Source organism: Euprymna scolopes, chromosome 21 (genome assembly GCF_053919585.1).
Source record: "Euprymna scolopes isolate OS-2025 chromosome 21, ASM5391958v1, whole genome shotgun sequence".
NCBI lineage: Eukaryota > Metazoa > Mollusca > Cephalopoda > Sepiida > Sepiolidae > Euprymna > Euprymna scolopes.
In genome coordinates this window covers 54,965,218-55,102,717 of record NC_136502.1, presented here as the reverse complement: position 1 = coordinate 55,102,717, position 137,500 = coordinate 54,965,218, and the positions used below count along the sequence as shown (strand labels likewise).

The 137,500-nt window shown below is 34.3% G+C and overlaps 2 protein-coding genes and 1 long non-coding RNA gene across 4 annotated transcripts in view; all 3 read left to right on the top strand.

Annotated features, from left to right (window-relative positions):
* Nucleotides 1-18,695: 18,695 nt before the first annotated feature.
* On the top strand, nt 18,696-32,796 carry LOC145242378 (AP-4 complex subunit sigma-1-like). Of its 2 annotated transcripts, none has more exons than XM_080105381.1 (5): nt 18,696-18,959; nt 21,834-21,981; nt 24,301-24,387; nt 25,182-25,250; nt 25,971-32,796. In XM_080105381.1, exons 2-5 carry the CDS (start codon nt 21,844-21,846, stop codon nt 26,007-26,009), a joined length of 333 nt encoding a protein of 110 aa, XP_079961507.1. In that variant the 5' UTR covers nt 18,696-18,959; nt 21,834-21,843; the 3' UTR covers nt 26,010-32,796. The 2 variants fall into 2 exon arrangements, with proteins under 2 accessions (XP_079961507.1, XP_079961508.1); XM_080105382.1 differs by having other exon boundaries at nt 25,949-26,002.
* Nucleotides 32,797-59,345: 26,549 nt separating this feature from the next.
* LOC145242377 (uncharacterized) lies at nt 59,346-100,236 on the top strand. Its single transcript, XR_013862722.1, has 2 exons — nt 59,346-59,588; nt 99,967-100,236. It is a non-coding gene; the product is annotated as an uncharacterized LOC145242377 (long non-coding RNA).
* Nucleotides 100,237-101,348: 1,112 nt separating this feature from the next.
* LOC145242376 (uncharacterized) overlaps nt 101,349-137,500 on the top strand; it is a 209,034-nt gene continuing 172,882 nt past the window's right edge. Inside the window, exon 1 of the mRNA XM_080105380.1 lies at nt 101,349-101,891. Coding sequence (XP_079961506.1) covers nt 101,496-101,891 — 396 coding nt within the window. The 5' untranslated portion in view covers nt 101,349-101,495. The remainder of the gene's footprint in view (nt 101,892-137,500) is intronic.

Below are 137,500 nucleotides of genomic sequence, written 5' to 3'. Positions count from 1 at the left end.
ATATGCGTTCAGAGATGAGAGTTAAAATATCCTAAGCAAGAGCAGCTGCACAGTTCAAAGAGAACCATGGGGAGAGCTGGAGCTGTGTATAGAATTTCTGCATGGGGGCATGTGCTTCAATGCTTGTTTTCACCCATTCGATTACATCATTTGCATACTGATCAGCAGAAAGACAAAATGTTTAATTCTGTGAGGCATCTTTGATGTGATCTCTGATGGATTCCCAATCAGCCCATTTGAAGTATCTTGCAATTTTGAGTAAAGGCTGATCATCTTAGGAGTCGAGACTTTAGAATGATACTAACCATTATCACAAAGTGATCAGCATTTTCGAATGGGCTAACAGAATCCATCAGACAAGACTCAGATTAAGATTAAATTAAGAAATAAGGCTTATCGATTACCATGAATTGAAAGGCGTTGGGAGAGTGACAGTCTGTGAGATGAAGAAGATAATGGTGAAACTATACATGCTGTTACCAAGTGTGCTTGTATAGCTCGATAATCCAAGCCAATCATGGTAGTGAACATTAAAACCCCTTAAATACATGTATTTGAGCACTCTGATCTAATAAGAAGGCTGCATCAAAACTATCAGAGACAAATTAAGCAGGGTATAGTCCTGCGTTAAAAGAGAATGATAGATGCAATATAGGCAATTAATGCGTGTTAAGGAGTGTAGGTTATTTTTACTTAGTGCTAGGATAAGAATTCCACATTATTGATGTTAGTGCTTAATCCTCGAATATTTGTGAATGCAGGCCTCACGCGAGGAGGTGCATATGTTGTTTTTAGGTGGCCGTTTGTTATAATCTTCTGCTTTCTTTTTGTAGTGTAATTTTTAGCTTTTTGATATAATAGCTTGGCCAAAGTGAGTGCTTGTTTCATGCCAGTACGCTCACACCAGTACACGATTAGTCGAATCTTCATCTATTGGGTTGAAAACACACAAGTAATAAGCACAAGTCTCTTTCCATGCACGACATAGCAGTACAGTTACTCCGATATTATACACCTATTGACAGAGCTGTCGTTCTTAGCGCTACCTAAGAGTTACACCCCCTTGTACTATCAGACGGAAACAGCAGCCAGATAAGCTGTCAAACATGTACCCTCAACCTGTCAGAAAATTTTCCCAAGTTGTCCAGATAGAAAAAGAGACAGCATTGATTGTCGTGGTCAGGAAATAAGACTAAGCACTAGTTGTCTTTAATGTGTCCTTATAATGATGCTTCTACACCTGTCTAATAGACAAAGAAATAGTGCAAAGGCTGGGTGGTAGGCAGAGTCTATCTACTCCTTAAACAATTTCAGGTTTGCAAACCGAATATTTTGCTTGAGTCTCCAGTTTTAGGAAACTAGGACTAAGGAGGCCTCCTTTCCCCAGTGACTTGAAAAATAAAAAATAAAAGAAATCATTAGCACAGGTTTTATATTAGTTTTTCTTATCTTTAGATTGATAACCTGACAAGATCTCTGGGATAATCCCGCGTCTGTATACTATACCAGGTATTCCTACACCTTCACATGGATAAATTAGAAACATTAAGTTATTACTAGGGCTATGACAACAAAATATTATTATCATTGTTTTGACTCTCGAGTATATATCTAACACAGTTATCAACTGAGAACCACATCACTCTGCATAAAAGCATATAAGATATCAACGGATACACACTCGAGAGTCAAAACAATGAAAAGAATATGCTGTTGCGCCAGGATTATGTATATTTGGGGCGAAATTGATCGATTGACACTGAACACAATTCTTAACTATCTTCTAAATTTCTTCCCGTTTTATATGGGGGTCAACTTTCCACACCAAGTATAATGTTCTTTCCACTCCCATGTGATGCATGCCATGCAACTCCTCTAGTTCACCAATTCCTAGACAGCATATTGGGGCTTCTTCTTTTTCAACTAACCAGTTTTTTTTTATCTGTGTTAGCACATCTGCCTTGTTTTTCTCTGAAGGCACAAACACTGCTTTTTATTCACAGTTCCAATTCAGATATTAACTCTCCAAGCATTCCTAATCTCTGCTTTACAATAATTTCTGTAGCACCTTTTGTTTGTATTCTTCCACTCTTCTCCATTGTAGAGTTCATCCAACTGAGTACAGTGGCTGAATCGGTTCTTATTTTGATATCTTTCAGTCCTCATTTTATAGCTAAATTGATGCTCTCTAGAACAGCATCTAATTCAGCCAGAATCATTATTTTTCTTCAGCCATATTGCATCTTCCACCACCATACTGCCAATCTCCACAATCATGACTGTTTCATTAGTACTCGTTTTAGGTATGTGCCAAGCTCTAATAGCAGGTCCTCTTTTTTGACCTCAGCCAGAATCTCCTGCATCACTCTGACAGGTTTGCAATCAACTTTGCCCTCCCAGTCTACTCCACTTGCTCTTCTTTTCACATAACTGCATGCCAATCACAGCATCCCAGATTCTATGATCTGTTCTCTGCCAAAATAGCTTGTGGTTAAATATGTTGGTATTATGAAAATCCAACGCACATCCAACAGAATTAATGTCTGCCAAAGAGACACCGTCGAATTGACAGAACACGATCTGAAGCAACACCGCTGAATTGAATGAATATGATCCCAAGCAACACCGCTGAATTGAATGAATATGATCCCGAGCAACACCGCTGAATTGAATGAATATTGTTGCGGGGAGGCCTGAAGGTGGTTAGCCAACTGACCGTGCAACTAAATATATATCAGACACAAGGACAAGGAATGAAACAACAGGACAAAGAAGAAATGACAAACTCTGGTGGTTTAGTTTAAAGACGAAGATTCGCCTTTTATTTAAACAAACGAAAGGGTGGCAAATGCAAATTTGTTCACTGGGCGATGCTGGTCCGAGATCCGTCGCCGGTGTATTCGGTAAGGGGGATGCTTGTCGGTTCGCCGTAAGCTGGAATGACGTCGGAGGAATCGGCGTGGTAACTGATGCGGGTGATTGTTTGACTTGGGTCCGACTGAGATGTTACTGATACGTTAGCCTCAGGCTATGAGAGGAACGGACGGACAATTGGCAACACTGAGTTTTCAGCATCCACTAGGTACGGACGGGCGCTCGGATCGGACTGACACTGAAGGAAGAAGTCAGTGTATGAGAGGTACAGACGAACGAATTAGCAAACACTGAGGGTTCAGTGTTCATCAAGTACGGACGGACGCTCGGATCGGACTGACACTGAAGGAAGAAGTCAGTGTATGAGAGGTACAGACGAACGAATTAGCAACGCTGAGGGTTCAGTGTTCATCAAGTACGGACGGACGCTCGGATCGGACTGACACTGAAGGAAGAAGTCAGTGTATGAGAGATACAGACGAACGAATTAGCAACACTGAGGGTTCAGTGTTCATCAAGTACGGACGGACGCTCGGATCGGACTGACACTGAAGGAAGAAGTCAGTGTATGAGAGGTACAGACGAACGAATTAGCAACACTGAGGGTTCAGTGTTCATCAAGTACGGACGGACGCTCGGATCGGACTGACACTGAAGGAAGAAGTCAGTGTATGAAAGGTACAGACGAACGAATTAGCAACACTGAGGGTTCAGTGTTCATCAAGTACGGACGGACGCTCGGATCGGACTGACACTGAAGGAAGAAGTCAGTGTATGAAAGGTACAGACGACATGGAGGCCAGAGTCGTGGTGATGATGTGGACTTCTACGGCGTGGAGACCGGAGCCACTGTAGTGGTAGTGGACTTCTACGGCGTGGAGACCGGAGCCACTGTAGTGGTAGTGGACTTCTACGGCGTGGAGACCGGAGCCACTGTAGTGGTAGTGGACTTCTACGGCGTGGAGACCGGAGCCACTGTAGTGGTAGTGGACTTCTACGGCGTGGAGACCGGAGCCACTGTAGTGGTAGTGGACTTCTACGGCGTGGAGACCGGAGCCACTGTAGTGGTGGTGGACTGGACTGCTACAGTGGTGAGACTGGAGTCACAGTGATTGCGCGAGCGTCGAACGGTTAGGGAACCGTGAGCAAGTGCAGAGCTTTGCCGAAAAAACCAAGCCAACGAGCGGCGAAAATATCGCCGAAAATATTCAGAGGGCTGCTAGATACCGGGGACGGGCAGGAAATTGTTTCTATTTATAAACGACAGTTAATATTAATTCCCGGATGTGTTCTTTACGAGCAGTCGATGCTGAAGGATTTCGTTGTTTGTATTTCAAAGTTTTTTCCAGGAAATTAAAGTTTGTTGTTTTTGTTATTGTTGTAGAAAAGATGTTTTTTTTAAATTTCTTTTCTACAACGGGGCCCTGAAATCACGTGACAGCCGCCGACATTGCTGCTGCTGATGATTTTGGCGAAAGGCCCTCAATTGGTTGTCGTCTGTCGCGCTGTTGTTGTTGTTGTTGTTGTTGTTTACTTGCTACTGCTGATTTCGGTAGAGTCTATTAATTGCTGTTCGTTTGTAATGCTGTCGTTGTTGTTGTTGTTGTTTACTTGCTACTGCTGATTTTGGTAGAGTCTATTAATTGCTGGTCGTTTGTAATGCCGTCGTTGTTGTTGTTGTTGTTTACTTGCTACTGCTGATTTTGGTAGAGTCTATTAATTGCTGGTCGTTTGTAATGCCGTCGTTGTTGTTGTTGTTGTTTGTTAGCGGCCAAGCCGCGACAAGGCCCCCTCCCTGGATAATTGATCGTTATCAATTAAAGTAAATGTACGATTTGTATTTTTCTGGGAAGGTGACTTTCCTTCCTACACGGGTTTTTCTTGGTGGGATGGTGTGTGCTTCATGATCCGCTGCTGGCTCTGGTGGAGCAGGTTGTACCCGGATGCTTTCTGGTGCAGATGGGGGATCTCTATGGATTGAGCTGCGTTCAGGCTCGTGTATGGATTTCTCTAGTCGAGCAGGTTTTACTCTATCGATCGAGACGGTGTCTGTTCGATTTCCTCGCTCGATGGTGAGGTGCTTGTCCGAGCGTTTCTGGACTCTAAAGGGACCCTGGTATGTCGGTGTCAGGGGCTTCTTGACCGCGTCATTACGGATGAAAATAAATTCGCAATCCCGGAGCTGTTGTGGAACGTGGGTGTTTGGTGTGGGTTGCCTTGGCTGTGAGTACTTTAACTGGGCCATTTTATGGCGTAGTTCTTGGGTGAAAGAGTTTGTAGCAGTGAGGTCAAGCTTCGTATCATCGAAAAATTGACCGGGCAAGGAGAGTGGTGTGCCAAATACTATTTCCGCTGGTGAACATTCCAAATCCTCTTTGAGAGAGTTCCGGATAGATAGGAGTATTAGGGGGAGTTCATCCACCCAGTTGTTAGTGGGGTGTTTCGTAGATAGAGAAACTTTGAGTGTTCGATGAAATCGTTCGACGAGACCGTTGGCGCATGGGTGATAGGCGGTGGTTTTTATATGTTTAACGCCGAGCATCTGCGTAAATCCTTGGAAAAGTGAGGATTGGAACTGCGCACCTCGGTCTGTGGTAATGATACCGGGTACGCCGAAGATGGCTATCCATTCTCGCAGTACTGTCTTTGCTACAGTGTTAGCAGAGGTGTCACTGATGGGTACTGCTACTGGCCACCTGGAGAGTCGGTCGACTATGGTGAGGAGGTATTGAAAGTCCTGGCACATCGGGAGGGGTCCGACGATGTCGACATGAATATGGCTAAATCGTGCGTCAGGGTTGTTGAATGTGCCTGGTGGAGATTTCGTGTGTCGTTGGACTTTGCATTTCTGACACTCAAGGCAAGTCGCTACCCAGTTCCGGACATCGAAGTTCATGTTAGGCCAGACGAAACGGTCAGCGATAAGTTTAACGGTTGCCCGTTTGCTGGGGTGTGATAATCCATGAAAGTGGTTGAAGATTTGTTTCCTTAGTGCCGGTGGTACGTAGGGCCTGGGATTGCTCAACTTTGTGTCGCAGTACAAGGTCTTACTGCTGAACGGTGCCGGAAATTCCTTTAGTTGCAGAGATGTGTTTTCTAAGGCCTCAGGGAGGGTTGTGTCGGATTCCTGAGCTGTCGCTATCATCTCTTGGCTGAGTGGGCCGTCTTCAATAGAGTTGACGTCAGAGCGGGACAGGGCGTCGGCAACAGCATTGTCTCTTCCTTTCACGTATTGGATGTCGGACGTGAACTGCGAAATGTAGTCCAAATGCCTGATTTCGCGTGTCGAATACTTGTCAGAGTTGTTTGACAGGGAGGTTGTTAACGGTTTGTGATCTGTAAGAACCGTGAAATGTCTTCCTTCCAATAGGTGCCGGAAGTGCTTGATGGCAAGGTATATTGCCAGGAGTTCTTTTGAGAAGGTGCTGTACCTCGACTGTGCCGACGATAATTTAGCTGAGAAGAATGCGATTGGACTTCGCTGATTATCGATTTCTTGTTCTACCACGGCCCCGACTCCAGTGTCTGAAGCGTCTGTCGTGAGGAATATCCGCGTTCGGACGTCCTGGTCAAGGTGTGCTAATTTCGTGAAGTTAGCCAGTGATGCTTTTGCTGTGTGGAAGGACTTCAGCTGGTCGCCTTCCAGAGAGATGGGTTTGTTTTTTCTCTGTATGATATTCGTCAGAGGGGTGAGGAGACTTGAGCATCCTGGGATGAATCTTCGGTAAAAATTTATCATTCCCAGGAAACGTCGCAGCTGCTTGATTGATGTGGGTACCGGAAAATTCTGGATAGCTTCTACTTTCTCTGGCAGAGGGGTGATTCCACGAGCGTCGGTGTGATGGCCTAAAAAGTCAATGTGTTGTGCTCCGAATTCGCATTTGTCTGGGTTGATCCGGAGGCCGTAATGTGCTAGGCGGCGGAACACTTCATCCAGATGTTTCTCGTGTAGGTCAGCATCTCTGCTAGCCACCAGGATGTCGTCAATGTAAGCATAGACGTAAGGTAGTCCACGCAAGACTTCGTCTATGAGTCTCTGAAATGTTTGGGCTGCGTTGCGTAATCCGAAAGGCATTTTGGTAAACTCAAAGAGTCCAAAGGGAGTTGTCACTGCTGTCTTTGGGATGTCCTCTGAGGCCACTGGGACCTGATAGTAGGCCTTAGTCAGGTCTATTTTCGAAAAAATTCTGGCTCCCTGTAGGCCGGCGGCGAAGTCATGGATGTGAGGAACGGGGTACCGGTCGGGGACCGTGGATGAATTTAGTTTCCGATAGTCCACGCATATACGGAACTCGCCGTTCGGTTTGGGTACCAGGTGCAGTGGTGAAGCATATGGGCTGTCCGATGGGCGGATGGTGTTGTCCGCCAACATCTCTTCAAATGCTTTCTTGGCGTAAGCTAGTTTGTGTGGAGGTAGTCTTCTGGGTCGGGAAAATGCTGGTTGTCCGGTCGTCTTAATGTGGTGTTGCGTCTGGTGTTCCCCTGCATCGGTAGATTTAATGGGCTGAGTTAGGTCCTTGTACCGGTGCAGGATGGTTGCGTACCGTGGATCGTGTTGTGTTGCCACGCTGATTCCCGTCGTGTTGAGGCTTGAAGGGGTTCCTATGATTTTTATCGAGGTCACGCCGTCAGACAGGGTCCTTGTCCTCATGTGGACGGACAGGTTGTAATAGGCCAGGAAATCGGCACCGAGTAATGGTGTTTTCACATCGGCCAATGTAAATGACCATTTGAAATCCCGCCTGAGGTTGAGGTTGAGGGTTAGTTCCTTGTTGCCGAAGGTTTGTATGGTTGATCCATTTGCTGCTCGAAGTTGAAAGGAGGTGGGTTTCAGGGTGGGTCTGTTGGTGGGTGGTATAACACTGATAGCGGCGCCGGTGTCCACTAAGAATTTGAGACTGTTATTACGGTCCCACACATAGAAAAGACGACTGTGTGGATGTGTCCCGACAGGAGTAGTCGTCGCTGTCTGTCGGTTTATTCGTTTCCCTGGGCCTTATTGTAATTGCAAGGAGGTTGGCATTTTTGGGCCCGGTCACCGAAGGATTGGTGGTACCAACATGTGCCTGGGAGGTTCCTTTGTCCTCGGCTTGGGGAGCGGGTACGGCTTCGGTTCCGGGTGTGGGGTATTGGGCTACGTTGTCTCTGGCGTAGGGAGAGTTTGAGCTCTCTCAGCTCTGCTCGCAGTCGAGTAAGTTCGTCTTCCAATCGTCGTGAGCGGTGCCCGGGGTCACTCTCGACATGATGTATCCGTTGGTGTGCCTGTGAGTATACTTTGTCGGCCGAGTCTGCCACTATTTCCAGGGGCGTCTCTACGGGTACTAGTGCCAGGACCTGGGTAATGTTTTGCGGAAGCCGATCCAACCAAAGACCGCGGAGAATGGGCTCTGCCATGCTGTTGTTGCCGAGTCGGCTCTTCATCAGTCGCAGGAGCTGGGATGGGGTTCTGTCCCCGAGAGTCACATTCGAAAATAGGTCTCTGATGAGATCCTCGTCTGAACGGCCGGTTCGCTTGAGGATTGCTTCCTTAAGGCAGGTATATGGGAGTTGCTCTGGAGTGTTGAGGAGGATGTCCTCTACTTCTTCTACCATAGATGGAGGTAGTGCCTGCACCACTGAGGCGTATTTCGAGTCCTGGCGAACGACCCTCCGGGCTGCAAAAATTGCTTCGAGCTGGATGAACCAACTCCTGGGGTTCACTGGATTGTAAGGCGGTAACTGGACCAGCGGGGCAGAAAAGTTAATCTCCGGCTCTGTGCTTTCTGCCATCTTCTCTGCCTGTCTATTTTTCCAAGCCTGTGTCTGTAGTATCACGTCGGGGTCACCACTTGTTGCGGGGAGGCCTGAAGGTGGTTAGCCAACTGACCGTGCAACTAAATATATATCAGACACAAGGACAAGGAATGAAACAACAGGACAAAGAAGAAATGACAAACTCTGGTGGTTTAGTTTAAAGACGAAGATTCGCCTTTTATTTAAACAAACGAAAGGGTGGCAAATGCAAATTTGTTCACTGGGCGATGCTGGTCCGAGATCCGTCGCCGGTGTATTCGGTAAGGGGGATGCTTGTCGGTTCGCCGTAAGCTGGAATGACGTCGGAGGAATCGGCGTGGTAACTGATGCGGGTGATTGTTTGACTTGGGTCCGACTGAGATGTTACTGATACGTTAGCCTCAGGCTATGAGAGGAACGGACGGACAATTGGCAACACTGAGTTTTCAGCATCCACTAGGTACGGACGGGCGCTCGGATCGGACTGACACTGAAGGAAGAAGTCAGTGTATGAGAGGTACAGACGAACGAATTAGCAAACACTGAGGGTTCAGTGTTCATCAAGTACGGACGGACGCTCGGATCGGACTGACACTGAAGGAAGAAGTCAGTGTATGAGAGGTACAGACGAACGAATTAGCAACGCTGAGGGTTCAGTGTTCATCAAGTACGGACGGACGCTCGGATCGGACTGACACTGAAGGAAGAAGTCAGTGTATGAGAGATACAGACGAACGAATTAGCAACACTGAGGGTTCAGTGTTCATCAAGTACGGACGGACGCTCGGATCGGACTGACACTGAAGGAAGAAGTCAGTGTATGAGAGGTACAGACGAACGAATTAGCAACACTGAGGGTTCAGTGTTCATCAAGTACGGACGGACGCTCGGATCGGACTGACACTGAAGGAAGAAGTCAGTGTATGAAAGGTACAGACGAACGAATTAGCAACACTGAGGGTTCAGTGTTCATCAAGTACGGACGGACGCTCGGATCGGACTGACACTGAAGGAAGAAGTCAGTGTATGAAAGGTACAGACGACATGGAGGCCAGAGTCGTGGTGATGATGTGGACTTCTACGGCGTGGAGACCGGAGCCACTGTAGTGGTAGTGGACTTCTACGGCGTGGAGACCGGAGCCACTGTAGTGGTAGTGGACTTCTACGGCGTGGAGACCGGAGCCACTGTAGTGGTAGTGGACTTCTACGGCGTGGAGACCGGAGCCACTGTAGTGGTAGTGGACTTCTACGGCGTGGAGACCGGAGCCACTGTAGTGGTAGTGGACTTCTACGGCGTGGAGACCGGAGCCACTGTAGTGGTGGTGGACTGGACTGCTACAGTGGTGAGACTGGAGTCACAGTGATTGCGCGAGCGTCGAACGGTTAGGGAACCGTGAGCAAGTGCAGAGCTTTGCCGAAAAAACCAAGCCAACGAGCGGCGAAAATATCGCCGAAAATATTCAGAGGGCTGCTAGATACCGGGGACGGGCAGGAAATTGTTTCTATTTATAAACGACAGTTAATATTAATTCCCGGATGTGTTCTTTACGAGCAGTCGATGCTGAAGGATTTCGTTGTTTGTATTTCAAAGTTTTTTCCAGGAAATTAAAGTTTGTTGTTTTTGTTATTGTTGTAGAAAAGATGTTTTTTTTAAATTTCTTTTCTACAACGGGGCCCTGAAATCACGTGACAGCCGCCGACATTGCTGCTGCTGATGATTTTGGCGAAAGGCCCTCAATTGGTTGTCGTCTGTCGCGCTGTTGTTGTTGTTGTTGTTGTTGTTTACTTGCTACTGCTGATTTCGGTAGAGTCTATTAATTGCTGTTCGTTTGTAATGCTGTCGTTGTTGTTGTTGTTGTTTACTTGCTACTGCTGATTTTGGTAGAGTCTATTAATTGCTGGTCGTTTGTAATGCCGTCGTTGTTGTTGTTGTTGTTTACTTGCTACTGCTGATTTTGGTAGAGTCTATTAATTGCTGGTCGTTTGTAATGCCGTCGTTGTTGTTGTTGTTGTTTGTTAGCGGCCAAGCCGCGACAAGGCCCCCTCCCTGGATAATTGATCGTTATCAATTAAAGTAAATGTACGATTTGTATTTTTCTGGGAAGGTGACTTTCCTTCCTACACGGGTTTTTCTTGGTGGGATGGTGTGTGCTTCATGATCCGCTGCTGGCTCTGGTGGAGCAGGTTGTACCCGGATGCTTTCTGGTGCAGATGGGGGATCTCTATGGATTGAGCTGCGTTCAGGCTCGTGTATGGATTTCTCTAGTCGAGCAGGTTTTACTCTATCGATCGAGACGGTGTCTGTTCGATTTCCTCGCTCGATGGTGAGGTGCTTGTCCGAGCGTTTCTGGACTCTAAAGGGACCCTGGTATGTCGGTGTCAGGGGCTTCTTGACCGCGTCATTACGGATGAAAATAAATTCGCAATCCCGGAGCTGTTGTGGAACGTGGGTGTTTGGTGTGGGTTGCCTTGGCTGTGAGTACTTTAACTGGGCCATTTTATGGCGTAGTTCTTGGGTGAAAGAGTTTGTAGCAGTGAGGTCAAGCTTCGTATCATCGAAAAATTGACCGGGCAAGGAGAGTGGTGTGCCAAATACTATTTCCGCTGGTGAACATTCCAAATCCTCTTTGAGAGAGTTCCGGATAGATAGGAGTATTAGGGGGAGTTCATCCACCCAGTTGTTAGTGGGGTGTTTCGTAGATAGAGAAACTTTGAGTGTTCGATGAAATCGTTCGACGAGACCGTTGGCGCATGGGTGATAGGCGGTGGTTTTTATATGTTTAACGCCGAGCATCTGCGTAAATCCTTGGAAAAGTGAGGATTGGAACTGCGCACCTCGGTCTGTGGTAATGATACCGGGTACGCCGAAGATGGCTATCCATTCTCGCAGTACTGTCTTTGCTACAGTGTTAGCAGAGGTGTCACTGATGGGTACTGCTACTGGCCACCTGGAGAATCGGTCGACTATGGTGAGGAGGTATTGAAAGTCCTGGCACATCGGGAGGGGTCCGACGATGTCGACATGAATATGGCTAAATCGTGCGTCAGGGTTGTTGAATGTGCCTGGTGGAGATTTCGTGTGTCGTTGGACTTTGCATTTCTGACACTCAAGGCAAGTCGCTACCCAGTTCCGGACATCGAAGTTCATGTTAGGCCAGACGAAACGGTCAGCGATAAGTTTAACGGTTGCCCGTTTGCTGGGGTGTGATAATCCATGAAAGTGGTTGAAGATTTGTTTCCTTAGTGCCGGTGGTACGTAGGGCCTGGGATTGCTCAACTTTGTGTCGCAGTACAAGGTCTTACTGCTGAACGGTGCCGGAAATTCCTTTAGTTGCAGAGATGTGTTTTCTAAGGCCTCAGGGAGGGTTGTGTCGGATTCCTGAGCTGTCGCTATCATCTCTTGGCTGAGTGGGCCGTCTTCAATAGAGTTGACGTCAGAGCGGGACAGGGCGTCGGCAACAGCATTGTCTCTTCCTTTCACGTATTGGATGTCGGACGTGAACTGCGAAATGTAGTCCAAATGCCTGATTTCGCGTGTCGAATACTTGTCAGAGTTGTTTGACAGGGAGGTTGTTAACGGTTTGTGATCTGTAAGAACCGTGAAATGTCTTCCTTCCAATAGGTGCCGGAAGTGCTTGATGGCAAGGTATATTGCCAGGAGTTCTTTTGAGAAGGTGCTGTACCTCGACTGTGCCGACGATAATTTAGCTGAGAAGAATGCGATTGGACTTCGCTGATTATCGATTTCTTGTTCTACCACGGCCCCGACTCCAGTGTCTGAAGCGTCTGTCGTGAGGAATATCCGCGTTCGGACGTCCTGGTCAAGGTGTGCTAATTTCGTGAAGTTAGCCAGTGATGCTTTTGCTGTGTGGAAGGACTTCAGCTGGTCGCCTTCCAGAGAGATGGGTTTGTTTTTTCTCTGTATGATATTCGTCAGAGGGGTGAGGAGACTTGAGCATCCTGGGATGAATCTTCGGTAAAAATTTATCATTCCCAGGAAACGTCGCAGCTGCTTGATTGATGTGGGTACCGGAAAATTCTGGATAGCTTCTACTTTCTCTGGCAGAGGGGTGATTCCACGAGCGTCGGTGTGATGGCCTAAAAAGTCAATGTGTTGTGCTCCGAATTCGCATTTGTCTGGGTTGATCCGGAGGCCGTAATGTGCTAGGCGGCGGAACACTTCATCCAGATGTTTCTCGTGTAGGTCAGCATCTCTGCTAGCCACCAGGATGTCGTCAATGTAAGCATAGACGTAAGGTAGTCCACGCAAGACTTCGTCTATGAGTCTCTGAAATGTTTGGGCTGCGTTGCGTAATCCGAAAGGCATTTTGGTAAACTCAAAGAGTCCAAAGGGAGTTGTCACTGCTGTCTTTGGGATGTCCTCTGAGGCCACTGGGACCTGATAGTAGGCCTTAGTCAGGTCTATTTTCGAAAAAATTCTGGCTCCCTGTAGGCCGGCGGCGAAGTCATGGATGTGAGGAACGGGGTACCGGTCGGGGACCGTGGATGAATTTAGTTTCCGATAGTCCACGCATATACGGAACTCGCCGTTCGGTTTGGGTACCAGGTGCAGTGGTGAAGCATATGGGCTGTCCGATGGGCGGATGGTGTTGTCCGCCAACATCTCTTCAAATGCTTTCTTGGCGTAAGCTAGTTTGTGTGGAGGTAGTCTTCTGGGTCGGGAAAATGCTGGTTGTCCGGTCGTCTTAATGTGGTGTTGCGTCTGGTGTTCCCCTGCATCGGTAGATTTAATGGGCTGAGTTAGGTCCTTGTACCGGTGCAGGATGGTTGCGTACCGTGGATCGTGTTGTGTTGCCACGCTGATTCCCGTCGTGTTGAGGCTTGAAGGGGTTCCTATGATTTTTATCGAGGTCACGCCGTCAGACAGGGTCCTTGTCCTCATGTGGACGGACAGGTTGTAATAGGCCAGGAAATCGGCACCGAGTAATGGTGTTTTCACATCGGCCAATGTAAATGACCATTTGAAATCCCGCCTGAGGTTGAGGTTGAGGGTTAGTTCCTTGTTGCCGAAGGTTTGTATGGTTGATCCATTTGCTGCTCGAAGTTGAAAGGAGGTGGGTTTCAGGGTGGGTCTGTTGGTGGGTGGTATAACACTGATAGCGGCGCCGGTGTCCACTAAGAATTTGAGACTGTTATTACGGTCCCACACATAGAAAAGACGACTGTGTGGATGTGTCCCGACAGGAGTAGTCGTCGCTGTCTGTCGGTTTATTCGTTTCCCTGGGCCTTATTGTAATTGCAAGGAGGTTGGCATTTTTGGGCCCGGTCACCGAAGGATTGGTGGTACCAACATGTGCCTGGGAGGTTCCTTTGTCCTCGGCTTGGGGAGCGGGTACGGCTTCGGTTCCGGGTGTGGGGTATTGGGCTACGTTGTCTCTGGCGTAGGGAGAGTTTGAGCTCTCTCAGCTCTGCTCGCAGTCGAGTAAGTTCGTCTTCCAATCGTCGTGAGCGGTGCCCGGGGTCACTCTCGACATGATGTATCCGTTGGTGTGCCTGTGAGTATACTTTGTCGGCCGAGTCTGCCACTATTTCCAGGGGCGTCTCTACGGGTACTAGTGCCAGGACCTGGGTAATGTTTTGCGGAAGCCGATCCAACCAAAGACCGCGGAGAATGGGCTCTGCCATGCTGTTGTTGCCGAGTCGGCTCTTCATCAGTCGCAGGAGCTGGGATGGGGTTCTGTCCCCGAGAGTCACATTCGAAAATAGGTCTCTGATGAGATCCTCGTCTGAACGGCCGGTTCGCTTGAGGATTGCTTCCTTAAGGCAGGTATATGGGAGTTGCTCTGGAGTGTTGAGGAGGATGTCCTCTACTTCTTCTACCATAGATGGAGGTAGTGCCTGCACCACTGAGGCGTATTTCGAGTCCTGGCGAACGACCCTCCGGGCTGCAAAAATTGCTTCGAGCTGGATGAACCAACTCCTGGGGTTCACTGGATTGTAAGGCGGTAACTGGACCAGCGGGGCAGAAAAGTTAATCTCCGGCTCTGTGCTTTCTGCCATCTTCTCTGCCTGTCTATTTTTCCAAGCCTGTGTCTGTAGTATCACGTCGGGGTCACCACTTGTTGCGGGGAGGCCTGAAGGTGGTTAGCCAACTGACCGTGCAACTAAATATATATCAGACACAAGGACAAGGAATGAAACAACAGGACAAAGAAGAAATGACAAACTCTGGTGGTTTAGTTTAAAGACGAAGATTCGCCTTTTATTTAAACAAACGAAAGGGTGGCAAATGCAAATTTGTTCACTGGGCGATGCTGGTCCGAGATCCGTCGCCGGTGTATTCGGTAAGGGGGATGCTTGTCGGTTCGCCGTAAGCTGGAATGACGTCGGAGGAATCGGCGTGGTAACTGATGCGGGTGATTGTTTGACTTGGGTCCGACTGAGATGTTACTGATACGTTAGCCTCAGGCTATGAGAGGAACGGACGGACAATTGGCAACACTGAGTTTTCAGCATCCACTAGGTACGGACGGGCGCTCGGATCGGACTGACACTGAAGGAAGAAGTCAGTGTATGAGAGGTACAGACGAACGAATTAGCAAACACTGAGGGTTCAGTGTTCATCAAGTACGGACGGACGCTCGGATCGGACTGACACTGAAGGAAGAAGTCAGTGTATGAGAGGTACAGACGAACGAATTAGCAACGCTGAGGGTTCAGTGTTCATCAAGTACGGACGGACGCTCGGATCGGACTGACACTGAAGGAAGAAGTCAGTGTATGAGAGATACAGACGAACGAATTAGCAACACTGAGGGTTCAGTGTTCATCAAGTACGGACGGACGCTCGGATCGGACTGACACTGAAGGAAGAAGTCAGTGTATGAGAGGTACAGACGAACGAATTAGCAACACTGAGGGTTCAGTGTTCATCAAGTACGGACGGACGCTCGGATCGGACTGACACTGAAGGAAGAAGTCAGTGTATGAAAGGTACAGACGAACGAATTAGCAACACTGAGGGTTCAGTGTTCATCAAGTACGGACGGACGCTCGGATCGGACTGACACTGAAGGAAGAAGTCAGTGTATGAAAGGTACAGACGACATGGAGGCCAGAGTCGTGGTGATGATGTGGACTTCTACGGCGTGGAGACCGGAGCCACTGTAGTGGTAGTGGACTTCTACGGCGTGGAGACCGGAGCCACTGTAGTGGTAGTGGACTTCTACGGCGTGGAGACCGGAGCCACTGTAGTGGTAGTGGACTTCTACGGCGTGGAGACCGGAGCCACTGTAGTGGTAGTGGACTTCTACGGCGTGGAGACCGGAGCCACTGTAGTGGTAGTGGACTTCTACGGCGTGGAGACCGGAGCCACTGTAGTGGTGGTGGACTGGACTGCTACAGTGGTGAGACTGGAGTCACAGTGATTGCGCGAGCGTCGAACGGTTAGGGAACCGTGAGCAAGTGCAGAGCTTTGCCGAAAAAACCAAGCCAACGAGCGGCGAAAATATCGCCGAAAATATTCAGAGGGCTGCTAGATACCGGGGACGGGCAGGAAATTGTTTCTATTTATAAACGACAGTTAATATTAATTCCCGGATGTGTTCTTTACGAGCAGTCGATGCTGAAGGATTTCGTTGTTTGTATTTCAAAGTTTTTTCCAGGAAATTAAAGTTTGTTGTTTTTGTTATTGTTGTAGAAAAGATGTTTTTTTTAAATTTCTTTTCTACAACGGGGCCCTGAAATCACGTGACAGCCGCCGACATTGCTGCTGCTGATGATTTTGGCGAAAGGCCCTCAATTGGTTGTCGTCTGTCGCGCTGTTGTTGTTGTTGTTGTTGTTGTTTACTTGCTACTGCTGATTTCGGTAGAGTCTATTAATTGCTGTTCGTTTGTAATGCTGTCGTTGTTGTTGTTGTTGTTTACTTGCTACTGCTGATTTTGGTAGAGTCTATTAATTGCTGGTCGTTTGTAATGCCGTCGTTGTTGTTGTTGTTGTTTACTTGCTACTGCTGATTTTGGTAGAGTCTATTAATTGCTGGTCGTTTGTAATGCCGTCGTTGTTGTTGTTGTTGTTTACTTGCTACTGCTGATTTTGGTAGAGTCTATTAATTGCTGGTCGTTTGTAATGCCGTCGTTGTTGTTGTTGTTGTTTGTTAGCGGCCAAGCCGCGACAATATGATCCCGAGCAACACCGCTGAATTGAATGAATATGATCCCGAGCAACACCGCTGAATTGAATGAATATGATCCCGAGCAACACCGCTGAATTGAATGAATATGATCCCGAGCAACACCGCTGAATTGAATGAATATGATCCCGAGCAACACCGCTGAATTGAATGAATATGATCCCAAGCAACACCGCTGAATTGAATGAATATGATCCCGAGCAACACCGCTGAATTGAATGAATATGATCCCAAGCAACACCACTGAATTGAATGAATCTGATCCCAAGCAACACCGCTGAATTGAATGAATATGATCCCAAGCAACACAGCTGAATTGAATGAATATGATCCCAAGCAACACCACTGAATTGAATGAATATGATCCCGAACAACACAGCTGAATTGAATGAATATGATCCCGAGCAACAACGCTGAATTGAATGAATATGATCCCGAGCAACAATGTTGAATTGAATGAATATGATCCCAAGCAACAATATTGAATTAAATGAATATGATCCCAAGCAACAATGTTGAATTGAATAAATATGATCCCGAGCAACAAAGTTGAATTGAATGAATATGATCCCGAGCAACAATGTTGAATTGAATGAATATGATCCCGAGCAACAATGTTGAATTCAATGAATATGATCCCGAGCAACAATGTTGAATTGAATGAATATGATCCCGAGCAACAATGTTGAATTGAATGAATATGATCCCGAGCAACAATGTTGAATTGAATGAATATGATCCCGAGCAACAATGTTGGATTGAATGAATATGATCCCGATCAACAATGTTGGATTGAATGAATATGATCCTGAGCAACAATGTTGGATTGAATGAATATGATCCCAAGCAACAATGTTGAATTGATAGAACACGATCCTTAGTATGAACGCAGCAACATCCGACCAGAGTAATCCTCCTCAACTGATGCCGAATGACCTATTAGCCTGTTTTCTATAGCCATCAGGCGAAACTTAACTGAAACTCAACCGTCACTGTTGGCAAGATGGATGTAGCCTAATGGCAAACTCCAGTTCTCGGGTCTGCTCCTTGCCGCTGGTTTGTATTAATTTTTAACTTTAGACTAGATATCATAGTCTTAAAAAACAAAAACAAAATTAAAAAAAAAACAGCAACAACATAAAACCATTTTTGGTGTAACTTGTCGAAAGCAGTATGCTTTAACTTACCTGTAGAGAGTTGCTTTTAAGAGGTATTACCCCTAACCTCCCCATGTTAAGAACAGATTTTGGAATAAATACCCCCAACCTCCCCATGTTAAGAACGGCTTTTGAAATAAATACCCCCAACCTCCCCATGTCAAGAACGGCTTTCGGAATAAACACCCTTTGCAAGTACTCTTGAATGAGACAACCAGGCCACAGTGACCGAAGATTTAAGTAGGAGTTTCCTAATAGTGTATTCATTGTGTTCTTTTACGAAGAAAAGTCGAATGTGCAACTGCGCAAACTATGTTCGTTGAAAACAAAAAAAGGGGGGGGGATGCTGTTTCGCCATGAGTGAGAGAAAAAGGGACATTTTTTGAGAAATCTAAATTCCTCACTTGAAAATTATATTGTTTGTCAAGCATTTCTTAAGTAAAATGTGAGAGCAGAGCAATCTGAAAAATAAATAAATAAAAACATTAATGGAACGAAATTTAAATTTCCATTCCATTTTTAAAACAACCCTAAAACAGAGCGCTTTCGACAAGTTTTATCCCATTTTTTATCACCTTATAAGAATGTAATATATTATGAGCCGGCAACAAAATGGCATAGAGTTTGTGAATTGGATACCGGAAAACGCCAGGTCTTCCTGTTACTACTCACTAAATCGAAAATGCTTTAGGATTCTACCTGAATGTCGCACTACTACTACTACTAGTAGTAGTAGTAGTAGTAGTAGTACCAGTAGAGATTGTTTGTCCTACTATGACGCAAATATCTTATTTTTGATTAGTTCAAGTTGAAACCTTCAAATGACTGTAAATAGGTCTTTTGCGTCATCTAATATCTTTAATGCGGTCAACGTAGTGAGATATTTATCAAAGTGAAACGTTTTGAAATCGAAACGTGTTTCTATATAAAGTGGCGCTTAGCGTCTTCCATAGTTAGTGCGAACAGTCGCCATTTTGTTTCCGTCTCCAGTTTTGAAAGAAAGGTAAGCGACATAATTTTAGTATAGACTCTTTATTTATTCTATAATTTTAGTTCGGAAATTTAATTTTTATTCGAAAAACATTCTATTTTCATAATAGCATCAAATAATAATAATAATAATAATAATGATAATAAAAAAATAAAAAAAAACAACAACAAAAACTATTTCTGGGTTCAACCGGTGCACGGTGCATTATTTTTGCTTTTAAAATTTGAGACTTATTTATTTAGTCATTTTATATATATATATCTAGATGAAATAAAACGAATTTATTTACATTTTTGGATTGTTTTGTTATTTAAATTAACTAATACCTTCATTAAATGTATTTGTTTGTTTGTTTACATGTTAATTTAAGGGCGGACCAGACCACGTGATCATTGTCTTTTACACTTATTTTTCGTTTAATTCTGAGAAAATAATTTTTATTTTCTTATTTCATTCATCGCCAATTTAGATGGGTTTGTTTTTAGTCTTCGTGATTACCCTCATTGCGAGGTTAATTCCTATTTCACTCTTCTAAATTATTCGCTATAAAATTATAAACTTGTGTTGTCGATCTTTCTTAGATAGCCTCTTTCTTGGCGATTATAGTTTCCGTTGAATTTTCATTTCGAGTTTCACGTGTACGACAAAACTTGCTATTTGTGTTTTGATTTTGTATTATTAAAGATTTAGTAAAGAATAAAACCCATTTCATTCTAAATAATTTAAGGGACTGAAATAAGAATTAATCCCAATACTAATTACGAAACTAATCAAAAACGTAAAAAAAATAAAATTCCGCAATATGAGAAGAGATAAAAAATAAGGTACTCCTGGAGAGAGTGAACCGTGCTGAAATAATGTTATTATTTAAAAAGCCAAAAATAACAACGAAAGGTTCAGTTGTAGTATAGGGGCCGTTGGAATATCTCGTCTATTTTGTTTTGTGCATTTTTTTAAAAATTATCTCCCAAACTTTGGATGAATTAATTTGTTCATTTTAAAATTCGGTTATCTTGAACCTTTCAGCTTTAAGATGGCTGCCATTAAAACAATATTCGACGCTTCTACACTATCAGAACGAAATTTAGGAAATCATAATACTGAATTTCACATGAAAACAATGGTATCTACGTATTCCGCGTATTTTTAAGGTGTTTATATCCAAAAATTACGAAAATCGATAAGGTAGAAAATTATTTATTAAAGAAAGAATTTTAAGAAAACGATCGCATTTGCTTATGTAAGATACAGGAGAGTTCAAAAGGGAGGTAATTTTCCGTTTCGATCTATTTCATAGAAACAAGATGGCCACAATTTTTCACCTGTTAACACGATTAAAGTTGTTTTTTTTTTTTTTTTTTTTTTTTTTTTTTTTAATTCAGTAATATTCCGGTAATGTCGATTGCATAATTTTGAAGCTAACATTGTAATTTATTAGAATTGAAAAAAAAAAAAAAAAAAAAATAGAACTCGTTGGTTTTTGTCTTAAAACTCCATTTATCAACTACAAAATTTCGTTCTGATAGTGTAGAAGCGCCCAATATTAAGCAGATTAGTTTTAGTTTTATAACACTTAGGTTCAATTAATAATTTGATGGAGTTGTTTCAACGGCAAACATCTTAAAGCTGAAAAGTTCAAGAGAACCATAAATTGTATTTTTTTGTAATGTGTTTACTTTTTATACTGTTGAGAAACTTTAATGCTATGTTTTAATGACTGTGTGCCTATATATATATAACACTCGTCTAGTTGAAACCACTATCAATAATTTTTCCAACTCTTTATCTGCCTAAACCTAAACATAGATTCCATGAACAAAGCTTCTTTCTTAGAACTGCACGCCTGTGGAACTTTCTTCCGTTTCCCTGTTTTCCAGCTAACAACAATATGGTCGTCTTCAAGTCCAATGTAAACAAATTCTTGATGAGTCGTCCCCTTAAGTAATCCCATTTACCAAATTTCCACTACTATGATATTGTCCCATTGACTACTGTACACTCATTAACCCTTATCCTCGAGTGACCCCTGGGCCTTGCTAAGTGGTGACTGGACTGCGTTCTTGTAGATTACAACATGGTCGTCTTTGGATCCAATGTCAATTCCTATCATAAACCGCCCCCAGGAGTAATCAAACTTAGTTCATTCTTTCAATTAATTATCCTCAACAAGCAAACAACAACAACAAGCAAATATCTTATATCATTAACCCTTATGCTTGAGTGATCTTCAGCCTTTATGGTAACCCTTTAGTAAGACGGAAAACTATTACATCTTTCATCATTACACGTCAATAAGGCCATATGCATTAAATCAAATAAACTATATAATGGCTGATCTAACACCATATAACATCACTTAACCCTTGAATTTTAGATTTAAGGCAAGTACTCTTATAGTTTTTATTTCATTTTAAACTGGCTCTACTGATTTGATATTGCTCGAGGTGCAACAAAATTGTTTTAGTTTTTAAGTTTTATTTGCCCAGTTTTTAACTTAAGGTAGATATTATTTTTAAAATAAAAAAAAAAGTCATCCCCATCACTGCTTTTTATTTTTAAGTGATTATTTAAAAATGTTTCATATCATTTGTCTGGGACAGACTATGTAAAATTTAAAAATAAAATCGTAGCAAAGAACATGCCAATAACATGGTACAACAATAACAAAAGAAAATTGGATAGTCAGAAGCAAACTGTTTGAAAGGTAAAGGGGAACTTTAATTGAACACTCAGATATCTATGTATCGCATAAGTCAAGTGTTTGCCCAAGAAAGAATTTCTGAGAACTTGCACTGCAGTAAAATGAAAAAAAAAAAATTGAAATATTTTTATTAAAATATTAACATCCTTTTAAAATTAAAATTTTTTATTTTTATTTTTTTGTAGAAACTTAAAGATGATAAAATTTCTACTGATTGTGAATAAAGCTGGCCGCCTTCGATTGACTCATTATTTTGAACATTTCAACCACGAGGACAAATCCGCTATTGAGAGAGACATTATACGAAGATGCTTGTCCAGCACTGGGAAACCGGTCTGTTTTGCAAATCGATTATGTTTATTTCAAATTGATCACTTGATTGTTCTATTTATTCCAATAAGACATTTCTATTCGCCATGTTACTTTATTTTTCTTTTCTTTAAAAATAGTATAAAATTATCTTGTTGGATTTTAGAATTTAGTACAAGTGTTATATTAAACACTTTTTAAGAATTCAAAAACACAACCATTGGTGTAAGCAACAGTCCGTTTTTTAGTTCTCTTTGTCTTTCTTGCTTATGGTAGATAGAGAGAGGAGTGTATCATAAAGGGGATCGTGTGTGATTGTCTTGTCAGAGTTAATGTTGTGTGTGTGTGGTACATGTATTTTTCAACATACCTTCTGCATCTTGGATGTTGGTCCATCTGGAATCATCTCGTCTTGGAGGGGAGACTGGTACTTGTTTTAGATGAATATTCATTCACTCCAACACAATGAATTGGTTTTATAGTTTTTTATTTCACTTTCCAGATGTCTCGCAGAATGGCTGGAAAGTGAATCTGGCCTGTGTGGTTCTCTTGTTTCTACATACGTCAGCGTCCCCCCCCCAGTGAAGGAAAGGCGACAACCGTGAAGCTGTCCGTCCTCTTCTTAGTCTAAACCAAATCTCCACGATTCAGCTAACCTGATCACATGACTCACGCAATCCTATCAGCTGATCCTGACTTCCGGTCAACGTGTCTCAATCTAATTTACACACCTCCCTCTCTTTCTTTCTTGATCCATTCTCTAACACAAGTAATGATGTATGTTATTTAAGATTGTTGCCATTGTGACAATCTTCTTAACCAGAATAATCGTTTAATACTGACAAGTATTTTTTTAAATGTTATTAAGCTTTTTTTTTTTTTTTTTTTTATTTCATCCATCATCTCTTCTCTCTATAGAGAAGCGATGATGAAAAAAAAAAGCTGAATAATGAATCAAATAATGCAAGGGAGATAAGTTGCATTTTAAGTTGCGAAAATTTTTGATACATTTTTATATGTACTTGGTAAAATCATAAACTATTATAATTATTTAATTTAAGCAGTTCAGCTTTTAAATAGTGTGGTCCACTTAAAAGTAGTCTGAATACAAGTTGACTGGAAAGATGTGAATATAAGACTTTAAAACTGGTGATCAAAATCTCTTCTAACCTTGAATGCATGATGCAATGCAGAAAAGATGGCCGATTACTTTTAATGCATCCAAAACTAAACTTCTGTTTTTTTTTTTTTTTTTTTTTTTTTTTTACCACAAACACTCGGATCCCTACTTTGCCCCAATTGAAACAAATGGCTTTTATCTTGAAGAAGCACCTTGCTTTGATAAGCTTCTGAGACTGACCTTCATTCTCGGCCTGAAATGGAAAACTTGCATGAAATCTGTTAAGCTGGAAAAATATTTGGATCATTCTACTGCTCCAGAAGGTATCTCATTCCTGATGCAATCCTCTACTTGTATAAGAGCCAAATAGTCATAAGACGAGTATTGTTGTCACATCTGGAGAGATGTTGTACTATGACACGATACAAAATCAACTTCAAAATCTATTGAGCAATGTCCTTTTCTCCTCTTGACGTCCCCTTTTCTCAAAGAAGAGATGTTGTGAGTCTATCTTTACTCTGTCGTTATTTTCATGGCAGATGCTTGACTCAACTTCAATCTAAAAGCATTTTCAATATTCGTCTACTACTGTCAACAATTTCCCTTACTCTTTATCTGTGTCTAAAACTAAATGAAAATTCCATGAATTTTTTTTTCTTTAGAACTAGCAGTTTGTACCACAGAGCTGCTTTTCAGATAACTATAACATGGTCATTTTCAAGTCCAATATAAACAAGTTTTTATTGAGTTATCCTCTTTAATCAAATTTGACTCGATTTCCACCATTTCTGATCATCATAGTTCTGTTTCACTGGCCACCCGACACTCATTAACCCTTATCCTCAAATGACCTTTGCACCTTGATAAGTGGTGACCTTCTAGTAAAAATAAAAAGAATGAGGCAGTCAAAGCAAGTTTTTGATTGTGTACTTGTTTACTATTATTTGTATACATGTTGGAAGCGACAATCAAGTGGCAAAATCTTGGATTGGAAAACATATTCAGCATATGAGATGCATGAAGCTGAGATTACGTTACTTTTAATTGAACTACCCTATTATATATTTCTAAAATACACAAATTATTTCCCTTGTTTCTAGATTAACTGTAAAAAAATATTTTTATGGATTCCAGCAGTCTTAAAGCTGTTGTATTTTGTAATATTTTGTGAGTTATCTTCTCTTTGGTTAGAGTTATCTCCTCTTTACTGTTTACTTTTTCAGTGCACGTTTTGGGAATATCGTGACTTCACCATCGTCTACCGGAAGTACATCAACCTCTATTTTGTGTCTGGAATAACAAATGATGAGGTTTGTATTTTTTTTTTTTTTTTTTTTTTAAAGATTACCTTACGCTACAACAGAACACTGACCACTCTAATTTTTTCTTTTATGGGTATTTGAGGTCGCTGACAACGAATCTGATAATCAAACCCGCCGCAAATTTACCGTTTGCATGGTATGAACCCCTGGACCTTGGGATTATTTTGTGCTCTTTCACCACCTTTGGTAGTGTTTTTCTTACATGATACGTTTGCGTGCGGTGTCTTATCATATCACGTAGGAATCTTGGCATGCAAGAATCTTTGAGCGGTCATTTCAAATAAAGTTAAAACAAAAAAATGGTTTATTTACTTTTTTTTGTCTTACGTAGTTTTAATGCTTTTTAATTGATCTAAACAGTTTTCACGAGCGGTTTACAAAAACATAAACACCAAACATATTTTTATGTTTTTCGTTATTTTTGTGGGGATAGGGGTATCCAATTATAGGACTTGTGTAGTTTAACAGGTGCTTCTGCAGTGTAATTAACCTTTTTTTCTGTAAGTAACGCGCCAACATTTACCATTTCACAAAAATTCTGTTTACATTCGGGAGGGCGGTGGTGGTGGTGGTGGTGATGGGGTGCGCACGCCTCAGCACCACCACCACCGCCTTCCTCAATGTAAACAGAATTTTTGTGAAATAGTAAATGTCGGCGCGTTACTTGATTGAATCTTTGGTAGGAGATGGCTAATAATTGTCTCAGTCTGCCTGTTATTATTATTGAATGTAAGTAATCAAACTAATCTTGTTACTGACTTTTCTATTTTCTTTTCGTTTAGAATGAATTAGCTGTCTTAGAACAGATGCACAATTTGTTGGAAACGCTTTACATCTATTTTACCAAAGTGGTAAGTAAACTAATGTTTCATTATATAATCATTATGCGTAAGAATTAGATTTAAACAAAACTCTATTATCTGCATTCTGAATGCATTTCTATTGTACAATATGAAGCAATGAATTCTTATAACTCTTTTCTTTTTTCCCAATACATTTTTACGATAAAACCTTTTTTCCAGTAGAGTAAAATTGATTGGAGGCCTATTGTTAATTTTTTTTTTTTTTTTTTTTTTTTGTCAGAGGTTTTTGAAGGAACAAATGACTTAAAAAAAAAAATGAAAATACACATTTCTGTCGTGAAAACTGATACATATAAAAAAAAAAACAAAGTTAATTTAAATATCCTGTAAAAGATATGATCCACGTGTATTTTCATTTATTTAATCTTGCAACACATCTCATCTTTAGGTCTGGGTCAGAATATCATTCTATGTATTTTCAAATGTTGTTGACTTTTCATTTCCTTCAAAAATATCTCTAAAAATTGGTCAATAGGATTCCAGTAGTTTTTCCCAACAGTGCTATAAAGTGATCTGTAACATAGAACAACATGATTTCTATAATATATGCATCTTTATCCAATGTATTCTTATTGGTAAAAAAAGTTAATAATATTCATATCGTAAAGCTCCTTTTCAAATACATACTTTTGCAATTTGTTGTACAAGTATTATAATTACTTTTTAATTTATGAATTATTTAATAGCTATTATTTCTTTCTTTTTCAGTCTGAATTAGATGTATCCTTTTTCTTATTTCGACTCTGAAAATATTTTCTCAGCAAGTTCTCTGGTAAGGGAGGTAACCTTTTATTCGCTTGGTAATATTCTTTTTTCTGTACAAATCGATTTTTTTTTTATTTATTTATTTTTTTTTTACTTTATTTTCTACTTGAGACAAGATAATTTTGTGTTTTTGAATTTTTGAGATGAGGATAATTTGCATTATTTAGATTAATTGGATTACTATTCTCATCTTTGATGTTATTTTCACAATGTTTTGGTCAGTATAATCCCAATCTTCAAACTCTGGGAATTTTAATGTCAAACATAGAATTTCTAATTGAAAGATTACTCAACCCACAGGATGGATTGTTCTTGTTCCATCAGCCATATTGACATAGAATTCTTAACTAATTTTTATTTTATTTTTACTTATTTGTAGTCAGGATTGAACCTTCAATACCCAGAAGAAACTCACTGTTTGGAATTAATTGTTAATCAATGCCTTTATCCGTTGTGCCATATGTTCATTTCTCATCAAAAAATCTGTATTCATGAAGTATAGTTAATAGCCAAGAAAAAAAAAAATTTACAGTAAATAACTTTTACCATAGTGAAAGAAAATTTAACGTTTTGCTGACCTGTGTAATTTTAAAGTGTGGAAACTGTAAGATAAATTATTTATGAATTTATTACTTTTATTTAATCAAACACAAATAAATAAAAAAATGGGGGTCCATTTTGTTTTGAGATGGTCACTAATTTCCGTCTTGGTGGTCGCTAATTTCCAGCTTAAAATAAAGAAAATGCTTACCCTACCACTAATTCTAAGTTCTGGGAACTGCCAGTTGGACTTAAAATTAGTTGTAAGCTTAGTCCTTATTTTTTTTATTTTTTATTTTTTTGTTTTCTCTCTTTTTAAACTAATTTTTAAATAATGAAACATCAACAACACATAAGCCATATTGGATTTTTACAGACAGATATTAACAAAATCTATGAATTTCAAACAAACAAAAAAAACAAACAAACTTTAAAACACTTTCAGAACTTTAAAACTATGCAGGTTGTTAAGAAATGAAATTTTATGTTTTTTTTTGTTTTGTTTTTTTAATCTATTATTTAAAGGGCAAATGTCTGTTTGTTTGTATGTCTGCTACAAACTTTTCTCATACGCATCAAACCAGGTTGAAACTGGTACCATCTTGAAGGAAAATGCTCCGGATGCATAATATGTGAAAATTAGAAAAAAAGATTTGTTTTCTGGCAGTTAACTGGACCACTTTTTGGAAGGGGGCAGGGGTCCATAAATCATACATGCACATTAAACTAAAACTGTTTAAAATGCTTATTTTGCAACGTTATGATGTCATAAGCATTCATGGCCGTGCGGGCAAATGTGTTTCCCCATAAGCTTTTGCCTTCTTCCCCTCTTTTTCATTTCATGTTCAAACCTGACCATCGCAGCCTTTTTTTTTTTTTTTTTTTCAGTTGCACAGGCACTCCCTGCTATTTTGATTGAAAGAAAAATTGTTTTTATTTATTTATTTTTATTTATTTATGTTATTTTTTTAGTTTTTTTTTTTAGTTTTTTTTTTTTTTTTTTTTTAAACTAAGCTTTGTTCATTGGTTTAATTCTAAATCTTTTATTTGCTTGTTTATTCTAGAACTGATTGTTTTATTAATTCTACTTATTTCCTGTTTGATCGGATTAATTGAGTGCTAGAGTTATGATTAAAACTAGTTTTATAGTCTTTAAGTAAGATGTAGGTCTCTCTGGGTTTTAGTTTACTTTGTCGCTAATTTTAGTTTATTGGTTTGTTTACTTTCAAAATTTATATCTATGTAGCTGCATTCATTTGTATCTAGTTTTTTTTTTTTTGTGATTTTTTTCTGTAATTAGTTTGTTATACTCTTATCTATTTCATAAAAATTTCTAGTTTTATCTGCTTTTCCGAAGATATTGATATTAATGGACAGTCAAAACATTCAAAGGTAACACTTGTTAAAATGTTAATTTTTACGACAGCAAATATAAATAAACGATAGGATGCTTAATTCCAATTATCATTTCTTTTTTTCATTTTTCAAAATATCCATAGGACTTTATGGTCCGTTTCATACATATATGAATATTCAGAAATCGAGTCCAAAGACAGAAAGCAATCAAGATCTCATATCCAAGTAGGATGTATAAAACAACTGTTCCAATGAAGAACGTGTTCTTAATCTTGGTTAGATGCCATTTTTCATCAATAGTAGAGATGGGGGAGGGAATATGTATACCTTAGAAAATATCCAATAGTTAATAAGCTATATTGTGTGTGTTATTTATTTGCATCTCATCATACAAACTTTAGCAAGTAAACACATGCCTATTTCTAACTCCCAGATGAAACCATTTTGAGTGGTGATAACTAGCAAGAAAGCAAATGACAAGTCATACAACCACCTCAAGCTTACTCCGTCACCTGAAATGAATTCAGAAAGAAATTCACCATCCTATAATAAAAAGTCAATGGTGTTTTTTTTTTTTGTCATGAAATGATAATTTATATATTAAAAATGAAATTACTGATGCAATTTTTGGACTTTATGTGAATATTTTATTAATGTATCTTTATAATGGTGAGTGTGAACACCGAAGCATATTTTTTATTTATTTTTTTGACATTTTTGATGGAGGGTGTACACTTGCGTGTGCGTGTGCATCAATTAAGATTAAATTTGGATTTTTGACTGTACAGTTTCTTGTACATGGCTTGGTAGCTCATGTAGCAGAGTACTCTGGTTTAGAATCCTGAGTTCAAATATGTTCTACTAATGAATCCAAAGCAGGGCAAAACTGAAAATAGCATTTCTGGTATATGGCTATCATGGTTTGTGTGAGCTGTAGAGTTGTCTGATTGTGGAAATAATTATAAATCCTCTCACATTCAAATAATATATATATATGACAAATCCATTATATATAAGAGGAAAAAATATCGACAATACAAAATATATACTGGTGCATATAGATTTAAGTATCAATTAAATAAGAAAGATACATCAATGAAGTAGGGGTTATCAAAGCTCTTTATGCCAAGGCATTTCGAAGCCTAATGCTTTTCATCAGAAGTGAGGGTACTAGGTAAACAAAAGGAATGCGACGTCTAGCAATAGATACATTAGCGATGAAGTATTAGATTATTTTGCATAAAGGATACGCAGTAGAGGGCAGAAATAGAGTAATCATTGGTAGAGGGTTTGGTTGTGTTGTATTTGATTTTTGTCCTGTAATCAAATAATTTCCACATATGAGCTTGTCTTTAAGAGGCAGGCCAGACCTAAAGATGATGAAAAGGTTCCTATAGGCAGGTTTTCTGTAGAATTCAGTATGTATGGAGCTATTTTCATCAATACTAAGGTCAAAATTGAAGAGTGAGAGTGAACCGGAAATATTAGGGTGTTCTATAGTAAACTGTAAGTGGGTGTCTTGAGTGTTAAAAATGTGGAAAATATTGATGGCCTCCTTATGGGAGTGTTTGATAATGAGGATGTTGTCAATATATTCAGTGAAGAGAGAATGTGAGTTGCAGATGCTTAAGGCTTGTCTTTCAAGCCAATCCATGTAAGAGATGGCTAGGAGGCCAGACAGGTTAGACTCCATTGGCAAATTAGAAATTTGTTTGTAAGTGTCCTGTAGGATGGTGAAATAAGTGTTGTGGATGATGCAGAGAAGTTGGTGTATGTCAGTAAGGGTTATCCCAAAACAGTAAAGATTATTAGATATGAAATCAGTGATAAGGTCAATCACAGGGTGTGCAAGTATGGCTATATAGAGAAACAATATCGAGGCTGAAGATATAAATTGTTTAGGTATAGTTGTTGGGGTTGCAGTGTGTAATTTATCTAATAGTTGGTCAGAGCTGCTAACATGTGTAAGAAATGTAGATAGGGGTTTAAATAAGTGGTTGAAGAGCAAGATTTTATATAGAGGTCTGTTTATGCTGGAAATGATCTGATTTGTGGATGGGTGGAAGGTTTGTGTTTTTATGAGGTAGTAGAATGTTGATAATTTACTGTTCTTAGTGAAGTTTTTTTTTTTTTTTTTTTTTTTTTTTACATGGGGGTCACCACTTATCAAGGCCCGAAGGCCACTCAGGGATAAGGGTTATTGCGTGTACAGTAATCAATGAGATAGTATTGTAGTAATCATTAGTATTGGGGGTTTTGATAGTGTCTTACTTAAGGGGGCGGTTAAATCTATACTGTTTGGGAAGGTTCATTGACACAAATTTGGGACCATGCACTATGAATGGAATTCTGTATTTGTGTGACCGAGATGTAGGCTGATGTATGTGTGTGGGGGGTAGTATGTTAAGATGTTAAGCTATCTGAGGGTGAGGCTATTATGTGTATCCTGAAAGCTGATGCAGAATTCTTTACTGTTGTCAGAGGGACAATATACAAAGGTTTTTATTTTTGAGGGTTCTTAAGGTGAGGGTTTGGGATCTATATATGTTAGGCATGATGTGGGGTTGTTTATGGTTGAGTATGGCTAAAGTTTTAGTTTAGTTAATTTCTGGTCAAGGTGGTGATTACTAGAGAGTGGGTGTAAAAGATAGTCGAGCTGGTACATAAGAAAGAAGCTGTTGGAAGTAGAGTAAGTGTAGTTGATAGGAGTTAAGCTTCAGCTGTGGATAGAGAGCTCATAAGGTCATGGTGAGGAGTTTGGTATTGGGTGGGTTGCTTTTTTTAAGAATATAATAAAATTTATATAAGTTTCTTCTGACTATTTAAAAGAAATTTACATTTTACCCATATCAAATAAGGTGGGTGAAGGAATATAAACATATTATATTGTACATATAGAAGAATAAATTTAAATAAAAATAGTTATTATCAATTTGAATTAGCCTTCAGGCCTTTACGAAGTTATATCGCTTAGATTAATTAGAAATTTAGTTAGGATAAAAACTATTCCGTTTAAGATCGGAAAAAGATTTCAAATATATTAGAATAACATATAACAGAAAATTTTTAAGTATATATAATTTCTCCTTTTCTTTTTCTTTCTTTTTTTCTTTAGCATCCAAAATATTAAACAGACAGTTTTTTTTTTACAGTTTTTTTTTTTATTTGAATTTTAAGGTTGTTTAAAAAGAAAACGATTTGCACGAGATTTTGTAATGTATGTGTATGTTTCCAATTCCGGTTATAACAGATGAGTATCGGCTGAAGAGAGCTTGATATGGGTATCTAAAACGGCCCTCTATTATCAGGTTTGAAACCGACGGTACCACTGACTTATCTAAACTTTCTGTAAATAAAAATATGTATATAAATTTTTTTATTCATATAAACAAATTTACATGGTTGCGACACGACATGCTAATGTTTCGGACAAGTTGTTGGTTAAAATTGGAAGTCGTCATCAGGCGACTTAATAAATGGTTGCTGTCCACAGAAGAAATTAATCCTCAAAAAAAAATTGTGCGTGTGTATATAATTTCTATTTCTGTCTTAATTCTTATATTGATTATCAAATTTACTTGTTTTATTGTTCCTTAATATTTCTTATATTGTCTACAACATCGACCGAGTGCACGTTATCATTCAAGAGATGTTCAACTCTGGTTTTGCAATGGAAACATCTAAAGAAGAAGCTCTGGTTCCATTGCGATTACTTGATGCAGCAAAAAGGTGAAACGGTAAAGAAAGGCGAAATCATCGTGAAAACATGTACAATTGTTATTGGCACAAACTCTGCATGTGGTGTTCAAGTTTTGTCAAGGTTTCTGCATCACTGTCCTCCCTCTAACTATGGGGGTGAAATAACATCGTGGGACTAGATTCTAAAGTCTTTGTTGTGCAACAAATCTAGGAGAAGGAAAACTCCAAAATAATACCAACAGCACATTCCTGTCTATAGAAAAAAAATTGTAGAACTCAAATTCTGCCAAAAAAAAAAAAAAAAAAAAAAAAAAAATGGGGAAAGAGTTCTTCGAGGTGTGATGAACCAACTCCTCTTCATAGAAGTAACAGCCATTGTTTCCAGAAGACCTCAGAAAGAATGGAGAATATCGCTTGCTAGAAACCTACCTTCATCAAATATGATTGTGGTAAATAACTTGTTTCGCTAAAACAGCAGCTGACTGAAAGAAAGATAGCTTTGATAGTTGAAAAAAAAAATTGTTAATTAAAAAAAAAAAAAGTGGATCAAATTGATTTGAGGCATCTGAAAATGAACAACCAAGAGGAGAGATTTAAAAAAAAAACTTTCGTCTTCCATGAATAATAAAACAATCAATACAAGGCTATACACCCCCCCCCCTCTGGTGGATAAAAAGAAAAAATACCAAAATCAAAGAAAAATCTGCATGGTCTACATACTGAAATGTCAAAAAAAATCATGTAAATTTATCAAGTAGTTTATTTAAAAAAAATAAAATAAATAAAATTTTATTCCTAAATGATTGATGATTTCTTGATGCCGTATTTCTGGATGTAGATAATTCTAAATAATTCAAACTTTTGCAAAATTTTAGAAAGCCATTCTTAACGTAGAGAAGGGGGCATTGGAAAAGCTCAGATTTGTTTAAATGGTTTTTTTTTAATTTTTATTTAAAAAAAAAACCAACTAAATTTAAATAAAAAAGAAAACTACTTGATCAATGTACATTATTTTTAGTGCACAATATTTTCTTTCCATCATAAATTGTGTGTGTATGTATGTGTATATATATATATATATATATATATATTAATAAATTTTTGCTTTGAGTGGGTGGGATTTATGGATTACCATAAAAATCAAATATTTAAATAAAAAGTATTTTTAATATTATTCAATATTTTCTATGAATACTTTTCAAATTGTAAGATACCATTTTTGCACAATATCCACTTATTTAAATGTTTTTTTTTTTGTTTTTTTTACTTACATAGTTTTATTTACAAAACTTTATTTAAAATTTTTTTTTTTATAAATTCTTAACGTTTATTAAACAAAAATTCTTTTATTTTAAAATGTTTTTCTTATACCTATATTTTTAATAATAAATGGCTAACAAAATTATGTGTTTTGTGCTATTCATAAATGACATTAATCATTACTTAGTAAAAACTTTTAATAAAAACTGTATTGTTTTGCTCATAATTTAATTAGATGCAAAAAACAAACGCTGTTATGGCAAAATGTTTCCATTTAATTGTTGCTTATTCTAGATTATCTCAAATCCATTTGATCAATGAAAAAGTTCTACAGAAGTTACTGCCCTTCCTTATATAATGAACTATTTCAAGAAGTATGTTAACAACTCTGCTCACCTCAAAGAGTATGATGAAGTAAGAGTATAACTGTGCTGCTTTGTCATGTACATTACAAGCCAGTTACCTAACTTTTAAACCATTTTATATTTGTATGTTTGCTGTCCGAGTTATTTTATTTTTATTTTGGGTCCTCCTTGGGGGCATTATAGGGGTAAAATTGCCCCCAAATCATTTGTTTATTCATTTGCCTTGGATTAATTTTGAAATTTTGCATAAACATTAGTCATGGTGAGATTCCGTCAAATAGCAAAGTAAATTTTTCACTAGTTGAGGAGAAACCCGCATGCTCGGCTTGTTTTTATGGAAATTGCTCCAGATAAGGCATGAAGCCACTCTATGTAAGGGGCTAACAAGAATGAAAGATGATTATCGTAAAGTTAGGAGATGCATATTGATTTTGGTTTTGAAAAAACCAAGGTTATAGGTAAAAAGAAAACAGTGAGCAGGAACAGTTTCACAAGTTTGCTGTTTTTTAGGAAGAAGCTACTGGAATAGAAAGCTTTATTACAATGAGGTATTAAAACAGCGAATTGATGGAAACCACTAGACAAACGAGTCAAATGAGCTGGAACAAACGAAACAGAGAATCAAACAATTCTGAAGAATACATGCCATAATAGTATTTTATAAAAAAGACTGAAGTGTGTGTGCAAGAGAGAGAGAGGTTGCAGAGAAGACGACTGGGTGGGGGCCAATCAAATTCCAGATACGTTTTTGCACCTTATTAAAAACCTTCAAAGTAATTCACCAGCTCAAATATGACTGATAAATGGAGAGATGGATGCAAAAAGTTAAAAATAAGCTACTTTGAGCCATGAATGTTTAATTTTGAGCATGGACAAAAGAAACGCCAGTAATGTTTTACTTGACTTACCCTACCAAGACAACTGTTTTGTTTTCAATTTTGCAATTTTTGCTGGCAAAAAAATTGAAAGTGGCTATATATCAAATTTCAACTCTATAGACCAAATATTCAGAGAGGAGTTTGGTAGAGACTTTTCGCACACACATACACCAACTTATCTACAAATATTTCTGTGCTAGAATGTGTTCATCTTAAATTCTATGCAATTATGCAGAATGTAGAAACTATGCATAAATAGAATTCAGCGTAATAGCAAAATGAAATCAATCCTCTAATAAGAAACCATAAAAAATGAATGTAATTAACTTTAATTAATTAATTAATTAATTAATTAATAATGCTTTTCAAAGGAATATGCAAATTAGCTAACCTTTATATAGTTGCTTGCATATTCATGACTGAGTATATTAAAAAGTTTGTTATAATAATTGTTAAATAGTAAAAGTAAGGTTTTGCTATCACTGTCAGAGCAAGAAAAAAGATCTCAACTTTATATGTAAATATATATAATTTTATTAATTATCGAAAAGATTTTCTGATTCTTGAGAATTCAGCTGAAGAGAAAGTCTGGATGGCAAAGCTAAAGTTGTTCAAAAGTTTTGTTGCCTTGGTGATAGCATTAAGGCAAAAGATACAGCTGGTGATACTGTGATTGTCAGTTGGGGCTGGATGGAGTAATTTTAGGGATCTTTAGCGATTATTAACATACATGGCATTACTAGTGTCATCCATGCAAAGAGTCTTGGGCTTGTGTATGCAGTGATGATTTATGGTCATGAAATCCGGTTGGTGAGGGTTGAGGTCATGCTTTACATGGAGAGGAATGATGACAATGGATGTGTAAAGTGAGTTTTAAAGATTTGATGACTTCAGAGAAAGATTGCATTTAGATTTTTTTTTTTTTTTTTTTTCCTTTGTAAGATTGTATTGACAGTATAGGGAGATGCGTGTAGAATCAGAGACTTTGTTTGGTATTAGTAGATGTAGAACAGTTGAGATAGCAGGGAAGGTAAAGGAAAACCTGAGAGGGAGTAATAAGGAAGAACTTGAGAGAAAGAAGGATAAATAAAGACCAGGCCAGAGATATGTTAGTTTGGAAGTCAATTTCTTAAAGTCGTGCAAGGCATGCCAGCACATAAAATGAACGGTAAACCGATGATGATCGTAATCATTGTCTCTTAAAGTTTGTTTTGTTTTTCTTTAGTTTTATTGTTTTGCTAATTAGAGAAAAATCCTTTGATTAAAACAAAAACAATGAATCTGGATGAAAAAGCAAGAAAAACCATTGAATGCTATTTTCACTGCATCCTGGTTTCTATTTACTTGCCTCCTCACAAGGTCAGAGTTAGACATGTTTTTTAATGTGATGGAAATCCAGCTCTTCCTAAAGGGGAACTCTGGATTGGGACACAAACAAAAATTACCTCAGTCTAGAAAAATTTCTCCTTCACTAACCCAGGTTAGGAAAAGATCAAGCATGATATCAGAACAAATACTCATAGCCAAAAGGTTAACTGCATACTAGTTTACAAGAGATCTCCATTTCTGTTTGGAACACCAATTTCCAGGATGCTGATATCTTTCGAGGCCATTTTTGTTTGGCCACTATGCTCTTCCCCTTCGCATTCTCATTTAAAGTCTCACTTTCTCGAACTTGTGTGTAAGTAAAATAAACAAAAATATATATATATATTAATTGAAAGATGAGGAATAAAAGTTTTATATAATTTTATTATATCATCAGAGCAATAAGGAAAAGTTAAGAGGAAAATTAAAAGAAAACCTCTCTAGGTTATGGCATTTCGAAGCTAAATGCTTCTCATCAGAAGAGGAGAAGGGCCAGAATTATACAACATGCAAATATAGAAAAACTATATATAACTTTTCATTTCATATTATTGTTTGCTACTCTTAATAGTGTTAAGCTTTTCTTATCTTGATAAGTTTTACTTTATTAAAGATTTATTCTTTCATATATAATCTCAAAGCTAAAGTCCACAACATCTGGAGACAAATGGTAATTAAAGGCCTGACCACTAGCAAAAGAGCCATCGCAGAATGGGTAGAAACTAAATGACTATTCAGGAAGGCCAGACAACAAAACTCAACAGACCACCAATACAATGCACCAACCTAAACCTGCGATGTCTCCAACCAACAATGCAGATCGAAGATAGGCTTATTCAGCCACAGAAGACGGTGTTCAATCACCTCTACAGGCACAACGCCATAGTCTTCTAGACTGATGGATGCCAGCAAATATATATAATCTATGGCAAGTAAGCTACACAAAAATGTTTGTTTCATTGCCATTGGAAATCTTTTAGCCTGATGATTACCTTTGGGAATAAAACATGAATTTATAGATATATATTATATTACCTTATAATAATAATGTGTATATATATATGAAATAGTAAATATATGTGTGTGTGTATTTTGTATTACTATACATTTTGCAATAATATCAGCTTTATGTAAACTATATAGTTAGGTCAGTGAAGACATGAAGCTGAAGATGATTATTTATTTTCCTCACAAAGCAGGAAGATGTGACACAAGATCAGGAAAGTGGAATTTAAAACCAGCATCCTAGAGGAGGACCACTCTGGCTGAACAAAAATTCTCTGGGCATCCCTGTTGACATCCCTTGGTAGGTGCACCTCCTGGTGATTAGCAATAAACTGTGAAAGATTTAATTTATTAGGTGAGTCAGATTTCTACATCGAGCTCATGAAGATTATGCCTCAGGATTGTCTGGTCTGCATGAAGTTCTCGTTCGTTGCAACAATTCGCTAACCTTCAGGATTGCAGGTTTTTACTCCCAATACCAAGAACCGCAGGACTCGGTCGTAGCATACAAAGTTGGGTAAGGTTTGGCCCAGAACGTACAAAGGAATGTCACCAAAACAATGTTGCTATTTTCACTCCATTGATTTCAGGTTCCTCACCTGGGATGGCTTTACGTCCACATGCAGAGGCAAAGACAACCACCAGAAGATGACGGATCCTGATGCTAACTCTCACTGGATTTTCACCAAAATTCTGTCAGTATTATTTGTTCTTATCTTGAGTATCATTTTCACAACGTTTTGCTTGATGTAACCTCCAACTTTCTTTAGGTGTATCTTGTCGAACTTGGGAAGGTTTCTGTTGAACTTAGTAATTTGGACGGAATTTCAAATTAAACCCTTTATTAATTTCACGAGGGTAGCATACACACAAGGATCTCGTCATAGCAGTGGTTAGAGTACTTGGAAAAATCAATTGTAAAAGTGATATTCTCCTGAAAGCTGAACGTTCAATTCTCAGCGTAGGTGACTGAAAAATACAATTGTGACTTACTTAGGACCTCTATCCTGTCCATGGCTGATGGAACAAGAGCATACTACCCCCTGTGAAGTAAATAAAGGGTTGCATTCTGAAATTCCATCCAAATTCCCGAGTTCGACAAGATACACCTGAAGAAGATCAGAGGTTACATCAACCAAAATTTGTTGAACTTGGGAATGTTTCTGCCGAACTTAGGATTTTGGATGAAATTTTGAACAGAACACCTTTATTCACTACATAGGCGTAGCATGCGCTCGTTCCATCATTAGGATAGAGGTCCTAAGTAATTCACAATTCTATTTTTTCGGTCATTTATACTGAGATTTGAACCTTCAACCTTCAGGAGAATATCATTTTTACAATTGAGTTTTCCAAGTACTGCACCACAAGTTCTTACGGACATTGCAGATATTCTTCTGAAGGTTGAAGGTTCAATCCTCATTGTGGGTGACGAAAAAATACAATTGCTTATTAATTAGGACTGCTATCCAGTCATGGCTGATGGAATGAGAGCATGCTACTCCTGTGAAGTAAATAAAGCGTTCTGTTCGAAGTTCTGTCCAAATTCCTGAGTTCTGCAAACATTTACGAGTTTGACAAGATACACCTGAAGAAGGTCAGAGGTTACATCGACTGAAACATTGTGAAAATGACATTGAAATGTGAAGATGAGAACAGTAGTCCGAAGAATCCAAATAATGCAGATAACCAATCCTCATCTAAAAAATCCAGAGATGTAAAATTCTGTGAAACGGTAGTTCTAACACTATTACATTGATATCACTCATATCATTGAAAGAATAGTTTGAACTCGGAAGCGGGTATTTTTAAAACGTATTTGTAAGTCTTGTGTGCTCTTTTCATGTTTTATGGAGAAGGGAAAAAAAACAGAAAAAAAATTAAGGGGAGATAATTAGAATAAGATTAATTTTGGAACTAAGAAATCTTTTAAAAAATAAAAAATGAAAATGAAGTCAAAATGTGTGCACTTTTGCCACTGAAAAAAATTATTGGGGGGGTGGGGTGAGCAAGAAAATATTAAATAGATCTATAATAAATAATGGAGTGAGGGGCATCCATCATTAAATTATAACTTTGGTTGTGAAAAATGTGATATTTGAAATAATTTAATTGCATGTTCATCTGACTCACAAAATCTATAAAACGTTTCAATAAAATATAAACAAATCGATTGTCTAGATTTTATTGGAGCTTTTTATAGGATTTTCTTATGAAGTTTAATTTATTTTTTAATTGTCCAAAATTTTCCTGTAAAAATGATGGGATTTGAATTTTATTTGTTAAAATATAAATTCTAAAAAATAAATTGGCTACGAAACATTTGTAAAAACATTCTTGGTATCACAATTTACTGATTGGTTGCATTTAAATGAACAAAAGAAACAATCAGTCCATAATCATAATTTCTGTTTATTTTCGCAAATATCTATAATTTCTTCTTTACTCTCTTGTGTGTGTTTCACAACCCGTAACAAATAACATTGTCTTTAGTCTATTTGGCTGCTCGTCAGAGACGATCAAATATCAGTAAAAAAAAACAACACATGACTAGACTAGCAAAACACATTAAAGACAATGTTTTTCATTCTGGTTTGCAAAATGAATGTAAATGGTAGAGAAGAAATTATAGGCATTTGTTGAAATGAAAAATAAAAACAAATAAAAGTTACGATTGTAGACTGATTTTTTCCTTTGGTCAGTATATAACCAATATACATGTTCTGAAGCTGAAAAAATAACTTCATTGCACTTATTTTAAAAAAAATTTGGACACTATTATAAAGAATGTATACCTTAAAAATATATCATATATATATATATATATATATATATATATATATATATATATATATATATATATACATGGGTGCCCGGTATTTGGAGGTGTATGTTGAGCAAAAAAAAAAAAAAAAACGGTCAATTTTTTTTTAACTTTGACCCCTTGTCGGAGAAGTTTGGTAGAGTTCTCAAATTTCTGATTCCGATTCCGATTCCGATTAATCGTTCCAACACACATAAAGAAGTTTGTCAAGTTGAAAAGAAAATTATATCTACATTAAAAAATATATGAAGGCTCTCTACTAAATTCAAACAACAAAAATATTATTAGGTTGATAAGAATATCTGGGCAGGAGCTGCTAAAAACAGCCTATCCTGCCTTGACAGAGTACAAAATAGACTTCGTGGCTTAGTGGGGGATGCCCTTTCTCTACCTTGCAACCTCTCTCCCACAGAAGAGATGTTGCGAGCCTATCCTTGTTTTATCGTTATTCCCATGGCAGGTGCTCGTCTGAACTCCAATCTCTGGTCCCCCCTCGCCAATCTTTCACGAAAAACACCCGTCTAGCTGAATCCACTGTGAAAAATTTCCCCCACTCTTTATTTGCGCCTAAATCAAAACGTGGATTCCATGAACAAAGCTTCTTTCTTAGAACTGCACGCCTGTGGAACTCTGTTCCGTCTGCCTGCTTCCCACCAGACTACAACTTGGATGTCTTCAAGTCCAACGTTAACAAATTCCTAATGAACCGCCCCCTTAAGTAAACACTTCATCAAATCTCCACACTAACGTACTGTACTTGCAATAACCCTTATCCCTGAGTGGCTTCCAGGCCTTGATAAGTGGTGACCTCCGTGTAAAAAAAAAAAAAAAAAAAAAAAAAAAGAAAAAAAAAAAAGAAAGTTCTTGCGGAACTTTTAATTTTGATTTCAAATGATGACCATGCTGAAGTTGAATGAATTGAGCTATGAAACTCTGCCTCATCCGCCATACTCTCCAGAACTCTTACCTACTGACTACCACTTTTTCAAGCATCTCGAAAACTTTCCTGCATAAGAAATACTTCAAAAACCTAAGCGGTATCAAAAATGCCTTCAACGACTTTGTCACTACTAAAATGCAAGATTTTTATGTTACTGGCATAACTGGCAAAAGTGTGTTGATTCTGATAGTGCTTATTTCGATCAATAAATTTTTAAACTTGAGTTCCTTCAGCTATAATCAAAACCAGAACCAAAACTTATGAAGAATTTTTGGTAAAATTATTTATAAAAAAATTAAATGACTTGAGTGCCATCAGCTATAATCGAAACGAAAACTAAAACTTATGAAGAATTCTTGGTAAAATTATTTATTACAAGACAAGAAATGGAAATCCATCTATAATATAAATCTCACCTGTTTGTTTAAATGTATGTATGTATGTATGTCTCACAAAAACTGTTGACGGATGACGGATTTTCATGAGATTGGTATCATTTTGAAGCTCGACCTTCCAAATAAAAAATATCGAAAAATTGGCCAAAAGCATTAATTCCTTCACCCTCAACTGGGCACTTTTCTACAAGGAAAGGTCACTTTTTTCGCCAATATTTTCGAAAGTCATCTCCTCTTTTCGATTGACTAGCCTTAATTCAAACCTTCGCCAGTTCTGGTTTGGCAATGGATTCAACGGCAAGAACATCACATTTTTTTTTCACGATCTTTTCCTCCTTTTGCAGTAGAGGTTTCAGCCTGCCTGCTACCTCATTTTCTTTTTTGCTCAACACACACCTCCAAACACGTGGGCAACGACGGGCACCCAAGCTAGTAACAATTGAATGACAGTCACTCGAAGAAAAAATGATTGATAAAACATGCTAAAACACTTTAAGAAGAGTTAAAAACATATTTAATTTTCCAAAAGGAGACACAAATTAAGTGGATTGTCCTTAATCCATGGAGTTTCAAAAGAAATACTCTCAGTCTCATCAGAGGATAGGAATTAGCAAAATGCGGAATTGGATTTTGATTGCAAAAGTATTTAATGAAACTACAAGTAAGCCATAGAGCTTACTTGGTGAAAAATAATGAAGCCGAGGGAATGAGGAAAAAAAGAAAAATGATTTCACGTGGATGGATGGTCGAGTGAAGAGTGGAATATCCAATAACGGTAAAATCCAAGAAAAGTTGCTAAAAGTCTGATATCCATAAGTAAAAATCCAAACGAATCGCGTTCCTGGAAGATATTTCGATGTCATCCAAAAGGCAAAATTCCGTGAAACAATTCACAAATGGGTACAATGAAAAAAGAGTGAGTTCAAAATATCATTATGAAAAGAAATGTAAATTGTGCGTAGAATATATATATATATATATATATATATATTTCACAATTGGATTTCGGCGCAGTTTGCTTGATATGTGTTGGTTAATAGAATTTCTTGCTCAGTTGATAGACTACTTGCCTCACATACAAGAGGTTCAGGTTTCGAATCCTGAGTTTAGATGTGTCTAGCTGATGAGCCCAAATAAGGGCGAAACTCGAGTCTTGGACTTCCGGTTTGTTGACTGTCATGGCTCTTGTGGGCTGCGACGTTGGTTGGCTGTGGAATTTATTATATATATATATATATATATATATATATATATATATATAAAATAATAATTACAGTTAAATTTACCAAAAGGACCGAGATGGTAAAACTAAAGTATATTATAAATATTAAAGAATTAATATTTATAAAGTAATCTCAACCAGCTGTAAAAGCTCGATAAAACCAAATAGGAGATAGAGCTTATAATAAGAGTAAATAGTTAATAAAATATGTTAAAAAACACTTTGAAAACGAGTTAAAAACATATTTTATCTGAAAAGGAAACACTAAATAAGTGGATAGTCCTTAATCCGCTGAGTTTTGAAGAAATACTTTCCTTCTCATCAGAGAGTAGGAATTAGCAAAATGTGGAATCGGATTTTGCATACAAAAGTATTTGATGAAACTACAAGTAAGTCAAAGATCTTACTTGATAGCAAAAAGTGAAGCAGAGGGAATATGGTGAAGAAAAAGGTGATTTCACGTGAATGAATAGTCTGGTGAAATTCAAAGTATCCAATGACGGTAAAATCCAAAAATGTAAATCCATTCGAACAAGTAAAATCCAAGGAAATCGCGTAATTGGAAGATGGTTCAAAATAATCCAAAAGGCCGAACTCCGTGGGATAATTCACAAATAAGTACAAGGAAAAGGGGGGAAAATTCCAATAATATTAATAAAAGTAAAATAAATATGCGTTTACCAGGCTGCCAAGACAAAGTGTAATTAAGAAAAATCAGTGAAGAAGAAGAAAAAAAGATTAAATGGTGATAGAATTAAATATAAAATAGAAAAGCAAATGTCAAAATGTCAAATGACTGATAAGTCGTGGATGACGAAACACATGTCAGTGGATAATCATATTTTAAAAATAATATATATGCCGCTCCCCATTAAAAGTGGGTACCAGATTGGTCAATGGGAATATTATTTCCAACAAGCATTTAGGTAAAAATGCACTTTCGTATAAATACTTGAATTCATTCAAGAAAGTATCGCTAACAAAAACAAATAAAAACATCTACGTAAAAAGTGATACATTTAGTAGTCCGGCGAGGTTAGCAATGTGGTAGAGGTTTAGGCTTCTTATCACGAGGTGCCGCTTTCGAATCTCGCTAGATTCAGCCACTCTGATGAGTCGTGGACGACGAAACACGTGTTAGTGGATAATTATATTTTAAAAATAATATATATGTATATATATATATATATATATATATATATATATAACTAGTAAATTTAACTAAAAAAAAATTAAAACAATTTGGACTATTATTTTAATATTATTTTTAATTAATAATGACAAAAAGAAGTTCTTAATGAAATTCAGTTCTAAATTCCTTTAATATACTTTGTAATTTATGATATAAATTTGATTGGTTAAAATTCTTTTTAAAAATTTTCTCTGGGCAATTAGGCAGCTAGAAATCTTACCTCCATTGGAACCTTCCTAAATGTTAGATCTCTTAGCCTGTTATAGCTATAGCCTTGGAGTTGACTTATACTTCTCCTATGAAATAACTTATTGAAAGCCAAGCAGACACATGATACATTTTGGTTTAGTTTGTCTTCATGGGAAACAACATTTTTCTTTTGCAACAATTTTTGAGTGCAAGGGAGGTAATTCATGATATCTCTATTTATAAAGTTAGTCCGTTCATATACAAAATGGCGGAACTAGTTTTTTAGAATAGCCTTTTTAGAATATTCATGCGATCAACGTACTCGGATTGACTTACAAGGGAGGTAATTCATGGTATTCTAAATAAGATGGATATTCTCCATATTTATTTCCTCCCCAACGAAGGGAATAAAGACCCAAGGGTAAATTATAAAATCCAACTCCCAAGAAAGGGACAGGCTGGGTCGACAATAAAATAAAATTACCACAGTCTAGAAGGATTTCTTTATTCTTATCCACAAGCCAAAGTTAAGTGCCATTCTCTTGTTATCAAATGCAGAAAAACATACAAATTATTAAGTAAAAAAAAATATATATATATATTAAATATATAGCTAGTCATTTATCGACAACGGTTTTGCCGTACAACCCCTTTTCAGCATGACAAGTGTTTTTTGAAAACCGATCAACTGCAATTACAAGGCATATTGCTAGAGGGCGCTAATTGGAATCGTGCCTAACAGGGGAATGGAGCATTGGAGCAGCAAGATGTCTCTTCACATTACAACTTTTGCAGGTTAATACAGTTAGAGAAGCAGAAAACAGGGAGGGAATTCCAAAGTCTAGCAGTCCAAAAAAAAAAAGAAACTATTAGAGCAAAAGACTTCTGGTATCTAAGGAGCTCAACAGTGAAGAGGTAGAATTTTGTTGCTTGTCTATGTAACCAAGATATATATATATATTTATCTCTTAAACACATGACGAATTCAAATTAAATAAAATTGTTTGCAACACTTTATCAACTTTTTTATTTTAATTTTAAGGGGGGAGGGTCAAGTAAATGTGCATTGTACTAGAAATACTTATTTTTATCCAAAAATGTTCTTTTTGTTTAGAATAATAGTAGAAAATTAATCATTAATGGAAACAGTTTTCTAAGACAATTAGTGAAAAAAAGTTTTGCTGAATTGGCCAAAGATTTTCAGTTTTCAGAAAATATTTACCTCCGTTTTGTTACAATTAGAACTCTCCAGATACTTTTTTTGCAAAATTCAATTTTCGCTAATTGTCTTTGAAAACTATTTTTATTAATTTTCTGCCTCATTGGTTTTCATCCTTTTTGGATATGTTCATTACTGTGACATACAATTCAGTTGAAACCATTGGTTTCACTTGAAATTCAATATTTTTCGAATTTTATGAAGAGGAACCCATTTTTCTTTTGCAACAATTTTTGAGTCCAAGGGAGGTAATTCATGATCTCTTTATTTCTACAATTAAGCCGTTTATTACACGGACGGTAACATTAAAACGTCCGTGATTTGAGAACACAAATAACGATGCAAAATATTTGTTTCAAAATCATTACCACTTGATAATCAAAAACAAGTTAAAGCGAACCCATTAATCTCACTTGAGACGTTATTAAAAAATGAATAACTAAATACTTGGCATTAACAATAACTGATTATTATTTTTTTTTATTGAACCTAGAATGATGAAAAATCTAACCAAAATTTAAAAAATGTTTCGAAATTTTTTAGATGAGGTTTAATAATTTGAATTGTTTGGATCAATCGAACTACTGTTCTCATCTTGGATGTTATTCTCACAACATTTCAGATAATGTCATTTCCAACCTTCGTTCAAGTGCATCTTTTCCAATTGTAACATGAGTCTTAACGTAAGGTTGATTCTGATGAGCTCAGTAAAAGATTAAATCTGGACAGCAGAGGGAGATGTGTGTAAAACAGGAGATTTCTATGGTATGGCCATAATGAAAAAATGGATAAGACTTCTTGGGTAGAACAGTTGAGGTAACAGAGTCAGTTCAAAGGGAAAGGCCAAAGAAACCGAGTGAAAAAATGGATCTGAAGGAAAGAGGGATAAATAAAAACCTAGCCAGAGATAGGTTAGTTTGGAAGTCAATGTCTTAAAGATGTTCAATGCATGTCAGAATGTAAAATGGATGTCTAACCAATGGTGATGCTGAAGGCAATGATGATTATGGTGGTGGTGGTGGTGGTGCTGCTGCTGCTCCTGCTGCTGCTGCTGCTGATGATGATGATGATGATAGGATTAGTTGGATTCCTCATTCAAAAATCTTTAAAAAAAATGCATTCAAAAAGACTAATTCCTCCCCAACTCTGAATGTTACATTTGTCTAATAACATCCAAAAGTAATTAAAAAAAATGATATTTTCGAATTAATCTAATAAAATTGATTTTATTTTTTACTATTGTACAGTTGTTTATTGTGGAGTCAGAGATTTTAGAAGGAGCCAGAGTCAAACTTGTAAGATGGCTAAGAGTCGGTTTTGTACTCTGTCAAACGAGGTATTGATTTTGCTAGTTTTGCGTCAATTCTCAATCAAGTTAGTCTTGACAGATGTGATGGTTGCCGACCTAAGGACATGAGGTCCTTTGTTTTTAAAATCAGAAAGCCAATCATATGGAATGCTGCTTGCTCTGGCTCTTTCACGTCGTCAAGAATTGCAAAATTTGCTGTCAATCTCAAGAATGCAACTTCATTTGCTGAAACAAACAAGCAAACAAACAAAAAACGACAAATACAACTCACTAACCGACCGTTTGATTTTTCAGACAATCTCAGTTGAAACATCAGAAGTTCCGATACTTCATGTTTCCCACAAGACATTGGACTGATGATAGACACTTGTTGGAATGAGCCCTGCTTTCTATTCTGACGTCATCCTGCAATGTCTAAGACTTCTCATCTGCATTTCTCGTTTCTCATACAGATTATTATTTTTTTATTCTTTATTTTTAATTATCGAGTTGTTATTTACATTAAAAAGGCGGGATAAAAAAAGAGGTTTGATTTGGAGCAATTTGTTTGAGGAAATTAAGTCAATTCTATTTGAAAATAAAATAACATTTCAACCCATACATGATGATGAAAATAGGTTTCAAACATTTGCATATTAATACAAGTACCATAGCCATGCCAGATTTATCGATTTATAGGTGCAACAGCAATTTTTTGGAACCTTTAGTTCCAAAACCAGATTTACTATTTTGCCAGACAACCATCTAATTTCACATCAATAAAAACTCCAAACCCACGAAGTATGTCTCTAACTCAGCAAGCATGGTTAGAAAATTTCAGTATTTTGTATTTCGATTATTTGGCTTACTGTTCTTATCTTGATTGCTATTTTCACAATGTTTCAGCCAATATAACCTCTGACTCCTTCATGTATATCTTACTGAACTTAGGAATCTTTCTGTTGAACTGAAACCTGTACAGAATTATGAACGGAACTTTTTATTTAATCCATCAACGTCGCTTGCTCTTGTTTAATCAGCCATGATCAAGTAGAAGTCTTAAGTAATTCGTAATTATATTCTTAGTATTATTCGTACTGAGAATTTAACCTTCAATCTCTGCAAAAGTGTCACTTAAAACTGAATTTAATGAGATTTTGGTGTCGTAATCAAAATCCGTCTTTTGTTAACAATAAATGAAAAAAAAAAGGAAACAACAAAAGGGTAATAAAAATGAGCAAATAATAACTATACCCAGAAAGTAAGTCCAAGTTTATTAAAAGAAATAAAAGCTGTTTATGTTTTTGTATGGTTAACCTAAGTAACAATTAACACAGGAAACATAAAATGCATTAAAAAGGGGTTTCTAAATAAGAATAAATAATTGAATGATTTATTGCCTGAGTGATACTAACAAAATAAAAAAAACGAGAATTTGTCTCTCTTTTCTAAAAAACAATATCATTTTGTTTGAATAAAAGCTGAAAACAAAGAGCAATAAAAATTCAATAAAAATTCATTAAAAAAGTTTTCTATAAAAAAGTTTTCTATAAAAAAGTCTTCTATAAAATATCTCTTCAAAAGTTTTTCTTTTCAGTCTTTTCCTTTGATATTTTCTTCTTCTACATAAGTCCTTTCGTTCTTACTTTTTTTGGTTTATATAAAAACTTCAAAGCTTAAATATTCTTGAGTTTTCTTCCCCAAAGAACGCTTGACAAAAGGAACTGTTTTTTTCTTTTCAGTAAAGGTCATTTTTTTTCTCTTTCTTTTTAAACCACTTCAGATTTGTCTTTCTCGTCTTTACAAACTTTTCGTTTCTCTTGAAAATGGTCACGCATTAAGCTTTTCTCACCCCAATACATTTTTCTTGCTCTTTAAATTGAAGGAAGAGATTAAATAAAATATGTTGATAAATCCAGCAAACTGATCAATGGAACCCCCTGCCCTCAAAGGAAAACCTCTTATCTCTAAGGAGAATTTTCTAGAACTGATTTTAAAATATATGTGTGAGGGTGTGGAGGCTACAAAGAAATTTCCATCCCCAAACACTCAACCCTTTCCTTTCACCATCTCCCTTGGCCACAACAAGTGTCTGGCATCATCATAAGTGAAAAGATGATGGCAATAACCCATAAGGAAACGGACATCGGACATCCATCCAGAGCTCCCCACTCCACTTTGACACTGTGAATGGCTTAACAAAATAAATACTCCAAAATGTTACCAAGTACTTTATCTGTTACACCACGAAGTGAAGAACTTACATAATATCAGAAAACGTCCCTTTGTTGTTTGGTTTGATTGTGTTGTAGAAAAAAATTATTGTTTTTGTTTTTTACTTTGCAGAACATGATTGAGTTTTGCAAAGATAAAGGAAAAAAAAAACAACAACATCAGCATTTGGTGTATTTTAGGTCAGGAAACCAGTATCTGGTAACATCAGATGCCCTAACAAGTATTACCACTCTGGTTCAAAGTGAACCTGGGAGCAACGGTAACTAAGGGACAATTCCAGATTCTTCACGGCTCCCAAATGGGGCCTCACCACTGGATGTCATACCAAAGACCACAAATGTTTGATTTTCATAGATTTTTTTAATGAAATTAAGACGATCATACTAGAAAATACATAGAATAACATTTTGTCTAATGGCTGAGAATAAGAAGGTGCATTGCAAGATAAATAAGCAAAACTGGGAAGCAAGCGACTGGACAAGACCACACAGAGTAGAATTTGGAGATTGCTGAGCTATGAGAAGTTGGGAATAAACTTGCATAATATCAGAAAACGTCCTACCCCTGAATAAGGACAAAAACGACGTTAAATAAATAAAAAGCATATTTTTGTTAGCGGACATTTTAATTACCTTTTTGTTTTGTTTGATACTTATCAGTTTTACACAACAAAAATATTTCGATTTCTTTTTCAGCACATTTTATTATCCTCAGTTATTGGCCAGAATGTTATCTTACTTATTTTCAAATATAGTTGACTGAATTTCCTTAAAAATTCTCTGACAATCAAATATATGTTAATAAACCTCCAAGCATGCTTTCAGCTGTTTCCTGGAGAAGCCTGTAGTATAGAACCCAGTGAATGTTGGCAACCTCCATTTTCTATACTACAGGCCATTTCATGGGACAGCCGAGAGCCATGCCTGGAGGCCTATTCACAAATGTTTGAATTTCAGAGATTTTGTAAAAGAAATTAACAATAAGTATAAGAGTTATAACTTTGCTGATATTTCCTTTTAAGGAGATGATTGTAGAATTTCTTTACATTAAAAAACTGCTAATCAGATTAAGTATTTAAAAAAAAATTGTGGTGAAATACATTAATCTATTGTAAATAACATGATACAGCACTAACAAATGCAAATTGGATTATCAGAATTAAAATTTAATTTGTTAGTTTAAAATATTATTTAAGGCCAACTTAAAAAGTACGGACAATATTTCTACCTATATAAATTTAGGTATATGTATATGTTTATATAGTTGTATGTACAGGGTTCCTTCCAAAATAATTAACCGATTATTATTAATTTTGGAGCAGAGCTGGTAGGGATAAAGAATTGTAATGTGGGCTATATTTAGTTTAATTTAGTTTTATGCAAATGGGATAAAAAATGTTGAAGCACCTTGTAAAAATTCAGACATCTCTGATTTGTATGTCATCATAACAATCAATATTAAACATTAATTAATAAATATTCTTAAAATTTTCGTTTCTTTCGAGTATTTAAAGGATTTTTAGAAGGCATAATATGGATACACCTTTGAAAATCCATTTTGTATTGAATTTGCATTGAATTTGATCAATACTCATTAGACACCAATTAAGCAAGAATTCATTCATTTCCATTCTTCTTAAGACCCTCTAAGCTTAAGCCTTAAATTTGAGACATTTTCTAGAATCAAAATCCTGTAATGGATTTTTATCAAAATTGGAATATGGATTCTAGACATAAAGTTCTAAACATAGTATTTTTGATGGAGAGATATAGACAGCAAAGAAGGATAGAGAGAAAGAATGAAAGAGAGAGAGAGAGAGAGAGAGAGAGAGAGAGAGAGAGAGAGAGAGAGGATGAAGTTTTAAATAAAAATGTTATATACTTTTAAAAATTTTATTTATTTTTTTAATTCTTCTTATCTATTGTTCTCATCTTGTGTTTTGGTCGATGAAACCTCCGACTTTCTTCAGGTGTATCTTATCAAACTAAAAAAATTGCACAGAAATTCAAATAATACTCTTTATTTAATCCATGCCGGTAACATGCACTTGTTTGGTCAGCCATGACAGGGTAGGAATTATAAGTAATTCACAATTGTATATTTGCATGTCGCCTGCACTGAGGATTGAACCTTTAGCCTTCAGAAGATTGTAACTTACAAATGAATTTTACCAAGTACACAGTACAGGTCCAAAAATTAAGGAACATTTTGCTATCTGTACTCCCAGGCAATGTTGAGAACCTTGCTAGTTTTATATCTTAAATATTAGATATAAACGGTTGTCGATGAAATAAAATCGTTTTTCCTTCTTTTTTTTAGCCACGTGCTGGCATTTGGTAGCTGGTTAGTCAAATTGCTTGCAAAAAGCAAAGGCTTTCTTGTTGCACCATTAATTATTGATATTCCGCGATCCTTTGAGCGGCAATGTTATCGCACTTGTAAATCAATAGCAATGAAATGTGTTTCCTTCCCAGTTTTTAATTACTGATTCTTTGCAAGCATTTTTTATACTCTTCCTTGACCTTTTGACTAAGAACAAAGTGCAGTATCTGTTTTGATAAGACTACACTTTGACTTTTTTGTCCTCTGTTAGTGAAAGAGAGATTCTTCTAAACTAAGATAGTTTGAATTTTTGTTCGAATCCAGAGTGCCGCTTTTAAGAGAGCTGGGTTTCCCTTACATTAAAAACCGACCTTATATCTAACTTTGCCCTCGTGGGGAGGCAAGTGAATAGAAATACCATAAAAATGTGGTGTTCTCAACCTTCTATATACATGCAGTTATGACATTGCAATAATCATAATATAATGTATGTAAGAGGATGTTGACACCTCCCTGTAAGAACTGCAAAAACCTAATGTTGTCAATCTTCCCTGGTTGGGATATACAAGCAACTAGGGCCTGTTTGTGAATTAGATATTCCGATGAAACTTCATCCATTGGAGGAAGCTGGTTAAACCTGTCTAAGGTGAATGCTGATTTGAATAAATGCTGCTTCAGGAAGACAGTAGTTCAATATGATCTTCATTGCAAATCACTACTCAGTGTGAAGGGGGGGGGAGAGAGAGAGAGAGAGAGAGAGAAAGAGATTGAAATCACTAATTAACTATATATTGTCAGCACATGTCTGAACACCTTGCGTGCTTCCAAACAAATTGTCTTATCTATTATTCTCTCTTTGAGACATATAATGTGATATCCATTTCCCACAGCGTAAGTAAGTTTCAATTGGTTACCATCAAGTTAACCTCAGCTAACCCCTCAGCGCTTTCCATTTTTGTTATTCTCTCAACTAATTAAATTATATACTTAAGGATTTATTCACTTGATATCTAAGAAAAGGAAAGAAGGTGTAACAAAAACATAGCGTCTTCTGATTTATATTTCACCATCTCTGGTTAGATCAGATTACACACTGACATGAGCATTCTTGCAACAGTTTTCTGAACCTTACTACTACCATGCTAGCGCATGATAAATTGAAAGTGGACGTTTTGTTTGTGACGCCATCACTAGAAGATTGCCTTATATGACCAATGGATGACTTTTCATCTGAGTTTCCTTCTCCTAGATGTATTGCCTCCACCATGGCTGAGGAGTTTCATCTACCCTTTGTATGGGAACCCTCTAAAATACCAGGGAGACGTAAACAGGTGCTACACTTTGCCCAAGGGTGACCTGAAAATGTCCAAGACAAGAACGTTTATCTTCCTGAGGTATTATGTATACCTTGGATGCCTAAATCGGCAGCATCTAATATCCTCAAACGATCACTCATCTGCTACCGGCTTGGTTCAACAACCAGAAAAAACTTGTGTGTTATAATGAGTATGTCGTATATCTTTTCGGGTCCTAAAAATTCAAAGCAAAAATTTGAAGGGAGAAATAAATATTATTAAAATACTAGCAGAATGACCCGATATTGCCCGGGATTTAATGAGGCTAACTACAATGTCCTTTATCACTATGCTTGTAACGCTATATTATTTATCACGATGGTTGTAACACTATATTATTTATCACTATGCTTGTGACGCTATATTATTTATCACTATGCTTGTAACGCTATATTATTTATCACTATGCTTGTAACGCTATATTATTTATCACTATGCTTGTAACACTATATTATTTATCACTATGCTTGAAACACTATATTATTTATCACTATGCTTGTAACGCTATATTATTTATCACTATGCTTGTAACGCTATATTATTTATCACTATGCTTGTAACGCTATATTATTTATCACTATGCTTGTAACGCTATATTATTTATCACTATGCTTGTAACGCTATATTATTTATCACTATGCTTGTAACACTATATTATTTATCACTATGCTTGTAACGCTATATTATTTATCACTATGCTTGTAACGCTATATTATTTATCACTATGCTTGTAACGCTATATTATTTATCACTATGCTTGTAACGCTATATTATTTATCACTATGCTTGTAACGCTATATTATTTATCACTATGCTTGTAACGCTATATTATTTATCACTGTGCTTGTAATGCTATATTATTTATCACTATGCTTGTAACGCTATATTATTTATCACAATGCTTGTGATGCTATATTATTTATCACTATGCTTGTGACGCTATATTATTTATCACTATGCTTGTGACGCTATATTATTTATCACTATGCTTGTGACGCTATATTATTTATCACTATGCTTGTGACGCTATATTATTTATCACTATGCTTGTGACGCTATATTATTTATCACTATGCTTGTAATGCTATATTATTTATCACAATGCTTGTAACGCTATATTATTTATCACTATGCTTGTAACACTATATTATTTATCACTATGCTTGTAACGCTATATTATTTATCACTATGCTTGTAACGCTATATTATTTATCACAATGCTTGTAACGCTATATTATTTATCACTATGCTTGTAACGCTATATTATTTATCACTATGCTTGTGACGCTATATTGCTTTCGTTTTTCTTGTTTTTAAATTTTTATCGACTTCCATTTCATCACTTACTGATGGAGGCTGATCAGTTCTTTTTATAAACATTATCGTTTGACCTTTTCCTGCTTCTTTTGTTCCAACTTGTTTGACTCATTATTCCAGAGGTCTCCATCAATTGTAATACAGCTTCTTATTCCAGTAGCTTCTTTCCAAGAATTGCAGGCTTGTGGAACTCTCTTTCTGCTGACTGTTTTCCTCCTATCTGTAGTCTTGTTTTTTTTTTTCAAGACTAAGATCAATAGGCATTTCCTGTTTTTGCAATAACCAGCTTTCATTCTTATTAGTTTCTTACATCAAGTGACTTTACATCTTGTCAGGAGTAATTTCCATGTGTGACATGCCTCTTCTGAGGTTAGTTTTATTATCCGATTATGATAAATTAATTAAAAAAAATAATAATCTTCTCAGTTCACGTGGAAGACCGCTAGGGTGCTATGTGCCAGTCCGTATTTAATTGACTTCCTCTATCAAAAAAGAGCATTTTAAATGGGGATATTAATTATCTGCTCTTTTTTGACTATAGGCTTGTGTGTTATATAAAATAGATATCAGATAGATAGATAGATTTATTTAGCAATCGGCTGTCTGTCGCTGTAAGAGATGGTAGGTTATAGAAGTTTACGCATATATTTTTAACATGAAAAGATAATCAATTCAACATGTGTATATATATATATATATATATATATATATATATATATATATATATATATATATATATATATATATATATATATATTCCTTTTTTTTAATGAACAGAACCAAAGAACGAATAGGTAATATATACAAATTTCAAAAGATGATAACATATATTTAAGTTTATAAGTCTTTCTTCTCTTTTTCCTTTTTCTTTTTTTTGTATATGTATATGTATAGATATGTCTCGCATACCAAACTCTCAGCAAAAAAAAAAAGAAAGAAAAAGTTTACAACAAAGATAATTTACAGAGTTGTGTACCTTTCATTATTGATTTATATTATGCCTTTCTATAATAGACCAAGGGAGGTTATTCCGGTTGATTTTCCCGTTTATTCACTTTGTTTTTCTTTCTTTCGGGTGATTTTTTTTTATCAAGCTCTAGCAAGACTTCTGAGTTTTTGACATTTTATAATTTCTCTCACCTTGGTTCGATATATATATATATATATATATATATATATATATATATATATATATATATATATATATATCTTTATGACTGACAAATGAGAAGAGTAAAAGATAAACCAACCTTTAGTTTTACGCTGGTCGACAATAAATATGTTTTTCCTTTTCATATTTCTTGTGGTGTTGTCTTCCTTTTACCAGTGGAGTGGCATGGATGTCTATCGTTCTTGAGATCTTTTCTGCCACTGGCTTGCATTTCAAATTCTTGACGGTCAACTTTCTTTGAAAGAGACGCTGGACACATTTTTCTGAATTTTAAATATATCAGCACTTTTCTTTTCTTCTTTCCTTTTTTTTTATTTTTGCTCTTTGCTGTCGTCGTCATTGTTGTCATGGTAACGGTTCACTTGGTCGTTTTAACTCCTTCGCGTCTTGGAATTTTAACCAGTAAATTTATTTATTTTTTATTAATACAATATTGATATATCTCAATATCGTAACACATGAAAAAGAAAAACAAGAGAAAAAGAAGAATTATAATGATGATATGGGGGTAAGGGTTCAGAACAGGAATATACCTGGGTCTTTATTCATCCCAGGCAATGCCGGCTAGCCTTGTAAAACAACAACTGGGTTTAAAAAGTCTAATCAAATCCGTTTTTATTTATTTATTTAAAATTTTTAAATGCCAATAAAAAATAAATAAATGATAATGGGAAATGCACTCAATATTAAAAATTAAAGATTTAACAGTTGAAAAGACCAGACAAGTGCAAAATTAATTTTAATAAACATTTTTATTTATTAAAAATTTTAATAAACATTTGTATTTATTAAAAATTTTAATAAACATTTGTATTTATTAAAAATTTTAATAAACATTTGTATTTATTAAAAATTTTAATAAACATTTGTATTTATTAAAAATTTTAATAAACATTTGTATTTATTAAAAATTTTAATAAACATTTGTATTTATTAAAAATTTTAATAAACATTTGTATTTATTAAAAATTTTAATAAACATTTGTATTTATTAAAAATTTTAATAAACATTTGTATTTATTAAAATAAAATTGAAATTTTTTTACAAATTTCATTTACTTCATTTACTCACATAACATCTGCGAAAGAAACCCCGAATAACAAGAAATATTACGTAGGCATGACTTCCTTAGATTTCAAAACCCAATACTATGACCACAAAAGTACATTCAAAAATAAAAAACACTGTATAAAAACAACACTAGCGAATAAATACTGGGAACTCAAAGAAAGTGGACATTCGCCGGTAGTCGAATGGAAAATAATAAGACAAGCTACCACGTGCAGACATTTAGACGACCCATGTAAATTATGCCTCCATGAAAAATTTGCTATCCTGTACTTTAAAGAACCCCAAAATCTATTAAACTATAGACGAGAAATAGCAAACAACTGTGTTCACAAAATAAAACTTACTCTAGGATAGCGATACAAAATAGCTTTAAAACTAACAAAAACAATAGAAAACAAACAAATAAATAAATTGAATAAACATGAATATACATAAACGATCACACATATATATATATATATATATGTATATATATGTGCATGTGTATATATATGTGCATATTTATATATATATATATAAAAAAAAAAGGAAAACGTCTACCTTAAACCACTAACCTAGTTCTAAAACAGATCCTTTGTTCGATAAAATGCATGCCCATTGGCTTATAGGAAGGGGCGCAGTGGATACTAGAAAGCTGATTGGCTAACTAAAAATCCTCAACATATATAAAAACAAGAAACAGCCGCAGAATTCGCGCATAAGCCTGACGAATCCTATAGTGGATGAAACGCAGAATATTCAGTGTAGCTTAATCGCCATATATATTTTATAAATTACTATATATATATATATATTCTTTTAACTTTCTTGAAGTTTTACATTTGGATTTTACCGTCACTGGATTTTTTATCTTCCACCAGACTATCCATTCATGTGTAATCAGCTTTTTCTTTACCATATTCCCTCTGCTTCACTTATTTTACCATATATATATATATATATATATATATATATATATATATATATATATATATATATGGCTCCGTCAATCTCGAGAGATCATGAAATTCTGCGTCCTGATTCAGTCAGGGGATTGCAGCTTGGGGTGTGGCTGTGCAGGCCGATGCGGGAGCCACAGGACCTGCCACAGTTACTGCAGATGTAGCTTTTCTTTCTTTCTGCCTGGGCCGGGGTCGAAGCTGGATTTGCCCTCCCCTTTCTTCGGGCCCGCTTCTCCCGCCAACGTGTGTTTCTCCTCCTCTCAGATGTCTCAGCCACACACCAGATGGTGGTCTGTCAGCCCTCACGGTCTGAGGCAGCAATCTCAAGCTATATATGAGCAAACAGTTAACAAAATATGTTAAAAAACACTTTGAAATGAGTTAAAAACATATTTAATGTGAAAAGGAAACACTAGATAAATGGATAGCCCTTAATCCGCGGAGTTTTGAAGAAATACTCTCCTTCTCATCAGAGGGTGGGAATTAGCAAAATGCGGGATCGGATTTTGCATGCAGAAGTATTTGATGAAAAAACAAGTAAGTCAAAGATCTTACTTGAAAACAAAATAAGTGAAGCAGAGGGAATATGGTGAAGAAAAAGGTGATTACACATGAATGGATAGTCTGGTGGAAGATAAAAAAATCTATTTTATTTTATAATGTATAAACATTGTTTTCCGAAACGATAGTACAAATTATTGATTTTGTTGTTGTTCCTTCTTGTGAAACGGATTTTTAATTTAATTCTAATTTGAATTTTAAATTATCAATCACATTACTGAATATATATATATATATATATATATATATATATATATATATATATATATATATATATATATATATATATATATTCATCACTGTGATATATTTTGTTCACTTTTTTTAAATGTATAAAGGAAAAACAATTTTGTTTCTTAAGTTTTAGTTATTTTATGAACCTAACCGATAATTGCTCCTAGTGACCCCAGATGGAATCAAATGAAAATTTCAAAATTCAGATTCTGTGAAAATGTAACCCTTTGAATGTGCTAAATGTTAACATATCGATTTCTATAACACAAACAAGCAAGAGAGGATGTCTGTCTGTCTGTCTGTCTGTCTATCTCTCTCTCTCTCTCTCTCTCTTTCTCTATGTATATATATATATATATATATATATATATATATATATATATATATATATATATATATATATATATATTTAAATATATATGAATAAGAAATCAATACGAAAAATATATAAATGTTTATATCTTTTCTGTATTTGTTTCCTATGTGTTGACGTGTAGGAATACAAAAAGTCTTTTTGAAAAAACAAGAATGTTTCCTTCAAAAGCACATAATTTCGACCGATCCTTCGATCTTCCTCAGTGTGAAAGTGTGAATATATATATATATATATATATATATATATATATATATATATATATATATATATATATATATATAAGCGCCATTTTCATTTATATTCATCTATTCTCAGTAAATACAGTTAATATGTTTTAAAGTGGCATAGACACAGAGCGAACGAAATAATGTGCCTTTTCTTTTCTTTGACGAAAATCATCATTTTTATATTGGCGTCTCTCACAGACACAGACGTCAATCATACGGCGTTGCCGAGAGTAACGATCGCGTCTCGTCCAATCAGATTCGCGAATACGGCTATGCCCCGCCTACGCCTCGTGACGTCAAGATCAAGGTCGACTGCAGTGCGAGTTGGGAGAAAATAGAGAAAACAAGAATAATAGAGAGAGAAAAACACCAAGTGAGGAGGGTAGAATGAAAAGGACGAAAAAGAGACAGAAATATAGAGAGAAAGACAGAGACTGAGAGAGAGAGAGAGAGAGAGAGAGTGAGAGAGATAGAGATAGATAGATAGAGATAGAGAGAGAGAGAGAGAGAGAGTTTTGTAACGATGGAGTCTCTTCCCCTACCCCATACCGCAAACTATAAATTATATTATTATAAATAACGTTACATATATATCTACATACATGTAATGTATGTGTGTGTGTGTGTGTTTGTGTATAAATAGATTTGTGAATGTATTCTTAATACTGAGGCGCACAAAGATGTCGCTTTGTGCACCTACGCCGGGCAATATTAGCCGTGGATAATTCGCAGGTATGAACAACATTATCGCTAAAAGTCACAACAAAGAATTTTGAACCAAAATAACCAATTCTCACAAACAAATACAACGAACAATAAGAGAGAAAAACAAAATCGACTTTTTTCTTATCTTTTTTTTTTTTTAATTTTCTGTTTAAAGAAAACATTTTATTTTTAATTTAAAGACAAAGTTACTTTAGATAATAATAATGTATACTTGATGCTAGATAGATATCGAAATTGAATTAATCGTAATATTGATGTAGAAACGCCAAAAAGAAAAAAATTTAACTATAAATAAATTTAAATATAAATAAATAAAATAATAAATATAATAATATAAAAAGAATTTTTATATTATTATTGAGCCGAGAAAGAAGCAAATCTCTATTTTTGTATTTAAGAGTGTGAGAGGAAGAGAGAGAGAGAGAGAGAGAGAGAGAGAGAGAGAGAGAGAAAGAAAGAAAGAGAGAAAGAGAGAGGTATTGTTTTAAATAATTGTTTATCTGTTTTCTTACATCTGAGCGATGTAATATTAATTCTTTTAAATTTACTGATTTTGGCACAATACATTAAAATGGAATAATAACAAAACAGCGGATCTGTTTCTACGTTTAAATTCATTTTCTTACATTTTTTTTTTTTTACGAATTTTATTTAATAATAAAAAAAAACAAAGAAAATACATTTAATTTTTTTTTAATTAAATTTGGAGTAAAAAAAAAAAAAAAAATAAAATAAAAATAGCAAAAAAATAGCGAAAAGAAAAAAGCGAAAAAATAGCGGCGATTAAAAAAAACATACAACAAAAACAGAACAACACTAAAAAGAAAAACGCGTCTCTCGTGAATTTTAAACGAAGAAACAGACTCTTACACAAGAAGAACACATCCTTAATTATTATAAAGTATAATGTTATTATTATTTAAGAAAAATATATACAAATGATAAAATTTAATTCATTTTGTGATTATATTAAAACGTTTCACGTATAAAGCGCTTTCTTTCTTATCTGGCAAGCGAGCCAGCACTTCGCGAAATCATAACATTAACATTTGCGGGGAAAAAACAAAAAAAAAACAAAAAAAAACAAAAAAAAAACACAAAACAAAAACGTGGATATTTCTTTATTTTTCAAATCTAAAGAAGAAAAGAAGAAAAAAGGTATTCATTAAATACCTGACCATTTTTACCTGTGATTAATCTTACATATCAATCGCAAATATTAATTAACAACGAAAGAAAAGAAATCTACGAAGCTTGGAACGTTTTGCGGAAGAAAACGTAAAGGTAAATTATTTTATTTAATCTTTTTTAATATCTTCAATATTTGAAATACATTTCCTTCAATGATTATTATTATTATTATTATTATTATTATTATTATTATTATTATTATTATTATTATTATTATTATTATTGTTAAAAATGATAATGCTTATTATTTTCATTGAAAAAGAAATTGATATCATTGTAGATTGAAACCCACTGCCCACCCCCAAAATAAGATTCTACTTTTTTTTTGTGATTACCTACTAAAACCAGACTGACATACTTAGAAATAAAAACAAAACAGTTTAGAATTTACAGTGAGGGATCAGCTTTGCATCTAAATTTAACGTTAAATAGTACCCCATTTTCGGGTCATTTTAGCCGTTTTAGGACAGTTAACCAAATGTGTGTGTGTGTGTGTGTGTGTTTTTTTTTTTTCTATGGACGGTAAATTCTATATGTTATTTTTATATACCTTTTCAAGCGATTACGTATGGATTTACAATCGTACAACCCAGAGTTAGGGTTACTGGTATAAAAGAGTAAAATCTAGCCTAGAAAAATTTCTCCTTCATTGACCAAGGACAGGAAAGATATAAAAAAACCCAAAAAGCTATAGTATCAGAACAGATACTACATTTTGCTCTTAGTCAAAATTACGAGTGATCGATTATTATTATTATTATTATTATTATTATTATTATTATTATTTTCTTCTTCTTCTTCTTCTTCTTCTTCTTCTTTTTCTTCTTCTTTTTCTTCTTCACAAGAGTCATTATCGATTGCTCACTGAGAATAACAAATGGTGTCCCTTGGAGTCTGAGTGACAAGTTTGTCTAAATTTCCAACACTCTTCCCCTTTTTCAATAACCATTGCAAATCACTTTTCTTGATCACAACAGCCGTTTATCATTGGCTTCTCGCTGATAACAATTATTGTCTTTCTCTGGAATACAGGTGACAAAAGTTCCCACTACCAAGGAGTCCAGTACCAGTACTCTCTTCACCTTTTCAGTGGAGACTGGAGGTCTGAATGGTACTCTCTCCTTGGTCTTTCTCTCCTCCTTGGCACTTCACGATAATTTTGTGTGATGTCAAACAAAGCCGGTGCCACTATTTTTTTTTTGGGGGGGGGTCAATTTTGGGGATTTTTGGTAGTTTTGGTTCCTTGTGTTCATATTATTATTATTATTATTATTATTAATTAATTAATTAATTACCGAATTTTCGCATTTGGAACCCTTTATAATTAAACATATTTGTGTGTCTATAGTTTGGCATATTAATTAATAATAAGTAAACAGGAATCCCTCCTCTTCATATCCTTTCACGCTTCGCCAATCGAAGGAGGATGGGGACGGGCAAGCATTTTATTTTGAATTCATCCTTTGTCATGCCACGGACTTCCTCTTCCATTTACGAAAACCACAAAATGAAAATAGCCCCCACCCCGCCACAGCACACACACACACACACACACACACACACACACACACACGAGACTTTTCATTCAGACACTAAAAACATGTATAAATAAATAAAATTATAAATGAAAATAGTATTTCAAAGTAATTCATTTTTTTTTAAATCAGTAATATCGTTTCATGGTGATTTGTAAGTGTGTGTGTGGAGAGTGACATCTTGCTATGTTTTTTTTTTTTTTTTATTATATAGCTTACGTACGCAAATGCAACCTGCACACGTTTCAACAACCTAACACGTAACTGAGGAGTAGTGTGGCTCAGAGCTCTGATGAAGTGAATTGATAAATGGCTGAAATGTAGTTCAGTTCTCTCCTTACATCAAGTGGCTTCATGCTTTGTCTGGATCGATTTCTATACAAAAATACATTTGCTCGGATTTTGAGTAAGCGAAAAACGTATAAACCTAAAAAAAACACAAAAAAAAACTGATCGGAGACGAAAGTGATTATTCAATATAATTACCAATACAGGTTTAATCTTTTACTATTTCAAGAATTTTTTATGCATAAAAAAAAAAAAAAATCATAAACTAAGGATTGTTTTTTTTTTTTGTTCATGAAATTGTGTTAATGTTTACCTGGCCATACACTCGTCTTTTTTATCACACACACACACACACACACACGCGCGCTTCTTGGCTACTTCTTAGGATTCTCTGTAAATACTCGGGATTGATTCGACCGAACTTCTTTCAACAGCCATTCCTTACAACTACCTCCATATGTTCTGTTAATTCCTGAATTTAATTTAATATTCTGATCGGTGATATTTTCTTCTCTTCTTTCATTTTTCTAACTTCGAATGATATGCACTGAGGCTCAGTGCCACTGAGCGACAGTATGGTTCAGTGGTTCACATTTTTCTTGTAGTGATTTGTGTAGTCCTGTCTATGGCGTGGTGCATTCTATCCGAATAGAATTGATTTTCAGCTTTCTACGTCTTCGTTAAAAAAAAAAAAAAAAAAAAAAAAGAAAATGGATGAATGAAATCCAAATACACCAAAATGTATTTTATTTAGATTTCATAAAAAAGAAAAATTACAAGCAAAAAATATAAAGACATAATGAGCATATTTTTATCTTTTATTATATCATTACCCCCCCCCCCCCCAAAAAAAAACAACTACAACAACAACAGAAAATGTATTACATGGGAAGATAGTATCACAATCACAGTCAGGTACTGCACCACTGCACTACAACTTTGTCACACAAAAAAGGAGGAGGTAATACCTGGAAGGATAGAATCACGATTAGAGAAGGCTTATTAGACTATACCACTAACCAACTCCACAAGAAGAAGGAAGTAATTCATAGGGCTATGATGGACGAATATATACTACACTATCCATTACTCCCAAAAGGAGGAGGTAATCCCTGGAAAGTGTGTATCACGACCGCAGAACATATATTACACTACCCCCTTTCCCACACATTCAAAGGAGAAGATAATGTTTTGGAAGATAGTATCATGACCACAGAACACATATTACACTTTCCCTCCTTCTCCTCCAAAAGGAGGAGATACTACCTAGGAAGATGAGATTATGATGAACAAACATATGTTGCACTACCTTCCCTGAAGGAGAGGTAATGGCTGGAAGAATGGTCCCTGTTTACTTGCCTCCTCGCAAGGGCAGGGTTTGACACAAGGTTTGACACAAGGTTTGACACAAGGTTTGACACAAGGTCGGCTTTTGATGTGAGAAAAAATCCAGCTGCTTCAGAAGAGGCACTTCGGATTGAAACAAAAATAAAATCTGCCTTAGTCTCGGAAGATCTCTCTTTCACTGACCGAGGACAGAAGATAAAGTGTAGTATCAGAACCGATACTACACTTTGCTCCTAACTAAAAATTACCAGTTATCATTATTATTATTACCTGAATTCATTCATTACAAGTTCTCACACAGGTCATTATCAAAGATTAATCACTGACAACCACTGGTGGTGTTCTCCTAATATTTCTAGTATTCTCCACTTTTTGATAACTTTTACAAATGAATTTGCATTATCACTACAGCCGCTTACCATTGACTTCTTACTGGCAGGAGCCATTCGCCTTCAATGTAATTTTGGTAGCGACAAGATTCTTCAAGATCCCAGTCTCTCTTTCTTCTTCTTCTTCTTCTTCTTCTTCTTCTTCTTCTTCTTCTTCTTCTTCTTCTTCCTCTTCTTCCTCTTCTTCTTCTTCTTCTTTACTCACTAGGCATTTTCAAGCTCATAACAACGTAACAGATTCTATGCTAGCCATTGAGAAGAATGTAATGCCTTGAATGGTGGTATCATTATAACAGGACAGATACTACACTACCCGGTCCCCTAAATTGAGCATTGAAAAATGGTATGATAGAAGTAATAGCATAGTTCCAGTTTCAAACAAACAGATACCACATTTCTATTAATAATAAAAGTTCAGTTAATAAAATAACAGTTTCAAACAAACAGATACCAAATTTCTATTAATAATAAAAGTTCAGTTAATAAAATAACAGTTTCAAACAAACAGATACCACATTTCTATTAATAATAAAAGTTCAGTTAATAAAATAACAGTTTCAAACAAACAGATACCAAATTTCTATTAATAATAAAAGTTCTGTTAATAAAATAACAGTTTCAAACAAACAGATACCAAATTTCTATTAATAATAAAAGTTCAGTTAATAAAATAACAGTTTCAAACAAACAGATACCACATTTCTATTAATAATAAAAGTTCAGTTAATAAAATAACAGTTTCAAACAAACAGATACCAAATTTCTATTAATAATAAAAGTTCAGTTAATAAAATAACAGTTTCAAACAAACAGATACCAAATTTCTATTAATAATAAAAGTTCAGTTAATAAAATAACAGTTTCAAACAAACAGATACCAAATTTCTATTAATAATAAAAGTTCAGTTAATAAAATAACAGTTTCAAACAAACAGATACCAAATTTCTATTAATAATAAAAGTTCAGTTAATAAAATAACAGTTTCAAACAAACAGATACCACATTTCTATTAATAATAAAAGTTCAGTTAATAAAATAACAGTTTCAAACAAACAGATACCAAATTTCTATTAATAATAAAAGTTCAGTTAATAAAATAACAGTTTCAAACAAACAGATACCAAATTTCTATTAATAATAAAAGTTCAGTTAATAAAATAACAGTTTCAAACAAACAGATACCAAATTTCCATCAGTAATAAGAGTACAATTAATAGAATAACATAGTTTCAGACAGACATATACCAAATCTCCATCTTTTATAATATAAATCTCACCTGTCTGTTTCAATATATGTATGTATGTATGTATGTATGTATGTATGTATGTTTGCCTAAAACTTTCCACAGAGGCGATGGATTTTCACCAGATCAATTTGGTTTTAAAGCTCGACCCTTCGGATGACAAATATCGAAAAATTGGCCAAAAACATTAATTCCTTCATTCTCAACTGGGCACTTTTCTATAGGAAGGGGTTGTTGTTTTCGCCGATATTTTCGAAAGTCATCCCCTCTTTTTGATTGACTAGCCTTTATTTAAATCTTTGTCACTTCCTGTTTGGCGATGGACGCAACAGCAAAGACGTCACGTTTTTTTTTCACATTCTTTTCTTCCTTCACGGTATGGGTTTGAGGGCCTGCCTGCCTACTACAATTTGTTTTTGCTCAACACACACCTCCAAACACCCGGGCAATGCTGGGCATCCAGACTAGTTAGTAATAAAAGCTCAGTTAATAGATTAGCATTGTTTCAGACAGACAGACAGATATCAAGTTTCCATTAGTAATATAAGTACAGATAATATAATAGCATAGGTACACACAGACAGGTAATAAAAGTAAATTAATTAGAATAGCATTGTTTCAGACAGACAGATACGGAATCTTCATTACTAATGAAAGTACAATTAATAGAAGTAATAGTGTAGTTCTTGTTTCAGACAAAGACACAACTCTTTCTCGATTTATTACATGCGTGTTTGAATTGTTTATATTTTTCTGCTAAGATGTTAATAACAAAGATCATTTTTATTTTCGTTACTGATTTTATTTTTCATTTTTATATAATACCCGGGCAATGCTAACCCTAACCCCACCAGATTTATATAAGTTTTTGTGTTTTCATTTTTAAAAACATTTAAAACAGTAGTAGTTCATCCCGGCTTTGCTGTTCATAACTTTATGTGCATATATATATATATATATATATATATATATATATATATATATATATATATATATATATATATATATATATATATATATATAAAAAAGTTTGACTCATGTCCAGGTAACCTACATTCAAAATTTCAAGTGTTTAGACCCAAAATTGGCGGAAGAGTTTGGTAGAGTTTTCAAAAGTCAAACTGTTGAACTTTGACCCCTTAACAGCCAAATTTCTGTCTGTAAACCGATTAAAAAGATTTTCCCAAATCTCAATACCCCTTATGTCAAATCTTGAGTCTGTAGACTTAAAATTGACAGAGTAATTTGGTAGGGAAATGTACACAAACAAACAGACAATTTCATTGTTATAGATATACTATCAGTTCAGCCCGGTTTTGCTCGGGCCCTATGTACTGTTCATAACTTTAAGTGCATATATATATATATATATATATATATATATATATATATATATATATATATATATATATATATATATATTATTTGGTTACGCTTCCCTTAATTTCATCCTTTAGTCCTCATTTCTCATGAACGATGTTTCTGACACAGGGAGAATTGTTATTTTCTGGGTTGGAATCTATTCATCTAATGTTTATTGTTGGCTAGGTTTTAACCTTAAAGTGGTATTTAAAAAAACATTTATTTTTAGCTCCTTACATTAAATGGCTTCATATCTTGTCTGGAGTAATTTCCATAAAAAAAATAACTGTCCTTATTATTTATTAATCACTTAGAGTTCTGACACGAGTATTTACTAATGATCGCTCACTGGTAAAAAACATGTAGTACTCTCCAGATTTCCTTCCAATCAGGATTGCAACACGCTTTGCATTATCACACCAACCATTTACCATTGCTTTCTCACTGAATTCTCTGGAATTCTAGTGATAATAAGTCCCCTTGGCATTCCAGTACTTTCCATGCCATTCTGATCAAGGTCTGAATCATGCTATCAGACATTTTTGTGATCTCAACTGATTTTAGTGAAGCTACGATTTCTTTCTATTTTTTTGGAGGGGGGGGGCGAGCTGGGGAGTGGTCAAATTATAGGATTTTTATATATATATTGACTTGTGCAGTCTCAGTTCCTTTGGGATCGTCGTCCATTTTTACAAATTTTTATTTTATTTTCAACATACTTGTGACTGATCAGTATCCCTTGATTATGTTGGTTGGTTTCCACACTAAAGGACTTTTTAAAAGTATTTGAACTATTTTCATCTGTGCTGTAATTTTTATCATCTCAATCCTCCCATTGATTCTAATTTCTACTAGCGTGTATTGCCTGACCCCCCCCCCAATGTGTTTTCTGATAAAATTATACGAGACATACAGTTTCCGGATCAATCAGTTAAATGTTTAAGGAGAGTAGAATGCGGACCTTAATTTACTTTCAGCAGCATCGTAATTCTCATTTCCCCTTATTTCTATTTGAGTAATGTTCCTGACAAAGGAGAAAGAAATGCTGTCATTTGTGTCAGAATCTATCCATCTAATACTTATTGTTGGTTGGTTTTTGATCTTGAAGTAGTATTTCTTTTTTAATTTATGTTTTTTATCGCCTTACATCAAGTGGCTTCATGTCTTGTCTGGAGCTATTTTCATAAAAATGAAAAGATAAACATAAGGGACACTGCCTGATCTATTTCCTAAAATCAAACCTTTGGCCCAGATCGACATTTTAGAAGGGACATATTGTTAGAAAACACTGGTACCGTTTTTAGTGCTCCTAGAATAATTAGTATTATGGTATTTTTTCAGGTTCCATAATCTATTCTCTCTAGCTCGTTGGTAGGTTCCATTGACTTACAATTTTTCTACCTTCTTCAACTTCACGCTGTGATCTGCTGGGAAGGAAATCTTCTAATTGGCAAATTTTCTCTTCTTGTTGACTATTATCATGTCTGGTGTTTTTGCTTGGATGAGTTTGTTTATTTGTAGCTTGATGTCTCAGAGGATTTTATTCCTTTGTTTTGGAATTTTTACCTTTTGTATGTTTAAAGTGTAGTTTTTCTTTTTTATTTTATGGAACTTGCTCCAGAAAAAACTTGATGCCAATTGATGCAAGGAGCTAAAAAGAATGATAGATACTTAACGGAAATACAGAAGATCCTTATTGACCTATAAGTAGGAGGAAAACAGCCTGCAGTTCTTAGAAAAAAGCTACTAGAATAGGAAATATTACAACAATGTACCTGAACAACGAATTGATGGAGACTATTAGACCGAGTCAATGAGTTGGAGCAAAGAAAGCAGGGAATAAATACAAACAATTTTGAAGAATATGAACCATAATAGTACTTCCAGAAGAGACTGATACTAGCGACATCATGTCTGTGTGAGGGAGTGTGTAGGGGAAAAAAAAGGTGGAGCAAACCAGGTTGTACATATGCTTCTGAGCCTTATCAAGAACCCTCAAATGCAACAGAGATTAACCAGCCCGAATATGGCAACAGTAATCTGTACACAGTTTGATAATAGATTTGTAGTGGTGAGGCAGCCTGGGTTAGGGTTAAACTTGGTAGCAAGATGTTTTTTTCATATTATAGTTCTTCACAGTTGGAGAAATAAAGAGCAAGAGGGAATTTGAAAGACAAGTGGTTTGAAGAAAGGAGCTATTAGAGTATAAAATCTTCTAGCAAGTAAGGATCTCTAGATAGAAAATCTGTGCCTTAACTGCTAGTTGAGTAAATCAGGGATATTTGCATCGACTGAGTACAAGTTCAGAAGTTCAACAGAGAACATTCTGTGGAAGTATTTGTAAAAAAGTGCAGTGATGCAACACTGTGGCCATTCAATAGGGGTTGGAGCTTGGCAGACAGCATTGGAACTATGAGGTTAGAAATTCGTCTCTGCACCCTGTTTAAAAAAAAAAGCCATCTTGTTATGTATGAATTTTCCACAGCAAAGGCACAAATAAATTGTCTGCTAGTTAGGAAAAAGGACAGAAAGCTCTTAAGTGACGTGAAAGTCAATCCATTATGAAGAAATCGTGACTCATCAGAAAGCAATTTAGATACTTATGCAGTAAAAGAACTGTGCTATTCGTCCGGATGGTTTACAGAAAGTGCCCAAAGGTGCCAAACGAAAGTTTTATAATTTTTTTTGTATACGCTGGCCAATTATTTCAATAAAAATATATTATTTTTGTCAGTATGAAGCTAATTCAGTGAAAAACAAACTGAAAAATGGAAACAATATTTTTGAATAATTATTGGACAATTTTTATGAAACTTTTAGAAAATTAAAATCGAAATGAAATAAAAAATCATTGCAAGGTCAGTTTCATGAATAAATATTTATTTTTTGAATAAAATACAACTGATAGCAAACAAAATGTTTTTTATTTTTATTGTACGATTTTTTCTTCTTTTTTATATTTTTTAAATGATTTTTTTGTTCAAATCAAGATAAATGGATGTTTTTTATAATAAACCATTGATAGCAAACGATCGATTTTTTTTTGTATTAAGGTTAGGGCATTTAGTGTTTCGGCACCTTCTGGCGATGCTGATGCAGTCCTTATGCTGCAGAAGTACCAACAATTATTTTCAAGTTTGTGTTGAACAACGGTCATAAGATGAAGGGAAAGTTGAACAAAGAACATGTGTGACATGTGTAACATATGTGACATGTGTGACATATGTAACATGTGTGGCACGTATAACATATGTAACATGTGTGGCATATGTAGCACATGTAACATGTGTAACATATGTGACATGTGTGACATATATAACATGTGTGGCACGTGTAATATATGTAACATGTGTGGCATATATAGCATATGTAACACGTGTAACATATGTGACATGTGTAACGTTTGTGACATAAGTTTAGAGATTGAGTGATGAAACTTTCGGCTTCTGCATCCACTACAGGAAGTGTGGATGAACATTGGAAGATGAAGATGCTAAAAGTAACATTGTGGGTCGACAGAAGAGCTCCTAATATATAGGATAACATGATATTGGGCTGGGAACGTAGAGAAGTTTATTAAAGAAGAACAGAAACGTAAGAGTCATTTAATAGAATGTTTACCCAGAAGCAATGAGGGAAGCAAGAAGGGCAATATACAATGCCAAGAAGGAAGCTGAGTAAGCCAGCCTTCCAGATATACGATGAAGGGATGATCAAAACAATGAAAATTTCAAGATAGCTGAACAGACGGCAAAGATAAATAGTGATAAGATTGGAGAGAAGTGCATTCGAAATGACAATGAAGTGGTTAGGGTTATTTGAAATGACAATGAAGTGGTTAGGGTTATTTGAAATGACAATGAAGTGGTTAGGGTTAGGGTTAGGGTTATTCGAAATGACAATGAAGTGGTTAGGGTTATTCGAAATGACAATGAAGTGGTTAGGGTTATTCGAAATGACAATGAAGTGGTTAGGGTTATTTGAAATGACAATGAAGTGGTTAGGGTTAGGGTTAGGGTTATTCGAAATGACAATGAAGTGGTTAGGGTTAGGGTTAGGGTTATTCGAAATGACAATGAAGTGGTTAGCAACAAATTCACAGAACAAGAGGGATGCTTAGAATTGCTATTACAGAAATTGTTGGAAACTAAGTTTTTATGGGATCGTGAAAATCTATAAGTTACAAAAGCAGTATTCGGTTCAGCAATTGTTTCAGGAATGTTGAAGACTATTGGTGAAACAGGCATTGAGATAATCACATACTTCACAAATAAAAGAAGTTCACCTGAAGGACTGGGAACTAAGTACAATAATGAATTGTAACAAACGTAAAAGGAAAGCACTAGATAAAAGCCATTAAAAATACTTAAAGTTGATGAATCAAGTCCTGAAAGTGATTAAGACAATAACTAAGCAATAAATAAGAAGTTAGGGAAGCACAGAAGGATGAGAAGCATGAATATAAGTCATTATTAGGGCTATGACAAGAGAGTATTCTTTTCATTATTTTGACTCTCGAGTATATATCAATTAATATCTTATATGTTTTTAGATGGAGTGATGTTCTCAATTAATTGAGTGTGCCTAACTGAGTTAAGAAAGATTGAATGCTGCTGTGTTCTTTTAATGTCAATTTGCTATTCATTTATTCCAGCATGTCAGAATATAAAACGGACATTAAACTGTTGATGATGATGGTGATGAACTAAGATAACACTAATAAAATGCTAATAAAATAATTACAAGATATAAAATAATCATATAAATGATAAAGTTTTCGGATTTGTGTGTAATTAAAATGTTTCTCTGAGTGGCTCCAAAGTGTCTGCCATGGCACATAGTAGTTTGAGTCTCCTGTAGATATGCGAGTGCCTGCAAGTTGCAGAAGTATGTTATGCGACTGCTATGCTCTCAACTAAAATTATTGCGACTTTTGTTTATGCATGAAAACAACAAAAGTCGCTCAGACTTGGATGCTTTTAGATTTAGTAGAAAACATCAATTAGTTTTATTGGTTGGATAATAAATATTCTTTAGTATAAAGTTTTCGAGTTTAATTTGAAGTCATGTATGGAACCAATGTTGGATTATGGCTTAAATGGAATTGTAGAAGGCGGTACAATGCAGAAGTAAATAGTATGTAGTTAAATGGAATTGTAGAAGGCGGTACAATATCCCTTAGTCTGAGCCAGACAGAGTTTGCCATAACCGAACAATGCTTCAAGCAAACTACACCCACCTCTTTTGGATTATGGCGTTTTGTAAATAATCTTTCAATTGTTTATAAAATTTTATTTTACTATTTATTGCTAACCAAATTAACACGTGGCTTGAGTCATTCATCAATTTTAATGCCCCTAAAATCACACTTCTTATTAGTCAAAATGAATGGCTCTCTCCTTGAGGAAGCCAGACCTGAAGTGGAAGACTTACATCAAATCTGTTGCTAAGGTGGCTGTAAAAATGGTTGAATCATTCCACTGTTCTAGAAAACACCTGACTCCTGATGAAATCCTCTATCTGTCTAAATACCAGATACGTCCTGAGATGGAGTATTGCTGTCATATCTGGGAGGTGCTGCACAGAGTACTCTTTCCTGTGTTGACAGTATAGCATTGACTTCAAAATCAGGTGGGGGATGGATGGTTGCTTCTCGTCCTTACAGCCCCTTTCAGACAGCAGAGATATTGCTAGCCTCTATCTGCTGAATCATTATGTCCATGGTAAGTACTCGACTGAGCTCAAATCTCTTCTCCCCCTCCTAGTAAGACATTCATAGTAAAAATTCCTCTGGCTACAACCATAACAAAAAACTTTCCTTTCTCGCTTACTTTACCAAAAACCAAACAGTACTTTCATGAACAATGTTTCTTTCCAAGAATATTCCATCTGTAGAGCAAGATACCATGAGTCTGCTTCCCAACCAACTATAGCATGGTTCTCTTCAAGTCTAATGTGAACAAATACTAGTCAAGGCGTCCTCTTGGCTAATCAAGTCCTTTCATGTAATTTTCTGGCCATTCCACCCACTATTTTCAATCTTCTAATGACGGCGATCATCATTCAATCCAACAATACGGATTAAAAAAGTTCTTATTCTCCAGTGTTGAAAAGTGATAACCTTTTGGTAGAAAAAAAAAGAATCAATCACTTGAAACATTTGTGAATTTCATATAACATTATTGAACTTCAATATGTTTTATCTTATCACTAATATTTGTGATACACCAAATCAACATATAGTCTATGATACAGAAGACATGATATTAGTTTCTCGCTATTCATGTTCATGGTAGGTGCTAAACTGAACTCTAATCCCTGGTTCTTCCATATAAAACATTCACAGCAAAAACTCATCTGGCTACAACCACAAGGAAAAACTTTGATTTCTCTCTCTCTCTCTCTCTCTCTCTCTCTCTTATACAGAATCGGGATCATGTTATCGTTGACATATTCAAGCAGGTTATGTAAACTGCAGGAAGGTGTCGAAACACTTAGCAATTAAATTTGTAGCGCAAAAGACAATTGGCAAACGGTATCTTTTGTTTATTATTATTATTATTTTTTTTTTTACAATTAAAAAATATATAATATAATATAATTAAATGTTGGGTGAATGTACTGAATAGGTAAAAAAAAATCCCCTCTCCTCATGTTAAGAATGGCTTTCTAAATAATAACATTATTTCAGCATGGTCTGTAAACTGCACAGGCACCTTTACTATATAATGACTATTTTCAATGATAATTATATATATATATATATATATATAATTATATATATATATATTTTGTTTCCTCTTAATTTTTAACTGTTCGCAAGCGTTTTAAACATTGGCCACCGTTTTCGGTAGAAAAAACAAAATTTTCGTTCAACACTTTTCAGCGGTTTACGTAATTTGTCTGGAATATGCAGACGATAATGTGATCCCTATGTTACATAAGTACTGTTTTTATGTAATGCCTCATCGTATATGTGGCACACGAAACCATCATTCTTCACTAATTCGAACCATTATTTCTTTCCATTGTTAGATGTATATGATCCTCTGCAAAACTATACTGTTCTCAACATGAAATTATCGTCTGCAAATGTCGACCGGTACAACTAAAACGACTGCTACGCATGATCTAGCATGATTTATGGTCAAGATTTACTCTTCTAGCTCTGCCGTGTTCTCTCTATGCCAATGCATACTAATAGGGTAACCTCTTGAAAGCGTGTAACATAGTGTTGATGGCTACATGCAAATACCGAACCGTGAATGAAATGATGTCACAGTAAAGAAAAAGATCCATCCATCTATAGCGTTGAGCCCCTAAAGGTGCATAGGCTATCCACAACTTTGCAGATGCTTTTGTAGCGAGGAGTTCTTTTTTCAGGGTGAGGGTGCTGGCCCCACGCCCAACCTTCTCAGAAGGTACATACAGTGCCTAGCCTTTCCAAATGGTTACCCATCTGGTACTGGCCTAGCTCAATTTTGCTTAACTTTGGTGATCTGGCAAGAACCGGTGTGTCAATGTGAGTGTGCTGTATTAAAGAAAAAGAAGACTATAAAAAAGGGGAGATCACATTGGAGAAGCAATATTTTACATGTTGCATGGTGCTGGGATGCATCAAGATCAGACCAAAATATCTCTGGAAATTAACTTGGAAAAATCCTATCTCTCTGAAAACCTCTATACCCTTATATGGTAATTTATCACATAGTTCAACAATAAAGCATCAAATCTCTTGCTAAGATCACTGGGGAAATAGTTGGATCATTTTACTGTTCTACAAGGTACCTCTTGACACAATGTGCGTCAGGGATAGATTACGATAAAAAAAAATGTGTATATGCAATAAAAATGATTTTATGTTTTTTTTTTTTTTAATACTATGACATGATTATCCTTTCGGAGTTGGGTCCTGGATATGACCTTAAACTATATCCAGTGGTGAGGCCCCAGCTTGCGGGCTTTGGGGAGTGTGGAGCCACCCTTTAATTGCCATTGTTCCCAGGTCCACTCTGACCCGGAGTGGTAGTACCTGCTAGGGTCCCAACTATGGGTTAAATAGAAACTGACTTGAAAACAACAAATGTATTCTATTAAAACATCTTTCTTCAAAATCTTTGGATTCTGCATTAAATAACCTGAAAAGGGTTGATATGCCGTAAAACAAAAACAACCAACCAACCTTTCGGAGTTAAAGTCTCTCTAGTATTTTACATGAAATCTGAATACACAATCTTTTATCACAATCTGTTCCTAATGTGAATCATTACGATTGCTCAATCCTCGACCTGAGTAAGAGTCTGATTCGTCCTAAGATGATGCTGCACAAAGCATTCTTCCTTATCTTGACAGACTGCAAAATCGAATTCGTAACTGTTGTGGGCTGGTGAGTGCCCAGAAGAAAGACACAACTTGGTATTTAGTGGAACCAAATGTATTGGAAGGAAAGACAAATGCAACGAATAAAGTTCGACTGCCAAGCATATATAACTTATCCACAATGCCAAGAGACATATTCTCATAATCTTTATAGTAAGAGTTCATTGTTATCTGTAAGATGGTCATCGCAACTGTAACCTAGTGGGGAATGCTACTTTTTCTAGAACTTCAAATTTTAAACAAAAAAAAAGCTACAAAAAAAGCTACAAAAAAAAGCTACAAAAAGAGTTTCTTTCCAATAACTTTTCATCCGTAAAAAAAAAAATCTACCACGCTGTCGCACAGATCACTCTTTCCTGCCTTAACAGAATGCAAAACTGACTTTGTAACCTCAACGAGGATCATTTCTACAATGTTTTTATCACAGAAGAAATGTTACTAGACTTTCTCTACTCCATCGCTATTTTTATGGTAAGTGATCGACTGAGCTCCAATCACTTGTACTCTCCTGTAAATCATTCACAGCAAGAACCTGTCTACCTACCACCACTGCAAAGTACTGGCATTTCTTCCTCCATATACCTAAAACCAAATGAAACTTCCATGAATAAAGCTTCCTTCCAAGTATTTTTCATGTTTGGAATGCAATATCATGGGAGTTCTTCCCTGCTGATGACAGCATAGTCATCTTAAAGTCCAGTCTCAACAAATGCTTGTTCAGCCGATCTTTTAAGTAATCCAATTCCACCCTTTTAACTCATTGTTTTCAATCCTCTGATGATATTCTTCATCATTAACGAGATCTTTGATTTACCATTAGTATTCATTCATTCAAGTGTTGTCCTGCCTCGTACAGTCATTGATGACCATGACTTTCTATCTACCTTTCTCCATTCATGAATTCATTGTTGCTCATCATGCAGAACCATATTCATGCTTTTATCGAAAGTTGTTTGATGTATTGCCATGGCTTTTTTTTGTAGTTATACAGACAGTAGGTTGCAGTTTCTTTCTGTCCGAGCAGTGCCCACGCTGGGTGATTGTCTTGATCTTTGTACCCAAAGGAATCTTCTGTTCAACACAACGAGATGAGTAACCAATGGACAGTATTATTCTTAATTGCTTCCGTATGACATTAGTCATCTACTTTCCCGCATATTATCCTGATCGGGAGGTGGAGTAAAAAGAGTTGTTCACCTTGCCCAAGAGTATCTCACAAACTAGCAGAGGGACTCATATGCATTACTATAAAAATAACAAAGTAAATGCGAGCTTATCCTATTGCTATCATATGATATTATTGATGTCCTCCCCCCCAAAAAAACACGTGTTAGGTAGTAATAAAAAAAATAGGAAATAAGCTGATCAGCTGAATAAAGGTTAAAAGAAGTGAGATTAGTAGATAGACAATTGGGAACAAGTTATTCATCAAGGCACACAAAAGGCCGTTTGAAATAGGATTGTTAATCATGGTGTGGCATTGACAACAACAACAAAGACAAAAAAAACGGATATAGAGGTCAAAATATTTAGAGTTAGTTTACCGACTGTTTGAAGAGTAAGAGTCAGTTTTGTAACAGTTTACGACAGTTTACGACACTTAGGGGAAGAAAAGATTGCTGCCAAAGTTGGAAAAATCTGTCATTAAGGAATAGCGTACTCTGAACCAATTCATACATGTTGATGTATGGGGTACGATGATAAAGAGCATGTTATATCAGTTAATGCTTAGAGAGAGAGAGAGAGAGAGAGGGGAGAGAGAGAGAGAGAGAAAAGTTGCGTTAACAGTAAAAGAACAAAAGAGAATTGAAGATAGAACTAAGAATATCTTTACACGTATATATTTTTAGTTCAGTAAGATGCAACATTTTATGACATAATCAATATTTTCTAATCATATTTCGAACATTCAACATTTTTATGTACACATGATTCAGAAAATGCAAATGCTTCCATTTTCAGTTGACAAAAAAAAAAAAAAATTAGCAAAAGTTAATTATGGAACTATTTAATGATCATAAACGTATGAAACAACAACAACAACAACAACAACAACAACAACAACAAAATCCAGAAACTTTTCTTTTTCTATACTTTTTCCCTTTTTATGGCATCCTATAATAATTGGATTCAACTCAGTTAAATGTACTTAAAAAAAAATGGGTTCACACTTCAATTATGCATATATTCCATTTTATAAAACATTCTATCAAATATATTTTAATAAGTGATGCTTAATTTCTTGTGAAAAAAATTATTATAACCTCTTTCCATAGATATTTATGTATGTGTATATATATTTGTTTAAAAAAATTTTGCCTACCAAACTCCTCTGTCAATATTTGGTCTACAGGCATGAAACTTAACGTATAGGGTATTCGAACCCATGTAAAACTTTATATTTGGGTTTTAGCTGGGGAAAATCGGTGTAAAAGTATGAAAATTAAAAAAATGGAATTTACCAGGTGAAGGTCGAACGACGGCATTATGAATATGCATGCATAATGTAATAGCTATTGGGTCATGTTTTAATTTTTAGCCTTGCAGCAAATGTGTCTTCATAGCTCAGGCATTAACGTAAAAGGAAAAAGTAAATCGTAAGCTAAGTTTTTGGTTTCGATTCTTGGTGGCGGCACATGGGTCATTTTTTGTTAAACTTTGGTTTTTTTGGTAAACTTTGTTTTTTTGTTAAACTTTGTTTTTTTTTGTTAAACTTTGTTTTTTTTTGTTAAACTTTGTATTGTTAAACTTTTTTTTTTTTTTTTTTGTTAAACTTTGTATTGTTAAACTTTGTTTTGTTTTTTTGTTAAACTTTGGGTCCAATATAATATAATAATAAATATGAAATCTGCATTCATCAAAATAGCATATTTAAGCGTATTTTACGACCGGGCAATGCTGGGCAGCCTGCTACTATATATATATATATATATATATATATATATATATATATATATATATATATATATGTCGGTCCCCATCTGGGGGCATTACGTAAGGATGAAACTCATTCCCAATTAGCATTTAGGCAGAGTGCTTTCTGTTAAAATGTATCACAGACAAAATAAAAAATAAATGAGATAAAAAGGTGATAGAATATTATCTGATATTTGTTCAGTGCTAGAGTTTCAGGCTTCACACTCTGGCATCTTGGTTTTGAATCTCGCTACTTTCAGCCATGCTCATGGGTTATATAACAGCAAAACATGTGTCCGTGGATAATTATATTAAAATATATATACATCGGGGCAGCATTTTTTCTTGAAGATATATTAAATATTACAAACGACTTGTTTCTGCATATTTTTTTCATTGATTCTTTGTAGATGTCTTATTAATTTGCGAGTTTCAGGATGAACTAGCAGATAAAAATGTCATACTACCTGAAGATAAAAATGTCATACTACCTGAAGATAAAAATGTGATACTACCTGAAGATAAAAATGTCATACTACCTGAAGATAAAAATGTCATACTACCTGAAGATAAGAATGTCATACTACCTGAAGATAAAAATGTCATACTACCTGAAGATAAAAATGTCATACAACCTGAAGATAAAAATGTCATACTACCTGAAGATAAAAATGTCATACTACCTGAAGATAAAAATGTCATACTACCTGAAGATAAGAATGTCATACTACCTGAAGATAAAAATGTCATACTACCTGAAGATAAGAATGTCATACTACCTGAAGATAAAAATGTCATACTACCTGAAGATAAAAATGTCATACTACCTGAAGATAAAAATGTCATACTACCTGAAGATAAAAATGTCATACTACCTGAAGATAAAAATGTCATACTACCTGAAGATAAGAATGTCATACTACCTGAAGATAAAAATGTCATACTACCTGAAGATAAAAATGTCATACAACCTGAAGATAAAAATGTCATACTACCTGAAGATAAAAATGTCATACTACCTGAAGATAAAAATGTCATACTACCTGAAGATAAAAATGTCATACTACCTGAAGATAAAAATGTCATACTACCTGAAGATAAGAATGTCATACTACCTGAAGATAAAAATGTCATACTACCTGAAGATAAAAATGTCATACTACCTGAAGATAAAAATGTCATACTACCTGAAGATAAAAATGTCATACTACCTGAAGATAAGAATGTCATACTACCTGAAGATAAAAATGTCATACTACCTGAAGATAAAAATGTCATACTACCTGAAGATAAAAATGTCATACTACCTGAAGATAAAAATGTCATACTACCTGAAGATAGCTCCAAAGGAACCAAAAGTATTATGCTACACAACATGTATGATAAATTCTTCTGCCAATTCGTAAAACTAAATCAATAATCATGAATTCAAATAGAATCAAAGAAAAAATATGCAGATACAAGTAATCTGCCTTTAACAAAGTCTGGCACGAAGGGCTGTTCATGAAAATTAAATCGTACGTTATAACTGGACGTATACTAAATATAATTAGATCCATCTTAGACAATAAAAGCATACAGGTTTTCATTGACGGACTTACATCCAAGCTGCATAACATTAATGCAGGAGTGTCTCAGGGGTCGATCCTTGGACCATTAATATTCCTGATATTCATAAACGACCTCCCTGATAATATTGTGTCCGAGATAGGTATATTTGTTGATGATACAATGCTCTATAATATGCATGAGGGAAGAACAGATGTACATAAATCTAAAACAATGGCAAAATTGTTAGAAAATGACCTCCAGACTAAAGTGGAATGGGACCGCAAATAGATGGTAACATTTAATGCTAGTAAAACTAAGCTGATCTCCTTTAACAATTACAAGACGCCTCTCCAACCCTCTATATCTACCTGAGAATTCTATCTTCAAACTCCTCGGCCTAACATTTGCGGGCAATATAAACTGGAACAAATGCATAGAGGACATTGCAAAGGCTGCTGCAAAGAAGGTGGGCTCCCTCTATCAAGCTAGAAGACTACTCACACCTGAGAGTATCCTGTACCTCTTCAAGGCCACCATTCGCCCGTGCATGGAGTATTGTTGCCACATCTGGGCTGGTGCATCTACCACTAGTCTCTTCCTTTTAGATAAGGTCCAAAAAAGAGTTGTCAATCTATTATTAAACTTTATCAACTAAGCTCCAGCCCCTGTCCCATCACCGCAATGTTGCATCACTGTGCCTGTTTTACAAATATTTTAATGGAATGTGTTCTGATGAACTCGTTGCACTTGTACCTCTTCGACGTACATATCCCCGACAAACCCCCTTAGCAATAAGATCTCACCCCTTCACTGTTGTTGTCCTTAAATGCCAGAAAGCTTTCTATTCTAATAGTTTCTTCCCTCAAACGGCTAGACTTTGGAATTCCCTTCCTGCTGCCTGCTTTCCTGGCTGTACTGATATGCAGAAGTTTAAATGTAACATAAACAAATGTCTTGATAATCTTTCCTAGACATGGCCTCAAATAGTAGCCCCTTACGTCCAAGTGGCAATATGCTTTGTAAGGGGTGAACATGAGTAAAACAAAAAAATCTATAATATTTAATTAAATATGTCTTAAAGAGAAAATGCTATCTACATATTCAGAATCGAAAAAGTCTGAAATTTTGGGGTTATCAGAATTGATATCGGAAGCAGCAAAAATTTGTTCCTCTTTTCCAATGCCATAAACGATTCTTTCTAGTTATTTGGGTTTTTTTTTTTTTTTTTTTAACTTAATTTTCCACTGTTTGTATTAATGGTGAAATAATGAATATCTATTGATTTTAAACTACAAGTAAAACTTAAATCTATAACTAACACCCATAAGTTTATTTTTACATTTGCGAAAATATATGCATTTATTATATGGGGTTTTGCGATAATCCGCACGCCCCGAAAAACAAACAACTCCATAATTAGAAATTTATAAATAATTGGAATCGGTAATTGTATTGGAATCAAAAAAAATATTGGAATCGTCCCATCGCTAATACACACACACACACACACACACACACACACACACACACACACACACACACACACACACACACACACACACACATATAATATTCCATATATTATTAAATAATTATTTTATATTAATTTCAAGTGCGATAGACGTATGCATACTCAATATTGGGGATAGAGCATTATTAAAGAGACAAAAATTAATAATAAAAGAAATGTAAATTTTTTATATTCTTTGTTGCAATGTGAAAAAAAAAAAATGGTAAAGTATGTTGACTATTTCCAGAGGATTTAGTATCGAATAAAGAATATGTAGTTTGAAATGTTTAGTTAAATGTTTTGGCGGGAACCGCGTGATTGATAAACCGTGTATTAATAATTTCACATGAAAACAATGGTATCTACGTATTTCCCGTATTTTTAAGATGATTATATCCAAAAATTACGAAAATCGATGAGGTAGAAAAATATTTATTAAAGAAAATAAAGAATAGAATTTGATGAAAACGATCGAAAAACACAGGAGAATTCGAGAGGAAGGTAATTTCCTGTTTTGATTTAAACAAAATGGCAGAAATTTTTCACCTGCTAACACGATTAAAGTTGTTTTGTTTAATAATTCAGTAATATTTGAATAATTTCGACTGCATAAGTTGGAAGCTACCATTGTAACTTATTAGAATTGACAAAAAAATCAGTTGAAACCATTGTTTTTTATTTGAAAACTCAATTTATCGACTACAAAATCTCATCCCAATAATGTAGAAGTACCAAAATGGATTTGGAAAGAAAGGAAAATACTAGGATACACAACGAGTATGGCAAATTCATCTGCCTGTTTCAGTTTGAAAGCCCGTTTTTTTTTTTTTTTATCTCAGTCTAGCCATGATCATCTACCAATTCAGATGCACCATTTGTATGGAGTGTCAAATGAAAGAATAAAATTCAGAACTAAATTTTTAAATATTCAAACATGCTAAAAAAAAAATTAAGTTGCGAGCTTGTCTCTGATGTATCGTTATTTTCATAGAAAGTGTTTGACTGAGCTTCGGTCTATGGTCCCCCCTAGCCAAACTTCCACAAGAAACACTCGTCTAGCTGTAAACACTATCAATAAGTCCCCCCACTCTTTATCTGTGCCTAAACCTAAACGTAGATTCCATGAACAAAGCTTCTTTCTTAGAACTACACGCCTGTGAAATTGTCTTCCGTTTTCCTGCTTTCCGGCTGACTACAATATGTTTGTCTTCAAGTCTAACGTAAACAAGTTCTTGATGAGCCGTTCCATATAAGTTAACAAATTTACCGAATTTTCATTACTAATGATTACTATATTGTCCAATTTCTGCTGTATACTCTTTAACCCTTATCCTCGAGTGGCCTCTTGGCCTTGATAATGTGGTGATGCCTGTGTAAAAAAAAAAAGTTCCAGTAAACGATGATTATTTATTTATTTTATCTGTAACAGTTTTGTAATCTAGAATCTTTATCTATCTATCTATCTATCTATCTATCTATCTATCTATCTATCTATCTATCTATCTCTATCTATCTATCTATCTATCTATCTATCTATCTATCTATCTATCTATCTGTTTGTCTGTCTGTGTTTTATCGCCAATCGTCTGTTCAACTGATTTAATTCGAATGTCATTATTTCGTATAGTTTACAACAGAAAGCTTTAAAAATTAAATATTAAAATATTTAATTTAGATCAAAACTTGTTAGAATTCTCGGCTAGGGATTTTTATCCTAGGTCCCAAAATCAACAGAGATTAAACCATTCCTGTAATGATCCGGTCCCTGTTGGTTTTGCCGTGGGAGTTTAGGTCTGTGCAGTTCTTGGAGGTCCACTCTCCCAGGCTTTGCCTTCTCTCTTTGAGAAAGAGTTAGTTTATATCACTAATCGCTTGAGGCACCATAACCGGGGAATGCTGACGGGGCTGCCGAGGCACTTTTTGCAGGTAAGAGTGCCCCTCCTTTGCGGTGCTGACTTCTGTCCTACTTTCGATCCTGGTGTTTAAGTTCTTGCATTGGGAGAGAACTAAATGCCTTATTAAATGAAGGCCTTAGAACAGAGATCAAAGTGTAGTTTCTGTTTTATTCTGAAGGAGAAATTCGATTAGGCTGAAGATATTTAAGTTTTCGTCTTAATCTAGAGTACCTCTTTTGGGGGGAGATTTTTTGGTATTATTATACAAACACCGTGACAGCGAATTAGTAAAATCTTTTACGTAGTATTCTGTTACGTTTCGGTGTGCTGAACACGAATCTGAAAACTGGGTTAGGGTTAGGGTTAGGGTACATTTTTTTCTACTAATTCGCTGTCACGGTATTTGTATAAATTTACCGATTTTTATTTTATTCAACACATTAAAACCGATCATGTGTTTAGCTTTGCCATCGTAGGGGGGCAATTAAATGGGGACTAAGGTATTATGTTTGGAATTTTGGTGGATTTCTCTGTGCGTACTTTTTTTTATTCTTATTTTTGGTTACTATTATTGTGAAGTTCTTAAGACATCGTTTTGTTTATTGATTGTTTTAGCTTCATCCCTTCGAAGAGATGCAGTCAACGTGGGTGGCATAATTGCTGCTATTTGTACTCATAATGGAGAGACGGAGATCGAGTAGTGTTAGCAAAGCAAGCACTATCTACCTACGCCCCACCCCCTCGAAGTTTGTTATCCCTTTACTCCGGGAAAGGGTCGTTTCAGTTGTAATCTGTAGATCTGTAGGTTTATTTACCCTCTCTCTAAATCTATCTATCTATCTATCTATCTATCTATCTATCTATCTATCTATCTATCTATCTATCTATCTGCTTGTCTGTCTATCTGTCTGCCTGTCTGACATAAGGTTAGGTGAGGTTTTGAAAACCCAGCATACTAGGTGAAGTGCACTTTGGCCTGTAAAAAACGCCTGAACAACTCCGGTAAGGGCTCCTCAGGCGATTAGCAATAAACTAACCCGTTCTCAAGAGAGAAGGTAAAGCTTGGGAAGATGGACCTCCTAGGACTGAACAGAACCATATCTCAGTCCGACAGAAACCAAACTCACTGTCGAACTGATTGTCGAGGACGTATCCTTGACTTCGTGTGAACAGTACAACTATTCAAGCTGTGCCAGGTATATCTTTGGTTTTATTTATTTTTTGACCTCTTATTTAAAAACTAGCATGGTTACCCGGCATTACCCGGGAGCATGGACAACAAAATAGAACTGTTAACAAGTGCTGCAGTATTTTACGATTTCTCTTTTACCTTTCTCTATCCCCTTCCCCTTCACTTCGACTCCTTTTCTCAACCCCCCCCACTCTTCTATTTCGCTCCCATCCTCCTCTCCTCTTCTCCTCCTCTGTCGCCAGTTAGAGGATTTTTCCCCTCTTTTGACAGAGAGCGGAACAGATATTACGCTTTGAAATATTTATTTGCACAAAATATAAAAATTTACATTTTAAACAAATTAGGCACAAAGCCATCAAAACCGCAGGGAAAACGGGGGTCGTCAGTCATCCTTGGTGTAAAGTGGTAAAGAATTTCTATCCTATTCTTAATTAGAATAATCTCAGTCACCACAATACCATACTTACTCTAGGGGCCATCTTACTTAAGATATTACTAAATTGATTATAAATTTTATTTTTCATAAATATAGTTATATATACAGACATTCATTGGAGTTTTATGAGCACTATGAAAAAGAAAATAAAAAACCTGTTAAAAATCCTTTCTACGAAAACAAGCAGGCCAGTCTTTAAATGGGAGTGTAATCTAGGTGGGGGAAAAAGAAAATGATTGATGGAGTTTGAAGAATGGGTGGTGTCTTTCTAAGATAGATGCAATTTGGGAGAGGCAAAGGATACAAATATTAAAAATGGTTAGTGGGCATCTTGGAGGATTTCAGTTACCTGAAGTGTGTGTAACTCTGTAACTTGATTAGCGAAGAGGCTAAACTTACCTGAATAGGTGGAGTCCGACTCGACCAGGAACGGTGAATGCCATGCATAGGAAAAGAAAACATACTCATACACAATACCTTTGCTACGTGTATCCATCTCTGTTTCGAATTCCGAGGAATGTAATCTTTTTCCATGATGAGCATGCATGGAAGCGCTCAAGAATCGTGTGTCAGTATCTTAGTCGAGCCTACCTATGATGAAAATAGATTTGTCCAAGGCCTATAAAAAGCTGACGTCAGAGTCATTCAGTGAATGACTTCCAAGGTTGCTCTGGTACCTTGTCGTTTCAACGAAGTTGTTCGAGATCATGTCGGGTCATTTTAACAGAGTTGTTTGAAATTGTGTCAGGTCATTTTGACAGAATCGTTCAGGATTGTATCGACGTAGTTGTTGAGGATTGTGTCGAGTTGTATTAACTTAATTGTTCGGAACTGTGCCGGATCATGTGGACAAAATTGTTTGGGACTATGTCAGGTTGTGTCACTGGAAGTATTTTGTACTGGTGAGTTGTATCGACGGTATTTTCCATGTTGAGTCTGTAGACGGAAGCGTTCAGTTTACGTTTATTGCCCAGTTGTCACAGTCATGTTTTTTTTATTGTCTCTCTTCCTGCATGAAGTCACATTTTCTATCACATCTGATCTTGATCTTCTGTTAGTGCTTAAAGAAAGCGATCAGATCCTGATCGGTATTGATAAACAGCATTTATCTCTCCATATCTCACACTGACCCAAGGTCATTTATTGCAAAAAAAAAAAAAAAAAAAAAAAAACTGAAACGAAAAAACATCTGCTTAGTTTTTGAAATCTCAGTTTATTTTCACACGAGATCAGAATTAAAAAAAATTGTCCTGATTGAAGTTCAAACTGACAACCTCTGTTTCTAAATCCCAGCATGTTAACCAATTGACCCACAATGTACAAAATGGTGACACTATTAAACACATTAATTAGACTATACTTTTTTTTTTCTTTTCTACCCTTTCCTTCCTTAGAGTTGAATGTTGATCAGCCAAAAACAATGAACGAAAGGAGAAAAAGAAAGTGAAATGGACAAATTTCCTTTCTCTCTTTTTCACTGGTGAATATCAAAAAACTTCTAATCAAATTAGTACTTGGTGATTTGGGTCACAGTATTAGGACTTCTCACTGTGAGGGGGTAATAACTCCTCTGCTTTCTTTCCTTCATGACTAAAAAAAACCCCTAAAATATTGATCAGGATTAAATATTAAAATCGATTAAATTGATTGAAAATACATTTTTTTTTAACAATGATATTTGCATTAAATCACTACTAAAGCAGATTTTTGTATGTAGCTTGCAGTAAAAAAGTCACAAAATATGGAGGGGAGTATTTTACTTATGTATATGATATGATTTTAGAGAAATTTAATTCAAATCCAATTCCCTGATTTGAGCAAATAAATAAATTAGCATTTTGTTAATTCCCGTTCAGAGGACCAGATCTTAGATATGTGTTGTGGTGCCCACCCTATGCATAACAATTAACTCTTGCACTTACTATAACGACTGGAGAATATGCCTCTCAACGTTAGCACACCAGTTATACACACTTGGTAGTCGGACTGACGTATAATCAGACTCTTTATTACTTGTATTTGCTTTTCTGTTCAATATATTTCGTTTCCACTAAATACTGAGTTGTGTTTTTTTATTTAAAAATCTTTAAAATATGTTCTTTCATGAATTGGTCACGATGATTATCATCATATGAGAGTCAGAAGAGAGGGCAGGGCTTCAAAATGACAGTAGGAGAGAGGGGGGGTCATTTCTATCCATCTGATCCACAGTTACAATCTGGTGTCTTCCTGAGATGTTATTAGGGGCTGGACATGGCTGATCATCTTTATTAGTTGTTGTTTTTTACCTTTATTGGTTTTGTTTATTCACAACGTTTCGGCCAACTATTCCTCTGGCCTTCGTCAGGTGGTAACCGTGACGGATAGGAACTTCGAATCTCCTAACTGCATTCTCAGCCATCAATGCTTATCTCAAAAAATTAATTCCAATTAAGGAATAATATATATACCAATCGGTACGGACCCGACTATGGAAGATCAGATTATTTAATACTAAATCCTGTAATTTGGAAAAAAGACTTCATCCTTCAAGTTCATCATATCTTCAAATATTTACTCATGGAGGTTGCTTTGGTTATTTAGTTTTACGGCATATCAACCCTTTTTCAGGGTATTTAATGCTGAGTCCAATCATTTTGGGAAAAGCTTTTATGCTTCAAATTCTTTATATCTTCAAATTCTCTGTTTCCCTGAATGTACTGGCATGCAAAAGTTCAAGTGTAATTTGAACAGACATCTTTCTGCTCAACTCCCTACGTAGCCTCCCTGTAGATTTGGTTCCAAATAGTAGCCCTTTACATTCAAGTAGCACTGTGCTTTATTTAGTGTGAATAATAGTAAAAAAAAATATAAAAAAAATAATTAAGAATGATCAGTTATTGTTAACTTGAAGTATTTATTTATTCATTTTTTTTAAAATACCGTCTCAAATGAAATGCATGGATTTGCTTTAACATTTTCTTTATTTGATCACCAAATAGGTTGCAAAACAAATATTTTACATGGTTATTTGTGTTCTCAAATCAACATGATTCCAAAATTAACCTGCCTACTTTTTGATCAAATAAAACTCTTTAGAGTCATGTTTATCTATTATTATTTTATTATTCAAACACGGTAGTGCTTGAATATATGGTTAAGTGGCAGTTTTAGTCATTTAGAACTGGTTAAAAGCTTCACCGCTCACTCATTTTTCACGCAAATTTCAAACAATTATTACAGTTTATAGATCACCTTCACAGCTATATTATAACATTTTTTTTTTTGATTTTCGTTCAGTAAAACAAAAGTTATGGTAAATTTTCTGGTGTTCAAAATTGTAAAAATATGTAAGAAGGTAAGCGACGCTTTTTATGACTGGTTTCCATAGCAACCACGTCGCTTCAGCGATTACTGTTGTTACTAATTCACTGCTGTCACAGAAAGAGAAGTAACAAGTGGAACAGAGAATTGAAGACATGAAAGGGAGATAATTGAGGGTATTTTATTGAAAGCAAACGAGTGCCGTACAGTGTTATTACACAAGTGAATTTATTGGAAACGTGGAAAAGCATGGATTACAATAGAAAAATGCAATCATGAAAAGTAATATGGCTAAGCTTAAACATGGAAAAGTAAAGGACTAGTTGTTAAAACTGGAACAGAAAAGGACAAAATATTCTAGTAAAAAATATAATAAATATATAACTTAAAATATTGCAGCATTAAGAATTTTTTAAAAATTCAATTTATAACATTATATAATCAATTATTAATGCTGCAATATTTTAAGTTATATATTTATTATATGTTTTACTAAAATATTTTGTTCTCTCTTTTTCAGTTTTAACAACTAGTCCTTTACTTTTCCATGTTTAAGCTCGTATTTTTCTATTGTAATTTATTTATTTTTTATTGTTTTTTTTAAGCTATTTCCCAACCCCACACATCACACTCTTAATTGACATGTGACACTAAAATCGATTTGAATGTAGGGTCTCAGTATTTTTTGACGTTCAGGGTCATTTAAAAAAAATTCTGTTATTGCAACATTCTCCGTTTTTTTTTTTTTTGCTTTTTTTTTTTTTTAAAGTTGGTATAGATAGTGAATCCAGTTAAAAAAAAATCTTTACAGATAAAAAACGCCACAGCAAAAAATTAAAAAAAAAAAACAAACAAAAAAAAAACTACTAAGGAAAAAAATTCTCTGGGGCGGGGCAAAAGAGGCGTGGAAAAATATTGATAGGAAAAAAGTACTGGAAAAAAATGTCACAGATAAAAAAGTCACATGAAAAAAAGTCACATGAAAAAATAAAAAAATAATAATTCGTTATTGTTAACGTTAAGTATTTATGCATTTTTTAATAACGTTTTCTCAAGTGAGATGTATGGCTTGTTTTAACTTGTTTTTGATTTGATCACTAAATGGTAATGATTTAAAAATAAATTATGATTGTGTAGTAGAATTGACAAGAAAATTTTTTTAAAATGGTGGAACAAAAAACAAAAACAAATTGATCACAAATAATTGTTACCAAACGAAATACAGGGTGGAACGATAAAGTTGTCGCCCTAAAGAAAACAACACTACAGCTTTATTTTAAAACTTTTATTAAAAAAAATTGATTCAGGTAACTTGATTATGTAGTAGAGCTGATATCTATTCAATGTAGTCGCCTTCATCCTCAATTACTGCCTCGGTACGGGTCTGGAACTGGGAGCATGCCTTTTCCACAAACGCCGGCGGAAGCTCGGCGAATAGTGGCGATCAGGCTAGCTTTAGTGTTGTGGGAGGTCATGTTGGTGATGTTCTTGATGTAAGATCAAACAAAGTAGTCCAGTGGGTTCAGTGAAAGAAAGGTACAAAGGCATAACACTTTTTCTGAAGCCTGAGTCTCTTTATCCTTGTGGGCTGACGCCGAGTCCTGCTGCCACACCCAGGGTCTGCCATCAGCCACTCGATTGAACCAGAGGATCACCACACTCTTCAGCACATCCAGGTACACTTTGGTGTTGACTTTCAAGCCGACTTCAAAGATGTGAGGTGGTATGATGTGGCTCTCACTTGAAACCACACCAGAGACCATAACCGTGACTGGACACTTTTTTTTCATCATCCTGGGCACGTCCCTGTTATTTGTGGCAATCCAGCAGTGCATTTTGAGGGTGCTGGCAATGGTCCTGTTGTCATAACTTGGATCAGTAAAGAGCATAAGTTGTACAACGGTGCATCTCTGATCTTGCTCATTAAATATTTTGTCATTTTCAGACATGATAGAAGACTCCTATCGCTCTTGGGATTTCTACACAACTGGCCAGCTAGTAGATATTTCACCGATTGGTGACAGTTATAAGTCATATTTTTGTTTAATTTTCGATTTTTCAGTTATTAAATATACAACAACGAACCTTTATATCAAGTAAAACAACAACGTCGTTTTTAGTCTAATACAAGGGTTGTTTCAAAAGTAAGGCTTCCTATTTTTTAACTCAAAAACTAAAACGTTGAAGAGCTGTGAAAACGGGATTGGTACCATTAAAACAAGTGACCTTTTGTGCACCAGAATTTATTTATCTACATAGTCACAACCATTCTCAATGAACATTTGCCAGCCTCTTTGGATGTCTTGGTCGTAAAAATCCAGAGCGCACTTTGTCACTCACATCTCTGTTGCACTCTGAAATCAACAAACCCATCTCCTAACTCTGCAGACATCAACTGCATCAACTTCATAAGCATTCAACAGGCGCTGATGAATATTGATCAGTTCACTTTTTCTGCATGGAGGAATTCAATGACTCATCTCTGCTTCTGACACACATCCATGATAGGGGCTGCTTTCTTAGTCTCACACTGTCAATATCTACCACAGAGATGAAACTTTCAGGTCATGAATGCATGAGTTCAATCATCATAACAACACAATTTGCAATCCCCTCTGATCCGTTCGAGCAGAATAAAAAATAGGAGACATTACTTTTCGAACGTTCCTCATATTTTGTAACAAAAAAATTGTCAAATGGAAAAAAAAAACTTTCTGTAGATAATAAATAATATATTTATTTGAGTAACTTACACAGTTGGGTGTAGGTTGCTGAAAGTTAAAACAGTTTTGCAGTGAAGGAAGTAATAAATTTAGAAAGGTCCGTTTCAAGTAATATATCTTTCTATGAAGAATAACCTATCTCGAGGTCAAGTTGACCGGGGCGAAAGAATACAAGCTTTTCTGTCTGGAAGCTTTCTTTGACTGCCTGTGTAAATTTGAAAGGATTTGAAAGAAGACCTTCGATGGTTCAATCGAAATTAATATGTCCAGGCGTCTGATTGGTCATCATATGACCCAACCATCTTGCAGAGGCCGTTTTCCATGAAAGCATGGAAATGTTAATGTTTATGCCTGCTACACACTCAAGTGATATGTGACTCAAATGTTGGTTTTAAAGTGGGGCACCCAGCAGCTTATGACAGTCAGAGTCATTTACAAAAAATCCTGTTACTTTAACATTGCCTCAGGTACTAAATCCAATTAAAAATATTTACAGGAAAAAAAGTTTTTGTTGCTGAAACTAAGCAATGCAAAGAGATAATTAAGATGTCTCATAAAAGATATGATCCACATAAGTATTTTCATCGATTTAATCTTTCAATGCATCATTTTAATCTCAGGTATTGGCCAGAATGTCATCTATAATATAAATCTCACCTGTCTGTTTAAATGTATGTATGTATGTATGTATGTATGGCATAATCACATTAACACACCGGTTCTCATCAGATCGCCGAAGTTAAGCAACATTGAGCCTTGCTAGTACCAGATGGGTAATCATTTGGGAATTCTCGGTGCTGTATGTGCTTTCTGCTTATCTCGGCATTGTTTCAAGTCACCCTGAACCTCCACTTGCCACTGGTATTCAACAATGTCGATTCAGAAGTGGTGTGGTTGGAGATTTTGCAACTCTTGCCACAAAAATTTCATGCGCAGGCACCCTTCAGTGGGTATCCATAGTCTGTCAAGACTGAAGGAAGCCTTTTTTATGTATGTATGTATGTCTGCCGAAAACTTTTAACAGAGGTGACAGATTTTCACGAGATTGGTATCGTTTCAGATGACAAATATCAAAAAATTGGTTAAAAACATTCCTTCACCCTCAACTGGGCACTTTTCTACATGGAAGAGTCGCTTTTTCCCCCAATATTTTCGAAAGTCATCCCCTCTTTTCGATTGACTAGCCTTAATTTAAACCTTCGCCACTTTCGGTTTGGCGATGGATGCAACGGCAAAGACGTAATTTTTTTTTCACATTCTTTTCCTCCTTCACGGTACAGGTTCGAGCCTGCCTACCTACTACCACCTATTTTTTTGCTCAACATACACCTCCAAACATCCATGCAACACGGGGCACCCGGTCTAGTTCTATGTATTTTCAAATATAGTTGGCTTAATTTCCTGTAAGAATTTCTGAAACTGAAACATTTGTTAATAAGCCTCCAGTCGTGTTTCTTCCCTGTGCCTTGAACTGTCCTGTACACCCATCTTAGATGAGTTAAACTGGCTTCCTCCAAAAGGGAAAGTTTCATGGGAACATCAAATTCATAATGGTCTTCAGTTGCTTGTATGTCCCTGTCATGGGAAATGATGATATTAAGGTTTTTCAGTTCTTGCAGGAAGCTCCTACATACATCACTTGGTATTCTCAAATGGCCACCCACCTGGTACTGAGTAGGCTTAACATTGTTTGACTTAAATGATCCGTTGTTTCAATGAGATTATGCTATATTTAATGGCCTGTAGTATAGAAAATTAATGTTGCCAACATCCGTCTATATATAGAAAAGACAAAAGTGGCGCACACGTTTTTGTATGGCCAAGAAAGGCTTTTTTTTGCAGGGGGGGGGTTCGACCACATTACTATTTCTTTGAACTTTCCTTATACTATCTAGATTATAATATACTTATACTATCTAGATTATAATATACTTATACTATCTAGATTATAATATACTTATACTATCTAGATTATAATATACTTATACTATCTAGATTATAATATCCTTATACTATCTAGATTATAATATACTTATACTATCTAGATTATAATATACTTATACTATCTAGATTATAATATACTTATACACTCTTGATTATAATATACTTATACTATCTAGATTATAATATACTTATACTATCTAGATTATAATATACTTATACTATCTAGATTATAATATACTTATACACTCTAGATTATAATATACTTATACTATCTAGATTATAATATACTTATACTATCTAGATTATAATATACTTATACTATCTAGATTATAATATACTTATACTATCTAGATTATAATATACTTATACTATCTAGATTATAATATACTTATACTATCTAGATTATAATATACTTATACTATCTAGATTATAATATACTTATACTATCTAGATTATAATATACTTATACTATCTAGATTATAATATACTTATACTATCTAGATTATAATATACTTATACTATCTAGATTATAATATACTTATACTATCTAGATTATAATATACTTATACTATCTAGATTATAATATACTTATACTATCTAGATTATAATATACTTATACTATCTAGATTATAATATACTTATACTATCAAGATTATAATATCCTTATACTATCTAGATTATAATATACTTATACTATCTAGATTATAATATACTTATACTATCTAGATTATAATATACTTATACACTCTAGATTATAATATACTTATACTATCTAGATTATAATATACTTATACACTCTAGATTATAATATACTTATACTATCTAGATTATAATATACTTATACTATCTAGATTATAATATACTTATACTATCTAGATTATAATATACTTATACACTCTAGATTATAATATACTTATACTATCTAGATTATAATATCCTTATACTATCTAGATTATAATATACTTATACTATCTAGATTATAATATACTTATACTATCTAGATTATAATATACTTATACTATCTAGATTATAATATACTTATACTATCTAGATTATAATATACTTATACTATCTAGATTATAATATACTTATACTATCTAGATTATAATATACTTATACTATCTAGATTATAATATACTTATACACTCTAGATTATAATATACTTATACTATCTAGATTATAATATCCTTATACTATCTAGATTATAATATACTTATACTATCTAGATTATAATATACTTATACTATCTAGATTATAATATACTTATACTATCTAGATTATAATATACTTATACTATCTAGATTATAATATACTTATACTATCTAGATTATAATATACTTATACTATCTAGATTATAATATACTTATACTATCTAGATTATAATATACTTATACTATCTAGATTATAATATACTTATACTATCTAGATTATAATATACTTATACTATCTAGATTATAATATACTTATACTATCTAGATTATAATATACTTATACTATCTAGATTATAATATACTTATACACTCTAGATTATAATATACTTATACTATCTAGATTATAATATCCTTATACTATCTAGATTATAATATACTTATACTATCTAGATTATAATATACTTATACTATCTAGATTATAATATACTTATACTATCTAGATTATAATATACTTATACTATCTAGATTATAATATACTTATACTATCTAGATTATAATATACTTATACTATCTAGATTATAATATACTTATACTATCTAGATTATAATATACTTATACTATCTAGATTATAATATACTTATACTATCTAGATTATAATATACTTATACTATCTTGATTATAATATACTTATACACTCTAGATTATAATATACTTATACTATCTAGATTATAATATCCTTATACTATCTAGATTATAATATACTTATACTATCTAGATTATAATATACTTATACTATCTAGATTATAATATACTTATACTATCTAGATTATAATATACTTATACTATCTAGATTATAATATACTTATACTATCTAGATTATAATATACTTATACTATCTAGATTATAATATACTTATACTATCTAGATTATAATATACTTATACTATCTAGATTATAATATACTTATACTATCTAGATTATAATATACTTATACTATCTAGATTATAATATACTTATACTATCTAGATTATAATATACTTATACTATCTAGATTATAATATACTTATACTATCTAGATTATAATATCCTTATACTATCTAGATTATAATATACTTATACTATCTAGATTATAATATACTTATACTATCTAGATTATAATATACTTATACACTCTAGATTATAATATACTTATACTATCTAGATTATAATATCCTTATACTATCTAGATTATAATATACTTATACTATCTAGATTATAATATACTTATACTATCTAGATTATAATATACTTATACTATCTAGATTATAATATACTTATACACTCTAGATTATAATATACTTATACTATCTAGATTATAATATACTTATACACTCTAGATTATAATATACTTATACTATCTAGATTATAATATACTTATACTATCTAGATTATAATATACTTATACTATCTAGATTATAATATCTATGATTTGCAATCAGACGTCGTCTTTACATTTATTTTGATCGACTTTTATAAAATTCCCTCTTTTCTGCCTTTCACGTTTGTTCGTCTTTTTCATATAAAAGCGAAACTAATCGGAGCAAAGTAGGCCTCCTGGCTTTCCAGCCGGGACTTCCAAAAACGCAATTAGTTTTGATAAATGTTAGGGAAACCCTTCATATCAAACAATTGCTGTTCATTTGGAGAGCTCCCCCTTCTTGGAGGGGGAGCTGGTTTTCCCCAACATCGTAGGGAAGCAAAATACGGCAACAACTGGCCTGCAGCCAACCTGCCAACCAAATTCTTGTTGAGCCCTCCTTTTAAAAAATCATATTCTTATCAATTTCAACCATCGTCTCCTATCCGCATGGTATTGCCTTACTGTCCACCTGACAAACTCATTAACTCTTACGTTTGTAAATTTTTGAAATAAGGAATGGTTATTTGTATTCTTTCGATACTTCAGACTACTGTTCTCATCTTGAGTACATAAAGGTTTCCATTCGAAATTCTGCCCAGATTCCTGAGTTCAACAAGATACACCTGACGAAGGTTGGAGATTACATCAACTGAAATGTGAAATAACACTAAAGATGATAAATAAATAGTTTGAAGAATCAATAACTCTTATCCTCAAGTGGCATTTTAGCCTTGATAAATTATAACTTGTTAGTATATGCATAAAAAATGTCATTGAGTATGGAGTTATGAGACTTAATCGTTACTTATCAAGGTCAAAGGTCATTATCAATGATAAAATTTAATGAAAGTTGAAGCATCATTATCATTATATTTAAAAAAAATATATAAAAGACGAGACATGAAGCTACTTGATATTAGAAGCTAAGAATTCCGTTTAACGTTCATTTTTACATGCTGGCATGTGTTGGACAGTTGTGGAAATTGACTTCCAAATTAAATCTATCTCTGGCGAGGTCTTTATTTAACCTTCTTTCTCTCAAGTCTATTTTTTATTACTTTTATGTTTTCCTTGGCTTTCTCCTGAGAACTGCTCCTGCTACCTCAATTGTTCTATATCTACTAATGCAAGAACTCTCATCCACACCAGCAGCAACAGCAGCAGCAGCAGCAGCAGCAGCACCACCACCACCACCACCACCACCACCACCACCACCACCACCACCACCGAATAAATAAATAAATACTTTTCCAGAGATAGGTTAGTTTGGAAGTTAATTTCGAAAAGCTGTGCAGTATATGTCAGCATGTAAAACAGATGTCAAAAGAATGAGTGTTTGCATTAGTAGATGTAGAACAGTTGAGGTTGCAAGGTCAGTTGGCAGTGGAATGTCAAGGAGAGGACATGATATGAATAGAATTGAGAAAAAAAAAGGGATAAATATAATACAAATATAGATTTGTTTGGAATTTAACTTCTAAAAATGCCAGCATATAAAAAAGACGTTAAATCGAATCTGATGACGATGACTCATACCATTTTGGCAGGGTATCTTAAAGGAATTTTATGGCTCTATTTTACAGACATGTTTCTATTAGTCATCCTGTTTTTTCTTGTCTACAAGTTTATGCCATGAGCTGTAACATCCGAAAACGGTTGATGTTGATTCCTGTTTTCGTCTATCTACACACTTGTCTTTGATCCTTGGAAATTCCTTGACTTCTTTTTAACTTTCCACTTCCCCAAGGAACACAGTGTTGTATATATGTGTGTGTGTGTGTGTGTGTGTGTGTGTGTGTGTGTGTGTGTGTGTGTGTGTGTATGTGTATCCATATGTATATATATGTGTGTGTGTATATGTGTTTATATATATATATATTTAATGTGCGTATTATTATTATTATTATTATTATTATTATTATTTATATTATTATTATTTATATTATTATTTATATTATTACTATTATTTCATGTATTCACATAAAATTTTATAAGGAGATATAATATTTTATGTATTAAGTGCTCAACATGCGAATAAAGCTACAATAATGAAATACGAGAATTAATCATGTGTAGCTTGTCATATATATTTTCATAATTCATGGACAGCATTTTTATTTAAGACATTTCATCAGAGTTTACAGATGACTCATGTCTGAATATTCTTTCCTTGATCCTTTCTAAATTCCTGATGAATTTTGGAGTTTCAGGCTGGAACTGGCAGATGAATTTGTCATACTCGTTATGTTCTCTAGTACTTTTGAATAAAGAACATGTATTTGGAAATTTTTCGCAATAGTTTTGGCGAGACAAAACACCTTTCATAATAATTTTGGTCCGTACTGATTTGATATTATGTTATTATAAAAATATCAAATCAGTACCCCCCCCCCCTCCCGAAGAAAGTCTTCATTAAACATTTAAAAATACATGTTTTTTACTTGATATCCATCTTTGAAAATGGTTTTGGAAAGAACCAAAGTACTAGAAATATTGTGTGTATGGGGGATGGGAAGCAATCCTCTACTGATTATGTTCAAATATAAATCAGAATTTTGTTTCAAGACAAACAAAACATTTTATGTTATGTAGGATTGTTATTGTGTAAAGACAATATTTCAAATTTTAGGGGAAATAAGCAAGTTTTTCTTTTTTATTAAAGATTTCCCCAAAACGAGAGTAACGAAATTATCAATATTTTTTTAATACCAAACAATTATTAGGCTAAAAATAAAATATTTTTTTAAATACCAAACAATTATTAGGCTAAAAATAAAATATTTTTTTAAATACAAAACAATTATTAGACTAAAATATTTTTTTTAAATAACAAACAATTATTAAACTAAAAATAAAATGTCTAGTTTCTTGTTAATCTGCTTAACACCAAATACTCTGACGTCAGCAGAAAAATTAGACTCAATAGAAGGGCCTTCTTTTTACGAACGACATAGATCGAGCGTCTATGGTGTATTTTATGTAAAAGAATACACAGTATATTTCTAGAGACAATGATGTGCCAACACGTTTCTCTTGAGGACGCTTTAACAACTTACTCAGAATTTCAAAGTTTGAGCGTGTGGGACAATGCGATAAAAAATTAATTATCTTTGATGCGCCTTAAACCAAACTTCTACCTTTTCGTTTATAATATGTATTGTGCTTCAGCGTTCAACCACACACACACAAAAAGGTTGATATGCGGTATTCACTTGGCCTTCAACTGAAATAAACGACTCTTGTATTGAAAAAGCGTCCTCCTTTGTCAAACTTCAGGGAATAACCTTCATTTCTGACTTGCAATGAATGACTTGCATCAGATCCGTTGGCAAAGCCGCTGGAAAAATAGTTGGATTATTTTACCTCTCCAGAAAGTATTTCACACCTGATGCAATTCTCTACTTATACAAGAACTAACTACATCATAAGATAGATGGCATATAAAATCAACAGTATGTTCTTTGATAAGACAGGGGCGCGTTTGAAATGAATGTTTCTGTTTAGAGCCAAGTTGAACCATGATACTTGACTTTTGCATTTTAAACTTTAATTCAAACGAGTATAGAAAAATAATTTTATAAAATCAACAATAGGTTCTCTACAGTGCAATGTAGACTGCAATCTACTGTGGATTAAGTAACTGCGGGAGGATTGAAAAATGGGTGATTTTACCGATTTCAATGACAATAAAAATATGGGACGCTAAAACATTTTTGATCCTCATTCGTTCCCGGGCAACATCAGGTCTCCCTGCTAGTTGGTTGATAAATGAAATCCAAGTGAAAATCTTATTGATATGAATCAATCCAAAACAGATCAAAGTTCAAAAGTCCTTAGTTCAAATTGAAATTGAAATCAAATTGAAATTTTAAATTGAATTATGTTAGCGCGAAATTGAAACTTCCATTCAAAAGTAAACAGTGTAGACACACAAAGCTGCCGATTAAAAATAAGACAAAGTATAATAATAATTATAACAATAATAATAATAATAATAATGATAATAATAATAATAATAATAGCAATAACAATAATGATAATAATAATAATAATGATAATAATAATAATAATAATAATAATAATAATAATAATAATGATAATAATAATAATAATAAAAATGATGATAATAATATCCTTTATTTTACTTCTTTATTTCTTCTTTGTTTGGCCGATTTTTATCTGCAATTTCCGTCTTAGTCTTTAAATATTTCTATCTACCCACACATCTATATCCTGCATGTATATTTACTTATATTTTACTATATGCATTTGCATAATACTTACTTGCTTTATCCTGAATTTGCAGATACCGGCCATCCTCTCCCCTTAAAAATTATTTTTTATTTTTTATTTTTATATTTTATTATTTATTTATTATTTATTTTTTATTTTCTATTTATTTATTATTATTAGCGTCCCATATTTTTATTGTCATTGAAATCGGTAAAATCACCCATTTTTCAATCCTCCCGCAGTTACTTAATCCACAGTAGATTGCAGTCTACATTGCACTGTAGAGAACCTATTGTTGATTTTATAAAATTATTTTTCTATACTCGTTTGAATTAAAGTTTAAAATGCAAAAGTCAAGTATCATGGTTCAACTTGGCTCTAAACAGAAACATTCATTTCAAACGCGCCCCTGTCTTATCAAAGAACATACTGTTGATTTTACCTACTACCTACTCTCCCTAACACTTCACCCCACTAAAACTAATATAAACTTCTAATGAAAAGGTTTCCACCAGACTTTGAATTATTATCGGCTGGACCCAAAACAAATTTAAACAAGCACTTGCCCGATTCGGATATATACACAGCTATGCGGATTGCCCAGTATATAGCTTGGAAATTATTACCAAACGGATGTAAAGAACGTATAATATGGATTGTACCAAGCAAGTTGGATCAACAAAAACATTCATATCCTTTTTCTACAAATCTTCCTGCTACAGGACTTCTGATAAATATATTATTTTCACTTTGACTTTCCATGTCTCACTGACTTTAGCAAATAGGGTGCATACCTTTATAACTATTTGCTAATATTTTCTCTCCTCTTATGAGATGATAGACATCGAAACCCTATAGGTTAAGGAGATTAATTTTCTAAAACATTCTTTGTCTTGCTTAGAATAATAAAAATTCTTTGATATGAAACTCAACCACTTCATTTCATTTCAATGAGAGTTTTTTGAAATTCATTGAATTACAATTTATATATATATATATATATATATATATATATATATATATATATATATATATATATATATATATATATATATAGTCTTTGAAGTTTTCAACCTTTAAAACTATACAAAAAAATATTTTTTATCATTCGTTAGAAAACCATCTAGTCAGTAAGTTATTTAATCGCCTGCAATCACTGCATCAACTCGCTCTCGAATTTACTATGGTACCAATAATTTACTTTTCAAGGGATCATCAGTTGTTTATCATGAAACACTGCCTCGGAGATCTAAAAACGTAACAGCATATTACATTATGGCTCCCCAGCAGTGCTGATCAAACACCACCACCCTTAATCCCAGGAAGAAGACATGTTACAAACATTTGATCCAATTTCCCCCTCTTAATTGCAGTTACTAACCTTTTCATACTATAAAAATGAATTTCTTACCTGTGTGATTCATCAATTTCCACATTTAAAATGGATATATTTTTTAATTTATCAGTCTTGTATTTATAAGATTACGGATTAATCCATTTAACTACTTATCACCTCCACCATGATTAGCACTCAGTATATTTACATTCTTATTTATTTAAAATTAGATATATAAAGGTTAAAAATATTTTTACATATATACATTTTTATTTTTTTAATATTATTTATTTATATTATTCATGAAATATTTCGTTTTTTTTTCTTTCTCTTTGTAGGTTTCAATTGCTGCGAAGAATCTGCAAACGAATTGTCGGATAGCTGATTGCATCAGTCGGAGAATTCGTTTATTTTTCAACCGTTGCATTTGTTATATTCTGATAAGAGTCACTGAAGAAGACGCCCTCCCATCGAAGCCTTCATATAAAACAAACACAAAAACAAAATAAATACAAAAAAAAAAAAAATACCAAAACAAAAAACAAAGCAAATAACAGTTGCACAACTTTAGAAAATATCTCTTCAGTTAAAAAGATAAAATAAACATATCTATCTATCCCTCTGTATATATCTATATATATACTCACACATAAACGTTATTTTTACTTAAGTTTTTGTTATCCAAGTTGGATAAAGAGCCTCACCCCTACAATAAATTTCAAGTTGGATAAAAATCTCACCCCTACAATAAATATAAAATATTTTTTAATTTTTATTTTTTGATAACTATTATTAACTACGATTATTAGAAATAATTAAAAAAAAAAGTTTTATTGATACGTAGTAAAAAATATATTTAGACTTATAATTATATTCATATTATATGATAGAATTATATAAGTATTTTAGATATTTTTATAATATTTTATTGTTCTATTATTAAATTAAAATATTACATCATTAAATTCTATTAAATCAAAAAACATTGAAAAAAAGTATTGAACATACTTTTTTTTAATTTCACAATAATTATCAGTTGAAAATATAATTAGTAAAATACAAATAAATAAAAATACTAAACAGAAATAATTATTAATAAAGTTGAATTATATATCATTCATAATTTATAAATAATAAATTAAATTACTTTAAACTAAAAAACACTGTCACATTAATTTAAAAAATTTACAAATATACATTTTTATTTTTATTTATCACAAATATTATTGACAGCTATATTTTATTTATTATATACTCTGATTCACATGCATTTTAATGTGTTTTTTTTAAATACGTGGTATAATAGTTCACTTACGTTTATTAATTAAATATTGTGTGAATTATTTTTATATTAAGTTATATAATATATGACTTCTATAACCTCATAAAAGTGATAGTATTATATTCGTTAGTTATAATAAAATATAATAAAAATATAGTAATATTAAATATACAGAATAAAATACAGAATAAAAAATAAAAATTAAAAAAAAAAATAAAGAAAAAAAGCCAAAGTCAAAACAATAATAACAACCATAGATTTTGTATTGTACAGGTTTGCATATAAATATATATAAAAATATGTATTTATATATATAAATATATGTATATATATAAATATGTGTTTGTTTTTTAAGATTTAATTTATCATTAAATCATATTCCAAAATAAAAAGTTTGTATATTGATATCAAAGTTGACAGCTGTTTCAAGGCATAATTTACTTTCAATTTTATTAAATGTAAATTTTTGACATTATATATATACATATACATATATATATATATTGTTATTTCCTCCTTTTCCAACATTTCGTTTACACATCTCCAAATAATGCTTACACACTGCCATCAGTTTCCCTCTGAGTAATGGCTTCCAGCTCTTTTTCCATTGACGATGCCTTTGAATCGGATGATGACGAAAAAATCCGAGTCTACGGCTCGACCAAGGCAACCTCACCCCTCCAACGACCTGCGTGTCTCCCACAAACACATCGACACACATCGCACCACCGGCATCACTCAGGTGAGGTTATGACGACATCCCCAATCATGGCAGTCTCTTCTGCAGCGACCACAACAGCAGACTTTGTCGATCGGCAGTCCCTTTCATCAGTCGGCGGTGGTGGCACGGGTAGTTTGATAGGTACACCCTGCACAACCCCGACCAGCAGTGGAGGACCTGGCGTAGTCGGAGTGACCAGCTCAACCACAACTTCGGCACCAGGACTTGGTGGAGCACAAGCCTTGAATATGCCTCAGGAGGTATGGATTTAAACAATTTATAAAATTTAACATTTTTATTTTGTAATTGTAATATTGATTTAATGTGTATTTTTGGTGCTGTTGTTATTGCCATTGTTATTCTACAATGGGTTGAACGTCGCCCCCTCCTTAATAACATAATAACTTGGAAATATTGTCTGGACTTATTATTTCATAATTCTTGGATATGTTACTTTGATATATTGTCTGGACTGATTATTTCATAAGAACACAAATATCAATTAACTCACATTTCATCATTTTTCTTAATTCTCATGAAGATCGTGCCTCAGGATGGTCAGGTCTGCATGAAGTTCTCCTCATTGGTCACAGCTATTTGTTAACTTGCAGGATAGCAGGTGATTACCACCAACACCGAGAGCACTATCATATAGACACAATAAACATTAAAGAAATGTTCACATCTTCAGAAGCATCATGTATGCTTGAATATTTATAATAGACATTAAAAACCTGAAATGATGCAATTTTAAGAAGAAAAATCATTTATTATTATTTTTTATATGCTGAAGTTTTTGATGTATAAAAATATCTTCTTTGGAGCTAGACTTTATTATTTTTCCCCCTCACTTTGTTGATATTAATCCAAGGGGGAGGGGTGTAACTTCCGTTGAGATAGAAGTACCAAGCACAGCATATCACCCAAACTTGACGTACACCTGGCCGGACATTTTCTATTTCAACGAGAGTTTTGACCCACACTTCTCTCTGAAAAAAAAGGTTTGGCCCGGAGATATTTTTCAGCATATTAAAATAATAATAAATAATGATAATGATAATAATAATAATAATAATAACGAAGAAGCGTTACAGGGAATGAAGAAGACTGAAGCTGCAGATCTACATGCTCTACACCCCCATCATACATCCCTCCATTGTTTCACCACCGTTCCCACCAATAGAAAAGTGATTGATACCAAAGAGCCGAGAAGGGTCAAGGAGGATGGAAAGACCGAGGAGGTAGCACTGGCCAGACCTCCGCTGGACAAGTGCGAAGAGAACTGGGATCTTGGAGAGGCTTAATGCCACTCAAATTCCAGTATAAACCAATGGCCACTGCCAGCGAGAAATCAATGGTAAGAGGCTGTTGCGATGATGCAAATTTATTTGCAAATGCTATCGAAGGAGGAGGAGAGAGCTAGACGTCTGGGGAGACTTGTTGTCACTCAGCTTCCAGAGAGCACCACAGGTCTCCAATCAGATCGTTTGCTGACTTGTGTGAAAGCTCCATGTGAGCCAATAATAATAATAACCCACTCCCTAAAAAAATAGTGGTATCTGCATCAGATGGCGCGACACCAAAACATTTTGAAGAGTTAGAAAAGACCATGGGGGAAGACTACTAATCAAACTTCCATTAGAAAAGTATGGAGAATACTATTAAGCTAAGTCAAGCCAGCGGTATTCATCCTAAGCTGGTTGAACTGGTTTCCCTCAAAGAGGTAGTGTCTAGGGAATATCAAGCGGTTCCCAGTCGCATGTATATCCCAGTTATGGGAGATGACAAGCACTGAGACCTTGGAAGGGGGGGGGTTGCCACCTAAAGCCCAGGACTGTTGCCAGCAAGAGATCATCAAAGTGGCTGTTGTCATCAGGTGAAATCATCTGTACTGGTTACCGAAAGAAGTGGAGATCATTGGAAATCTGTGTAGACTTGTTGTTACTGAGATTCTATGGAACATCACAGATTATTTTTAGTGAGTGATCGCTGGTGATGGCCAGAGTGAGAACTCCTAGTGAGTGAATAAAATAATAATAATAATAATAATAATAATAATAATAATAATGATAATAATAATAATAATAATAATAATAATAATAATAATAAAAAAAAATAATAATAATAATAATAATAATAATAATAAATAATAATGATAATAATAATAATGCTAATAATAATAATAATAATAAAATAATAATAATAATAATAATAAATAATGATAATAATAATAATAATAATAAATAATAATAAATAATAATAATGATGATAATAATAATAATAAAAATAATAACAATAAAAATAATAATGATAATAATAATAATAATAAAATAATGATAATAATAATAATAAAAAAAAAAAATAATAATAATAACAATAAAAATAATAATAATGATAATAATAATAATAATAATAAAATAATGATAATAATAATAATAATAAAAATGATAATGATAATAATAATGATAATTATAATAATAATAATAATAATAATAATAATAATAACAATAAAAATAATAATAATAATAATAATAAAATAATGATAATAATAATAATAATAAAAATGATAATAATAATAATAATGATAATTATAATAATAATAATAATAATAATAATAATAATAATAATAATAATAATATATCAGTGATACATAATCATAATTGTTTAACAAATAAAAAAGTTTTTAAATGAATAAATGTGTTTTATATTATAATTTAAAATGCAAAACATAAAACAATAAAAATAACATTTTGGTATGTAACCGTCTATCGTACTTATTAACTTATATAATTTCCATAAACTTTCACAATTATTACAAAAACTGCTATTTAATATTAGCCCCAAAGTGGCTGCTATTTCGATCTCATTAGTCACTGAACAAATATACATCAAATTTCATTTGAATTCTTTAATTTCCTGAATAGTAAAAACATAATCCACAATGGTCGTTTTGCTGCTAATAACCATTTTCGAAGAATGATTAACAGGAAAGCAACCACACGTGGTTAATTTATATACAATTTTAATCACGTGAGTACATTTTCATTAATCACGTGATTACATTTTCATCAATCACGTGATTACATTTTCATCAATCACGTGATTACATTTTTCATCAATCACGTGATTACATTTTACCTAGTTAAAATTTGTACATTTCTAATATAAATTGGACAAAAATATTAATTTCTTCACCCTCAATGGGGCACTTACATATACTTACCAATGTTGACACTATTAACCGGAATCGGAATCTGGAACCATAAAGCTTTTTGGGGTCATCAGAAGGGCTATGACAAGAGAATATTCTTTTCATTATTTTGACCCTCGAGTATATATAAGTCAATATCTTATATATTTTTAGATGGAGTGATGTGGTTCTTGATTGATTAACTGTATCTGCATCGGATATATACTCGAGAGTCAAAATAATGATAAGAATAATCTTTTGTCATAGGCCTAGTAATAAGATTCAGAAAAAATTTGTGCTTATGTTCTGATGCCAAAACGATTTTTTTTCATTGTTTTTGTTTAAAACTTCATTTTCCGTTGCTAGTACCAATAATAAATAAATAGTAAATATTTATCGATTTTAAACTCTAACCAGTAAAACTACTATTTATAGATCACCACCCACACGAGGGTATTTTTGTGTTTGTGAAACTATATGCACATATGATAGGAGTTTATACAATAATCTGAAAATTAAAAAAAAAAAGAAAAAATATATACTACAATAACACCATAGCTAAATACTTAGACATTTTTAAAAGAATCGGAATCCGTAATTGTATCAGAATTGGCAATTTGGAATAAAATCTGTAAGTGTATTGGAATCGGTGTCCCATCATTAATCCATGCTTACATGACGACTGGCAAGATGTTAGACAAGTATAACCATTGCTAATGAAATCTAACGATAGAGGATGAAAGAAATCTAACGATAGATGATGAAAGAAATCTAACGATAGATGATGAATGAAATCTAACGATAGATGATGAATGAAAGCTAACGATAGATGATGAATGAAATCTAACGATAGATGATGAATGAAATCTAACGATAGATGATGAATGAAATCTAACGATAGATGATGAATGAAATCTAACAATAGATGATGAATGAAAGCTAACGATAGATGATGAAGGAAATCTAACGATAGATGATGAATGAAATCTAATGATAGATGATGAATGAAATCTAACAATAGATGATGAAAGAAATCTAACAATAGATGATGAATGAAATCTAACGATAGATGATGAATGAAATCTAACGATAGATGATGAATGAAATCTAACGATAGATGATGAATGAAATCTAACAATAGATGATGAATGAAATCTAACGATAGATGATGAATGAAATCTAACGATAGATGATGAATGAAATCTAACGATAGATGATGAATGAAAGCTAATGGTAGATGATGAATAAAATCTAACGATAGATGATGAATGAAATCTAGCGATAGATGATGAATGAAATCTAACGATAGATGATGAATGAAATCTAACGGTAGATGATGAATGAAATCTAATGATAGATGACGAATGAAATCTAACGATAGCTGATGAATGAAATCTAACGATAGATGATGAAAGAAATCTAACGATAGATGATGAATGAAAGCTAACGATAGATGATGAATGAAATCTAACAATAGATGATGAATGAAATCTAACGGTAGATGATGAATGAAATCTAACGGTAGATGATGAATAAAATCTAACGATAGCTGATGAATGAAATCTAGCGATAGATGATGAATGAAATCTAACGATAGATGATGAATGAAATCTAACGGTAGATGATGAATGAAATCTAATGATAGATGACGAATGAAATCTAACGATAGCTGATGAATGAAATCTAACGATAGATGATGAATGAAATCTAACGATAGATGATGAAAGAAATCTAACGGTAGATGATGAATGAAATCTAATGACAGATGATGTATGAAATCTAACGATAGATGATGAATGAAATCTTACGATAGATGAAGAGTGAAATCTAACATTAGATGATAAATGAAATCTAACGATAAATGATGAATGAAAGCTAACGATAGATGATGAATAAAAGCTAACGATAGATGATGAATAAAAGCTAATGATAGATGATGAATGAAATCTAACGGTAGCTGACGAATGAAAGCTAATGCTAGATGATGAATGAAAGCTAACGATAGATGATGAGTGAAAGCTAATGGTAGATGATGAATGAAAGCTAACTATAGATGATGAATGAAAGCTAACGGTAGATGATGAATGAGATCTAACGATAGCTGATGAATGTAATCTAACGATAGATGATGAATGAAATCTAACGATAGATGAAGAGTGAAATCTAACATTAGATGATAAATGAAATCTAACGATAGATGAAGAGTGAAATCTAACATTAGATGATAAATGAAATCTAACGATAAATGATGAATGACATCTAACGATAGATGATGAATAAAAGCTAACGATAGATGATGAATAAAAGCTAATGATAGATGATGAATGAAATCTAACGATAGATGATGAATGAAAGCTAACGATAACTGATGAATGAAATCTAACGATAGATGATGAAAGAAATCTAACGGTAGATGATGAATGAAATCTAACGACAGATGATGTATGAAATCTAACGATAGATGATAAATGAAATCTAACAGTAGATGATGAGTGAAAGCTAACGGTAGATGATGAATGAAAGCTAACGATAGCTGATGAATGAAATCTAACAGTAAATTATGAATGAAAGCTAACGATAGATGATGAATGACATCTAACGATAGATGATGAATAAAAGCTAACGATAGATGATCAATGAAATCTAATGATAGATTATGAATAAAAGCTAACGGTAGATGATGAATTGCATCTAACGATAGATTATGAAAGAAATCTAACGATAGATGATGAATGAAATCTAACGATAGATGATGAATGAAAGCTAACGGTAGATGATGAATTACATCTAACGATAGATGATGAATGAAATCTAATGATAGATGATGAAAGAAATCTAACGATAGATGATGAATGAAATCTAACGATAGATGATGAATGAAAGCTAACGATAGATGATGAATGAAATCTAACAATAGATTAAGAATGAAATCTAACGATAGATGATGAATGAAATCTAATGATAGATCATGAATGAAAGCTAACGATAGATGATGAATGCGAGCAAAGTTTGTGCTGAAGTATAATCATAGTTTGCATAATGTTGCATTCACTCGCACCAAAAAAGATGAAGATGAGCAAATGTGAATGATGCAGATTAATTTTGAAAGCGGATGTTAAATCAGAGTCGTCCTTCTTCTAAACGAATGCCTTTGCAAAAGCTAATTTATAAAACTCTGCCTTAAAGGATAAGGAGCACATTTTTCTTGTACTACTTTCAATAAGTTGACATTTTTATGCTATTGTTTGATTGTGTCTGTATAAAGAGACATATAGATTTTTACAGGAGAGTTGAACTGTGAGTCTGCCGCTTATAACAAAAGTTGATTTTACTGATCACTGATAAATGTTACTTGTATGTATATCATATATATATATATATATATATATATATTTATTCACGTTTTATCTGCTTCGTTACACAGGTTTCAGTTACTGAATCGTGTCAACGATCCAATAACTTCGTCAGACAGACTAGTAACTGAAACATGTGTAACTAAGCAGATAAAACGGTAATAAAAAATATATATTTGCTCTTCAATAGTATTGAGCATTCTCTTCAGGTTTTTGAAAATGATAATTTTTGCTAAATATATATATATATATATATATATATATATATATATATATATATATATATATATATATATATATATATATTATTATACTGTTGGTAGAATTTTTCAGTAACTCATAACAACAACACAATATGTCATTCCAAAGAGTGCTCAATGCATGAAACAGAACAATATATTGATTGTTGGAGAGCTATTAGCTACACATTAGCAAACGTGTTTCAATGACCCCAATAGCTCTCCAACAATCAATCACTATATATATATATATATATATATATATATATATATATATATATATATATATATAAAACAAAAAAAATTAGATTTAAATTTTTTCTATCTTATTTTCTCCCCCCCCCTTTTTTTTCTTTTTCCCCACCCACTCTTATTATATGTTTTCCCTATTTTACTTCCTCGTTCATGTTTTCTTCTCCTTTTCTCATTGTCCACCCCTTCCTCTACCAATATTCCTCGATTTTCATCATTTTCTTTAATAGTCCCTATTAATTCACCCCGTATTTTTTTTATCGTTCCATTTCTAATCTAAATGTTCTCACGACGGTTTTACTTATTTTTTTTTGTATATTCATGTAGTGTTATAATGTCGATTTTTTTTATTCTATTCTAATGAGAAGCATTTAGTTTTCAAATGCCATGGAAAAGAGGTTCTTTTCCACTCTCAACTCTGTCCTTATTTGTCTGATGATTTAATAAAGTTCTACGTAACTTTTTTTCTCATCTTTTTAATTCAACACACACACACACACACACACACACACACACACACACACACACACACACACACACACACACACAAACCCGATACTATGACCACAAAAATACATTCAAAAATAAAAAACACCGTATAAAAACAACACTAGTGAATAAATACTGGGAACTCAAAGAAAGCGGACATTCGCCGGTAGTCGAATGGAAAATAATGAGACAAGCTACCACGTGCAGACATTTAGACGACCCATGTAAATTATGCCTCCATGAAAAATTTGCTATCCTGTACTTTAAAGAACCTCAAAATCTATTAAACTGTAGACGAGAAATAGCAAACAACTGTGTTCACAAAATAAAACTTACTCTAGGATAGCGATACAAAATAGCTTTAAAACTAACAATAACAATAGAAAACAAACAAATAAATAAATTAAATAAACATGAATATACATAAACGATCACACATATATGTATATATATATGTATATATATATGTATATATATGTGCATGTGTGTGTGTACACATAGGTATATTTATATATATATAAAAAAAAGGAAGGAAAACGTCTACCTTAAACCACTAACCTAGTTCTAAAACAGATCCTTTGTTCGATAAAATGCATGCCCATTGGCTGATAGGAAGGGGCGCGGTGGATACTAGAAAGCTGATTGGCTAACTAGAAATCCTCAACATATATAAAAACAAGAAGCAACCACAGAATTCGCGCATAAGCCTGACGAATCCTATAGTGGATGAAACGCAGAATATTCAGTGTAGCTTAATCGCCATATATATTTTATAAATTACTAACTAGCTCTACCTACGTATTGAGCACTTTTGAAGTAAATACTTAAAGTTTACGCATACATTTACACTTTCGTATATTAGGTTTATGTGAGTAAATGAAATAGTTATATATATATATATATATATATATATATATATATATATATAGTCATCCACATACAGTACTGTTTCGCTGTTTCACAGGTCTTGAGGACTGGTTTCTTTATGTTTTATTTATGAACTCGAGGACTTCTGGTTTTAACCGACCATTTGTCCAAAACATCAATGCTAATGTTTCGGAGAAATAGTCGGTTAAAACCAGAAGCCCGGTGTCCAGTGTCGTGACGATGTAAATTTGCTTATATTAATAAAAAAAAATACCTTACTCTTCTTTTATTGAGCACTCTTACTAATAATATGTTTCCATTACGTCAGTTTGAAGTTATAAGGTATTTCTAGCTTCTCTATCCAATTTTCGGATTTTAATCATGTCAGAACGCATTTTATTTCCTTTTGACGGATTGATTGTTGCTATTTCTTCTGATGAGTTAAGGGTATAATAGATTCACTGATTGATATAATAATTAAGTGATTGATTTTGTGCTACGAAGCAGATACTGTCAAAAATTGTAAACGTCCACTGAATTAAAGGAATAAATTATAAGATGGCCAACATCATGAACTTTGGAATATCGTCTTTTATCATTTATTCACTATATATATATATATATATATATATATATATATATATATATATATATAATATATATGCATATATATATTTATGTATATATATATATGATTATCATATATATATATGATTATCATATATATATGATTATCATATACATATATACGTATATATATATATATACATAATAATCATATATATATATATGATAATCATATATATATATGTATATATGTATATATATATATATATATATATATATATATATATATATATATATATATATGATTATCAAATATATGCACATATATATGTATACAAATATTGATTAATTGATTAAGTCTGTATGCACAGACATAACACGTATGCATAAGAGAGCTGAGCCGTGAGTCAGCCCCTTAGAAAGAAAAAGTTGATAATCATGAAATTCCAATTCTTTAAACTCCTTGAAGCAGATCTACATAAAATGAGAAAGACGGTTGGTAGATGGGGGGGGGGGCGGGAAGGAGATGCGCACGTTGTCGGCTCATGTTCTGGAGTCTGGAAAGAAAAGAAAAAAAAAGATTCATGAATCCGAATATTTTCGCGATCGTCTGATGAAAACTTGTTGGCTTTTGTGCGTCTCCCTGCGTAGGATGTGTAAATGTATGAGTACAATGCACGCATCTGATTTCAATAGCGTCTTTTTTTTTCATAACGCGTTTTGTATTTTTGTATTTGAATGTCGGATTGTAAAGGGAAATAGGTGCAGGGGTGTGTGGTTTATAGCATAATGGATATTAGCACTTACTTTGTGATTTGCGTGTGTGTGTCATGAAAAAAATATCTGGGCACTTTTGCATTTTAGTTTCTGAGGAAATTTTTTTGTTTTCATTTTAAAACTTCTACTCAGAACAAAAGGAAATAATTCAATACAAATGTTTAAATTTTGTAAGATAAAAAAGGCAAAATATTACACACATTTTCTAATAATGACTGCTCAAAACTATTTATAAATTTTAATGATTTGTTTTATTGCGAAAATTCAATTTTGTAAAAGAAACTAAAAGGTTGTATTTTTTAAAACATATTTTTATAGAGTGACGACTCTCATTCATTTCAGAATTTTCTTTTATTTCGTAATTTATTTCTAAATTCTAATTATTTTATAAAACTTTAAAAAGTCGTGTTAATTCGATAAATACACAGATAATTAATGCTTATTTTGTGTTATTCGTGTACGTGTTTTGGTTTCACCAAAAAGTTGTGCAAAACTTTTTTGGAGAAACTTTGTGAATTGTCTTCCCCTGTTTTGAGTGGAAGCTTTCGAAAATGAAAACGAAAAAGTCATCAAAAACTAAAATGCACAAGGGCTAAAAAAACGAGAGAAATCATATTTTGTTATATGAGTGTTTTTTATAGCCCAGATTGTAGAAGGATATGGCTGCAAGGTGAGGGTATGTGGTTTATGGTGTAATGGATACCAGCATTAACTTTGAGATTAGGTGTGTCTTGTTTAAAAAAACACTGAGAGATTGATGAACCGTAAGAATGGTTAAACGGTTTTAATACCAAACAAATATACGAGGGGCGTGCAATAAGTAATGCCCCTGACCCACTTTCAGTTGTCAGATCTAGCTGAAATTTTGCATGTGCAATGATTTATATCTCTACGGGTTATGTGGCACATTACAGCTCTGAACTAATTGTGGTTTCTGTTTTACAGGTGTTTGACCTGAGTCAGGTGTGAAATTGAGCCTGTTGAATGTCGAGCAGTGATTTTGTATTTGAAAGGACGCACACCATAGGAGACTTTTGATGAAATGAAAGAAACTTATGGTGATAATGCCCCATCATATGACCTTGTAAAATGCTGGCATCGTGAATTCAAACATGGCCGGAAGTCTGTGGAAACAGCTCCCAGACCTGGTAGCCCCCCCCTTCTACCATTGATGAGGCATCTATCCATCAAGTTGAGGCTGCCATTTTGGAAGATCGGCGCATTACTATTCGCCAAATAGCCCAAGATGTCAAGATTAGTACAGGGGCTGTGGAAACTATCATTCATGACCATTTGCATATGCATAAGGTGTCTGCCAAATGGATCCCCAGGTTGCTCACACTATTCCAGAAGCGAGAACGTGTCGAGTGCTCTAGGATGAATTTGGAGATGTGCCAAGAAGATGAGTCAAAGTTTTTCAAAAGACTGATTACACAGGATGAAACCTGGGTCCATCACTATGATCCAGAGACCAAAGCCCAGTCAATGCAGTAGAAGCACTTGGACTCATCACCTCCAAAGAAGGCAAGGGTGCAGCCCTCTGCTGGCAAGGTCATGCTCACAGTCTTCTGGGACCAGGACGGAGTAGTGATGACAGATTTCCTGGCAAAGGGTACCACAATTAAAGGAGCCTATTATGCTTCACTTTTGAGGAAATTAAGGGAAGCTATCAAAATCAAGAGGCGGGGCAAGATCAGCAAAGGTACCCTCCTCCTGCAGGACAACGCTCCGGTCCACAACTCACATGTCGCCAGATCAGAAGCACGGGCGTGTGGTTATGAAATCCTACCCCATCTTCCCTACTTTCCTGACCTTGCACCCTCTGACTTCCACCTCTTCCCAGCCATGAAGTTGTTTTTGAAAAGAAAGCGTTTTCCAGATGATGCAGATTTCTGAAGTCACGTTGTGGTTGGAGGATCAACCTGGGGGTGTTTTACAAAAACGGTCTCCAGAGCTGCATCAAATGATGGGAGAAATGCATAACTCTGGGTGGTTCCTATGTAGAGAAAGACTATCAATGGCAGAAGGGGGGGCGATCAGGTCTGGGAGCTGTTTCCACAGACTTCCGGCCATGTTTGAATTCACGATGCCAGCGTTTTACAAGGTCATATGATGGGGCATTATCACCATACGTTTCTTTCATTTCCTCAAAAGTCTCCTGCCGTGTGCGTCCTTTCAAATACATGTGACATGCAAAATTTCAGCTAGATCAGACAAGTGGAAGTGGGTCAGTGCATTACTTATTGCACACCCCGTATATATAGAATTATGGTCGCTACTCACAGACTACCTCTCTTCCTCTTCCTCCATGAATACATCCCAGAATTCCATTGCTTAAAGCCTAACCGGTCTTGCCATGAAGGAATCTTATTACAGCTCCTGGCTATTTTTAAGTAATATTGTGTTTTTGCATGAAAACTAAAAGTTAAATTTCCAATGTCATTTGATATTAGTCTTTATTTCCTTATCCTGCTATTCTCATTTTAATAATATATTTATTAACAACCTTTTTGTCCTCCTTTAAAGCAAATGAATAGATACTAATTTACTGTTTGCATATATACTCTATACTTACCTCCGTCTCTTTTCCACATAATTAGAGGGGAACCCATCTTCAAATTTATTTTAATTTTTAGTCAAGGAGTGTAACTTTATTAAGTAGGTAATTAATATCTCAAGCACTAGATCAATTAATCCTAACTACCCATATAGAGGCACAGAAATACCTGGTCTAGAACCCAGGTGCGGGACTACCTTTCTTGGTGCGGATGGACCAATATACCTCATCAGATTATCCATCTAAGAGAAGAAACCCTGATATTTAACCTGAGCTACTGACCTCATAGATCATGGAACCAAACAAACGGCCTCCCTAGTTCTGGTTGACAACATTCCTAGAGCTGGTGACTCAAACAAATTATGAGTTTGCACACCTAAAAACAAGGAGTAGGTAGGCTCTGCCTATCACCTGACTTTCATACTCCTTCTTTGCATAATAACTTGGCCCATGGGTACAATCACAGGGACTCAGCAGAGACACCCAGTGCCTAGCCTTGTTTCCTGACTAAAGTAATGAATGTTATCCCCCCCCCGCTTCCATCTCATTCCTTCTGTTAAAATTGGGCATCTTGGGCATGCTTAATTGCCACATATCTTCATGTGATTCGACTGTGCCACTTTTGTCTGATAGGTTTGATAGTTTGTCTCCGATTGACAGTACAGTAGTTTGGTGGCACTTAGAGTGGCTGCTTTATCATCAGTTGTATAATATTTGGATGGTTGTAGCGCCATGTTGCGTATGGGAAGGGACCCTGCATTCATCTCCAGTAGGCTTTCCTGAGGCCACAATCCTATAGATGGAGAGTCAGCTGATGGTCTACTTGTCTTTGCATATTTTGGTATCATACACATCTACCTTGTCTAATACTTCTTTCCTTAAAACTGAAACTATTAAATAAAATGACAGCACAAACTAAAAATATGATACAACCAGACACACACTCAAATAAAACCAATTCACTTCCTCCCTTGAGGCTCGCATTCACAAATATCCATGGAGTTGTAACTAACTTAGATGATGTAGAAGCAAATTCCCGATATCTTAGCACTTAGTGAAACTAACCTACACTCTTCAATCCCCTCTAACCACTTTAACATGTCTGGTTCTCTCCCACTTTGTCATAAGAAATCAGAAAGACACATGCACAAACTTGGAGTCTATATTCATAATACCCTCCCCATGATTAGGGAATCTAAACTAGAATTAGGCGATCAGGCATTTATGTGCTAAGATTAGCTATTTATATTTTCTCTTCTATTTTCCTTCAACCAAGGATTGTACCCTAATCAATCACGTCTCTGATAGCATAGATTCAGCACTCTCCCTAGATACTAGCACCAAAGTCCATGTATTTGGTAACTTTAATGTTCACGACAATAATTGTCTTGGTTTCTCTACTTATGCTGACAAAGCTGGTAGCATCACATTTTCTATATCTCATCCCCTGGCACAGACTGTCACATTCCTGACCTGTCCCCCAGATGGCCAGGACCAACAAGCCTCACTTCTAAACCTATTTCTGACCACAGATCCAGAGAATTGTGTGACAAATGCTCATCACAGTATGATATTGAGAAACATCACTTTAAACTCTCAACCTTAAGTTGAAAGCCATTGCTCAAAACGACAAGGGACTTCAAGAAGACTGACTAGGAAGCCATTAGGGATCACATCAGATGGAATAATATCTTTTTTTTCTTTCTGTGGAGCAGTGTGCAAAAGAGGCTACTGAATGGTTCAAAGCAGCAATGGAACCACACACAGAAGGCTTATAGCAAACCCCACTCTCCCCAATGGTTAACTTCTACTTGTGCAGTTGCTATTGCGCAAAGGCAGCATGCATTCTGCATGTTTATTTGACATAATTCCAGTACGAATGAACAAAAGTATATAGAAGCTAGAAATATGATAATTTTAAGATTGGAATAGATGCAGCCAAGAGAAAGATGTTTTTGAATTTTGGAGATGACGATTGGTTATTTGCATTATTTTTCAGACTACTGTTCTCATCTTGAATGTCATTTTCACAATGTTTTGGTCGATGTAACCTCTGACCTTCTTCAGGTGTATCTTGTCAAACTTGGGAATGTTTCTGTTGAATTCGGAAATCTGGACAAAATTTCGAATGGAATTCTTTATTTACTTCATGGGGGTAGCATGCTCTCGTTCCATCAGCCATGAGTGGAGAGAGGTCCTAAGTAATCTGCAATTGTATTTTTTTGGTCACCCACACTGAGAATTGAACCTTCAACCTTCAGGAGAATATCGCTTTTATAGTCATACTCACGATGACACTCAAGAAGAGAACAGTAGTCCAAAGAATCCGAACAACACATATTAAATAGATACTCTGCTGAGGTTGCCCCAGTTCTCTTTAAACTCTTCAATAAATACCTTATCGAGTTTTGCTTTCCTGACTGTTGGAAAATTGTTCTTTGGTACCAATTTTTAAGAATTCAATTATCACTCCATTAGTCTCCTCCCTCTCTTCATCAAAACCTTTGAGTTCTTAATCAATCAAGCACTAGTCCACCAACTCACAGATACTAAACTTCTTTCTGATTTATGGATTTAGGCAAGCTCGCTCTACTGCCGATATCTTAACTGTAATCTCTTACCATATATACCAGACACTGGATAAGGCAGGGGAGGTTAGGGCAGTTGCCTTAGATATATCCAAGGCTTTTGACAGGGCCTGACATTAAGTTTTTCTCATGGAAATTAAATCCTTCTTAGACAAGAGAAAAATCCAGGTTGTCATCGATAGCCATATGTCAAAACAACACAATATAAATGCAGGTGTGCCACAAGGGTCGATCTTAAGACCTTTCTTATTCCTGATATTCATAAATGACCTCCCTGATGAAATCTTCTCCGAGATGGGTATATTTGTTGATGACACCATGCTCTATAAAAGACACAAGGGGAAAACGAATGAACACATATCTAAGGCAATAGCTGAAACCTTAACGGAAGACCTCCAGTTTGTAGGGGAATTGGGACGTAAATGGATGGTAACATTCAATACTGATCAGACTAAGCTTATTTCCTTTAACAATTACAAGAAACCCTCTCAACCACTGATTGCCATGACTAAGAATACACTACATGAGATTACTTCATTCAAATTCCTCAGCTAGACATCCACAGGCAACACGAGTTAGAACAAATAGATTGAGAACATTCCTATATTGATGTGAAGAAGGTGGGCTCTCTCTACCGTGCTAGAAAATTACTCACACCTGAGAGCATCCTATATCTCTACAAAGCAACTATTCACCCATGCATGGAGTATTGTTACCACATCTGGGCTGGTGCATCTGCCACTAGTCTCTCTCTCTCTTAGACAAGGTCCGAAAAAGAATCTCCAATCTCATAGGTCCCCTCACTATCAACAAAATTCTAAGCCCTATTCCATTGCCAAAATGTTGCATCCCTGTGCCTATTTTACGTATATTTTTTAAATGGAATATACTCTGATGAACTGGAAGCACTTGTACACACACCCCACCGCTTGCCTTCTCTCTTTGAAAAGGATTTAGTTTATTGTCTGAGGTGTCTCTTCCCAGAAATGACGACAGGGCTGCCCAGGCATGTTTTGCAGGCCAAAGTGCTCTTCCTCGAGGGCGCTAGCTTCAATCCCATTTTCCGACCCTTGTATCACATCTTTCCATCGTGGGAGGGAGATAAATGTGTTACCATAAACTTTTCAGCTTTAAGATGACTGCCATAGAAATAACACTATCCTAATCAAATCATTTCTAATTTTATAACAATTTGATTCAATTAAGAATTTATGGGAAAATCAATATCGTAATAATTAGGTTATATTATTGCGTTGTTGTTTGCTCATTAAATCATTAATCGAACCCAATTGTTATAAAACTAGAATTAATTTGGTTAAGATAATGGCTGCTTAAATGGCAGCCATCTTAAGCTTAAAAGCTCAAGATAACCGAACTGCACGGAAAAATAGGCAGAAACAAGTCCACTTGGCTTTAGCATGGTTCAGTCTCTGATTGCCGAGGACTTATCCTTGACAGGTTTATGTCTGTTTGAGAAAATGTTAGGGTCACACAGAGTTGGAAGTTTAGATGTAATTCTCGACAGGATGTGATGGCAGGAAGTGATGTAATAGTGTTGCACATCCTGTGAGGAAGTCATCCTCCTGTCTTTTAATCTCCGACACAAAAAAGAAAAGAAAAAAAAATTAATAATAATAATAATAATAATAATAATAATAATAATAATAATAATAATAATAAAAAAAAAAAAAAAAAAAAAGAATTTGAACAAGATTCCATGTCTGACTCGGTTTGATAGGATGATCTTGCTTCTACTACGGTTTTAACGATTTCAGTTCAACACTCTTCATAAGCATGTGAACAGTTTGCTATGATGTAATATGATAGCGAATGCTTTTATGCAACATTAAGCCGATTTGAATAACAGGTGTTTTAATCAAAGACAAACTGTAGTAACCCCCTTCTCAGTGAATTGACAAATGAATAACTGATTGTGTGTGTGTGTGTGTGTGTGTGTGTGTGTGTGTGTGTGTGTCGGCTAGAGGAACTATCTACAGGTCGATGTGACTTTCGTTATTTTGTTTTTATGCATATTTTGCGCTGATGAGAGCCTCCACTTGTATAAGAATAATAATAAAAAAATTCTATGCAGAGACCTATGATATATGTAAAAATATCAGTAAAGGACCGAAACAATTATACGCTTGTATAGTTAATAAACCTAAAACTTTTTTGAGATGTGCATACAAACGAGTATACTAATGTTTCATCTTTTCGGGAATCATCAGTGCAGAGGGTGTCATGATTAACACCAGTCGATAGATTCTAATCCGGCAACAGAAGCCATTTCTGGCTCCATTAGCCAGGACCTAATCCATTCGGCTACCGTTAACCGCGAGAAATATTGCTGAAATTTAAACATTTATTTTTTAAATGCTTTTTAACGTCTGTCAGAGTGATCTAATCATTATATGATGATCTGCGCATAAAAGTTAAATTGACCGACTTTTATTTCAACTGAAAGTGCTCAACGATAAGAAACGAGTTTCTTAAAAGGACTGACATAATAATTTACTACTATATATATATATATATATATATATATATATATATATATATATATATATATATATATATATATATATATAAAGTCATCCACATACAATACTGTTTCGCTGTTTCACAGTGCGGCTAGAAAAGCAACTACCTCAAGGCAGTATATATATATATATATATATATATATATATATATATATATATATATATATATATATATATATATATATAATATAAAGCTGAACGTCTGTGTGTGTGTCTGGTCACGAATAGACTCCTATATGGTTGGTTGACTATTATAAAAAAAATTGATCACATATAATGATAGAAGATGTATCGAGACACAGGAATGGGTATGTTTGATCTGGCATAATGATGATTTATTAAAATTGTGGGGTCTGCATACGCGCCTGGTCCACAAAGTATGGAAATAAAAAATTTTAAAATAAAAAAAAAACCCGTTTACAAGTGTTTTTGATATAGATGTACATAATAATACTTTGATAAGTATGTTTTAACTTAAATAGGGATGGTATAATAAAATTGTGGGGTCTGCGTTCGCGCCTGGCCTCTATAGAATGGAAATAGGCACAAACTTTAATAAAGACTTTTCATATCTATCTGCGTAAGTATACTTTGATAATTATGTTTCAGTTTGAAGAAATATGGTATAATAAAATTATGGGGTGTTCGTTCGCGCCTGCCCTCCATAGAATGGAAAATATGTCACAAAGTTTAACAAGGTTTTTTAATATAGATCCACAGATTATTGTGATAAGTGTTTCAGTGTGAACAGGTATGGTATAATAAATTATGGGGGTTATCTATTTTATTTCTACTTTCATCATTTGATACCCCCAAATTCGAAGCTATCTCTTTACAACCCTTCCTTTTCATAACCTATCATACTTTCATAAATCAGAGTTCATTTTCTGTAGGCTGTTTTTAAACCCAGTCAACGACGGGTACTTTTGCTAGTATATATATATATATATATATATATATATATATATATATATATATATATATATATATATATATATATATATATATATATATATTAGTGATGGGATGATTCAGTTTTTTCCCCAGATTCCGATACAATTACTAAATTCCCGATTCCGATACAAGTACCGTTTCTGATTGCGATTCCGATTTTTCATAAATCTCTAAACATTTAACTATAGAATTGTTATTTACCTTGAGTATCGTAAAAACACATGTTAAATGTGCATGTATTTTCTCAAGCATAAAAATACACACGTGGGGACGATCTATAGGTGTTAGTTTTACTGGTAGTTTAAAACCAATAAATAGTTATTATTTTATCATTAATACCAATAGGGGAAGATTTTGTTTTAAAGAAAATCAAATAAAAAACAATGAAAAGAATTGTTTTGGAATCAGAAAATAGGCACAAATTATTCCGATTTCGCTACCGATTCTGATATGCCGAAAGTTCCGATTTTCCAGATTCTGATTAATCGTCCTAAAACACACACACACACACACACACACACACACACACACACACACACACACACACACACACACACACACATATACACACACATATATACACACACATACATATATATATACACACACACGCATACACACACACACACATATATATACACACACATATATACACACACACATACATATATACACACACACACACACACACACACACACACACACACACACACACACACACACACACACACACACACACACACACTTATAATAGAAAGCTCAATTTGTTTTTTTATTCATTTTAATTTGTTTCTCTAATTTTTTTCTGTTTTTCATATCCATTTTTTCACTTTTCTGTTTTTGACTTTTTCTTTGTTTTTCGTTTTTTTCTTTTGTTTTCTTATTTCACTTATTTTCTTTTTTTTTTTCCATAATTTTTTCCATAATTTTTGTCTGCTTCGATCCGTTTCTTGCATTTTTTCTTCTCTTTGCGTTTTACCTCATTTTTTCTGTTTTGCTTAATTCTCCTTTCCTACTGTTTTTTTTATTTGTTTCCATTACTCTGTTCTTCTTTTTTTAACTTCTTTAATTTTTTTGTCTTTGTATCTTTTTTTTCTCCTTCCCACTTTTTAAATCTTCCCAATCCCCTTTCTCTCCCCTCCTCATCTGCTATCATCCCCCCCCGACCTCCCGTCTATTGTATATAAATATATCTAGTAGAATGTTTTTCGATCCATCAGTTGAATAAATTGTCCAATTGGATGCTTTCTTTCAAACCGATTCTTGAATGGAATCCAAGTTGGTTGGCACTAGTTCAGCCAATCAATCCGCATCTTTACACCAAGAAGTGAGCATTTTCGACGAAACATGGACCTGGCGCCAAGTAAATATTCCCCATTTAACGTTACAAGTCAGATATTTCAACAGTGCATGCTTGACAAGCTGTTGCTATGGGCAACATTCGTGGTGGCGCATATCACTTTTTAAATGCTAGCATGGACACTTGACGTTGTCCAGAATAAAATCACCTCTTCGATTATCATAGCAGAGCATATAGCGCTTTGTTTTTCATTTTCATAGATTTTTTTTTCTTATCTGGTTTCATACATATTTATGTGCGTAACTTTTATTTAATATACTAGCAAATATATCTATATATTTAAAAAAAAATATTAAAACCATGTATATAGACTAGTTTGAGTTTAACAATTGGACTGATCCCGAATCTTTAAATTGCTTCTTAATTAACTTAAGGAAGCTTTGGGGACCGAACTTCCTTTAAAAATGTTTTATTTTTATAAAATGTAAGTCATGTGTATAAAATTTCCTGGGGAAAACAATGCAAGTGGTCCCGAATCGCTATAAGCATTTAAAAAACAAAAATAACTTAAGGAAGCTATGGGGACCGAACCTTCTTTAATACTTAAAAAATATTGTATTTTGATGGAATTTATTTCATATGTATAAAATTCTCTGTAGGAAGACAATGGAAGTGGTTCTGAAATCTTTGTTACCTTCTATGTGCTGACTATTGACATGCCCCCCCACCTCTAAGTGGCCGCTTAAAAGTTCAAATACGTGTATCTGATTTTAATGAAATTGAAACCATATTTTTAACAGTTGCTATCTCCAGTTAGACCAGATTGCACACTGACATGAATATTCTCATGACAGTTCTCTAAGCCTTACTACTTCCGCGCTGGCTAATGATAAATTGGAAGCGGATGTTTTGCTTGTGACAACATCACTAGCAGATTGCGTTACAAGGCTAATGGGTTTCCTCTGTCCGATTTGTTTTTAAGGATTCCATTAAAAATTCTATGCAGGTTCCCAAGTTTGATGAGTTGTAATTGAAGAAGGTCGGAGATTACATCGGTCAAAACGTTGTGAGAATAATATTCAAGTTGAGAACAGTAGTTTTTTTTACATGGGCATCACCACTTATCAAGGCCAAGAGGCCACTCGAGGATAAGGGTTAAAGAGTGTACAGTAGAAATTGGCCAATATAGTAATCGTTAATAATTGAAATTCAGTAAATTTGTTAACTTATATGGAACGGTTCATCAAAAACTTGTTTACGTTATATTCGAAGACAACCATATTGTAGTCAGCATTTCAATCGATGCCAGATGGGGATAAAAGTAACAAGCCACCTTTTTCCCCATTGCACCACTTGCTCAAGATCAGAGGAGAGAGAATCAGAGAGAACTTGGTCGTTTAAGTTCAAATAATACAAATAATACAAAAACTAATTATGTTATGCTAAACTGTTAATTAAGACGAAGCTTGCTTCTAAAAGCAGTAGCAGCAGAAGGTGGTCAACATGGGAAGGAAGACAGGGGTTTTCATAGAAAAAAAGTAGGACTGACGACAAAGCTATGTCAAATAGTGATGCTCTGATGAAAATGCGATTTGAATATGAAGCAAGATAAGAGGCTGGGTGTGTCAAATTAGCAGCAGAATGGTAAATTTTCACGTAAGGTTAAAAATTAGGTAGAGTGAAATTTTTCATGTAGAAATTGTAAGAGCTACGTGTCATGTTAGTGACGTCACAGAGATATGAAGCTGCAAAATTGATGTGAAGAATAAGTAGGAAAAATCTTTCTCGTTTGACGAAACCAGAAGAGAGAGAGAGAGAGAGAGAGAGAGAGAGAGAGAGAGAGAGAGAGAGAGAGAGAGAGAGAGAGGGGGGAGAGCGAGCTGTGGTTTTGGATATTTGCAGCTTGATCGCTTGGGGAATGGGGTTGTGTGTTTTGTGCATATATATGCATGCTAGGACGAAAGTATAAAACTTCCGAAAGATTTTTAAAGCACACAACGATGTCTCAACTAGTATGACCACATTGCCCATTGTCGGTCACCCCAACTGCTCCAAAACATATCTAACGTCGACGGCCCCAAAGTCATGTGGTAGCTGCTTAACACGTGGAGGGGATCTGTTGATGACGATCTGATCCTGGCAGGCGGCATAAGCAAAATGGTAACAGACAGAAAAAGTAGGAAGTCATTCACGAAACATCTAACATGAGACGAGAAGACGAAAAATGAAAATATATGATACTGGTACAGCTTTTCAACCAGACCAAACTGACTTTTGCCTATGCAGAAATACGTAAACTATAGGCACCGCCAAAAATGGCCGAAAAATCAAGTTGTTGTTGTTTTTTTAAAACGAAATTACATTTATTAAAATCCATTATTTCTGAGTAACTTTTATTTTCCAGAAAGATAAAACCCTGAATTTTATCATATAGAAAACAGAATAGTGTAAAACTTTTTCTACTATTTTTAATTAAATTTTAAATGTTAAATTTTCCCCAAAAGTTAACAATTGACATTTTTTGTCTTGCACAAAAAACGTACATAAATATTTAAAAAAAAACAGGTTTTTGAAATAATTTATTCATTTATTGCCTAACTAAGATTTAGGATGATTTTCTAAGAGAATATGCAAAAATATTATAATATAAGTACCTGGATTTCAAATAATTCCACTTATTCATATAGGTAAACAATTATTTCGCGTCGATCTAGAGTCTAGATCGACACTGTTTACGTTTGCGTTTGATAAAAAGCAAACTATGGAAGACCAAACATGCCAAAAAAACTTATTTTTCAGTGACGAAAATTTCAATGTATTATTAAGCTGAGGCTGGCCAGTACCAGATGGGTGACCATTTGTATGAGTTTGGTTTTTAATGTGTATGTGTGTGGGGGCCAGGCTCCCCAAAATGGGGGGGGGGCAATTTAAAGCAGAATAAAATAAATTATTTCAGCGCGTTTGGTCCACCGTAGTCGAGAGGCGGCAAACGTTTTCAAACGAGATCGAAAAAAATGATGCCATTTTTAACACAAAGGGCACAATATTTATCGAATTTTTTTTTTGGTATCGATTCTTCAAAGCATGCCCTGTTTAATAATGGTCATGCATTATTCGGCTCGCTAAAAAAAAATTGTTAATTTATTTATCAAAGATTTTGAAATGGCTTTTTTCGTATAAATATCAAAAAAATTTTTTTTTTGTTTTGCTTAACTTAAATTAATTATTTTACTTAACATATTCACCGAATTTCACACTTCAAAACTCAAAAGCGGGATAATTAAACACAATCGAAGTTCTGATATTCAGACGTCAAAATAAGGTATGCAAACAATTTTTTTTTTTGTTTTTTAAATCTATAATTCTGTCCCTTACAACAACACAATATGTTGTGTTCAGTTTCAGATGATTATTTTAAGCATATTTGTTCCCACTTCAAAACAAGGGGGGGGGGGTTGTAAGCAAAAAAAATATATATATATGAATATCGTTTATGAAAAATAAGTACACCGTTATAAAGTTCATTCTTCTCTTAATAATCGTTGAAAATTTCGTATTTATCGGATAATTACCTGATTTTTTTGTAGATTTTTAAAAAGACGGTCCGTCAAAAAGTACTGACCCCCCCCCGTTTTGGCGGTGCCTACAAACACGTAAACAGCCGGAAAATGAAGATTCAAAATAGTCCGGCATCAAAATAAAAAACAACACTGATTTTTAACAAAATAATAAAAGAAAAAAACTCACCATATGTTTATTTTTTATGCCAATTTATTTATTTTTTATGACTATTGATAAATTTATTTATAACAATTTATTTATTTTATGACTATTAATTAATAATTTTATAACAATTTATTTATTTTATGACTATTAATTAATTTATTTATAACAATTTATTTATTTTATGACTATTAATTAATTAATTAATAACAATTTAATTATTTTATGACTATTAATTAATTTATAACAATTTATTTATTTTATGACTATTAATTAATTTATAACAATTTATTTTATGACTATTGATTAATTTATTTATAACAATTTATTTATTTTATGACTATTGATTAATTTATTTATAATAATTTATTTATTTTATGACTATTAATTAATTAATTTATAACAATTTATTTATTTTATGACTATTAATTAATTTATAACAATTTATTTATTTTATGACTATTAATTAATTAATTTATAACAATTTATTTATTTTATGACTATTGATTAATTTATTTATAACAATTTAATTATTTTATGACTATTAATTAATTCATTTATAACAATTTATTTATTCTATGACTATTAATTAATTAATTTATTTATAACAATTTATTTATGTTATGACAATTTCTTTTTTATGATAATTTAATTATTTTATGACAATTTATTTATTTTTATGACAATTTATTTATTTATGACTATTTTCTATGACAATTTATTTATTTACTGACTATTTTTATGATAATTTATTTTTTATGATGATTTTATGACTATTTATTTTATGACAATTCATTCATTTTATGACAATTTATTTTTATGATAATTTATTTATTTTTTGATGAAGAAAATCAATGAAATACTTCTGTTTTTCCATAAGAATGTAATTTTTTGATAAGTTATTGTTAAACTAAAGATTGTTAAAAACATAAATGAAACAAGGACTTTCATAGATTCTGAACCAGACAAAAATAGTTAGAGTTAGGATAAAAATAAATGGTCACTTTTTGTCCAGTTTTAAAGCTGCACAAGCTTTTTTTTCCTGCTTTTTTTACAAGAAATTTCTTTTTGTGAGATTTCTTTTGCAAGAAAAAATGTTTGAAAACATATTTTTTGCGAGAATTTAAAATATTTTTGCAAGAATTTTTATTGCAAGAATATTTTTGCAATGACTTGTTTCTTTTTTTTCAAGAATTTTTTGTTTATCTGCAAGAAATTATTGCGATATTTTCTTTTGGAGTTAATGCAGACGTGTAAAGGGAGAGGGTGTCGACATCCCTGTTGCATACTGTCACCATGTAACCCACCTTTTCTGCGGGGTCATATCCTCTGAAAACCCAGACTTGCTGTCTGATTTTCTAGCCTTCTGATTGATGTAAGCGGCCAGAAGATATTGAACAAAATGTCAGTTTAGTCTGGTTCAAAATGTATCTAAACCCTGTGGGATCATAGAAAGCACTGCATTATTTCATGCTGCGTATCTTGGTCAGGAATGACCTGCTGGCACCCATCCTTCTCCAGGTTTCTGAGCACATACAGCATCTGTTCTTACCAAATGGTCACCCATTTTAGCACTGGCCAAGCTCAATGTCACTTAACTTTGATGATTTAACAGGAATCAGTGTGTCAACGTGATTATGTCATACATTCAAAATCTGTACCAGTAACAAATAACAATACAATTGCATTTGTTATATTTCTTTATTAATAACGTTTATGGAAGGAAGGAAGGAAAGAAGAAGAAGAAGAAGAAGAAGACGACGACGACCCAACTTTGACTGCCACCTGATCACTACGACTACAGAAATTCGCCCAGCTGATTCTGCCAAGGAGGCGAACACACTGTAAGGATCAAGAATGACATAGAAATTGAAGAACACCTCAGTTGCTATGCTACGGCATGACAGACTGATAAAGATGCTATTTCAGACTGAAGCGCAGTGGACCATCATTTCAAACAAAAAGGATTGACATATATTTCATTCTTGAAAGCGTGTTGCAGCACAGTCTTCTTATTTTTACTGTGCGCCCCCAGTTGGCCCTGTGCCAGACTTGTGCTATGCATCGTAAAGAACTAAGCCGTCAAATAGTTGCTATTGTTTATCCGTTGCTGCTGATATTGATTATAATTAGAAACACAACATCCTGCATCCCTCCTCCCTCTCTCTCACACACACGCTCATGCTCTCAATAACTCACTCTCTATCTCACTTTTGCCTGTCTCTCTTCTCTCTCATTTCCTCTCTATTTACTTATGTTGTTCTCTCTGAGTCACCTTCTCACTATCTGTCTTTGTATCACTCTCGCTAACTCTCTTTTTGTGTCTGTCTGTTTCTCTTTCTCTCTCCCTCTCTGTCCCTGTCTCTCCCCCCCTCTCTCTCTCTCTCTCTCTCTCTCTCTCTCTCTATATATATATATATATATATATATATATATATAATTTCTCTTACTTTGTATTCCTCTCTTTTGATCTCACTCTCGTCCTTTCTCTCTTACTCTCAACAATTCACTCTCTATCTCACCAATTATGCTGTTTCCTGCAATCCACTCTCACTACTTACCTCTCTCTCTCCCTCCTCTCTCTCTTTGATTTTCTGGATGTTCTTTCTTTCTCTTTCTAATTCACTCTTTATTTCATTTCTGCCTTTCTTCATGTTCTCTCTAGCCGTCTATATTATTCTCTCTCTCTCTTTCTTTCACTCCCGTATTTCTGTCTCTACCTCTGTAACTGTTCATATGCCTTTTTATTTCTTATTCTCACTCACAAACTCACTCTTTCACAAATGTCCATTTTTTCCTCTTATTCTTTCTCTATTAATCCCCCCTCTCTCTCTCTCTCTTTCCTGTTGTATGTGACTCTCTATTTTTCACTCCAAATATCCCTCTTTACTCTTCTCCCTCTCTATCTCTAACTGTTGCAGTTTCTTTTTTCCTACTTTTACTTTAATCAACTTGCCTACTCTATTTCCCAACTCTATCAATTACTAAAGCCCCCCCCCCCCACCACCGCCACACAATAGCAATGTCTAAACTTTGGAGCCTTGAGGAGTGTGGAGTTTCCTCTATGTTCGCACTACTTCCACATCCACTTCTGCCTACCCATTCTATAAACTAAAGCTACCCCGCTTCATGAAGCCACCTGATTATGACAAAACTGCATCTAGTTGTGAGTCGTGACACACTAGACTGACCCACATATGTCTGGAGAAGATGAACTTACAGAAAAAAATTATGATTAAAAACTGTATATACGTGGAGAGATTGAAAAATCAGGTATAGTTAACCATATCTGAAGGGAACAGGGAAACCATCCTCCATTATAAGATGAAGTAAAAATTATACACAGAGAAGAAAGGCGGAGAGTAAGGCGACTTAAAGAAGCAGCACATATGCTGAATATGAGTGACAATCAATTTATAAGTCGACCTAGTATAGAATTTAACACTATATGGGAACCGTAAATTATAAATAATAGATGATATATACAGTAAACAACAAAAATAAAAATAATGAAAACAGCTGAAATATTAAGAAAACCCTTGAATGTGGAAACTAGAACACAGGAACAACAAACGCGAGTCAGACAAACTGCTGCAAAGGCAAAACATGAAACACTACATGGAACAAAAACACTGAAGCCGCATATCTATAAGTTCTCTAACCAAAGCCCCACCCCAAGCCTCCCATTGCCACATCACTGTCCCCCCCCCTAAAAAAATAGTGAAACCAAATAACCAAGTAGAGTAAAGGAGTAAGGAAAGACCGAGGAACTGACCAAGCCTCTGCCAGTGCCAACGAGAAATCAATGGCAAACAGCTATATATATATATATATTGTTTTCAAGTAATATATATATATATATATATATATATATATATATATATATATATATATATATACATATATATAAATATATTGTTTTCAAGTAAGATCTTTGACTTACTTGTTGTTTCATCAAATACTTCTGCATGCAAAATCCGATCCCGCATTTTGCTAATTCCTACCCTCTGATGAGAAGGAAAGTATTTCTTCGAAACTCCGCAGATTAAGGACTATCCATTTATCTAGTGTTTCCTTTTCAGATTAAATATGTTTTTAACTCATTTCAATGTGTTTTTTAACATATTTTATTAACTGTTTGCTCATATATATATATATATATATATATATATATATATATATATATATATATATATATAATAATTAGTAATAAATTGTGATATTTACTAGAAATTAAAAATAGGTTTAAGGCAGGCATGTCAAACTCAGAGTCCCTCGGGGCCACAAGAATCAGTTTGTGTTGGCATGAGGGTACACTCCTACAATATTAATCAAAGTCGTTAAATAAAAATCATTGCTGAATATGTTTATTTTACCGGTAATTTAGAAACATGCAATAGTTTGGCCATATTCAAGAACGCAAGTTAAAAGTACTTGTAGTTTAACAAAAGAATATAACAAAGGAAATTAGCATGACATATAAATCTGTTCTTTATTTCGATATAACGAAAATTTAAAAATCAACATGCATAGCTAACATGTATTTGAATGCAACAAATGCAATGCACATAAATTATGATAATTCAAAATGAACATTTATTATCAAGTACTCAAACATGTTTTGTGTTTTGTCCTGAGATTTTACACCTCTTGTTCTGACAAGCTTTGGTATGTCTGGTTGAAGTTTCTGTGTATTTCCAAGCTTTACAAGAGAAGATAAGTATTTGTCAGTCAACCTAGTTCTCTGAGAAGTCTTTATTAATTTCATGAAGGAAAATAATTGTTCGCACAAATAGGTGGAACCAAACATTGCCACAATCCGTGTGACAAACTTTCTGAAATGTATAAACCTTTTCGGAAGATATGAAAAGAAATCAGGTATTCCCATTTCAAAATACTTTGCTCTGAGTAAAGAATCTGATTGCATTTTTAACAGTTCCATTTGTAGGCTTTCGTCTGCCTTAATAACATCAAATATGAATAATGCGAACTCTTGCTCAAAATATGAGAAATCACAAAATCTTTTTTGAAATTCTTTGACAATGATTCCAGGTAACTGTCGTACTTGGCAAAACTTAGTGTTGGCTTAGTACTATTTTTTAGCTTTTTCGTAGGAAAATGAATTAAATTTTCATTTGAAACTTGTGACTTCCATAATATCAACTTTGTAATGGAGCATTTCATGTCATCATACAACTGAGTGATGAGCTTATTTTTATCTTGTAATTTCAAATTGAAATCGTTTAATTGTGCCATAATGTCCACGGCAAAAAACAGATCCTGGAGCCAACTTTCATCTTTCATTTCATCAGTGTTTCCACCTTTCATATCCAAAAAAGTGATTATTTCTTGTCTTAACAAATAAAATCTTTTCAACACTTTGTGGCATGACAACCAGCGTGTAGAATGGAACATTGGTGAACTGATTATCCATATATTCTAACAACTGGTTGAATTGACGGTGGTTGAGAGAACGACCTCTGATATAGTTCACTGTCTTTATGACTAAACTAAGCACATAATCCAATTTAAAATCTTTGAACACAAATTTTGTTGTTGAATAATACAGTGGAAATGTGTAAATGACAAATCCAGATGTAAATTCTTTATTTTTGCTTGTAACTTGGCAGCAACACCATTATATCTGCCAACCATATTCGCTGCACCGTCAGTAAACAGGCATACAAGCTTGCTCAAATCTAAATCATATTCATGCAGAACCCCTGGCTTGTTGTAGTGTCATTCATAGGAATTAGTTCAATCAGTTCTTGATAAATATTGAATTTATTGTCACAGGCTGTGATGAAGACCGAAAACTGTGCTATCCCAGTGATATCGACAGTCCCATCAATTGCAATCGAAAACTCTTTGAATCTTAATGATTCAGCTTTCACTTGACATTTCATCAATCCGTTCAGCAACTGTGTTCCTAGTGAGGGAAATATTTTTGAACAAGTGTGCTTTTTCCAGACACAACTTCGCCTGTTTTTATAAGGCATTGTTTCACAAAATCTCCTCCGGTGTAGAATTTCCCATGCATCGATATCAATCGACTGAGTTCATAGCTTGCAGTAACGGAAGCAACATTTACTTTCTGACTTTTTGTAAAAAAGGCCTGTTGCTGTGTCGAGTTAACCGTCAATTCTTTGAGCATTGAAACACGCATGGGGCCTTCATATTTATTATAAGACAGATGATTCGTTTCATAATGTATTTGCAGGTTATACGCCTTCGGCGTAGAAATATGGTTATTGCAAATTAAACAATGTATATTTCCATTCACTTCTGTGCAAAAATACTGTAGTTCCCATTTTTCTTGAAACACTCACCGTTCTTCATTTACCTTTCATTTTCTTAGTCACAGAAGCACTAGCCATTTTAAAAATGATGTGCGATCTGGAAAATTAAAAAGTCAAAATAAAATCAAACACAACGAAAAATATTTATAAAATATCAATAAAAGCAGTTATCACAAAGGAACCTGCCCCCTGCAGAGTATTACCCGATTCATATTTTTAGTTATAAAAGTCAATTTTAATAAAAAATACACAATAATAAAAGGCAATATAGATATAGGACCTACACGGCAGGAAACGTAAAAGTAGATAAAATAAATACAGAATAAGAGGTGTGTTCAAAGAATAGTTAAAATTTCTTATCTATCCTTGCTTTGGGAAAGTTATTCTTTACATTTAAACCATCAATCAAAGGCGTAGAACGTTACGGGCACAAGATTTTTTTGATTTATCACTTTATGAAGACAATTTTCTTATCAACAGTTTTATTGAAAATAGAAGAATGTAAAAACTGAAAAGGAAAAAAAAAAAAGAGAACTACAGTAACAATGTGACAAGTGGGTAAGAGAGAGAAGCGGAAAACGCTTAAAAGTCCAAGACAATGAAAATGTGAGTTCAAATAACGATGTGAAGAAATTGAAAGTCAATAAATTCTGTAAAAAAATGCTATTTGTTTCTTTGAGGCCCACTGAAGTTAATTTACCGGTGATAAAGCAAAAAGCTGGTCCCTTCGAAAAATTGACGTTTCTGCTGGTTGTGGGTTTTGTAAAATTATGTTTTGTCAGTTTTCACGGGTGCGAGTCGAAAAAAGATAAAACAAATCTAACAAAACCAATGTAACGAAATAATTTTTTATTAACTTTAAATAAAAAAAAGAACGAATTTAAATTTTAAAAATAAAACGAAACAATTAAAACTGAAACACATGTAACGAATTAAAAATATAAAAACAATTAGAATTTTGAATTTTAAAAGAAAAAATAATATTGTAGATAGAATTGCTTTCTTTACTGCCCTTGTTGCTGTTATTTCTCTAATTAATGCCTAAAATATTTATTAATGAAAAATCAAATAAATTCAACTTTGTGAGCAGAAACCATTTATAATTTTAATTGCAACAAAACTTAATTTTACAAAACCCACAACCAGCAGAAGATTAAATTTTTCGAAGGGACAAGTTTTTGTCTTATCACCGGTAATTTAGCTTTAGTGGGCCCTCTGAGAAACAAATACCAAAAAAAGAAAGAAAAGAAGGACTTACAGCATCGGTGCACAACGTCGAGGTGGGAGTGAAAAAGGATAAGCTACCGCTGGGACAGCATGTTGGCGTGCAGGAGAAAAGGAAGTGAATGACATGTAGGGCTAAGAAAGGTATCCTGCGTAATAAAGGGAAACTAAGAGAAGTAATGAGAAGTAATGACAGTTGTGTTTGTGGCGTTGTAAGCTTTCGATATGTGGGGTCAGTATCAAAAAAGACTTTCCTAAAGCGATGATAGATAAGAAATTTTAGTTACTTTTCGAACTCACCTCTTATTTTGATCTTTTCGTTTTTCTCCTTGATTCTTTCAAGTTGCTTAAAATTGTCTGTGGGGTTGCAATTCTGTTTCTTGCGAGCCACATGCGGCCCACACGCCGCATGTTTGACATGCCTAGTTTAAGGCTTCTAAAATTCGTACTGGAACTGTCCACAAGGACTGGTTACTTAGAGAATCAATTGCAAAAGTGATTTTCTCCTGAAGGTTAAAGGTTCAATTCTCAATTCTGGGTGACCAAACAATAAAATTGCCAATTAGAGTCATGGCTAGTGGGACGGGAGCATGTTACCTGTGAAATAAATAAAGAGTTCTGTTTGAAATTTCATCAAGATTTCCGAGTTCAATAGAAACATTTCCGTGTTCGACCAGATACACCTGAAGAAGGTCGGAGGTTACATCAACTGAAACGTTGTGAGATGACACTCAAGATGAGAACAGTATTCTGAAGAATCCAAATAATACGAATAACTAATCCTCATTTAAAAAATTCAGAAACGTGATTTATATAAAGTTTGGTATTTGTAAATGCTCATATATTTGTATGCATAGGATTCACTCCTAAACTAATTAATCGATCATTATCAATTTAAGAGCAAAGCTGCTGGGCATAAGGGTGGGCAATGTGTGTTATATTTAATTTAATTTTGTTTTATACAAAAAGAGACTCTCCGTTAAAATTCAGATACTTCCTATTTTTGTGAAATTTTAACATTAGACACCAATTAATAAATACACCTCAATTTTCAGTTTCTTTGAAGTATTTTGCAGGCATTTTTAAGTGGCATAATATGGACACAACGGCCCATTAGAAAATTCAAATGTTTCATATTGGTTTTAAATTTGATCCATAATCATTAATCAAGCAAAATTCCCTGAATTTTATCTTCTTCTTAAGACCCCTTAAGCTTAAGTGTTAAATATTAGACATTGTCTAGAATCCAAATAATGTAATACATTTGGATCAAAATTGGAATAAGGATTCTAGACATAAGGTTTAATAGCACTGTATCTTGAGTTTAATCTTTATAAAGAACATAAAAATGGTACAGAACTGTTCTATTTGAGAAATTAATTTCTAGTAAATCGATAAAACAAATCAATTTGCAAATAAACTGCAGGCTTGTACGGTTTAATCATAAAATGGTTGATATGCTGTAAATCCCAACAATCTACACGAATTCACTTTATATTTCAACTTGTCTTTCTCTCTTTCCTCTCGTTTATTCCAGCTCCATCCACCCGTAAGTGGAACTGGTTCATTTCTTATCGACGCAGACTAGTGCGCATCCTATGGTCACTATCTGTATATTCGTTCTCTTTGCATCCCCTCTTCCTCCCCTTTTCTCTTACTCTCTTTTAGACGCTATATATTTTTTGTCTCATCGTCTCTCTAGTTTTATTTCTGTTTCTTTCTTTCTCTTGACATTTTCTTCCATTTTCGTTTCACTCATAACCCCCCCTCTGTCTATGTGTGTGTGTATGCCTCACTTACACACTATGACTATTCATTTCGATTTCTCTATAATTATATATGCCTATCTGTTAGTCTCTTTCTTTCTCTCTAGACATTTTCTTCTCTTTTTGTCTCACTCACAAGCTCTTTCCCTCCTTCTCTCTCTCATGACACATATATAGGTAATTACTTCCTTCCCATCGCAGAAAGATGTGACACAAGGTTGGAAGGTGGGGAAAGTCAAGCCAGCGCCCCTAAAAAAGGAGCACTCTGCCCTTTTGAAAATTGCCTGGGCAACCCCGTCGGCATTCCCCAGTAGGGACGCCTCAGATAGTAAGCAATAAACTTACTCCACCCAAAAGACGGGAGACAACGACCTTGGGAGGTGAACCTCATAGGACTATCCAGAACCACATCTCAGTCATGACTCAAAAATGGCGAAGACTCTGACAGACTGTGTTGAGAATGTATCCTTGACTGGCGTAAATGTAACCTGCTCACACTGTGCCAGGTAAGTATATCTCATCCGCTTATGACTATTCAGATCTGTTATGACTCTACTACTATCTATATCTCCCACTCTCTCTCTCATTATCACTATTGCATTCCTCCTATTTGTGTACGTCTATTTATCCATAGTGTAATGTCACATGTGAATGAATGCTGGGTCTTTACTAAGTCTGTCTTTCTCATGATGCTGAGGAATGATTTAGTTAATTTGTACCGTGTGTCTTGAATATTTTTTATGGAAGTCGCTCCAGATAAGGCATGAAGCCGCTTAATGTAAGGAGCTTAAAAAATACCAACTTGCCAATGGTAAATGTTAGATGGAATAGATTCTGACCCAGAAAACAGCAATTCTTCCATCTTTGTCGGAAACATCACTCCTGGAATGTGAGGACTAAAGGACAAAATAAGGGAAGTGAGAGTTATGAAAATGAACTCAAGATTTACTTTCTACTCTCGTCAAATTATAGTGTGAGTTCAAGTTAGTAAGAAACCCTTGAGACTTGAACCAGAAATAAATGTCCGATCATATTTTCTCCATTCTTCTCCTTTGCATCTTTATAATTTTCTATCCCTTTATCATTTTTTTCCAACTGAAAAACCGATGCGTTCCTCTAATCGATCCGTTTTGAAAATATGATAATATTGTTGGTGTTTTCGTTTCTTTGTCTTTTATTTATTTGTTTTGTTTATTCATTTGCATCGTTTTCAAAAATTGAAAAACACGTCTATCTTACATAACTTTGACTTTTCCAACTGAAAAACCGATGCGTTCCTCTAATTGATCCGTTTTGATAATATATTATCATTTTTTTTTTTTTTTTTAATTTTTAATTTTATTTTTGCTTTATATGATTCCACTTAAAATAACGTGTGGAAAAGAAACGTGAATTCTGGTACGGTGAAAATTTGAAAACATTTCCAATTTTGATGAAAATAAGGGGAATCCTCCTCGCTATGCTTGTTGCATCAAAATCAGTTCTGACTATTAAGTTCTATTGAAACTTAAGCTATCCAGACTGAAGTCAGCTCTGTATTGTAACCGATTGGAGTGAAAGTTTCCTTATATTTACTATGAAAAAAATTCATATCCGTATAAGTTATATATTACACACAATTCTTCAAGCAAACTACATGACTCTATAAAAAATAATATTCAGTGAATACTTGTCAATATTCAATTTTAGTTGTTACTCAGGATTGAGTTAACAACAGCTATGTCAACCATTATGGTTATTGATAGTTTTCACAAGGAGCACGATGAATCATTCAAAAGGTGCCAATGCCACCATTTTCATAATTACAATATATAATTAGGCAATAGATATACAAAAATAAAATGATAAGATTTTTTTCTAATTCATAAAAATATAAAAAATTTCAAAAATATTAAAAAACTTAATAAAGTTTTTCCAAACGATCAGTGAATGTTTTGCTTCTACAAATTTGGTCTTTTTGAAAATACAAATGGATGACAAGGGATATGGTTTGGTAGATTCGTTAAGTGTGTCTTTTGACAGTAGATTATTTCAGTGATTTTTGGGATTTTTACCAATTCTGACATGACACGTAAATAGTGTTTTTATCTAAAATGAATTGATGTGAAATCCTATTATAAAGCACAAGCATCAGAATTAGTTTTCTACTCCTGCTATTGAGGATGAAGGTGCTCAGACTGGAGTTAGCTCTGCATTGCAATTAAATTTTGAATGAAGCACTGATTTAGTAACAAATGCACGCACATATCTCAGTTGCAGAAAAGCGAGGAAAAGGCAGGAAAAAGATTTGGAATGAGCCAGTCAAGATGATGAAGCAATGAAGCATCGACACTGATGTGGCTGATAAGATGTCAGGGTGAAAATCACTTTGTGCCACCATGACCAATGTGCAACCAAAATATGATGCGGAAAAGTCACAACAACAACAACAATGTGTCCAAACTAAAGCCAGCTCCGTATTGCAACTGTTTGTGGTGCTATGGACATATTGAATGAAATTCCAGTTGTAATGTTGCCCGGGAACCAACACACGGTGTAATATCAGTCACAAAGGAGTATAGAAAAGAAGTTTAACTCTCTTTTTCTGTGTAACGACGACATTTATTTTCCTTTTTGTTATCGCTGTGATGCCATCCACATAATCTCGAACGTTCTCCACACCTCTCACGTGATCTCAAACATTCAGTGCCTCATGTGTCTCTGTGATCGTTCTTTTTCTCATTTTTATAGTTTTTTTTTCTTTACCGTCATTTTTTTTTCGTGACGTCATTTCGCGTGCATTTGCATATGTGCATCCACGCTATGTTACACAGTTAGATAAATAGATCTAAGAACACACACATAGTTGGAAGCCATCGTGGATGTGATCAAGCTGAATGGGATGACTCGGTCAAAGAAGACCCCCAAGCAATGTCACATCAAAACCGATGTAATGAAGAAAATCCCTTTGCTCCACGATGGCCAGCATGCAACTTAAATTTGACATTTTAAATGAAGAAAAGCAATAAGATTTCCAGATTGGAGTCAGCTTTGTATTACAACCGTTTGTTGTGATGTGGGCATGTTGAATGAAGCTCTGGTTGTACACACATTTCAGTTGAGGGTAACTGAGGAAACGTTTAATCAAAGAAGATTTGCAGTAACTCGGTCAAAAATAACCTCACATAATGGCTCATTGAAACC

Bases quoted from the DNA above. Each gene is read 5' to 3' on its own strand.
- LOC145242378 (XM_080105381.1), top strand. From the start codon at position 21,844: ATGATAAAATTTCTACTGATTGTGAATAAAGCTGGCCGCCTTCGATTG. The intron at 21,982-24,300 runs GTCTGTTTTGCA...TTACTTTTTCAG, and splicing joins TGTCCAGCACTGGGAAACCG to TGCACGTTTTGGGAATATCG. The intron at 25,251-25,970 runs GTAAGTAAACTA...TTTCTTTTTCAG, and splicing joins ACATCTATTTTACCAAAGTG to TCTGAATTAGATGTATCCTT.